Here is a 121,450-nt window from a genome sequence, read left to right as displayed (position 1 = left end):
CAAAGCCTGCTCAATCTTCATGTTACGACAGTTTGACACCCGTTTTACATTCACTGTTTTAGCGAGATCATTACCGATATGTCATCTGGTGTTCATGTTTTTGTTATCCATTCTGCCAAATATAATAATGTCGGATTTTACGTTCCTTGATATCTTCGCCATTAAATATTAATGTTCTTGATCCCATTATCCCTAGTTGTAGAAATAACTTAAACTGTTTTCACTAGCGGTTTACCCTTATTGTGCTTGAGGAGCCGGGTGATTCAGCACTTCTGATGCAACGTACATTTGCATAAGTGGTAACTTTTCATTGAGTGTGGTGCCCCGTGAGTTTGCACTTTATTTCATTCAACACAGTGTTTCCGTAGATCGATTAATAGTTTAAGGAATGGCAGAAATGTTAAATGTGCTTTGTGAATTCCAAATTATGCCTTTCCTCGACTTTGCTTATCTATGTAGCCCTGGCGTGCTGTAAGCGGCATGCTTATGATGGTTTCAGTCATCTCTGGAACTCAGGGTAATTCTATTGTGCTACTTGCAGACGTCCAAAATACCATATCCAAAATGTTATATCTTCAGTATACAAAATCTCAGCATTATTTTGTGAGAAATGTGAGAAATGTTAATCTTCATTGTTCACTGCGACATCCAAAACTCTTCACAGTCAGTTATGTCATCAATCATCACCAAGGTAGTACAAAAATTCCAGTGCACATAATATAATCGCACGTGTCATTATGTGAATGAATGTAGGAGATGTGCTTTATCACAACAACTACAATGTCTTCATCAGTTTATGCTGGTTTCAAGATGGAGAGTGCGGCAAAATTTCCTGGTTTACCCTGCTTGCTGTCAGTTATGAAACTTGGAGTATTTCACTTTAAATTTTAGAAAAGAGCATATTTGTGATTTTTGTTTCCAAAGCGCTGAAAAGGGCTCTGGCCTGATATATACACAGTAAGCGGATCCAGGATGAGGGAGGAGGAACATTTCTTTATATGTCTTTTTCGTTGAAACTATTCATTCAAAGGTCTATCTCAGATTATCTCCAAGCTGCTTGCAATTTAGAATAGTAAAATTTCTTCTTGGAATTGTAGCAATTAATGACAAATTCAGTTTCCTACACATGGTACATGTACCCCCCCCCCCCCCCCCCCCCGAAAAAAAAGAACTTGCAATTGGCACGAGGAAATATAGTTACGTCTTGTTTTACGATGAATGGGGCATCATTTAATAGTGAAGAAATCTTGTTTTCTGAATGTTTTTCGAGAGTTCAGTCAAACTGGCAATATCGGGTGGGCGACTCCAAACACCCTCTCCGGATCTGGCATGACGATATTTTCTTTAGAAAACATCAATTTCATCTCTGAAAGTTGTGTTAATGAGTTTTTGTTGTCTTGTAGTACTTTGGCGGCGGTTGAACAAGCAGGGTTTTCAAAGAACTCGACCTCAGCGCCCTCTGGAATCGTTTCCAAAAGAGCTTTAAGCAGTGCCATCATTGCAGCAGATGATTCAGCGTAAAGTGGCGCGAGATGGAAATAATGAGGAGCGTCTTGGATGACACCGTAACCCTTTACGGCCCCGTCGCGTGCTACAGCTACCAAAGTGGTAGAAGTTGGTTTTGTTAGCCAAATTTCCAAACATTTTCTCCTAGGGAACCCGTGGATAGACGTGTCGTACGCAAATAAGCTTTCAAAGTCGACGTCATTCTTTTGAAGGATTTTGATTGGTGGATCAGACGCGTCGTCTGACACTTCACCTGTTCTTAGCTTTGATATGTCTATTTTACCGGTGCAAACCATGATAGATTTGAAATTACCCGAGGCAAGCTTCATCCCAAGTTTCATATTGGTTTGGACCCTCTCAACCACGCTCCACAGAAGCAGATTTCTTTCCCCAACGATGTCTAAAATTCTTCTGGCTATCCGTTTGGCTTGAGAAATAAAGTAAAAGGCAAGCTAAATAAAAACGACAGTAGACCTAACACCATCTAATACTGTAAAATTGTTACTAAATACCTATTACCTTGCGGATGGAATTGTTTGTCGAACTGATCTGATTAGTGACATTTGGAAGCGTATTTCTTGCCGTTTCTAATATACTGCACATTATAATTTTCTTTTGCCCCAATACCCTTATGACAGTAGAGAAAAATTCTATCATTATACAATTTTGCAATTATTTATTGTACTCATGCAAAAGGGCGTTTTAGGGTAAAATGGAAATTTAGCTTTTTGCTTGACAAAATGTTGCTAAATTCTTACCGACTTTTGTTCCTCGATATTTCTTCGTCACGATGAAGTAACCGACAAACGCAGTGCTCTCGTTCAACATTACCGCAACTCTGCAACCTGCAATAAAACGGCGTGCTATTTTAAGGTGCACGGGCAAATTCGTCTATTGATCATAAGGCCAATTACGTGACTATTATACATTTGCCACATTTAAGATATTGTTGCTTCATTAGTTGTTCTAAAACATCTAAATAGGCCTTAAGCACACACTGAGCTAGAAATCTTAAGAGTTTGCAATAAATTTTGCTCTGGCTCTGACACATGACAAAAAGCTTTAAAACTAACACAGAAAAGGCCTCTTGATGCACGAGTGAATAAAAACAGAAAGTGGCTATAAAAGAAAAAGCATTGGAAACAGGTTCAAAGTCCACGCTGAAGATTTTTTTTTTTTTTTTTTTGGAAAATATTGTGTATTATGGTAGGCTCTCACCAATCAGCTGTCCCAAGTGCTGTGCAACAATGAAGTTTTCTTCTCCTACGTACTCCATTATAGCTGACAGCGTTTCTTTACTCGTGAAGAATTGGGCCTCCTCCACTAAGCAGTAAATCCCCGGGATATCATCCTGCCGCGCTGAGCGTATGATGACGTCAGATGAAATGTCGTCTGCTGACATTCTGCAAAATACGAGCGTATAAACTGCATATAGGCCAACACATGTATGTTTGCTTATATTTATCCATATGGTTAAGACCTGATTTTCCAGAGGTTGAGCTCGATAAGTTTGTATTCATTGTGAATTGAATTTATTTGATTATTTTGGATTCTAAAAGCCACTGCTGCTCAGGGGCAGAAAAGGTTTCTACAGCAACCACTGTAACTGGTTTCTATAGCAGTTTAAGTGTTCCAAATGTAAAGTTTGGATAAAGAAACTTTCAGACAAATATATATCTTGGGACTGATAATCTACGGGCTGATATAATTTTTCGTCTGAACACATCAGCAATTGCACAAACAATGTCTGCCTACGGTGCTGTATATACATGTAAGTACTTGCAGTGAAACTGCAGATAAATGCCCTGTATCGATCTAAAAGGCTTAATGTGTTCTCAACATCATTGCAAACGATAAAAACCCATTAGGTCCTTTCATTACACTTCTATTGTAGGAGTTATTCAACTGGAGCGTTTTGACTTGCAATTACCTGCTTTAACACTGGGGTCACATGAACACATTCACATTTCTAAGTGGAGGTATAAATCTAGTTTCACTTTAAATACTACTAGTTTCTGTCAAACAAGCAATGCAGTAAACAATATTTAACAAGCTTTGCTCTTTGTAGTTATATAAAAACCACATACCTTTAGCGGAATGGCTTACTACTGGAACGCTTAATTGGTCAATTCCACCAAGTGATCACAGCTTGATTCGAACAGTCCAGTTACGGCCAGTCCTGCTTAGCTGCCCCTTGATCGATGCGACTATCAGTGAGATGTAGGTGCTTGAGGTTGACCCTGAACGTCTTACAGCTTGATATGAGAGCTCACATAAGACGGGGCCTGTATAATAGGTCAAGGTCATTGGTATGATGATATGGGTCACAGGTAAAATACAAAGTCTCGTAGAATAGATCGATTTTTATTTTTGAAAACTAGCAGTGGTTGAAGTTTTGACACTTTCTGGGGACTCGTCCGACGTTCAATTGTGAGAAATAATTGATAAGATATAATCTAAAATGCGTCATTAGGTCCTTTACACAGTGTTGGTTGAAATGATTTTTATTAAAAGCCAACTTGAAAACAATGCGGTTCTAGAATGAAACGCAAATATGAAATCTATTATGGTTATTTGAAAGGAATAGCATCGAAAACGTGATCAAACACGTTTTGAGAGGGGATTTTCTGTGAATAATCTTTTCCTTTTATCCTTAAATTCAGAAATTGTTGGCATTCGATCAACATTCAAATCAGCATTACATGTACTTTATTGGTTTTAACACTAAGGGTTTTATTACAAGTCCCACTAAAAAGGCAATAGTTTTATACATATCTATCCAAGTGCACGTGGAAGAGTGAGTTAACAGATGGCTTTTTATAATGATGCATGGAGTTGTATTGTATAGATGGCGAATTGTTAACCAGGAATTATCCTTTTAAATGGCAGTCAATGTTTCGGCTATTTTAAGTTCTACGTCAATTTCACAATTTCTGTCATCAGCAAAATGAATATAATGTTATTTTATCAACATTAGAATGGGCACCAGGTGCAATTCAAACAAGAAAAACATTCCTCCGCATTATTTTCACATTTGTTCTAATTGTTTGGGCCATGAAAATTTAATTCTAGAAAATTAATTATGTGGTCGGATTAATTATAGCATTCGAATTGTTTGGACAACTACCGTATGTCTTATCTTGAAACTAGAGCCTTCGTGCGCGTGTTTATGTTAATGTGTCCGGGCGTGTGTTTGTGTGCAAAATGTTAATGTAGAAATAAAGTGATCAATGATAACTTCCAACCATTCTACCACAAACTTGTAGTTGTATAAAACCTTTGTATTGTCAATGATAACTGGATATGTGTTAGCGACAAAACTTATTTCGGACAGACATTTAATTAAGGAAGTCGTGACCACGTTTGCTTGCACGGCTCATAGCACGTTGCACGAGTGACTGCACGATGGACATTTGTGGCCCACCACACTGTCCTGTATGAGGCCCAGATTGACAAAAGATAATAATAAAAATAATAATAATAATAATAGTAATTGTGCCATCTTCCTAATTGACTTATGCAAAATTTGATTCTCAAACGGTTACACGTACGGTAATCAAAAATTGCATCATTGCTGCATGTAAAAGTGAATAAATTGCCCTGGAAACTATACTGTCTCTGGCACTGTAGGTTTATTTTGCAAAGATCTTTATAATTTAGTGAGTATTCTAAAATCCTGTTGCAGTCAGCGGCAGCTACATTGTGTAAAACGCCGAGTGCTGCTAACATTTGGTGAACCTGGACGCATCTTTGAACGCACCCTACAGAGGAGAAATTTTAGGTGTGAGCCCCCGCCCCCCTTCCCAGAGCCAATTTTACAATTTCTCGTTCATCCCCGATTTTAACTGACATGGACTGCAGTCACAGCTCTTCCCCCAAAAAGTTAAAGTATAGATATACTTTTGTTGTAGGTTTACTTATCCTCATTTCCTACCACGTCTTGACCTGATAAGTAAGCCCATCCCGCAAGAAAATGCAGTAGTATCGAAGTAGCAAAGAAGCATTAACGCAGTAGAGGTGTGGAGCATATTTGCAGTAGAAATGCAGCATAGCCTACTGCAATTCTACTTCAAAAATTACATAGGGTTGTACAGAGGAGGAGCATTAATGCAGTAGATTAGCAGCATGATAGAAGCATGTTTCAAATATGCTAATTAGCTCCCCAATCGAAGCAGATTTGAAGCATGTTTGTAGTATGATTGCAGTAGTCTACTGCGCTGGAGTATCTACTTCGTTTTCGTGCGGGCAGCCATGCAGGTTCTTTTAAGATGGCGTTTTGATACACATTAACCGTGTTAAAAAGACATTATATGGGGACGGCTAAAGTAATTAAATATGTCCGATTTCAATGTTCTCTTGAAAGCCTAGATGTCTGGTGGGGAAGTACAACGCGAGTGTTTTACATGATGGGAAACGATTTGAAGTGTATTACAAAGCTGTTCTTCTTACGAGACAATACTGTACGAATGGATAATCATAGAGATCTGATTCATAATTCTATTTAGATAATCAGTTTATTGCTAAGCTTGATCAGGTTGGAATATCATATTGTATTACTGTTAAACTTACCGTTTGTGAACCAATAATTTGATAATTGCTTAATGATATATCAAATTTCATACTTTTCAATCCACGATTCTTTCAAATTTCGATGAAATCTTATTCTTTACCTTATCGGTTGTAACATTACAAAATTAAAATGTTGGAAGTAAAATATTGGACGTTCCTATCGTATGAATTAGTCAATTGCCCCTTATTCCTGCTCTCTCTCTCTCTCTCTCTTTCTCTTTCTCTCTCTCTCTCAAAATTCTCGTTGCTATGCTTGGATTTTCCGAGCACAGGAAAATGTCTTGCCGACGGCAATTCATCAAGTTTGATAGCATCAGGATTTATTTCTGTCCCAGGTCCCCAAGACGTGGGGCCTGGTACACGTCGCCCAAGGCCGCTGTGGTTACTGGTACACTTATCACGAGGAGTTTGGAGTATAATGCATTAATATATATGTATTGTTACGCGGTTTACTGCAACGTACATGTTTTAAACCTTGCGCATTGTTTAGAAGTGTTTGTGGGGAACGCGCTACCCCGCTCCGTTGATAATGACTTTGACCACACACTTTGAACAATGCATTCGGAACAACTAACATTTCAGATAACGCATATGATATCATTATTTATATTGACCTAGGAGAGCGTTTGGCATAAGACGCACGTCAACTGAGAAAATAGTACTTAACTCACTTTGCCACCGCAAATGTTCTCACGGAGATTTGTAAAAGCGGTGTCTGGAAGCGGTTTTCAACAAAATATTATATATTCAGTGCTGTCAATTACATTTTATCTTAAGGCAATTTACTCTGTTTTCATGTACGCATATCACTTAAGGTACAATGTTTTGATGTGTGTTGGCATCATGCTTACCCCATTAGCATTATTGTCAGTTTCTTTGAACACTCGAAGCGTGCTCTTTGAATAAAAAGCCGACGTACCCATTTAGCTAAAATAATGTCCCTTTATCTTATCTAAAAGCACGAATGAACAGTATTGCTACTTTGCTGTGGTGATTTCAAACCGCTCTTTCTGGTGAACGAAACCTTAAAAATATGTTTTGCTTCCTTGTTCGTAATTCAAAAAGGACTGTTTTGGTTAAGTTTATAGCCCCTCTGGCGATCATCTCTATCTTGCGCCGGTCGCACACGCAAAAATCCCAAACTAGTATATGTACATATACATGCACAGAGAGAGAGAGAGAGAGAAGGAGAGAGAGAGAGATTGAAGAGATCTGTAAAATGATAAATGTATGTGAAATGGGTTGGGAACGGTTCTGTTTCCTTTCTGTTGCCTATTTCAGCTAATTGCAACTATTAGCAATACGTTCTTCAACTTTCTCTATCAACTCTTTTTTCTTTCAAGAGTTCAGCATTTGGACTTATTTCACTTTTTCTCTTACCATAAAGCCACCGATCTTGTGTGCAAGTGAGCCTTCACTTAGCAAAGATGCACTTCTTCTGATTTTTTTTTTTTTTTTTTTTTTTTGTACAAAGACAGGCTTATCAAAGCAACCCGTCTATTAAACACCAGTAAGCACGGTTCGTGTGCACCATGCATCGCGTACTCTGACGTATTTAAGGTAATTTAAGTGAACATGTTGAACGCAAAACTTAATTAAATTGTTACAAATGTCTCTTGTTTATGGTCGGTTAATACAATGACCCAAATATAATGAGCCATTGGTTAATATCAATGAAATATGTTCGAGTTGGCATGTACAGAATATGAATTATCTTTTATAAGGGCATAATGATTTTAATATGATTCATTTTCACTTACAAACTGTTCGGAACAAAACAGCGAACGCCCAGTGACCTCAAAATAAGGTTAGGTAATTTCCATTTTTTACCGTTCTGTAAATTTATTTATTTATTTATTTATTATTGATTGTCCCCATGCAGGCTTTCGTCTATGCACTGATCTATTAATTAATGAGCAAAAAACTAATCACGTTCGCGCAGGCCACACACACACACACACACACACACACACGCATGCACACACTCACAAACTCTCTTACGCGCGCCCACGCAAACACATACACACACATGCACACAAACCTGCACATGAAAGAAGAATACATATTCAGGTTTTGTCCCACAGTGCACTTAAATGCACTTCAATTCATTTCAATCTGAAACCACTCTATTATAACAACTCATGCAATTAGTCAAAAATTACCGAATCTTGACCATGAAATGATATATCCCCTCAATTAATCGCGGCCCAAAGAATTATAATATCACTGACAAAGAAAACTGTTCACGAATTGACAGTATATCACAATTAATCCAAATTAGAATAAACAGCAGTCATTAGTCACTAATGTCAGTCAAATATGCACTTATTAGGTAGTTTAAAAACAATTATTTAAATGTGATAACTATTGTGTACAACACACCTTTGTAAATAATGGATTTGCCCCAAGAAACCGTCTACCATAGTCAAATGGATGATTTCTTTAGTTATGTTTTGTTGCAAGGCTATTTTTGATGTGTTCAATTTAAATTTTAATTAAAATTTGTTTCGATTGTTAGTATTTTTTTTTTACATCCGTAACATAATGCATGTATTTGTCGATTATGGAAATAAAATTCCTTTCGGTTTCATTGGAAACTTTTAAACCCCTCATACATGTACAAAAAAGACGGAAAAAGGGCAAAGATCACATGCATAGGAATTTTTTGCTTATCCACATTTACTCTAAAAAACAATTAACAAGAACTAGGTCAAATGCACACAACACAGATATCAATTGGAAAGCAATTCTTTTACAAAACATAACGTGCATTGCATATTTTTTGCGCCGTTAAGTGCAGAGCATTAAACCCAGAAGCCATGATGGGGCCCAGATTGAACGAAATAGCTGGTGCGACTCCGTGTAATTTTAAAATAATTGGTATTTAGATTTTAATGTGTTTTACTTACGCACTTCAGCCAGATACGTTGTACAACACTTGAATTATAATACAGCAAAAGGACTGACTTAGAGAGCTGGTTTCACAAGATGGTTAAAATCTCAAAAATTGGTCTAAATTTTAGCCCCAGATGTTGTCTACTTCAATTTAGATAAGTTGCATTGAACTGAAACGTAAGTCATGCCATGTTGCAGGCACAGTTTTCAATTCCATCGGGCAACTATGCATGTGTCTTGTGTCAGAAGGGACAGGTACTTTTGATTTAGTGCACGATTTGGGCCCCAGTGAACTTCAATTTCGAAATCTGTTATCTGCTGTCTAAGCGATATTGCGTCTGTGATTTGTACAGAAGAGAGCAAATAATATATTTTATTTAAATATTATCAACAGTCATCCCAATAACAATGCAGCAAGATTATGCAGCAAGATCTATTTAATTTATTTTTAAAGAAAGTTAAATTTGAAAAGTGACTCTCTGACGGACCCTGTGAGCTTGAAGGCTTCCTGAGATAGCCTCCTTACAATAAACACCACGCAGGCGCATTTGCATCTTATTTAACCAATGTTGGAAAAGCTTTAATTAAAGTTAAGTTTTATGTTCGTGTCCTTATCAAAGGTACCATTATTCTTTGACAATAAGACAAACGGAAACTAAAATGGCACTATAACGTTTCTTTAATACATCCTGTAATAAAGTAGTCAGACATAAACTGTATATTTTATGCAAACATATCTTACAATGACAGGAAGAGTAAAAGTTGCTTACACCCTTTTAGTTAAATAGATATAGGACATAATGGAATAATTATATTCCCATACTACAGTCACGCCCTTTTAATCCCGTTCGAATTAATTTTTGTCCAATTAGTTAACTTGTCGTCGTAAAAAAATATTTAGATTTTAGCTAATTTATAACAATACTGTTTGAGTCACATTTTCATCAATATTGTAACTCAAATTTTTCATACATTTTTCTTTATCTTTTTATTCTTCTCTGTCATTATTATTATTGTAATTATTATTCATCTCTTTTTGTATTTCTGATACTTTCTAATATGTCTATCAAGTTTAAATGGCTCTGGTACAACACAACGTAACTGTCCTTATCAGAGAGTGCAAAAAGATTAACCGTTTGATAAATTGTTTAAATGGTGTTTAAACCCCTAGTTTGCGGACGCGATGTGACCGCGTGAAAGAGGCACTCAGTAGTACCCACACGTGAATTAATATGCACGTCACGACGTTCGACTGTAGTCACCTCACCGTTACCAAGCGGGAATAATTCGGGCACGTCCAAAGGCGGCGATATATAAGGGGCGAACGCTTATCGGGTGTTTCATCCCCCGTTTGGTAACGGTTAGGTAAGGAGAAACAGATCTTCAGGTTAGGAACTCAGAGGCCGTTTTCTGATTTGTTACCGGTTCAAGATGTTCGCTCTGAAGGTGAGTCCAATGCTGAATTGATAATCAATGTTCTTCAAATTGACATTGCTGATGGTATTTGATGGTATTTAAAATTGGCATTTGAAATTGTTTGTTTATTTTCTTTTCTTTCACACGCAGCTTCGTACATCCTACCAAACAAATCCAAACTTTGTAAATATCGTCCCAGAAAACCAGTGCAATTCTATGCAAAGAAAAATCATCAAAGAGAAAAGAGACTTTGCTGATATACATGTATGGTTTGCATAGCATTTGTAATGCTTGGGCAAGTGGCACTTTTATGTACAATAAGTTTCATAGTTTGGCTTTCATATTTTGACAGTGATTACTTTTTAAAAGCAGACAAGGGGCCCAGGTTTTCATCATACGTAAAGTTTAAATCCTGTAACTGATTGCTTTTTCGTGTTGTACTAGAGCACCGTTTTGCATTTTTAGGATTTATCTTTTAATTTACATTTCCATTTGACTGAGGTTTCCTCTTAAGCCTCAATATACATTTTCTCAACTCTCACTTTCTCATTTTCTCCATAATGTCTTTTTCTTACTGCATAAAATTGTTCCTGACAAGAAAAGTCTTTAATCCTGATTCCAAGCCAGTAGTTGTCAACGCAGTAATCATTCTCCTAAAGAGCAGTTACCAACTGATTTTAGTCCCTTTTTTTGAATCTCTCAAGTGATCTGTCAGCCAAGGTGATTGCCCTCCGCCCACCAATCATTGCAAACGGACCTGTCACATGTACCGATGGCCAGTCAGTGAGCATTCGCTGTCCTCTTGTAGAGTATGCAACGTCGTTGCCATAATCATGCATAAACATTGATCCTTAAGTACATTTTTGGGTAATTTAATTAAAGCAATACACACAGTATCAAATAAATAACTAGACCGTTTTATATTCTTTGCAAACATGTGCTTCATTTGGTTTGAATGCAATGTTGTATTTTCCTGATACACACCGAATCAGCTGGTGGTCTTTCACGACGAAACCGTTAAAAACCACAGCACGGTAATTGGGCCATGACATCCGCGGTTTAAACTACACGTGAGGTGGAAGCATAATGGCACACCGGCATTTTTGATACCTTTATTGGGAACATTAGTTTCTTTCAATTTCCCCACCGTGACTAAATCTCTGCAGGGTCTTGCACTCACTAAAGTAACAGCAATGGTATGTTTTGAGAGAGAAAAAGATAGAGATGTCATTATCCCCAGGTTACTGGGGGGTTACCCTTACAGAGATTTCTATTAACATTTGTTTAAGGTCGAATACACTATTTCTTTTTTCATTTAGGGACTTTACAGATCTGTTCCTCTGACAATTACAAATATATTAGAAGTGTGCTGCAGCCCTCTTTCAAAAAAAAACTGCTCTCTTTCCTCCATCTTGAACCTAAATTGCTATGTTTGAATTGATCTTGTCTTTTCAGACTTTTTTCCAATCGCTGTACCTCGTAGCATCAATTCTACCGTTGACCATTGACGCAGGTAAGATAGATGTAGGCCTATTGCAGTAGTTGTATACATGTTTAGCTAGTATTATTAAATGACAAAAACTCCAGTTCAGATGGACAGGGAAGTTAGTTTCTTGGCCTCTGCTGTGCATCGATGAGTGAGGCGCACCTGCGTTTATCATAGAATTGTATTATAACAAGGCAGCAAAGCTGTCAAATGTACAGACAAAAAACAGGAAATAACTATGCACAAAATAGGCTACTGTCAATTCTGATGCAAAAGTACATTATGTTAAACTGCAAATTCAACATCAAATTTTAATTATGCTCAACAGGAAATACCAATGTAAGTAAAATGTGTAACAAGTTCACACTTTGAAAATGTATAACTTCCAGAAAAAGAAGCCAATTAGACTGCTTTTCCAACTCAGGCTGCATTTTTGTCCTGTATTTCTTTTTTGAAAGTTTGGCAATCATAAGTAACATGGTTTTCCCATAATGGTCATCATGGCAGCAGCACCCAAAATTGTGTTTTCTTCTATTCTGATGCCATATTACATAATGGTTAACAGCATAATGACCGTCAATTTTTAATAATAAAAAAAACGTATCACGGATTTTCAGAAAATGTGACTAGCATGGGTCTTCAAGCCCGTGGAACTTCAAAGTCACACCTTGAAAATGCCAATATGTGAAAAATTAAATTTTCACAAAAAAAAAAAAAAAAAACGTTTAACTGGCAGTAAGAATTACCAAACAGACTGCATTGCCTACTGAAGCTGTATTTTAGTCCCATATTTCTTTCCTGTTAGTATGAGAACAGTAAGTGACATGGTTTTTCTTAAATGGTCATCATGGGAGCAGTGCCCAAAATAGTTTTTTTTTTCAAATTTTAATGCAATATTACATAAAGTTTAACAGCATAATGACCATCAATTTTAATAATAAAATATTACCGTAGTATGATGGATATTCAGAAAATGTGACTAGCAAAGGTCTTCAGGCCCATGGAACTTCAAAGTCACAACTTGAAAATGCCAAAATGTAAACAAGACAGCAATGTTCTGAAATGTTTTTTTTTCCAGTTTTAACAATTTCTAACATAAAACAAAATTAACAGTTTACTACCGTTTTTATATGATCAACTAAAAAAATTGATGATATGGGAAAAATATTAATAGAGCAGTGTTAAATGTCCAATTTCCTCCATTCTGAGATTCTGAACAAAGTGAATGATTGAATCTGACAAACTGCAATGATATGAGTTTATTTCCATTTTTGAAACTTTATTACACAATACACGATTACAAGTTTACCATCATTTTTACATAATCAAGTAATGATGTTGTAAAGATGCAGGAAATGCCAAACAAACACTTATACGTATCTTATTAATTAAAAATTGAAACTGTTAACATGCCGTATAATGGCTGTATTATGCTGATTTTCAAACTCAACCTGCATTTTAGTAAGATTGACCACTCCTGTGAGTTTCATGACAACAGGCCTATCAGTTTTCCTTGAAATGTATTTTCAGTGTTGCATATATATGCTGAAAAGTGAAAAAACAGCATAACTTCTACAATAATGGCCCGATCATGCTGATTTTCGAACTGCATTTTATGAATATTCATCAGCTCTGTAAATATACAGCCAAAAAGTAAAACTGCCTTCCACTTATCGTGTTTACAATGAAAGTGCACGGCGCCAGTGCCAGCGACAGTGACGGCGACGACGACAGACGCAGGTGATGGCAATATGTACAGACACATCTGTACTTATTTACTGTACTGTTTGAGAACAGTAAGTGACATGGTTTTTCTTAAATGGTCATCATGGGAGCAGTGCCCAAAATAGTTTTTTTTTCAAATTTTGATGCAATATTACATAATGTTTAACAGCATAATGACCATCAATTTTTTATAATAAAATATTAGTGTCATGGATATTCAGAAAATGTGACTAGCAAAGGTCTTCAGGCCCATGGAATTTCAAAGTCTCAACTTGAAAATGCCAAAATGTAAACAAAGACAGCACTGTTCTGAAATGTTTTTTTTTTTTTTTTTTTTTCATTTTTAACAATTTTTTAACATAAAACAAAATAAACGTTTTACTGCCATTTTTATAAGATCAACTAAGAAAATTGATGAGATGGGAAAAATATCAATACAACAGTGTTAAATGTCCAATTTCCTCCATTCTGAGATTCTGAAGATAGTAGATGATTGAATCTGACAAACTGCAATGATATGAGTTTATTTCCATTTTTGACACTTTATTACACAATACACGATAACAAGTTTACCATCATTTTTACGTAATCAACTAATAATGTTGTAAAGATGCAGGAAATGTCAACCAAACACTTTTACATGTCTTATTAGTTAAATAATGAGACTGTTAACATGCCTAAGAATTGAATCTGAGGAAATGTGAAACAAGACAGCACTGTTCTGACATGGGTTTATTTCTTATACTTATACTTATACTTATACTTATATGGTTGTTTAATAGACAAATGATGGAGGCATTCACGAACAGTTAAGTGAGAAGAAGATGTATACGCGTGGCAACAGATTGATGTACCCATTAATTCTACTTAACCCTGTAGCTTCCTCACTTCATTAAGGCCAATATACAAGTTAATTGTACGGTATTTATTGCTGCTATTTGCATAATTGAAAGTCCTTTAATGTACCATTTGCTACAGTCTATAGGGCGTCGTTGAATCTAGACACATAGGGAATATTGCTATATTCACGCAGGACAGCTAGTATCTTTTTATATGGTTATTTATTCATCGTTCTAGCATTTCAATAAGATAAATATTATAAGTTATTATAATAATTATTATTTGAAATATGCGTTTTGGGTAGGTCCAGATTTCAGGGTCTCCCTGTACATGAATGATAGCAACCGTTGCAAAGGTCATTGAACTTTCATGAAAATTCTTAAAACGTTTCCGTCAAGACTCTAAGACTGCATGTAATTAAAATGAAAACCTTAGACTCTGAATATTTCCTCTGCTACAAAAGAAAGTACGTGTAAAAACCAATCTGTACGTATTCTGATGTTGCATGATTAAGATATACAGTCATGATTTTCGATGTCTTTTCAGCTCCTCGTGCTAAACGTCAAGCCAACTGCGCATGCCCAGCGAATGGGTTCACTGCTCAGGAGAAACAAGGTCTTGTGGACCGTCACAATTTCCATAGGGCAAATGTGAACCCACCGGCATCTGATATGACACGTATGGTGAGTTAACGCATGCACACACACAAATATGAATAGATAACCAGCTTTGTTATCACACCTCCATTCTGCCACAAACTTGTAGTTGTATAAAAAATTTTGAATGATAATTCGATAAGTGTTAAGGAGAAAACTTATTTCGACAGACTTAAATGATGAAGTCGCGACCACGTTTGCTTGCACGGCTCATAGCATTTAAAACATTATAGTGACTGCTTAATGGGCATTTCTGGCCCGCTGCACTTCCCTGTGTGTGGCCCAAATTGACAAAAGATAATAATAATAATAATAATAATAATAATAATAATAATAATAATGCAAAAAAAAAAATGAAAAAAATAAAAGTAAATCGTTTGTTTAAGGTATGGGACGATGATTTAGCCAACTGTGACGCCCAGGCGTACGCCAACAGATGCATATGGGCTCACGGCACCGTGGACCTCACCGGCTGCCCTTACGACTTCAGCACACCCCAGTACAGAGGTCAGAATCTATGGGCAAGGACAGCCTTCTCGGCCCAGAAACCGACCAATCTGGCGACAAACGTCGTGGACAGTCTTCATGCAGAGAATCAATATTATAATTACGCTTCCAATACGTGTAACAATGGGAAAGTGTGTGGACACTATACACAGGTAAGTGGTGATGATAATTGTTATCAAGTGTAACATAAATGAAAGTCCTAGGAATGGAAGTTCGGGCTCCCATATGATTAGTACAGGTTAGGGTTAGTTGGAGTGTTGGGGTTGGGATATGGGACGAATGTCACCTGTGCAAAGTAATGGGAAGCGGACCACGGTTCCTAGCGGACTTCCATTCCTGTCACACTTGTAAACTAATTTGTGTAAACAAATGTTAAGTGCGTGTGTGTATTAGGAGGCGGGGGGGGGGGGAGGTCTTTTATAAAAAAAGTGACAAAGACATCTGTCGACTTGACCAAATTATTTCGACCTGCACTTATTTTAAAATTATTTTAGTGAGTTATTTAGTTTCCGTTTGGCTTAAAGAAAGCAGCAAAGATGAGAACTGTTATTTGTGCATAGTATGCACAGTGTATGTCGATCCCGAGGAATTGTTGCACAGTTGCTCTGACCTACATGTACATGTATTCCTCGTTCCTGTCACTTTCAAGCTTGTATGGGCCAACAGTTACCGCCTGGGATGTGGTATCGCATACTGCACCACGGGGTCGCCATTTGCGCAGTCCCAAAATTGGTGGAATGTCGTCTGTCACTATTTCCCTGGGTGAGTATGAGCGTGCGCTCGTGCGTGCGCTCGTGCGTGCATGCGTATGTGTGTGTCAGTGTTATGTGTCTGTGTGGTTGTGAGTGTGTACACGTTCGTGTGTTTGTGTGCGTATGAAGTGTATTTATGTTAGTCCACGCTAGGGTATGTGTGAGTATGTTGCATATGTGTGTGTTATGCGTTCTTTGCTCGTGTACTGGCCACATATCGTGTACATGTCTATGTGTGTGCATATAATGGTACAAATATACAAATGTCCGATATACATGAGGATGTAACTAGCAGACTATTAAAAAATCTAAGTGCGTTGATCTACATATCATGCTTTTTGAATAAACAGGTTTGTGTTAAGGTAAAATACTTTTTTATATGGTAAATGCGACCTATCTGTGACTATAACTTACTGTTTTATTGGGTGTGTTTATATAGAGGTAACTACCAGGGCCAGAAACCATACAAGAGTGGTCAAGGCTGCAGTCAGTGCCCATCAGGATCTGGGGGATGTTCCAATAACGGGAAACTATGTAGTAAGTAGAAGACAGAAATAATGTAAATGTCAAGATTACTGAAATGTTTTATTTATTTATCTATTTATTTATTGACTACTTGATTGGGCTAGGCTACAAGCACAATGTTTACGGAGACTAACTTTCATAATACAATGCCCCAGGATAGTCGACCTTCGGTGTCGGTTTCATAGTAAACAGTTTTATGTATCTATTTTTTATGTACAGACACAGATGTGTCTGTACATATTGCCATCACCTGCGTCTGTCGTCGCCGATGGCGATGGCGATGGCGATGGCGATGGCGATGGCGATGCCGATGCCGGCGCCGTGCACTTTCCTTGTAAACACGATAAGTGGAGGGCAGTTTTACTTTTTGGCTTTATATTAACAGAGCTGATGAATATTCATAAAACGCAGGTCAAGTTCAAAAATCAGCATGATCGGGCCATTATTGTAGAAGTAATGCTGTTTTTTCACTTTTCAGCATATTTTTCACATTTCCTCAGATTCAATTCTTAGGCATGTTAACAGTCTCATTATTAAACTAATAAGATACGTAAAAGTTTTTGTTTGACATTTCCTGCATCTTTACAACATTGTTAGTTGATTTTGTAAAAATGATGGTAAACTTGTTATCGTGTATTGTGTAATAAAGTTTCAAAAATGGAAATAAACTCATATCATTGCAGTTTGTCAGATTCAATCATTCACTATGTTCAGAATCTCAGAATGGAAGGAATTGGACATTTAACACTGCTCTATTGAAATTTTTCCCATCTCATCAATTTTCTTAGTTGATCATATAAAAGTGGCAGTAAACTGTTAATTTTGTTTTATGTTAAAAATTGTTAAAAATGGAAAAAAAAACATTTCAGAACAGTGCTGTCTTGTTTACATTTTGGCATTTTCAAGTTGTGACTTTGAAGTTCCATGGGCCTGAAGACCTTTGCTAGTCACATTTTCTGAATATCCATGATACTAATATTTTATTATTAAAAATTGATGGTCATTATGCTGTTAAACATTATGTAATATTGCATCAAAATTTGAAAAAAACCTATTTTGGGCACTGCTCCCATGATGACCATTTAAGAAAAACCATGTCACTTACTGTTCTCAAACAGTACAGTAAATATATATAGATGTGTCTGCACATATTGCCATCACCTGCGTCTGTCGTCCCCGTCATCGCCGGCGCCGGCGCCTTGCACTTTCATTGTAAACACGATAAGTGGAAGGCAGCTTTACTTTTTGGCTTTATATTTACAGAGCTGATGAATATTCATAAAACGCAGGTCAAGTTCGAAAATCAGCATGATTGGGTCATTATTGTAGAAGTTATGCTTTATTTTTCACTTTTCAGCATATATGCAACACTGTAAACACATTCCAAGGAAAACCGATAGGCCTGTTGTCATGAAACTCACAGGAGTAATCTATCTTACTAAAATGCAGGTCAAGTTAGAAAATGGGCATGATCAGGCCACTATTTTAGTAGTTATGTTTTTTTTTCACTTTTCAGCATATATGCAACACTGTAAACACAATATAAGAAAAACAGATAGGCCAATTGTCATTAAACTCACAGGAGTGGTCAATCCTTCTAAAACGCAGGTTGAGTTAAAAGATCAGCATAATTGGGCCATTATTTTAGAAGTTATGTTGTTTTTTCACATTTTCTCAGATTCAATTCTTAGGCATGTTAACAGTTTCATTATTTAATTAATAAGATATTAAAAGTGTTTGTTTGACATTTCCTGCATCTTTACAACATTGTTACTTGATTTTGTAAAAATGATGGTTAATTTGTTATCGTGTATTGTGTAATAAAGTTTCAAAAATGGAAATAAACTCATATCATTGCAGTTTGTCAGATTCAATCATTCACTATGTTCAGAATCTCAGAATGGAAGAAATTGGACATTTAACACTGCTCTATTGATATTTTCCCATCTCATCAATTTTTTAGTTGATCATATAAAAATGGCAGTAAACTGTTAATTTTGTTTTATGTTAAAAAATGTTAAAAATGGAAAAAAAAAAACATTTCAGAACAGTGCTGTCTTGTTTACATTTTGGCATTTTCAAGTTGTGACTTTGAAGTTCCATGGGCCGGAAGACCTTTGCTAGTCACATTTTCTGAATATCCATGATACTAATATTTTATTATTAAAAATTGATGGTCATTATGCTGTTAAACATTATGTAATATTGCATCAAAATTTGAAAAAAAACCTATTTTGGGCACTGCTCCCATGATGACCATTTAAAAAAAATCAAGTCACTTACTGTTCTCAAACTTACAGGAAAGAAACATGGGACTAAAATATAGCTTCAGTAGGCAATGCAATCTGCCAGTTAAACAGTTTTTTTGTGAAATTTTAATTTTTCACATATTGGCATTTTCAAGGTGTGACTTTGAAGTTCCACAGGCTTGAAGACCCATGCTTGTCACATTTTCTGAAAATCCATGATACGTATATTTTATTATTAAAAATTGATTGTCATTATGCTGTTAAACATTATGTAATATTGCATCAGAATAGAAGAAAACACAATTTTGGGTGCTGCTGCCATTATGACCATTTTGGGAAAACCATGTTACTTATGATTGCCAAACTTTCAAAAAAGAAATACAGGACTAAAATGCAGCCTGAGTTGGAAAAGCAGTCTAATTGACTTCTTTTTCTGGAAGTTTTACATTTTCAAAGGGTGAACTTGAACTCCCATGGGCCTGAAGCCTTATGTTTGTTACACATTTTACTTACATTGGTATTACCTGTTGAGCATAATTAGAATTTGATGTTGAATTTGCAGTTTAACATAATGTACTTTTGCATCAGAATTGACAGTAGCCTATTTTGTTATTTCCTGCTTTTTGTCTGTACATTTGACAGCTTTGCTGCCTTGTTTTGTTTATTTTGTCTTTTAGTCTCCTCATACGAATGTACTATGAACCCATCAGCTTGTGGTGGTAAGTTCAACATTTATATAATATTTTTAGTTACAAATGTGTTAATTCAGTCAAAAAGTGAATCAAGGCAATCCAACTTGAATTTTCTAAAGAATTTCAAAGTAAGGGTAGTTTTTTATGGATAACTTGACAAGAAACAAAGCGAATCAGCATTCGGAGGACGTATGGAATCCACGTGGACAACTTGCACGTCACTGTCATCTGACGGTCGCATTTAATAACAGCTAGAGATCCAGGCATTTCTTTCATAGCTGACATGTTCCAAAAAGGCTATAGCAAATTTAACAAAAAAATCACAAGGAATTGGCTGCTTTAAAAAGTAATAGTTGTACATAAGATCTTATTATCACTCATTTCTATAGGCCTATAACTGAATTCTAACCCAGCAAGGATTTATCCTAACAGTGGCGGATTTGGGAGAGTCAGGGGGGGCTGATCCCCCATTCGGTTTCTGAAAAAACATCACACCAATGGTCCCATCTTCAAATTAGAATGTTGACTAGCTGAATCATAATTCTAAACCGCACCAAATGGCAGTGTTCGCCCTCTAAAATAACAGAAAATTTCGGATTCCTGTAGCGGGCCCCGAACCCCACGCCAGGGGGGCCGGCTTTGTATCCACGGACCCCCCCTTTAAATAAATCTGGATCCGCCCATGCCTAAGGTACATATACATGAAAATGAATGATTTTCACGTTCTCACGAAATACTTTTTTAATATGAGAATGTTTTCAGAACAAACGTTATAAACCTCTTAATCTTAATTTACTATATTTATTGTGTCATGTTAGTATAATACAAATGCTGCACTTATGTCATTACAGGTGGTGGATGCAACAAACAATGTGTGAATGGCAACCTCAATACTCAAACTTGTACGTGTATCTGCAACCAGAGTTGGACTGGGACTTTGTGTGACCAACGTAAGTATATGTGCTATTCTTTGGGATATTTTCCATGAAGTGTAAACGTTTTAAGACCCATCTACACCCCCTGTTATTGGCATCCCCCGTAAGAAGTATTGTTAATTATTTTTACAACTTATCACACAAATGTATAATGAAATACTTGCATAACCATTTATTTACTGTTTACTTTAACAATATGAAACACTATTTTTTGTGTTTGTAAATATTTACCGTTGCATCTCTTCGTAATTTACCCTTTCAGAGGTCTGTACCAAAAACTGCGGTGCAAATGGATATCTCAATTCTCAAAGTTGTACGTGTATCTGCAATCAGGGTTGGACCGGAACTTTGTGTGACCAACGTAAGTATATGTGCAATTCTTTGTGATTATTGTCATAAAGAGTTATCTTTTTTGTCATCCACTCACATTACGGTTGCGGCATGTATTTCGTACTGGCTGTCACAGTTTTTGACTTAACTTTTAACCTGTAACTTTTAAGTCTTTTAATCAACTTCGCAACTTATCGTTCAGTTATGAAATGTGTTCTTGTCCATTTATCTTTTAATTACTCGATACATTTGAGAAGATGTCTATGGGCTCATTTCCTATGAAATTAAAGTTCATTATACGTAGATAGATACAAATCCGCGGGGACCCTTGCTGAATACAATCAGATTAACATATTATCAAGCCCACTCCTGACGTAAAGTTGAATGCGTAAAATGTGAGAATCGATCTGCGTAGAACAACAGTTTCATTGGAAATGAGCCCTATTAGTTTGAAAAGACTGACCGTTACATTTTTTCTAAAATTTATCTTTTTCAGCGGTTGGGGGTGGTTGTACCAAAAATTGTGGTGCGAACGGATACCTCAACACTCAAACGTGTACGTGTATCTGCAACCAGGGTTGGACTGGGACTTTGTGTGACCAACGTAAGTGGTATTCTTTGAGACCCCTGTTATAAAGTTTGAACGTTTAAGCATCCATCGGTTCTACATCTACAGCTTGTATTTTTTACAGATGTTGAATAAACATTTATTATTTTATATTTTGAAGTATCTTTGCCATTTTTAAGACTTATCACTCAAATATAAAATCTTTTTGTTAAATCAGTGATTAAAGTTCATTTTTATTTTACTTTATACCTTTGAAAAGTCAGCATGTTGTTAAAAAAGATACATTGTCGCATTTCATTCAAAAGTTACCTTTTTTCAGAGGTCTGCAACAAAAACTGCGGTGCGAACGGATACCTCAACACTCAAACTTGTACGTGTATCTGCAACCAGGGTTGGACCGGAACTTTGTGTGACCAGCGTAAGTGATGTTCTTTAAAATCCCTCGTCATAAAGTTTAAAGGTTTAAGCATTCACCTACGTTTTTGTATCTGGCTCTTCTGTTTACAACTGTTAAATAATCATTTATTCTTTTATACTTGTATTTTTTATTTTACTGCTTAACTCTCATTTATTCAATGTGTACGTTGTAGATCAGAATTATTTTAGTTCGTACATTTGAAATCAGCGTGTTGTTTTAAAAGATAAATAGCCACATTTCATTCAAAATTTACTTTGTTAGAGGTCTGCAATAAAAACTGTGGCGCGAACGGATACCTCAATTCGCAAACTTGTACGTGTATCTGCAACCAGGGATGGACCGGACCTCTATGTGACCAGCGTAAGTACATGTGATAACATTTGAGATGTATGTCACAAAGTGGAGCTGTTTGTTTTGTTATATAGAGGATGAACCTCACATTAATTTAAAACTGAATTTTTCAGAGACCTGTACCAAAAATTGCGGTGTGAACGGATATCTCAATTCTCAAACTTGTACGTGTATCTGTAACCAGGGTTGGACTGGGACTTTGTGTGACCAACGTAAGTACATGTATATGTGATATTCTTTGGGGTCTATGTCGTGAAGTGAAGTGAAGTTTGGCGTTGCTTTTGACAGTTCTTAAATAAACTTTTGACCTTCAACTTTTAAATTTGTTAATCAAGTTAAACAATTTCAGTTATTCAGTTATTAAATATGTGCATTTTCATTTATATTTTATCTTCTTTTTAAATTTGAGAAGACTTTTTTGTTTGAGAAGATGGGCCGAAATTTCATCCAAAATTAACCTTTTTTCAGCGGTCGGGGGTGGTTGTACCAAAAACTGCGGTGCGAACGGATACCTTAATTCTCAAACTTGCACGTGTGTTTGCAACCAGGGATGGACTGGGACTTTGTGTGACCAACGTAAGTTGTATTTATTCTTTGTGATCATATGTCATGAAATGTTAACTTTTTAGATCAAGTAACGGTTCTGTATTGTACATGTGCATCGTCTTTTAAATCAGTTCTTGATTAATCTTGTGGCATGAATTATTTTATCTATTAAGTATGTAAGTATACCCATTTACGCCTTACTTGTAAGTTTGAGAAGTCATCGTTTTGTTTAAGAAGCTGAACCTTTACATTTCAATCGTTAATTGCCCCTGTATGTTGAAATTATCTACCAGTATCTGTCGTTGATTTCCATATTCATCGAAAAATTTAAATACTGATAAAGATATTAATCTTCTAGGATCATTTATAAATGAAATAGCTAATAAACTCTATTTAATGAAAGGATCCATAGTTTTTTAACCAATACATCCGAACAATATCTTTTATTACCGTTACGACAGAAGTTTTAACTGTTAAAACAATCACATATCTATCTAATAACGAATTAAGCCACAAATGTTTCTCACAGGGGTGTGTAACAAGCAGTGCGTGTATGGCACCTTGGATAGCCAGTCTTGTACCTGCAACTGCTTCCCGAGGTGGGGAGGCGCTCTCTGCGACCAATGTAAGAGATTTTTGACACATTTATTATTGATTTATTTTTCTGGATATTTTGCGTCATTGTTTTGGGACAAAGGGGACAGCTTTTGCTCTCTGCGAGATACATCTTATTTTACATTGTCCTTTTCCCCTTAATGCTAGACTACTATCCTGGTGCATGTTACTACTCCACATTTTACAACATTTTTCTTTATTCTATTTTATTGTTTTTTATTATTTTTTTATTCAATTCAAATTTATTTATTGGTCTTCTTTATTTTTTTTTTATCGATTTCTGTATTTGTTTATTTTATTTCTTTGGCACGCAGACATGCCAAAATAAGACCTTATAAAATTTACACTGCTTCGCGTTAATTTCAAGAAATATCACTTTGGCTTAAAATGCGTTTTTTCCATTCAGATTTAGGGGGTGGATGTAATAAACAATGCATACACGGCTACCTGGACTATCCAAGGTGTACTTGTGTGTGTCAAACCGGCTGGACAGGACCGACCTGTAACCAAAGTAAGTTTGGGATTATAACGAGATGCCCTGTGTGTGTGTGTGTGTGTGTGTGTGTGTGTGTGTGCTGTTAACTAACAATCAATAACATACATTGGCTTGACGGTTTGTTATGCTGTTTTAGCGCCAAATTTGACCTCGTATTTGACCTTGGATTATGTTTATATGTATAATGTTTATTCCTGTTGAGCTGTTGCATGTAACTTATATTTTGTCATGGCATTTTAAGGCATATTGTTATTAACGCTTTCTTATCTAACGATAGTTATGGTTAATAAACGTACATATATATTGTTAACATATGATTCCAGGAAAATCTTCAGCTTGTAACAAAGAATGCAAACATGGTTTTCTGAGAACATCTGACTGTAAATGTATATGCGACGATCTGTGGATGGGTGAACTTTGTGACAAGAGTGAGTTGATATAACAATGTAAAGAACTTTTTTTTGAGGGGGGGGGGGTATTTTGGCAATAATACTTTGATCATTCAATTATCTTAAACTAAAATTGCGTCCAACGTCAAGCGTCATGTTTAACACAATGTTCATTATCAAATAGCTTTTCTGTTGTTTCATATTTTGCCATAACATTCTGAGACTTGTTGGCTTTTCTTAACGCTTTATTCTTTATTTAAAGAAAGCCTTAATGCCTCATTACTGCATCTGCTAAGATAAGTCCCAGCAATCACAGAAAGTTCGTTATTATAACGTTATTTGGTTATATAAACGCTATGGTAATGTTAAGATAACGTTCTGTATTTGCTGGGGTAAAACTACTAAACGTACAGATACTTTAACACTTTTTAGGGGAATCTTCAGTGTGTACCAAAGAATGCAAACATGGTTTTCTGAGAACATCTGACTGTAAATGTATATGTGACGATCTTTGGACTAGTGAACTTTGTGACAAGAGTGAGTTGAAATAACAATGTGTAGAATTAGAATTTTTGTGCTTTCTTTTATTTGGCGATTAATAGATATTTTTAACAAAATGCTATAACTGTATTAAGCTAAGTTTTTTTAATGCAATAGTCATTATTTATTTGCTTTTATGTTTCATTATTTGGAAAAAAATTTCAAGATTTTTTTTCTTTTCTCAGCAGTCTTTTCTACAAGCTTTTATTAATTAAACTAATAAAAGTTTTCTGCATCTGCTTATTTAAAATATTTCAACGCGTGTTTTAGGGGAATCTTCAGTGTGTAACAAAGCATGTCAACATGGCTTTTTGAGAACATCTGACTGTAAATGTATATGTGACGATCTGTGGACGGGTGAACTTTGTGACAGGAGTGAGTTGAATAACAATGTGAAAAACTTTTGGATTTTTTAGCGATTGAAATTTTTCTTATGTAAAATGCGTCAGATGGTATTATGTCAATTTTGGCTTGACATATTTGTTTGTCATTATATTAATAAGCTTTACATCGACTAATTAAATTTCAAGATTTTTGTTTTTAATCAAGACTTCTTAATTCATTTAATCAAAATTATTTCATGTCAGCTTCTCCTAATTTAGGTATAACTACCAAACATACGGATATTTTAACACGTTTTAGGGGAATCAACAGTCTGTAACAAACAATGTCAAAATGGCTTTCTGAGAACATCTGACTGTAAATGTATATGTGACGATTTGTGGACTGGCGAACTTTGTGACAAGAGTGAGTTTAAATAACAATGTGTAGAACTTTACGTGCTTCTTTTTGTTTAGCGATTAATATTTTGCTCATTTCATTAAGTAAAACGATTCTTATTGTATCAAACCTTTTCTTGTTTAATATATAACTAATACTTTTTTTAGCTTTTTATAGTTCATTTTTTTGTAATGGAAATTTGAACTTCATTTGCTTTCTCATTTAGATTTGAGATTCAACTTAAAAGAAGCCACCTCATTTCAGCATCTGGCAGTTTAAATTATACTACTTAACGTACAAATATTATTAACACGTTTCAGGAGAATCTACAGCTTGTAACAAAGAATGCAAACATGGCTTTTTGAGAACATCTGACTGTAAATGTATATGTGACGATTTGTGGACCGGTGAACTTTGTGACAGGAGTGAGTTGAATAACAATGTGTAGAACTTGATTAATTGATTAATATTTTACTTACTTAGTTATCTTTAGCAAAATTGCGTCCAACTGCATTATGTCAAATTTGGCTTAACATGTTAATAATTATTAATACGCTTTTTGTATTTTTTGTAATAATATATATATATAGGCTTGTCTGTTTTTAACGCCTTTTTATCCAAGTTCAATTAATAAAAAAATTCCCTCATGACGGTATCTGCAAATTTAGGTAATACCACCTAAAATACAGATAGTTAAACGCATGTTTCCAGGAGAATTTTCAGCTTGTAACAAAGAATGCAAATATGGCTTTTTGAGAACATCTGACTGTAAATGTATATGTGACGACTTGTGGACCGGTGAACTTTGTGACAGGAGTGAGTTTAAATGTGTAGAATTTTTGTGCTTTCTTTTATTTGGCGATTTATAATTTTGTTCATAGATATTTCTAACAAAATGCTATGTTTGTATTAAGCTAAGTTTTGTTTAACACAATAGTCATTATTTTGTTGCTTTTATGTTTCATGATTTGGAACAAAATTGCAAGACTTTTACTTTTCTTAACGGGCTTTTTACAAGCTTTTATTAATTCAGCTAAAAATGTTCCCTGCATCTGCTTATTTAAAATATTTCAACATGTGTTTTAGGGGAATCTACAGCTTGTAACAAAGAATGTCAACACGGCTTTCTGAGAACATCTGACTGTAAATGTATATGTGACGATCTGTGGACGGGTGATCTTTGTGACAAGAGTGAGTTGAAATAACGATGTGTAAAACTTTTGTATTTTTTCTTTTTACTTTTGATGTTTTGCTCATTTAAAATGTGTCTGATTGTATTATGCCCATTTTTGCTTGACATGTTTGTTTGTCATTATATTAATAAGCTTTTGCATTGACTAATGACATTTCAAGGCTTGTTTGGCTTTAACGCTCTTTAATCAAGCTTTGTTAATTCATGTTATCAAAAATTGTTTTATGTCAGCAACTCCTAATTTATGTTTTACTACCAAACATACAGATATTTCAACACGTGTTTTAGGAGAATCTTCAGTCTGTAACAAAGAATGTCAACACGGCTTTCTGAGAACATCTGACTGTAAATGTATATGTGACGATCTGTGGACGGGTGAACTTTGTGACAAGAGTGAGTTGAAATAATGAGTAGAACTTTGTGTGCTTCCTTTTGTTTGGCGATTAATATTTTGCTTATATAATTGTTTTAAACAAAAAAGCGTCTAATTGAATCAAACCTTTTCTTGTTTAATATATAAGTAATAATTTTTGTAGCTTTTTATAGTTCTTTTTTGTAATTGAAATTTGAGCCTCGTTTGCATTACTTGACGCTTTCTAATCAAGATTTTGATATTACAACTAAAAGGCAGTCTCCTCATTTCAGCATCTAACATTTTAAATTATACTACTTGACGTACAAATATTATTAACACGTTTCAGGGGAATCTTCAGCTTGTTACAAAGAATGCAAATATGGCTTTCTTAGAACATCTGACTGTAAATGTATATGTGACGATCTTTGGACGGGTGAACTTTGTGACAGGAGTGAGTTGAAATAATAGCGTGTAGAACTTTAGCATATTTGGGTGATTAATATTTTGCTCATTAAATTCTTTAACAAAAATGCGTCTAATTGTATTATGCCAAATTTTGCTTGACATATCAGTCATTATATTTTATATTTTGTAATAACATATAGACATATAACACATATATAACATTTATAACATATATAGTCTGTTTTAACGTTTTTTTTATCAAATTTCAATTAATAAAAACTTCTCGCATGACAGCATCTGCAAATTGATGTAATGCCACCTAAAATACAGCTGTTTTAACACGTTTCCAGGAGAATCTTCAGCGTGTAACAAAGAATGTCAACACGGCTTTCTGAGAACATCTGACTGTAAATGTATATGTGACGATCTATGGACGGGTGAACTTTGTGACAAGAGTGAGTTGAAATAATAAGTAGAACTTTGTGTGCTCTCTTTTGATTGGCGATTAATATTTTGCTTATTTAATTATCTTAAACTAAAATGCGCATAATTGAATTATGGCATTTCTTGCTAAATATGTTAGTCATATTTTTTAGCTTTTCTTGGTTCATTTTTTTTTTTTTTTTTTTTTTTTTTTTTTTTTTTTTTGTAATTAAATTTGAGACTTCTTTGCTTTACGTAATGCTTTCTAATCAAGTTTTTGATATTTCAACTTTAAAGCAGCCTCCTCATTTCAGCATCTATAATATAAGCTATTCTTCTTAACATGCAAATATCATTAATATGCGTTTTATAGGGGAATCTGCATTATGTACCAAAGAATGCAAATATGGCTTTCTGAGAACATCTGACTGCAAATGTATATGTGACGATCTCTGGACTGGTGAACTTTGTGATAAGAGTGAGTTAAAATATCACCAGTTTGATATAACAAGCCATCAAATACTTTCTGAATGCTAACGTAATAAATGTCCATCGACACATTCACATATTTACATATACATGCACGCACTCCCCCCCCCCCCCCCCAACCACTTCTATATTTGTCTGTCGCACGCACAATCACTGCTATGGAGTGGTCGTAGCGCCATCTTTCCAGGAGAAACATCAGTCTGTAGCAAATAATTAAGTATTTAAGGACCTGTTTAGAATATAGTTGATCCGCAGACTAACTGATTCGTTGATCAAATATGGCGCTCACTTGACAGTGGATTGCCCGCCTTTACGGTAGAAATAGAAATTTACACCGCGAAAACGTGTTTATAGATCATGACTTTGTCGACTGTTTTGAACAGGATATACCTTGCTGATTAAAAGAAATGGTTGAAATTTCTTGGATTTCAGTTATTTTTTTTTACTTCCATTCATTTGCAATTATCATTTATTTATTTATTTATGCGTACACAGGTCTAACTCAAAATGCATGCCTTGCGAGCTAACTTACAACTAAGCATAATCTACAGGTATTTATAGTCTCTCGCGTGATCAATGTCACCGCATTAGTGTTTTTATAACAGTAATTGTAAACGGTGTTTTGTTACAGGGGAGTCGCAGAATAATAGCGACTGCAGAAAGGAATGCCAACATGGCTGGCTAAGACCGTCTGACTGTACATGTGTTTGTGATGACCTTTGGTCAGGCGAGCTATGTGATATGTGTAAGCTTTACGTGACCCCGAGTGATGAAGATAGCTCCTCAGAGCTACATGTATACATGTGCATAAATGCTTTAATTCGCTGTACTCAGGACACTAACATATCGTTTAGTTAACTTTGGTTTTGATTTCGATTTAACACATCTGCGCTGTTGTTTAATTTCTTTAATGTTTAAACTGCCTTTCATTATGTCTTGCTTAAAAGTATGGTAGTCTATGGAAGGCTTTCAAAGAAAATCTGAATGTTTCAGCTGATTCAACTCCCTGCAATAAGACGTGTGGAGCCCATGGTTGGCTCCGGATCTCCGACTGCGCATGCGTGTGTGATGACCTGTGGAATGGTGAACTTTGCGACAGGTGTAAGCATAGCTTATGTGGTTTTAACCATATGGGGCAAATTTAACGCAATTGCGATAAAACGCTTATTTAACTAGCTCACGTCATTTTTTTTTCATTACTAAAAGCATAACTGCCTTCATTGGCTTGTGTTTTACAGAAGTCGTGCACAGGCTTTGATTTAAGTTTGTTTTTGTAAAGATTTGAATATGTATTAGATTTATAACACAGGCAGAATTTTTTTAACGCCATGCATGTGCTATGTAAAATGCTTCTTATACTTACGTATTGTCTTATTTCTCACCAACCAAAAAGAGTGAGTGTCAAATACCTGTGACACGGTAGACATTGCCTCCTCACTTAAAAACTGCATTGTAACTATACCCAAAAACAAAAGCAGTTACAATTATATAGCAGTAACTGAACCACTTTTGTGTTTCAGGCAGGAGTGAAATTACCTCAGAGAGAAACAGGTGTAATCAGGAATTATATACACGTTTTCTTATAAGTGGCTCTCTGAGACCTGTTTTCCTTTCAGTCGAGTGCCCCACCCGGTACCTCTACGGTACGCGCCTGGTTCTCCCAGGGTGTTTAATATTTATAGATCACTTGTGATTGTCTCATATTATTTCCTCTTTGCTTACAGGGGAGTGTCCTAACAAATGTGTCCGTGGCACACAACGGCCAGACTGCAGTTGTCAATGTCCACCCGGATGGACAGGGCTTGATTGCAATACCCCAAGTACCAGTGAGTATCGAACATGTGGAGGGTGTTTTAAAAACCTTGACAAATTTTGCAAAAAAAAAAAAGATCGAGTGCAAATTTTTATTTACTTTGAAATATCTTTAATCGGATATGCATGCAGTTGCAAAGCAATAAATATATTATGTTTTTAGTGTGTCAGAAGAACTGCGGTCCACATGGAACCTTGCACGTGCCAAGCTGCACGTGTCGCTGCGAGCCTGGTTGGACAGGAGCGCTCTGCACTCAACGTGAGTTGACGACAATACATCAGATGTGTTGTCTTTTACTGTATAAATAACTTGGATTAAGGTCTATTTTCGAGATTATTTTGCAATTAAATGGATGATTAATTTTTTCTTAATTGATTTCACATCGCATTGGTCGTCCGAAGTAGACTGGATTTGTGCGACGTGTATTCTTTTACACACATACATTAACACACACACACACACACACACACTTCAGTCTCAGCTACATATGTTTCAGAAAATGTAACTTCACCCGTGTATTTGATGCTAAATGAATTGTTCTTTAGAATTAGGAGTGTGCACCAAAACGTGTATGCATGGCGTCGTGAACCCTGCCACGTGCACCTGTCTCTGCTACCCCGGATGGACCGGCCCCACGTGCTCTCAACGTGAGTGAAACTAACAAAACGTTCAGATATTCAAAGCACGTGCACAATAAAAGCAAAATATACCCACAAGTGAAAAATATTCACCTCATGTGTGCCTTATGATAGTTTTAGATTATAGAGATCATATGAAGATTTTTTTTCAATTTAGGAGGCTGCAACAAGAATTGTGTCAACGGTCAGCTGCAGCCTGATTGCACGTGTTCTTGTAGCCCGGGATGGACTGGAGATCTGTGTGACCAACGTAAGGAAAAACCCCTCCCTTCCCCTCCCTCTTTCTCTCTCTCGTTTTGTTACTTTCCTACAGTCTCTCTGTCAAACACATTAACCACGCGACCTTGCGCGCATGCGCTCTGATGTCGAGATTGTTTCCATTCCTCACTTATAGCCAACGTTTCTCATTCCCTCTCTCTACGTTTCTCTCTGATGCATATTAAGTAGTACACAAAATTGAAATCAAGATGGAATTATTGTGATCTGTCGAGATGCATGTATTACATATAAATGAATAGAACATTTAAGAATATAATTAACTCTTATTCCCAGCCCTGAAATTGTTAACATTTCGAAATTGTCATCATTTTGAATTTGTCAACACGTTATAAGGAATTCACATTTATTTTATACAAATTTCCAGCCCAGGGCTCCGGTTGTAATAAACAGTGCTATAACGGCGGGGTCCTGAACCAGAATACGTGTGAATGTATATGTCCGCCCGGATGTGATGGAGCCTTATGTCAATTTGGTAAGATAATTTCCTTTCCTTCTTTTAAATATTGTTTTTTCTATTTTAGCTAAATATTATTCTTGTTTGTTGGATTTATTTAAAATCTTATTGAAATATTTCCACAAGATTTTTAGAAGAAAATGAGCAAAATACAACGTAGCATTTTCATGAGCACACTAGTCTGGTATCTACATATTTTACAATTTTCAATTTTGTCTAAGAAAAGCCAATTTTACATGCGGAACAAAAGTACAGTGACATGAGGATGACTGGTTTCTTCAACAGACTAAAATGCGTCATTTTATTACTTCAGTAAATGATATATGCCATCGAACGTGTCAAAATGGCGGAACCTTCGTCCCCATTTTGTGCAAGTGTCATTGTCCCAGAGAATACACGGGGGAACTTTGTGAAAACCATATAGGTACGTAAAAAACGGTAAATAGCCAAAAGACTATCGAATTCCCAAGTGCACTGGCATCTTTTAGATCTTTCAGTTGATATAAACCTGTTTCACAGATTGAAAATTATTTTGATTTTGAACAAAGTATAGAGGTTAGTTTACAGAGTCGCTAGATGATAAAAAATCTTGCGAGGCTGGTTTGGTTTATATTCCTAATTCAGTGTTATACGCAATAACTTCCAGCTTGTTGGGAAATTAAATTCAAAGTTGTATAAAGATGATATTAAGGCAACACTGGGTAAATGTTACGAAAGAAAACAATAGCGTCACCTACCAGCTTAAAAAAAAACATGTAGACACAATGAAAACGTATACGTAGAAATTTAGAAATTCATGGCTCCTACCTGCAATATACCGGTGGTGTAAACACTAAAATATAGCTGGTGTAGGTAACCGCCAGAGGTAATATGAAACTTGTACTCATCTATTTAAACGACTGAAAGAAGTGCAGTAAAAGTGGCATTATAATGTTGCATAAATGATGGCTCACTGTAATAATTAGAAGTATCAATTTCCCGTCGTTAATTCAGACATTTTGATAGGGTGATTTTATTTATCTTTGGCTACCGAAAACTTGTTTGAACTTTAGGCAATAGCATTGAATCGAGATTTCATTTCAAACAATGCTGTTACAGGTCCCTTCAAATTCATATTGGTTTAAAGGCTGATGACACTCAACAGAGCATTTTTCCCTGAGGGCGTGGCAAAGAGTAGGTGCAGGATTGGTGATTTTGCCTGAAATCATGGCGATCTGCTGCCAAGAAAAGCCTGAATACTTCTGGAGGCAGACAGAACTCTTGGCGAAGCGTGCATCATAAAGTAGAATACAAACTCTGTGCGTGGGTACGTGTGTGCGTGTGTGTGTCGGCTCGTGCGCGATATTATATTCCCTTTACCTTGTTACATTTTTACATTTAAAGAGATGAAATTTAAACGATGACTTGTATTATGCATTGCTTGAAATGTGCTGGAAGCCATAGCTCTGCAAAATGTTGTTACCTTTCAACCCATTTTAGAGTGACCTTTACACACAAACACGACCTTGACCTACCATGGTTAACAAACTTGTGTCCTTTTATTTAATAACTATAATTTTATTCAGTTGTTAACTGCTTTACTGTCAATGGATATATTTTATTAGTTTGATGTGTGTTTTATAAGATCACTAACCTCACTTTTGTATATATTTTAATAAAGATTTGACCTTCACATACATTATTTTACCCTTAGTCAGTTGACCGACAGTTGTCAGTTGTACGACATTTTCTGTATGCAATACTCAACGGTAGTTAGAAAATTAATTAAAGTTCATTTCTGTGAAAATAAAGTTGAAATTGTATTTGAATGTGTTTTGGTCCTTTTTCGAGTTTCACTTAGGAATTTTAGCAAGATCTTGACCTCTGATGACTTCCATATTATTTTCAAATAAATGTTCATACCTTTGTTGAATGGGAAGCATGCCTGTTACAGTTGTTATATGTTCTTATAAACAGTAAAAATGCATTTTCACGTTTTCATGTGAACTTTTGAACGGTTGACCATCTCTTAAAACTAGAGTTTTTGTTTGCACGTGTTTTTGCGTGCGGTTTCGTACCGTACATAAATGCAACGCATGCGCGTGTTTGTGTGCACACGAGAGTGCATTTTTACGCCTGTGGGTCTTGTCTATAGTTTCTGTTTTGTCTCTTTGACCTCTTATACAGTGAAGGGAATGGCTGGGTAACCGTTAGCGTGTGCGCTTTTGTTTTGACACTGATCTATTAATTGATGAGTGAAAATTCAAACACGCTCGCGCACAGTGCACACGTGCTCTCTCTCTCTCTCTCTCTCTCTCTCTCTCTTATGCCCACGCAAACACACGTTCTCTTCCTCTCTCATACTAACGCAACTCACACTTATACACACTTAATACACACACAAATACGAAAACACTAGCGCATGAAGAGGTCCTGACAGAGAAATACAGTACATATTCCACTCTTGTCCGATATTGAGTTTTTCACTTAAATGCATAAATAATAGTCCTTCTGTTACCGTTCTTTTACATATCATTCTAAAACATCCCTATGATAACAAAGCATGCATTTGGTCCAATATTACCAAAGTTTAAACATCGAATTTTTTATTTCCACATTTACTGTGCTTATAATATCACTGGCAACGAAAACTGTTTACAGTTAGACTCTACAGTAATAAACCGAATTAAAATAAAAAGCAGCCACAAGGCATCTATGTAAAAACATGAGCAATGATAAGGTGGTTTAAAAACGATTATTTAAATGTGATTACTGTTGTATACAACACATCTTTGTAAGTAATGGTTTTGTCCCAAGAAACCGTCTACCATAGATGATTTTGGCAGCTATCTATCGCAGTTATGCCACTCATGACGTGCTCTAAATAAGGCAGATGTAGTAATAAAAGTTTATTTACTCGAGACCGCACAAACTCAACACCGTGTGGCTGGGCTTGGTAATCTTGCGTGTTGTGCATTGTAGGATGCAAACTTTACACTGTGAGATGTTCGCTCTCGTTGCCTCCACGTCACTATATATACTTATAGCAGTGCTAACTTGGGAACTACCATTTGTTGAAAAAGGGGTAGGTAATTTTATATAGTGTGTGTGTGTGTTTGTGTGTGTGTGTGTGTGTGTGTGTGTTTGTGTGTGTTTTGGGGGGTCAAAACATATGATTATGAGACTTCGTGATAGAACTATTGTGTAACTTCAGACGTTGTTTTAAAGGTAATGCCCTTTTGCTTTTTATTCCTGTTGGAACCGTCTTAAAATAGCCACATACCCGGTACATATCCGACAATACTGCCTCTAAATTCAAATACAAACCAGGCCTATCCAACTACCAGACTCGGCACCTAAGGATCCTGAATTAACCGGTATATCGGTATATCCGAAATGCGATCTGACACACACCTTGAAAACGGGTAGTGTGTCAGATCGCATTTCGGAGTATCAGTCAGAACACCGACAGGATGAGCCCACGCTCGGCTGTCACCTTGATTGGATAGTAAACGATTGTCGTAAAATCGCTATATGATTTTAAAACCGGGTGTATAAATTTTAAAGCCACCTTGAACAACCTTAGACTGCCACATCAATCTAATACAATGCAAAAAAAAAGCCCTATCAAAAGTGGTTAAAACATTCAAACCGAATGTCGTAAAGTCCCCACATACCCCCATAGAGACAATAACATAGGGTACTCTAAAGTAAGAGTACAGTTTAAGGTTGTTCAGCCGAGCGTGGATGAACCCGCAGTCGTCCTACAAAATTTGTTCTGGGGTATGATACTCCGAAATGCGTTCTGACACACACCTTGAAAACGGGTAGTGTGGTCCGATATACCGGTTAATTCAGGATCCGTAGGTGCCTACTCTGGTAGTTGGGTACTATTTCAAATGATAAAGAACTTCATGGAAGATCCCATTGTTTTTTAAGTTGTGTTTTTTTTCTGCACAGATGAACCTTTCAAATTATATATCCCTAAAATAAAGAATTTAACACAGACATAAGACACAGGACGACAGAAAGTGATGGGTACTCATTCTTTTCACTGTCGTTTTCTTCCCAAATACTGCCAAATTTAATTGTGAACACCGTGTCCTGTTTTATGCCTAAACCGCAAACTATCAGGCCCCCGTTTCACAAACAAAATAATAAGATATATAGCTAGATGAATAGATTGATAGAAGGATAGATGGATAGATGGGTGAACGGATAGACAGAATGAAAAATGAAGTATTAGAAGAGAACTTTTATAAACTTCAAAGAAAACAATAACAACACTTTACTGTTTAAATTCTACAATTTATTGCCGCATAAATTTGGATATTTTTTTTCGAAATGAAAGCAAAGGGAATTTGAAACCAATTTCTACATGGTTAAAACGTCGATTGCATATTATTTGCTAGTTAATTTTTTAAGACGACATGACTTAAATCGACGAGATATCAGGGCACTACTACATGAAGCACATGTCTGTGATTTATTTATTAGACACATTTTGGGTTGCATGGGCAGAGCTATGGGCAAATGAAGCGGACTTCGTAATCTTTGCAAGTCTCCCCACTCGGCTGGTCGGCGTTCACGCAGACGAATCCCTCAGAGGGCGTGCACTTGGTCCTGATCACCTGACCCGCTTGGTCCCAAGGCTGATTGGTTCCCTTGACGCGGCACTCGATCTTGATTGGATCGTTGTTGGAGCACTGAAAATAAATGATAAGTTTATTAAAGTAAATTGCGATACCATTAACAAAAAAGTGACACGATTTTGTTGACAGTCATGGCTCCATATTGGAATGCTCCGTACATTTTCAACGCTGTCTGAAATTAACAGCATTTAAAGAAACTGTAGTAGCAGTTACACAATAAGTTCAAATAAAAGAGAACAAGATAATTAAGTTAAATACAAGGCAATGAAGCTTACGGTTATTAGAATAACAGACCAGAATTAAAAACTATTCTACTATTATATAATTTCAAACACTCCACGTACAGGATTAAATCCGGTTTTCCCAACATGTTCCCAGTCCCCAGTACCGCTGGGGTCGTCTCTGTCTAACCAGGATGTCCACGTAGTGCCTGTGGGATCAAATATACTTTGATGTTTTTAATCATCAAATACAATTTAATGATATCAAGATATCAATCAACATATTTTTTATTTATTTTATTCGACTTAATTAATGACCGAGGATTTGGTTTGATGTAAATATGAACGTGCATTTGACACATATCTTTGACATTATTTCCTCATTTCCTAGTTAATTTATTTATCAATGACTTAGAAAATTAATTTAAAAATAACGGTGATCGGGGCATTTCTGTTGGATATATTGAATTGTACATTTTTTTATTTGCTGATGATTTGGTTTTGTTTTCTGATACGGCAATAAGCTTGCAAAGAAAGATCAACAAGTTGGAATAATATTGTAAGAGATGGAAATTGAAAGTCAGTATGTCTAAAACTAAAATGGTGATTTTAAGGAGAGGGGGATATTTAAGGAAAAATGAAAAATGGAAATGTTCAGGGAAACAAATAGAGGTTACACTAGGCTATCATTACCGGGGTAACTAAAGGGGGTTGGAATAAGGTACAAAAGAATTTAGCTGAACAAGCTTTATTCAAGGCTTTGTTTATCCTGCAAAAACCTTTGATTACATTTGGTGAAATTAAGGTTGATTGCTAGTTAAACATTTTTGATACAAAGATTGTTCCTATTTTAAACTATGGGTATTTTAAACTATGGGTTTTTCATCTTGGACAAGATGGGGAAATTGTACAGAATAACTTCTGCAAATTGTTATTGCAATTAGAAAGAAATGCACTTATCGTAGCGGCAAGGGTTGAATTAGGCAGAGATTCTTTAAGGGTCGGGTGAAAATAATAAAGTACTGGCTCAAGCTCATAAATGCACCTGAAAATACAGTATAGGTTTAATAAAGCGTGTTACATGTGGCAGTATAATATGGCAGAAAACGATAAGGATTGTTGGGGATTACAAGTAAAGAAACTGTTATATGGATATGGTTTTGGAATAGCCTGGATAAATCAAGGAGTGGGGGATGAAAGTACATTTATAAAGGGTTTTAATCAAAGGTGCATGGATATTATTGACTTCCAGTCGTGACGAAATGTTTAACAATGTAAAACTAGATGTATAAAAGTTAATTAAACATGATCTTATTATTGAGTCTTACGTTACAGTATTTGCTAAAGCTATCTGTATATCAGTTTAAGCTCGATGTTCGAATCATCAAGTTGAAATTGAAAAAGGTGCACACAGTGGTAAGTCTAGGTATCAGATAATTTGTCAGTGTTGTAATTGAGAGGTAGTCGAATGCAAAAGACTCTTCTTGTTAGAATGTCCTCCATTTAGCGACTTGAGGGTAAATTTATTATCGGATAGTTGCCTACTTGTAATTGAGAACTGGGTTCGCGTGAAATATTTATCAGATTGATGAAATCAATGAATATTAGAGTTTTAAGGAATATTGCGAATTGTTTGACAAAAGCAGAAATGAAAAGAAAGCCGCTATTAGAGGGGGATGTATCATGAAATGCGCATGAAAATGAATGAAATGAATTATCATCAAATCATTGTAAAAAGGCCGGAGGCCTTAAGTAGAGAATGAACTACTATTATTGATTAACTTTCCTAATGTAGCACAGCACAATTACAACCGCCAGTGGCACAACTAACACAATCTTCCATATACATACTGGTAGACGGACACTTGTATCTTATCTCATAGTCTTTGCAGATTACGGGGTTGTCGGCGTTGCGGCAGGCCAGGCCCTTAGAGGGCAGGCAGTGGTACAAAAGTTTGTCCGGAGCTGTACCGGCCCAGCGAGTGAACACAGTGTTGGTTCCCTTAACACGGCACTCTGCAGCTATGGGGTCGCAATTAACTCCACACACTTCCCCTAATGCCTGTTACACATAGACAAAGTATGCATGTATATACTAGTATTGCTGACTATCAAACCTAATGATTTGCACTACTGATAGTATGTAGTGTTTGGAATATGGGTAGATGGAAAATTGGTATTGCAGTTTTTAGATACATAAGACTGAGCTCAAAATTAAGGGACTGCATGATGCCATTTAAATTACATGGTATTTAACATCACCATACAATATACCGTTCTAGGATTTTACCCACCAACACCACCATCATAAGAAAACTAAACTTTTTGACTATAGGCGGGTAAAGCGTCAAATACCAAAAGCAATGGCAAAATAACCCAATACTAGTAACATTTGTTTCACCTTTTGGTCAGATAAAGTTTCCCAATCTCCAGTCCCCGATGGGTTGTCGCGGTCAAACCAGCCGGTCCAGTAGTGTCCTAAATGAAGAGCAAAACAATATGTGGATTGTGGCTGTTATCAACGGTAAAAATAAATCTATTTTTTTTTCAAAAGATACTGCTATTCTCCAGAACCCGATGAGACAGGAACGATAGTCCTAGGAATGGAAGTCCGGGGCTCCGTATCTCGAAAGGTTCGCTATGTTGCGCACGTGCGTTAGTGTCTGGATTCCATGGCCCCGTATCTCGAAATAGAATCGGTTATGGAATCGAGACACTAACGCACGTGCGCAACATAGCGCTCCTTTCGAGATACGGAGCCCGGGTTCCCAAATGATTAGTATTGGGGTTAGTATATGGACGAATGTCACCTGTACAAAGTAATGGGTACCGGACAACGGTTCCTAGAGGACCTCCATTCCTGTCATACCGGTCGATAGACGTTGGTACATTGAAGTTTTACATTAAAATATATCATAATTTGGAACTAAGCATGAAAACGATTTCTTTCGTAATTTTTATGATTCACTGCAAGGCTTAAAAGTTTCTTTGTCAAAAAATTGTTTTATTTCCAAGGAGCATAAGCATCTTACATGTATCTACCACCGCCCGTGATTTATCAACTTGTTATATACTACTTATGTAAAATCAATCAAACAAATAGTAAATTGTACTAAAAAAAGAAGAAAAGAATGTTAAAATCTATATCACGCCCTGTCTGATTATATTACAATATACGTCCATCACATTTATATAAGGCGGGTAAAGGCATGTGTGCTAGAAAATAAACAAATCATATCTTTCTGAAAAAAGCGGTCGTATGGATTTGTGATAAAACATTCATAATTGTATTTAAATACTTGATCTTGTCGTTCATGTCACACGTTACTGCAGCTGATATAATTTTAAGGTTATAAATTTAGGATACATTTGTTGTAGAATGACAAAATATCTAGGTGTTCATTAGATAAAAAAAGAGCATTTCATTGACATCAACGAAATGTGCTTTAATTTTTATCTCTCAATGATTTTTTCTTATTAAAAAGGTTTCTGTAATGCATGCTTTTTTATCCCGCCATCACAAGGTTTTGAAATACTTGATTTATCTTATGAAGATATTTGATCAGACACATACCGGTATACTACAACATTTACTTTTCAAAAACTAAAATCACGAGAACGGTTCATGACAAATCGGTGCAATTAAAAAAAAGAATGCAATTACCTTGAACCTGAACTACCAACAGGATGCAATATATCGCAAAGATACCTTCCATGTTGTTGCTGAAACGAAAAAAAAAACATTACATTGTTAACCTTACTTACACACTTCATTTAAAGTATATTTTACTGTGCATTCTTAATGGGATTCATAAGCATACAAGACACAGCAGTTGCTTGGCCAGACCGTTTTCTTCTTCAGTTCCGCAACGTATACTTTTGCATATCATTCAACCAAAGAAAAAACTGTTACATGTACTTGCACAGCACACACATTAAGCCAAATATGTAGAGAACGGGGCACCAGATCTCAACGTCAATTTTTCTGGTTTTTGCGCGGTGCTGTAGCGCAGTGTCCTTTTCTGCATCAAGCTATTAAAGGGAGTCTGTCACAAAACCCGTTCCACGGGGTTTTAAAGCTACGCCTTTGCCCTCATTACGCCACAAAGAAAAAAACGATCGACGGCTTTGTCAATTATGCAAAATTTAATATATATTCACACATTGACTGTTGTCTTAAATAAACTCCACAAACAACTTCATTCCCTGCTAAGCATCCAGAAGTACCTATAGGCGATACTATATAATCGTACAATTTTTATAGAAAAATTATATAGAAATTCTAGGTATTTCAGACATATAATCAAATTGTCTCTCTTTATTTTGTTGCAAAAGGGGATATAGATGTTTACTGCCATATTTTGAAAACACGCTTATATTATAAATATGCCAAACAAAAGAGGACCCTCGTCGATGAATGCGGTATAACTGTGCAACCACACCTAAACTCGTCTCTGTCCTTCTGGTAATACTGAAAAACATACCAGGGAGCAACGTTTGTGGACTTCAGAGATTCTACCCTCTCTTGATTTCGTCACAATAACAAAATGATTTCCAGTTAACATTTGCAAACGTGGATCAGGATTTGTGCTTGGTTTGCCGTTTTTAAATATTCTAACATATCACCTTCGAAACAGCTATATTTTCTTTTTGACTGTTTACAAATATTCTTATAACGTGATTTTTTGTCCAACAGGATTTTATGATTATCTCGTGTCTTATTTATATTAAATTCAAACTTTTAACTTTTACTTGTTCCTATGTATGTATATTTCTCCTCATGATGCTTTTTGGAGGTATCTAACTTGTTTACTTTACAAAAGGGCAACACAGTATCTCTTAACATGCTACTGATTTCGTCCACCTAATTGTTAAGGTCTACGGGGTTATTTATCTGAGCATCCCTCGTAATACACAAATTGTCTATTTGACACGCTAATGCCCCATTTATGTCATTTATCGACTAAGCTTTATTTTCTATCCATCTAACCGAAACACTAAGGGTGCATTCCCAGAGATTTAGATAGATCAGAGATTAAGATTTAGATCGACCTAACTCCCTGGGGGTTCACGCTAAATTGCACTCAGCCGAGCGTGCACCATAGTTGATTACCCCCTTACAGCTTTAAGTAGGCGGGACAGACGCTTAATCCGGCTAAACTGACAGTAATCATGTGAGACTCCCCACAGGGATAGATCGATCTAAAATCCATGGGAATGGAGTCTATTTCTGAGTTCAATGCCTGTCTTATGTGCATCGTTATCTGGTAGCGCATTTTGTTTTAAAGGCCCACTAACCAGGACAAACGTGATTGGTGCATGATGAGAAAAGGTGTTGAATGTGCCCGATGAAAACTGCGCAATATAAGTGAAAGATTTGGATTCAGCTAGCAAATAGTCATTGTTCTCAGTCCGTTTAAGTTACAAAAGGTAAAACTCGCAGTTACATCATCTCTATGCCTGTCATTGATTATTCTTACACCCACTGTCTTACATTAGGAAAGTAATTTACGACAAATTGGTTAACCACATTGGTTGCATTTCTCCTCTTGCATAACATATTATCCATCGTGTAAGTCATTACCGGTGTCACGTGTACAGTCCGTTCTGCGTGAACCATCCGTCCTGACCGATTGTACACGGTATGATTGTACACGTGTATGAACCGTTCCGTGAAAGATCCGTTGTTATTCACCTTTACTGTTATACTCGGCTACAGATTGATTGGCTTGTTCGTTTCCCACATCATATATATATATATGTCACAGGCCCAGTCCTAACCTAGTCCTATGTCTAGGAGGCCCACACACCATCCTAATTAGGGCCCGTCTGGTTCTAGTCTTAATGGTGTCTTTGCATTGTTAACAGCATAATGGGCAAGTTAATGGAGGGTACCGGAGGAGAGAGGATTGTACCGGGCGTGACGTGTAGTGGTGTAAGACGTGAAGCTGAGTGGTCATTTTTAGCTGGAGGTGAACGGAAGGGAAGACGTGGGCTCAGAGAAAAAAAGCAGTTTTTCCAACAACATAGTGAGATAACATTTTTTCTTTTGGTATTTTGGGCAGAAAATACTTCTAGGGATAATAGGTACATGACATGAAAACATGTTACGATACTTGAAGGTGCAACAGACACTAACGCTCGTGCGCAACATAGCGAACCTTTCGAGATACGGAGCCCAGACTCCCTATCTTGCGATTGAGCAGAAAATGTATCAACGCTATCCTGTGTTTGCATTGAAAGGACCATAGCCATGGGTTGGTTTTTTATCCGCTTTGAACAAAATAAACTGATAATGTTTTGGAGGTGGGCCTTCAGGAATGCAAGTTGAATGTAACTGAAAAGTCTCTTTGTACCACAGTCTCTCGAAGTGCCAATTGTGAAACCTTTTTTTATGAAAATTAGACAACAATCGTGGCGCTCAAAGGATTAAGATACTAAATGACTTATTGTAACGAAAAGCTATTGTTAAAAAGAGGTGGTTTGGTTGTTGATTTATTAGTTAATATTACACTCATTCAGCAAATACTACCTATCACATCAGCATTGAAAAAGATGAAGACATTCATGAACGAACCAGTAGTTGAGCAACATGTAGAAAGTCCTAAGGATGTAGAGCGTCACGTGCAGGTACTGCAGACTGCTTGGACTAAGAACAATTCCAACTCATGTAAAGGCGTTGCTGAGGAGCACACGACCCCACCAAGTGGCACTCCTGAGTTGAGGCTGAGTTGAGGTATTAAAACGACATCAACGAATAATCCATGCTTCAAAGAAAACACTTTTGTAAGTTTTTTAAGCTGCTCATAGCTTGTTTTCGACATGACAAAATCCAGTGTCAAATTAAAGCTTTTTATATACTTACCTAAAGAAATCTTTTAGACTACAGTGTCAAAATAAAGAACTTGCTGCCAAACTTGTATGCCGGGTCTCGTCTCTCTGCTTCGACTGCTTGACCACCCTTGTTTCATGGTTTGATCCAACTTAGTCACATATTTAGCCACCATAAAGTTTGGCGCGTTAAGCTTTATACAGATAAAAAAGTACCTGTGTTGCTTGTGTTGATGCGCATTTTTACGGATATTGTTAGCCTAGAAGTTTCGCACTTTCTTTCAATAATCTGATTGTTTGTAATACATTTTAAGAAAGTCAAGCTGATGCTCATGTAATGTGACTTAAGAAATTTTGTTCTCTTTCAAATAAATGCATTTTATTGAAGAACACCAAGTATTCTAGATTTCTTTCAGAATAACAAGTGTTCTAAGTTCCTTTTAGACCACATTTTAGTGTTCTCAAAAAGAAACATTTGAACACGTAAAAAGTGTTCTGAAATACATGTAATTGTGTTCTAAAACACAAACACAAAAAAGAACATAAAATGTGTTCTATATTTCACAACACTTACTGTTCTAGCGCCAGAACACTGTTTAAAGCGTTCTCAAAATGTAACATATGAACAGGATAAAAGTGTTCTGAATTTAATGTAAATGTGTTCTGAACAAAACACAAAAAATAACATAAAAATGTGTTCTATATTTCACAACGCGTAGTGTTCTAGCGCCAGAACACTGTTTAAAGCGTTCTCAAACTGTAACATTTGCACACTTAAAATGTGTTCGGTTTCATGTTTACGACGCGTTCCCGAACTTTAGAGTATGGTTACAGCGACAACAGCAACAACAACAACACAATTACATCAACAATAGTGATAATAATAATAATGGGAATAAAGGGAAAACGAATGAATTAATTAATACAAGGAATGAATCTCTGCGTGATCCGTAAGTACTTACCAACTCCAGTCTCTACCTTCTTTCACGCAGGGTCTCGATATCTACGGTAGTGTGCTCCTGTACCTGCACTTTTTATACACTTCACTCGAAAATGTACTCATGTAACAGAACACAACTTAATTTTAATTAGACGATGTTTTTTTCTTGTTTACCTCTACAGATATTAATGGACTCATGTAACAGAACACGTATTTATTTTAATTAGACAAGAAATCCATGATGAAAACCATGCAACATTTCCTTATTAGGTAATCCCTAAGAGACGTGTTTTAAATTAAAGATATCTAAAATATTATTTGGGTTAGTCATGCTTGGACCTTATCCAAAACTCGGTTATCATGTGATATACAGTTGATCAAAATTGAAATATGTTATGAAATTAACCAATCACATGAACTGTTACTGACTTTGACCTTTTCCATCTTTATCTGACACTAAAAACATGTTCTGCACTTGTTGACTCTTGATGAAACTTAACTTAACTAATTAAAATATTCAGACAATATTTCCTTTTGATCTGCATTTTAAAACAATCGAAGTAATTTAAATTCATTTATGTTTTTTTTTTCGAAAATGTTTTTCTCGTATTCCTCATTAGTAAATCAATGTCATGTATATATATGTAAAGTAAGAACCACATAATGATTTAATGAGCACTTAATTAGTTTCTCTACAAAGGCATACAAACGTTCAATGCGATACTTCGCACAAAAAAAACAAGCGTGAGAAGTTAGCGCCATTTGCCATCCATCATGTTGATACAATTACCGCAAGACCTCTTTCAACTGCTTATAGCCAAACGCCACCATACATCATTTAGCAACTAAATTTGAACTCATTACTGCGGAAAGACAGAAAACACTGAACTAAAAAAAATGAACTCGTCAGTAGTCTATTTGGCTTGGGAGATATATTAAATTTATTTAAAATTTTCAAAAATTTTGAAAAGGGCTCGTTGCGACTATCTTCACGCCTAGAGACCAAAATCCAAGGGGATCAAGTTGAGATTATAAGTGAAGTGAATGTACATGCACGTGTGGAGGTAGGGGTTTCAGGAATAATTCGTACATAGCATATCATGATCATCATCATCATCATCATCTTCAGCCCGATCCTTCGCATATCGAAGATTGTCGGCACACGCCATGGACCGAACCCGTCCACTTCTTTCTATCAACTGCCGTCCTCATGACCTCTGTTAAACTTTTTCTTGTCAATTTTGTGTCCATTTTCTTCCATCCAAACCTCGACCTGCCACGTTTTCTCTTTATCGGGTCTCTTTGAAATATTGTATGAACTCTAATTTTTTCAATGGCAGCTGGTGGCCTTGAAAAATAAGCTTCCTTTCTTTGATCTTGTTCAATAATTCATGCTCAAGGTCGAGTTCCTCAAGAACACTGTCGCTTAAATTGTTCGTCTTTCCCGCCACAATATGCGTAACTTTTTTCCCCTTTTCAGTTGCTTCTTTTCGTTTCTCCTGCTCTTTTTATTACCCATCATTTTTATTGCCCATATATGAGCACAAGTCATATCAAGGTCTTCGCTAATTTCACATTTAACACCGTTTGGTGTACTTTTGACCTTCCAGATATTAACCAGTTTGTTTGCTTTGGCCTTCGCCATTCCGATTCTCATTTAACACCCTTTGTTGAGTTTCCATCAACCGTTTTATAATTAACCGAGTCAAAATACTTAACATGATCAACTTCTTCAACCTTCTCTTAATTTCCGTCTTATAACTAGCATATGCGTGAAGTAAAATACGTGAAGGAACATAGTATATACATGTAGAAGGAACAATGTTGACATATGAAAATACAATTATATTGTATTTCGTTAACCAATTATTTACCTTAAAGTGGTTTTTTCGTTTGAAAATCATTACGTACGCGAACGAGGGAATGTTAACACCAGTGTGCACCAAAACAGTGATTTCTAGGACAAAGTCTGTCAATTTGCTTCCTAAGGCATGCTCTCTAGATCTTTTCCTTGTTTTTTTTTTTTTTTTTTTTTTTTTTTGTTGTTTTCTTATGTTGTATGGGCCTGAAGTTACCGCCTAGGATGTGGCATTGCTTATTGTTCCACGGGGTCGCCTTTTGAACAGATTTCAAACTGATGGAATGTTGTCTGTCACTATTTTCCTGTGTAAGTATGTGCGCCTGTGCGTGCATGGGTGCATGCGTGTGTCAGAGTTGTTCGTGTGTCTGTGTGTTTTAGTGTGAGCACGCTTGCACACGCATGTGTGATTTGGTGAGTATGTAGTGTGTTTTTTATGAGTTTGTGTATCATGCCTTCTATGTGCATGCGTAGGTGTTCTCATACCGCTATCTACGCATGCACGTAATGGTAAAACTGGCCGATGTAACAGGAATGGAAGTCCTACGAATGGAAGTCCGGGCTCTCATATGATTAGTACAGGTTAGGGTTAGTTGAAGTATTGGGGTTAGTATATGGGACGAATGCCACATGTACAAAGTAATGGGAAGCAGATTACTATTCCTAGCGGACTTCCATTCCTGTCACACCTGTATATACTTTTCAGACAGGCTGTCTTAATTTGTAGATCTAAATATCATGAGTTTGGAATAAACATTTTTGCTTTAATGCAAATTTTTTTGTGGTAAGTGTTCATAGATGAGTCGCATTTACCACAAAAATATTTTGTGGTAAATGCGACTCATCTATGAACAATTCATGTTTTTATCGTACGTAAATATGAAGAGGTAACAACATGTTTCAAAAGCCATACATCAGTTGTGATGGCTGCTCTCGGTTCCCCGAAGGAACCGGCGGATGTACGCCTGACAAATATCTCCGCAGCACACTTATAAGTGCAGGACATATTGTTTATCAGGATAGTCGAAATATATTGAGTGTCTGTTTAGCTATCTGTTTTTATTTTTTATTCATTTATCTGTTTTTATTTTTATTTATTGTGTTGAAGGCTTGTAGCGCCATCTTCAGGAGATAATTGCAGTACGCGGTAGACGCACACGCTGTTAGGCACGTGATCTTTATATAACGAGCACACCCTAATGCTAATTGTGTGTGGATTTGGTGACATTTGATGGCGTCTTTTCAATTTTATAGACATTTCATTACATCTGTAGAAGTCACAGTGAAACAGTCGATTTGAGGGGGTACTTCGTATAAATTGTACTAAATCGTATAAAATGTGTATATTTTCACCACTATTTTGTATTTTTTAACCATTAAACATGTTAGACACGGTATCCGTGAAAGCACTATTTCTAACAGTTCACAGCTGTGAGGTGATGATTTGTAAATAAAAGTACATGGAAATGTGGTTGGGACAACCTTTTTGACCAATGTTATATATATATATATTAAAATTTTAACATTAAAATTTTGCCGTTTCAGAGACCTGTACCAAAAACTGTGGTGCGAATGGAAACCTCAACGCTCAAAAGTGTACGTGTATCTGCAACCAGGGTTGGACTGGACCTTTGTGTGACCAACGTAAGTACAAATGAAATACTTTGAGACCGTAATATTGTCATGAAGTTGTAAAGTTTTTTTTTTTTACATCCAGTTACGGTTCTGACGTATTCTTTGCATTGATTTTTTACCGTTGCTGAATTATTTTCTAAAATGTTGAATTTTAAATTTTTTAAACATTATTTTACTATCTCCACGAATATTATGCTCTACGAACACTAACTATTATTACAAGCTAGTTAACCGCGACAATGCGTTAATGGAAATAACGGTTTAAGTCACAAATGTTTCTCACAGGTGTGACGTAACAAGCAGTGCGTGTATGGCACCTTGGATAGCCAGTCTTGTACCTGCAACTGCTTCCCGAGGTGGGGAGGAGCTCTTTGCGACCAATGTAAGATATTTTTGACATATTTATGAATGAATGAATTTATTTTATAAATGTATTACATCGCTGTCAATAGAGGGTAACTGTTGCTCTCTGCAAGATGCACCTTATATCTTAGGCTCTATTCCCATAGGTTTTAGATCGATATATCCCCGCGGGGAGTCTCACTAGATTACTTTCAGATAATCCGACTTAAATGTCCGTCCCGCCTACTACAAGCTGTAAGGGGGTAATTAACTTTCGTGTCCGCCCGGCTGACAGCTATTTAGCGTGAACCCCCAGGGAGTTAGGTCGATCTAAAGTAGGTCGATCTAATCTATGGAAATGGGGTGTAAGACCGCATTCAGATTCACATATTGTAGATGTATTAGCTGGGTCGAACCAACTCTGCGGGGGATCCTTTCAAAAGTGCAATCAGTGTAAGTAGCTTAATTACTAGTATCTGACACACATCCTCGAGGGGGTACTTAACGTGTGCTGATTCAACTGATTCCACTGATTGCACTTTAAAATCCGCTGCAGAGTTGGACCACCCAGCTACTGCAATGTGTGCAGTCTGAATGTACATGTACCTTTAGTGGCTTTGCTCGTCTTGATACAGTACAAGGGATCTGACCTGGTCAATTCTTCACTTTTAATAACAAAATAATTTGATTATTTAATTGTATTCAATTTTATTTTATTGAAATTGACATCGATGTATTGATACTTTATCTGCACCTTTATAATTTGTATTTTGCTGTCGTTATAGTTTTGTTGTCTTCTTTTTTTTTCGCATACTGGCACAGACATGCCCAAATAAGACCTTAACAAAAACTTTTTACTTCTCGTTTTTTTTTCTTTACTACTTCTCGCTAATTCCTAATTTCATTCACTAAATTCTGCTCAGACTTAGGGGGTGGATGCAGCAAACGATGCATACACGGCTACCTGGACTATCCACGGTGTACTTGTGTATGTCAACCCGGCTGGACAGGACCGACCTGTAATAAAAGTAAGCTTTGGATAATGATAACGAGATGGAGTGAGCATGCGCGGCCTATGAACCAGCTGAAAAACCAATGAGCGTTTAAAAATTATGAATGGCAATTGGTGGGGTGGTTTGTGTGTGTGATTTAGTGCTATATTGATCTCTAATTAAGAATTCTAAAAAAAATCATTCAGATGGCGCGTGTGCTGGTGTTACAAGTTGCTATTATATTATCAACTGTACATTTATACTAACGGACGTTAACAATTAAAGCCCATAGTTAAATTGTCCTGTGTTTACCCTTAAATGTCCCAGTGATTCCTTCTTGGCATTTATCCCTGTAACAAAAAGCAAGTGTCAGTGTTCTAAAAGCCCATGCCACGGTGGAAATTATCTTTATTTGTATCTATATCAAAAACCAGTAGCAGTAAAATAATGGTTTTTGAGTTCCAGACAGGAGGTACACCACCTCATAGAGAAGACCCAGTGAGGCAGGGAATATAAATACACCTATTCTCATTCTCTGCAAATCCTAAATGGTAGTAGCTATATCATAGACCCGACTTCTTTCATTTCAGGCGAGTAACCCGCCCCGTATAAGTACCTCTGCCGTTGGAAACTGGTTTTCATGGTGTGTTTATCATCTGTAGATCACTTGTGATTGTCTACCCCATGCAGGGAATGTGTACACGCAGCCGTCTGAAACTCGTTTCATTTCAGAAGAGTGCCGCCACCCTGTACTACTACCGCCTGGTTTTCCCAGGGTTTGTAACATCACTCGTGATTGTTTCATATTGTTTCCTCGTTCCAGGGGAGTGTCCCAACAATTGTGTCCGTGGCACACATCGTCCAGACTGCAGTTGTCAATGTCCACCCGGATGGACAGGACTTGATTGCAATACCCCAAGTACCGGTGAGTATCGGACACGTGGAGGATACCAGGTAGTTAAAAATCTTTTGTAAAAAACTTTTGTAAAAAATAAATAGATAACGAGTAACAATTTTTTATTAACTTTTGCTTTTTCTTTCTGTTTCTTTACTAAATCCGCCAGTGTTCATGCATCGAGGATACATACTCATTGTAGAAAAAGATTTTAAAAATGTGATGTGATTTTCGAGTATTAATCACATGTAACATCTTAAATAGGATATATGTATACAGCCGCAAAGCAATAAATGTCATATCGTTTTTTTTTCAGTGTGTCAGAAGAACTGCGGTCCACATGGAACCTTGCACGTACCAAGCTGCACGTGTCGCTGCGAGCCTGGTTGGACTGGAACGCTCTGTACTAAACGTGAGTTGACTGAAACACACCAAGTGTGGTGTATCTTCTTGTACAAATAACTGAAATGGTTGTGTAATTATTTCACGTTGCCTGTAGATATGAGACACGGACTCTTCTCCATCTCGTCATCTTCATCGCCATTTCTCTCTCTCTCTCTCTCTCTCTCTCTCTCTCTCTTGTGTAATTTTTTTCGTCATATTCGAATTAATTAATTAATCCTCCGCAACAAACTGGATGTGCGTGAACGACGAACATCCTTTATTACTCTCTCTCTCTCTCCCTCTGGTACATAAGCAGCAGAAACTGGGAATTCACCTGTGCATTAGATGTTAATTGAATTGTTCTTCCAGAATTAGGAGTGTGCACCAAAACGTGCATGAATGGCGTCGTGAACCCTGTCACGTGCACCTGTCTCTGCTACCCCGGATGGACGGGTCCCACGTGCTCGCAACGTAAGTGAAACTAACAAAACGTTCAGATGTTCAGAACAGGTGCAACATACAAGCAAAATATACACTCAACAGATAAGGCATTACATCTCATCCATAGTAGCGCATGAAAAGTTTTTTTTTATTTTTAAACGCTTTATATGCCTCTTATGATATGAACGATAACTGATAACGGTAACGATATACAGTGAAGAGATATTTATGTCAAGTTTTTTAACTGGCTTTTAAGATTAACTTTCACGAATCGCATGATGTGAAGGCTGTTCATTTCACCATTCAGGAGGCTGCAACAAGAATTGTGTCAATGGTCAACTGCAGCCTGATTGCACGTGTTCTTGTCGCCCGGGATGGACTGGAGATCTGTGTGACCAACGTAAGAAAAGCACCCACTCTCTCTCCCTCTCTCTCTCTCTCTCTCTCTCTCGTTCGGTGCTTTTCCTGCAATCTCTCTATCTCTTTCTTTCTCTCCTTCTCTCTTTCTCTCTCAAACGAACACACACCACACGCACGTGCTCCCTCTCGTGTCGAGGTTGTTTCCATTCCTCACTTATAATTATAAACAACGTTTCTCATTCTCTCTCTCTATCTCTCTACTTTTTTCTTTGATGAACATTTAGTAGTATACAGGATAAAACCTAGATGAAATTGTCATGATCTGTCGAGATAAATGTATTTTTCTATGAAAAAAATAATAAATACAAGTGGGACTATTTTATTCTTATCCCCAGCCCTGAATTTGTCAACATTTGGAAATTCTCAGTATTTTGTAATTGACAAAACATCATGTTTATTTTACACAAATTTCCAGCCCTGGGCTCAGGTTGTAATAAACAGTGCTTTAACGGCGGGGTCCTGAACGAAAATACGTGTGAATGTATATGTCCGCCCGGATGCGATGGAGCCTTATGTCAATTTGGTACGTTTCTTTAATTATCTTCTTTTGAATATTGTTTTTTTTTTTTTTTTTTTTTTTTTTTTTTTGTTATAGGTAAACAATAAACTATTTATTTGGATTTTATTTGAACTTTTATTGAAATATTTCTCAAGATCAACTGCACTGTGATTTTTTTACAAGAAAATGAGCGTTATTCAATATTATAATGAGCACTAGTATCTGTATATTTTACACAGGAATTAAATGTCGATTTGTAATTTTTCCTTGAAAAGTCAATTTTACATGCAGAAAAGTAAAATGACATCAGGATGACAGGTTTTTTCAACAGAACAAAATACTTCATTTTATTACTTCAGTTAATTATATATGCCATCGAACGTGTCAAAATGGCGGAACTTTCATCCCCATTTTGTGCAAGTGCCACTGCCCCCGGGAATATACGGGAGAACTTTGTGAAAGCCATATAGGTACATAAACTACCGAAAATAGCCGAAAAACTATCAAATAATTAAATGCACTGATATCCATCAAATCTTTTAGATGACATAAACTTGTTTCACAGAAAAAAATTATCCCATTTTTGGAGTTCTCTATCAACTTTCAATTTTATTGATATTTTCTTCTTTCGAGTAAATAATAAGGATAGGTTTGCAGAGACGCTCGATATGGTGGAAATTTCGAACTAATTTTTTTACGGAAAAGATTATGATTTTTGGGCAAATCCAACTCAACGCTGAAAAATTGTAAAAAATTTTATATCAGTTCGAGAAAAGGGGTGACTCATGTGTATAAAGGTGTGTACGACACAGAATATTTATGTTAGGAAATAATAGTGACTAATTACACGTGGAAGTTCTGTAAAGTCACAGTGCCTGTGGACAATATGTTGATGGCGCAATCACTAACACTTCAATTAGTAGATACTACCGGCCCAAAATGATATAAAACGTGTACTCATCTATTTAATAGACGGAAAGAAAAGCAGTTAAAGTGACAATAAAATGTATCTTAAGTGGTCTCTCACTGTACTTAAATACCCATTTTCCTGTCGTTATTTCAGACATTTTGATATGGTGACTGTATTTATCTTTGGGCACTGAAGAGAACTTGTCTCTGCTGCGCCTATAGGCACAGGTGCATAATTTTCAACAATCGTATCAAATTGGTATTCTATTTGTTACAGGTCCTTTCAAATTCATATTGGTATAAGGGACGGTGTCATTCAACAGAGCACTTTTTTCTGAGGGCGTGACAAAAAGGAGGTGCTGGATTGGTGGTTTTTGCCTGTAACCATGACGACCTTCCAACAAAGAACCTTTGAATGTCTGGAGATCGACAAGCGTGGACCAGAAAATGAAGTAAAAAAATTCTGGGTGTGTGTGTGTGTGTGTGTCTGTGTGCGTGTGCGTACGTGTGTGAGTGATTGAATGTTATGGGCTCGTGCGCGCCATTGCTGGATATAAACTACGCCATCAACGCCACATGTTGTAAAAGAATTGGTTACCATAGCAACGGCCTGATTAACATCACAGTTTTCGGTCCGTTACACATATGATTAAGCAATATTAACGTCATGTGGTATATATGGACGGAAATTCTCGAAATGCTTGCCATTAATTCAATATGTACCTTGTAATTTTACCTGGTAGGATAAGATGTTAAATGAACAGTCAAAGTGGAAAGATTTTTTAGAGCATTTGAATACAATAATATGTAAATAGTATTTTAAACTAATGATGGTCTCAGTCATTGAAGAATATGCCAATTTCAATTTCAACACAAATGTTGAAGCTTTTCTCACAAGTTAAAGGCAATAAAATTATAATCAAACATGGAATTGAGGATGGTACATCACGTCTCACGTCTCATACGACAGTAGGTATTTTGTGCCATATGTATTTGGATCATTTTAAACAAGTTATTTTACGATTTCCTAAACACCGATGTTGCCTTGAGGTAAAGTAATTACTGGCACGAGAAAACGTTTACACGAAAGATGACATGTATTGTGTTAGGGTTATTACAGAGGAGGTAGGTATTATATAATAAAGTGCAGGCCTTATAAAGGGATCACAACTGTTCATTTGGGGCCAAAATGGTTTTTCCTGGGGTAAAAAAACGACAATTCTCCCATACGTAGCCTACCAACGATCAATGGTATTCCGTTCCGACATTTAAAGTTAGCTCTATTTTCTTTCTCTCTCTCTCTCTTAAAAGTTATTTTTTTTTTCTAAAAAAATGGTTTTTGTAATTATCTATTAAGAAATTGTTACAGAGGGTAGCCATCTATGGAGGCCAAGTGGTTCGATGGCAGGCACAGATTCCACAATAATTGATAAAACCGCCGTTTAGGTGATAAAAAAGAATTTATGATATTTCCATGGGTTACTTACAATGTATTTATTGTAAAACATGGGTCTCATATGGAGAGTTGTTGTCCCTTTATATGCTATTATAATTGTACACTGGAGCTGTAAAACACACCTGTATGCTAACGAGTTTAATAAGCAGATAGTAAATCTTCGGTAGGAAACGAGACACTTAATGTGTATTTTACGACGGGAACACAATGTTGGAACAGTTCCCAAACAAAATGAATATATTCTAAAAAGAGGCAGATCATTTGATTTATTTTACAATAATAACACATTTTGTTGTGGTTAATCAAATTTATCATGGAGAGAAAATGCTTGTATCATTATCTAGAAAAGGAAACGTGTTTAGAGAAAAAAAACCGTTCGTCATAAGAACGCGTCGGATACGATTAACAACACTAGACAAAAAGTCCACGATTTGAACGAATAGTATTTAATTCCAATTTCATTCAAATAATACACTTTTTCAAAAATATAGACAGAAATCGATGCCAAGTTCCTTTTTGTCCATAGATGCATGTAGAGGAAAATAGCGTATAAACTGCCAGGATGTCGTCTCTGGTATCAACCTGGTTTTGGATCTAAAAAGTGAAATAAAATGCTATTTATTTTCGAAATTTATGTGATTGCAGTACTGGCGCTATTAATATATAATGTAAAATCATGGGAAGTATTTCATGTAACGCTGCATTTATTGCAGTTACTTTGCGGACTATGGACGTCATTTTTTTACAGAAACTATTGGAAATGGCTGACGTGAAATATTCGTTCCGTAACTGCTATACTCAGAGAAACAACTATGCATATACTACATATAATGTATGAGACAATACGTGCTTCATGCAACGGATGCAAGTAATATATAAAACATTGGCTGCAGTTGTACGCAGCAGTTGAACGTAACTTGAACCTTTTGTGGGAATTTTCAGCCAGAAAAATGTACTTTGTTTCGGCTTGATAATATGGAGAACTTTAATAAAGAATTATAGAACACACATAATTGACTATTTTTGATAACAGCTGAGATCCTGTGTACACCTACTTTGTTTGAATATGATATAATTTTTTATGTTTCGGTATTGAAGGAGACTGTGTCTTGTCGGCACTTACCTAATTCCAATGCGTCTTCTACGTCATGCTTAGTGATAGCTTCTGCCTGCTCCATTGTTTACTCCGCTGTTGTAAACGCCATAGTTGCCGACGCCACTGTTGAAATATCCCTTGTTGTTTATTCCGCTGTTGTAGGCACCACGGTTGCCGTACCCACTGTTGTAGGCACCACGGTTGGCGTACCCACTGTTGCGATTACCGTATCCAGAACTTCCGTACCTTCGTCCATACCCATTGTTATTACCATACCCACTGCTGTATTGACCATTTCCATAACCAGCATTACGTTGGTGATAGCTGTTTCCCACGCCGCTGTACCCGTAACCATAGTTACCGACGCCGCTGTTGCCATACCCACGATTTCCCACGCCGCTGTTTCGAGCTCCGTAGTTACCAACGCCGCTGTTGGTGTTGCCACGGTTAACGACGCCGCTGTTGTCGCTGCCGCGGTTGGCAACGCCGCTGTTTCCGTAGCCAACGTTATAGTTGCCGCTGTTTCTGCAGCCGATGTTCCCTATGCCGCTGTTTCCTTGGGCACAGCGTCTTTTGCCGTATCTGTAAATATATTAAACAAGCACTGGTTGTGAACTGTTTTTTTTTTTTCCTAGGATGACTTGTAAGCATGATGAACGGTGTATGATGGTTAAACAAGCTTAATGTATCCACGCTTTTAGACCTAAGGGGCACTCTGTAGGGATTTAAATGTAGGTTTGTGACATTGCCCGACAGTCATGTCTCGAGTTAACATGATTTAAGCTTCACTTTTTATGACAGTAGGCCTCTAGTTGACTTTCACATCTGGGTGTTCCTAGTTCTTGAGAGAGGGGGAGAAGAGAGCAATAAATTTTTGTTGGGACCAAGAAAAATTTTAATTTGATCTAGCAGAGAACGCTTTTGGATACGATTACACATATTTTATACCAATTGAAAAGACGAGTTCGCATTTGACAGCTACATGTAGGTTAAAGATCGTCAGCTCGCTTTAAGTTTTAGTGGAATATCTATCCCTGTAGCTCCTTTTTCTAGCCTCCATATCTTTTGGAATATATGAAATTAGCTTTTTATAAAATCCACATACAATGGGCGATAGAAATTGAAATAAATTAAAGCAATAATATGATACAGAGAAATAATTTTGCACACTTGAAAGTATTTGGAAATGATCCGATGGCTACACAATACAGGTATTTTAATAATATCCTAAACAGTGTTGGTCATTAAAGGTAGTAATTCCAACATATTAGGACCCAGCTCATACACAATAAAATAAAACTCATTGAAAACGTGTCTTGCTTTTGGAATTAAAGTAAAGAACCGACTTACAATTACTCCCAAAAAACGCCACGACTCCAAACAAACGCATTGCTCTTGTAACCACAATTTTGTTGCCAGCCTTTAAATAATTTCCGGACAAAGATAAAGTAAACACACGTATGTTTGCTAATACACTTACCCTGGTGAATCGCTGGCACAAGCTATCGCCAATGAGATGGCCAAAACAATCAAAACCTTGCACATCTTGACGTCTTCTGCTTGCAGTGCTGTTGCTATCTACGGTAGGGATCTCTTAGGCACACTTTTCTATTTGTCTGGGCGCGCGGTTATATACCGCCAAACCCTTTGCTGTGGGCAGTGTTCTGACAAATGCATGTCACGAGCGGTAGATGAAGCCAACCTGACTTTAACGACTTTGTCACCTGAATTAGTTCTGTTTTGATGGCACCTAGCTATATTCTCCACCGAGTTAATGAGAAAATTAATCCTAATATTGGATCTTTCGTTGATGCGGAGATCAAGGCGTTTTGACCTTATCGCTAGGTCGTCTTCAGGTGATCTGATTTGGAATAGTCACCGGTGTCAGTTTAATATAACTGGATTTATAAAAATCACTTTAATGAACTCTCTACACCTAAAAAGCCAGACACATTCTGATGAAGACTGGCGTTAATTTAAAAAAAAATGAAAATGCAAATATATTATGCATCGTATTAGGTCATCAAACAGACACACCACCGCCATACAATCTTGAAGTAAACAACAAAAGAAAATAAATTACTTTTAATATAATTTTACATAAAAAAGTCGATTTAAATCATGTCAATTTTATTACATAGTGATCATGAACCGCTATTTATAATTCATTTGATCGCATACTTCTGAATGTGTGTACACTTTTGACCACCGCCAGTGGAGTGTCTTAAAGAAATCCCATGTCATATTACTATAAAACCCTCCGGTGTTTTTTTTTTCATTGTAATGCATATTCATACCTCATTGGAGTGGGTTGTATTTTATGGTCGCTAAATGAGATAATGCGAAAACGACCATTCAGATGTTCGCTGTTGTTCTTTGCGCGCCTTAAGAGACAAGAGGCGGCATCCATCTTAAAGGGTTGCATTGTTTTGCAGGATCTTATATTTAACATTCATAGTTGTCAATCGAGTTTCTTTGAAGTTTGGCCTCCGGACGATTTGCCCATGTTTTTGCGCTAGGTGGATTATTGCCCACGGGGACAGGATACAAGCTAAATTCCGTCATGCTCGTCAATGTCATTGATACTGGCAGAAGATTTCTTTTAAAATGTAATCCTGTTTAGTTAATGGAAGTTGTTTAGTTCTCCACATTGAACATTTGATAATGTTGGAGAAGTGAGAAGAGTGAAAGAACACCTGAATACACGAGTACCTCTTTAACATTTGACATACACCGACTAATCCAAAATATTGCTGGGGGGGGGGCAAGGGGAAAAAAGAAAGATCGCTTGATTTCGTCTCGTTTCGCTTGTTATACCAGCTAAAAAGCAGGTGTAAATGGGGGTACCGCCGAAGTCGGGGGTTGGGGGTGGGGGGGGGGGGGGAAGGGGGTTTAACAGAGGGACACGTGACCAGACGTGCCTTGTTCGTGATCCGCCACTGACATTAAGTAAAGCTGGGACAAAATGTTAGACTTTTATCAGACTGAAATAAAGAGATGACGGAAAAGGTGTTACAGCTTTGAAAGGTGTAGAAACTGTTTGGTGGTTATAATAAGGTTACCTTTTCAGTGATTATCTAAATTCAAAGGAACTTGTGGAATTATATTGATAGAAAAAAGGAGAAAAGAAAGAAATAACGAATGAATGGATAAACGAAAGAATGAACGGATGAACGAAAGAATGAATGAACGAACGAACGAATGAATGAATGAATGAATGAATGAACGAATGAATGAATGAATGAATGAATGAATGAATGAATGAAAAAGAAAGAAAATAAGATTATAGACAGAAAGAGAGTGTCGAGTCTTCCTTTAGGCATACTTTCACACAGGAAACAGTTGATTGAGACCTGACCCGACTTGACCTAAGACACTTGTTAGGAATGGCACGCGAGTTGGCGGCTTGGGGACCAGATGCCCGGAGCACACTGGCACTAATTCCTTTGATAAATCAACATAGGTAAGGTGTCGTTGGTTTCATTGTTGGCTATTCCCCACATGGACGGTGTCATTTGATTGATGCACGGCCATAAATTTAGAGGCAAAAGTTGGAGTGTTTCCATGTGCGAGGTGGAGGGTGTGCGTATGTGTACGAGAGAGAGAGAGAGAGAGAGAGAGAGAGAGAGAGGGAGGGAGGGAGAGGTGGTAGGGAAAGGGAGACGGAGAAAAAAAAGTTATCCAATTAAATGATAGTATGTGGTTTACCCGAGTGACTTTGTATTTTGACAAAGGTGACGAAGGAAAACATCCAACCATTGTGAAAAAGTAGTCCGCGCTTGTCGCCATAGGTGTTATGTTTAAAGTGACATCTCTTGCAAAGGTCTAATTCCGATTAAAACTTTTTGATTGAAACTTTACGTAGATCGATCCAATTCCGCGGGGACCCTCGCTGAATGCAATCTGCTTAACATGTTTACCTTGATCTCCTGCTTCTAATGTACTCTTATAATCATCAGCTTTTCTGTTTTCTACTCAACGCCATGAGGACGCGTGTGTTTACATTGGAATTACTGTTAAACGATTGAAATCTATTTGAGGTTGCTTTAAAGTTGCCAAAAAAGTTGTTATCGCAGTGTGGCCGAAGTTTAGGATATATCGTCTCAATTTAATTTTTCCTAAAGTGAAAATAATGATGACATTGGTCTTTAATGATGGGCAACATCCGAAATAGCATGACCTGAAGTGGAAATAGATTAAAAACGATAAGAACACTGTATATGCTGCGAATGTCCTTCTGTAAAACATGGCATAAGATATCCATGTGTAACGAACGAATAGTAGACTACTATTTGGGAGTATTTGGGAAAATTTTTTGTAAATTTTACCTGTAAGGTGTTCGTGGGAGGCCTGATAGCTCAGTCGGTTAGAGCGTCGTGCTAATAACGCGAATGTCCTGGGTTCGAGCCCCAGTCGGGCCACTTGGGACTTTTTTGTCATAAAAAACCCTCTTAAATGGGAAGTATGTTAACTACGCCGTTCTCCCTCAGAGGCACTGGACAGTTACACTTGGAGGCGATTAAGAGATAGAGCGCTTTCAGAACAGATGATCCGCAGGCTAAATATGGCCGACCGAACTTAAAAGCAGCACCGCTAAATCTTCATGGGGTCTCCCTGCCTCCACACGTGTCATTAAACGGATGAAATCTCAGCTCCGAGGTTTAATTGCAAGGCCACCTACAGCGAAGGCGCGTGTGGAGGCGGGGGGGGAGGGGCGCTATGGAATCAACCGGCGCTGCTTTAAGTGAGTCGACCATATTTAGTCCGCGGATCAACTTGTTTTGAATGCTCTCTAAATTGACAACGCATACAGGGTTACTTCTTAATATGGAATATTTTTATCATTGTTATTTTTGAGTGCTGATTAATTTTTTTTGCCTTGATTCATCAAAAATGTATGTCATTGAGTGATAAAAATATCCAGTCTCCTATTGTGAGATATTTTGGTCAATGATATCAAATCTGACATAAGATGTCATTCAAAAGAAAAGAACACCCCCAAAAAACCATATCAACAGTTTGATGTCAGTATTGATTTTAAGCTAAGATATTAAAGAAAATGATAGCCTCCGGACAGTGATATGTTACACAGTCAAAAAATTCATTTCAGTAAATCATGAAAAGTCATCAATAGCCGGTGTGACCACCAGCAGCCCTCATCCTACATGGCTTACCCTGTGGCAAGTTTTTTAGAGTTTGGATGGGGATATCATTCCACGCAGTGATACTTGCCTGTCGCAGTTTATCACTATTTACCGGCCGATGACCATAGCTATTTATTCTGTGAGTTACTTCCGCCCACAGATTTTCAATTGTGTTCATATCTGGGGAGTTTGCAGGCCAGTGCAGTGGCTGAACCCACTGGTTTCGAAGAAAAACAGTGATTCTGCGAGCTCGATGTTTGCGCAGTCGTCTTGCTATACAAATCGAAGCATTGTTTGCTGTAGAATGTCTATGTAGGAATCCTGGTTGAGGTTGCCTCCTAGAAAAACCAACTGGTTCTGGGAACCGGCATGAAATGTTCCCCAAACAGAGACGTTACCTGCCCCTGCTTGCACCCTAGGCAGTACACAATCATCGTTTCATGTCTCTCGTACACGTCGGTGGACACGGGTTCGATCGTTAGGTATTGGGGTAGGTGCCCTTGTTGCAGCATTTCTTTGGAGGACTTAACAAACGGTTTCTAATAAATGTTGAATTACCCGGCAATGGCTGTCTGTTTCTGGCCATTTTCTCTAAGAGCAAGAATCCCATAGTAAGCTGCGTTGCTTAGATGTCGAACCATATCTTCACTAAGGTACCTGTCAAGTTTCAGAGCGATCCCTTTATTGCTTCTCTAAATACACTCCAAAGATTGGCCAAACCCATGCGTTTTTATACAAGGGCAGAAATTGCAGAAAAGACAACCCCTCACATTTCTGACCACAGAACATGCAACTGCATGCATCAATTGTTTCGCGAGTTGTGTGGTAATTAGGTAACACACCTGGCTACACACGGAATGACACCTCAGTTTTGGATTTGAAATAGTTAGAGAGGAAATAAACATTTTGTAGAAAATTTACTCGCCAAAAATAATATTCCATATTAATTAGTAACCCTGTAATTCACGCGGTTTAATTAAGAACATGACTGTATTGTGGTTTTTTACAGCTTTATTGTATAGGCTTCTTGAATACCAATACGTATGGGGGTACACCTTGCTTGTAGAAGCTTTGCATCTACACTCTTCTTGAAGTAGGAGCTAGGTGTCTCAAGGTGTTTCCCAATGTCTCAAATGTCTCTCTCTCTCTCTCTCTCTCTCTGAATAACGAATGTATACCTGTACGTATACTGTATAGAGAGCCTTTCTTTTAAAAAAGGTGATGATTATACAACTGAAATTCATTTTACATGTAGTGTAATAATATACGGAAGTGCGGGCCAGCACGACTGTACACAACTGTACATAACACCCACTACTGAATACCACACGCTGGCTCTTGTCAGAGAAACTAAGTACTTGGCTAAATTATAACCTAATATACCCAAACTCTGAGTAATAAACAATAAAGCATTATAGATACATAATGTATAAACTGCCCGATAGGCGTAAAGAGAGTTATATGCCACTGTCAGACAGTGTGGCGGAATTATCTGCTTTAGTTACAAGTAACAGCGCGGTTACACATGATAGGCCTATGTATAATCCTGAACGACACGGTAGCTTAATAAAGGCTATTTTTAGTGATACCGAAATATTAAATCATAATTTAGAATTATACGACAGGAACTCTTTAAAGTTGACTTAGTACCTTTGCACTAAGACTGGCAATTAAGATGATAACTCAAAATACGTGTTAACTTATACCACTGTGTGACTGGGTGAACAAAAACGGTTGGAGAAAACGGCGACAGAATACAATGAAACACAAACCCATGGTCAAATATGAATAAATCATTTGTGTTAGGATACAGACAGACACGCTATATATAAAAACATGGACGATTAGATAAAATTGCTAACAGAACAAAGACTTGCGAACTAATTTAAAACTAATTTAGTGAAAAAGATCTATTAAATATCAACTCAACCACCAGAAATTAAACTTCTTGTGTGAAAACAAAGAGAAAAGATAATGCTGGAAATTTTGGCTGTTAACGGGTCAGTTCATTTCTGTATCTAACTGTGTATCCAACCAAATTTAAAGAGTGACGTCATGATGGTGATTTCACAGCCAAATTACATATAAGTTACTTCCTACTTTTTATCAAATAATTTCAAAATTTGGTAAGGATTGTTAGGGTGTCTCTGCTATAATTACCTTACCTGAATCTAAAAATGTATTTCTTTTGGGGAAATTCTCACCACCTATCAAACAAGTTAGCAACTTTATTCATATTATATACAGGGTAATTCCACCTCCCGTATTGTTTAAATGTAAATAAAACAGATCTTTAGGCCACAGGAAACGCTGTTTTTTTTTTTTTTTTTTTTTTTAATACATTTTGTCACTTTTATGGAAACGCAATATTATTAAGTGTGTAAACAGACCTTTCTCATATGGCTGTATAATATGATCATGGCAGCATAAGCAATACAATATCAATTTTACATGTATATTACGATTGATTATATGTATAATAATTTACAAGACTACATAAAGCTCGTGTTTTTTTTCGGAGGGGGGCATTAAATTATTTTAAATGGAAGCAAACTAGGATACGAATACCTCGTAAAGAGCAACATTTATATTTTGCTATAGTTATGGATTAATGATGCGATTGAAGATTACCAGAACCCATTACCAAACGCTTACAAGTGCATTATATAAATAATTATAAATAATTGTAAAGAATAAATAATACTAGAAAGCAGTGCGGAACGCCATGTTTCCATTCACGGTCAAAGGAAGTAAGTAATATAAGACGATAGGACCATCTGTCCTTTAGTTTTGGAATGGAGTGCATCTCTTCTTTAAAATGGAAATAGGAGACATTGCATTGGGCACAACCTAGGTCTATACAAGATGAAAATCTTTTCGTTTTTATACGTTTTGTATTTTTGCCCACACAGTAAGATAATTCAGGTTATACCCTTAATTCAAAATTATCATTTTGGATATATTTCAATAAGTACAGAAACGGTGTTTCGTTGCCTTTTTACGCTATCGTCTCCTAAATATCTTTAAATTGCTGTATTTGGATTCAGAGCTTCGTAGAAATTTCCAGTTGGTCGGTTTCCATCTGCGATATTCTGGTAATTAGAGACTCTCGACAATTCCTGATACGGTCTTGTTTCCCCAGCCTCGGTGACGTTCGTGTCTTGTACTCCAGGCATGGTCCTCTCAATTTTAGTGGTATTATTGCTTTGTTTACCACGGAATCGCTTATAAAATCTATACCCGGTGACAGTAATGTAGACGACAAGAAATACAAGACAGGTGGTGCTAAATCCCACTGCAAAATATGCTGCGACAAGAGCCCGTCTTGTAAATAACGTCATAGGTTCATTTCCAGTCACCTGTGCATTATTAATGGGTTCAGAACAGTCATCAAAGGTCAACTGTGAGGGGGCGCAACCTTCTGTCGAGAAAACACTGACATCCATCCCCTTAAATTCTTTTGGGCTGTTACAGAAAGCCTTGTCCACATCATTGTCTACTACTTTATCATGGCATGAACGAAGCCAAGCTATCTTGCAATCACAATGGAACGGATTACCGCCAATCCTCAGTCTACGCAAGCGTGTGAGACGTACTATGGTACATTTGTCCAGGGCTTTCAATTGGTTCCCATCCAAGTACAATCGCTCCAGACTTTCTTCTACACCAGAGAAGGCAATGGGAGACAAGGAACTAATTTTGTTGTCTCCAAGATCCAACACGGTTAAATTTGAGATATTCCTAAAGGTTTCAGGAGCCACATACCCTATATCGTTTGATCGAAGATATAAGCGACGAAGTAAGGGTGATTTTTGAATTGCTGGTGTCACATCTCGAAGTTTGTTAAAGGAAAAGTTAAAAACTCTCAATTCTGGAAACTTTTCGATGTTATCCAAGGAAAACCGCGTCAATGCGTTGGCACTTATATCCAATATTTCCAGGTTGGACATGCCCCCAAGTTTTTTGGGTAATTTATAGCCACCAATAGACGTACTTCGCATTCTTAAGGTCCGCAAGTTTACCGAATTCATCCAGCTAAAGTCTGCGTTTCCTCGGAAGTTATTGTAACTTAAATCAAGTGACTCTAATGTCAAAGGAAAAATATCGGGCTTATCCAAAGCCGTTTCATTTAAAAAGTTGTTGCAGAGAAAGGTGTTTCAGTGATGTCATATCACGTATCACACTGGGAACCTCACTCAGGCGATTGTTGTCCAAATACAGCGTCTCCAGGTAAGTGGCTCCATCTAGTGATAAGTTACCAAGTACTGAAGGAAATGTGCCACTCAAGTCAACATTTCTTAACATTGGATAAGTCGAAAAACTCAGAGTCTCCAATAACTGATGCACTCTTGCATATTTAAGGTTAAGTGTCAGAACACTGTTTTTCAAGATGTTTAGAAGGTTTGAAAGATCATTCACATGGGCATAGGACATGTCTATTTCAAACACGGAAGGATTGTCATTGCTTCGAATTTTGCTTGTAGGCTGATATAAACAGTTGTAAGATTCTACGAAACTGTGGCTGAGATCCAGAAGCCCCACTGTCGCATTCAAAGACCTTAATCCAGAATACAAACTAGAACACCTTATTGAACTTGATGAACTGCACATCAGCGTCCAAAAATCCTGCTCCCTTGTTTCTCCGTATGTGCTTACAAAGCATGCCTCACAGTCAGGGATGAATGAACACCTTGCCTGTACTGTGGATACAGCGATAGTTGCCATAAGATACAGTAACAGAGACCAGAATTTGAAATACATCTGGAAAGAATTGAAAAAAATTACTTAAACATTGATCTGGGATGCCTTGTTGATATTCAGACGTGGCTTAGTCTCGAACAATTATTTCAAACATTGCATGAAATGCCAGTTATACAGTGTTCAGTACACGTATGATGGGGGTGTCTAAAGTGTTACATCTAGCGGTTGAACATCATGGTAACTGTTACAAAGCAGTAAAACAAACATCTGTCGTTCAGAACGTAAGCATACTAATTATTAAATGTATTTGTGGAAATAACATCATAGAGAGGTTTTACGCCCTCTGGGCAATATTCGATCGAGTCCAGAGGTGGGCACACTTAGCCACATGCCTCTTAGCTTCATAGGTACTACATTTACTAGGCAATACCCTATTGTCTCTCCAACACACAAAAATAAAAGGATAAAATAGACTTTTGTCTATCCTTTTGATCCTTTTGTTTATAGCTACACGTACATGTACTTATATTTGTCTGGTCTTACCAGCCAAAGGGATAAAAGCACAGTTTAAGAATAAGCAAAACGACAGCAGACCAAGCAAATTTCACACCTCAATGTCTTACATATTGCAGTGAAATTGTCCACGTCAAACAATTCACATCTGCCGAGCAAAGCGATCGAAGCGAGCCAAAATGAGTCTAATGCCACCCCCTTTATAACTAAATCGTGTACCTGGGTACTCCCGAAACAGCCCACGTCACCCCCCCCCCCCCCCTCTTATCATCCCGTCTCCTCTGCTTTGTTCAACATCTTTTTTTCTTACGATAATATAGGGCTGACATAAATAATCAATCATGTCAGTTAAGGTCAAAGTGAATTCAAAACAGGCGAGTTAGACGTAAATAAATTATTCAATACATCTGATATTTGAGACCTCATGTTATTACCCTGCACGCAGAAAGTGTCTTCGTTCAGGTGAATCATAGGCTGCATTTACTTAGTAGACTGTTGCGCAAAAACTTAATGTGCGACTATTGAAATGCATCGCAAGTAACTTATTTAAGAACGCCAGGGAATGATTTTATTACGTACATAACGTACAGTATGTACCTGTAGTTACGTGTGCAGTGTATACATGGCTATAACGTTGCAGAGGATAGTTTTCAACAATTTTAGATTTTAATTTTCAATTTTACGGGGAAACTAATTGTCACTTTGATAGAACAATGACGTCATGGTCCTGCAAAAGACGGGGTCCTGTTCGGTAAGATCTCTGTGTAGATTATCACGAAAATCTTTTTAGGCAATGAAATACCAGTCTGTTATATAAGATAATGATTCAGACAGTCAGAATTGTCTTTGGCAGAAACCATATACTGTACTTGTCATTTAAAATTAATGATTGTTAACCAAGCACTCACCTTTGTCGATGTTTGGGCACCACCTTTATGTCTGGTTTAATAGATGGGGTTACGGGTATGTCTCGATACTTCCTCGTTCCGAAGGGGAACATCCGGGCACTGTTCCATTATGTTTTCCAACAAGTAACACACCACAAAGTCCCACTGTATACCGTCTTTCCGTTGCCATTGACACTTTGGATGGGTTTTATTGAAGCTATTCCCAATTATTTTACATAATTAAAAACAATCATATCGTTGTAGAAAAAATATAAACTGAGTTTTGACAGTGAAATATATATTTTTTTTCAAAAGACTCATATCTCATATAAAATGTGAGTGGAGAAGTGTGAAGTCAGGTGTGCCGTTACCAATTAACTGACTACCGTGTCTGTTGCACTGCTCAGTGTGTAATATGCAATGTTTTCATTGGGTAGGTCTCCTTTGGGCTAGTTAATGCTTGGCTTTGGCGAAACATGGTTCTGCCAAAAAGTGTACAAATGTCGGCAACTACTGCAAAGCAGAATTGGACATTTTGCATGCTAGCCATCGCAGTGCGCAAAATGAGCTAAGCATGTTTTAGAAAAGTGTTAATCTGTGTCAGTATGGCGCGAAAAAGTATTGTGTCACACGGAACCCTGTGCACAGTTTTATAGAGTCATGCCAGACTGATGTAACTACACAGAGGCCACACCCATTATAAAGAAATTTTACCACCAGTGTACAGGACTCGCTGTTCTTCCGGATATGCTGCTGCAACCAAACAAATCCACCCAGTCTACTCAGAATGAGGAGCAAATTGCCACCTTTTTCAAGGCCCTTAGTGAACACCAGACTGGTTTTAGCAGGTTAGAATACCAGACGACCTCCAAGGAACCCACTGTAAACAGCAAAACAGCATCTGTTTCACGAATTGGGGACCATGCCCGTTTCTGGGAAGACCACTGAAATCGCGTTTCATTTTGAGGTCAGATTTCACCTGTACCGCTTAAATTAATTGTCGAAGCAGAGTTTACAGACATCCTGAAGAGGCCTGTGAGGCAACGTGTGCCGCATCTAAAGTGACTAGGGTCATTAACAGCGTCGGTATTTGAAGTGGATACCACATTGGTGATAAAACACCAGTGGCAGTCATCGATGATTGTTTTTGCAAGTTACTGCAAGAAAGTCCCTTACGTATCCGAGGAGGCTGCTCCGCGCGTTTAGCAGCTATACGCGTTATGCAGTTCCACACGTTTAGAAGCTCCACATGTTTATAGTAACTCGTGAAGTGCTTTCCCGATGTGATTAGCCGTGTCATAAAGTTATTACAGAATCATATACCGGTGAAGCTAAACACATAGCTAAATGTGTAACACTGCTAGCATTTCCTTCTGTGAGAAGCTTTAAAAATATACGTGTTTAGCTTTAACACTTAATTCTAAACGAGTTTAGGTGGTAAACGTGGGTTATATGTGATTAAACGTTAAAAACTGCTTTAACGGTGCAATGACAGATTTTAGAAAAGTAATAGGGCCCTATTTGTATGACTTCGCTCAATCCTCTCTCTCTCTCTCTCCCTCTCTCTCTCTCGCTCTCTCTCTCTCCTAATGGTCATTCCGGGTTTGAGATCCCTGGTACATTTTAGTAATACATAAACTACATTGTATAATCCAGAAATCGGCGACCATTTTGGATTTTTCAACCCTGAACAAAGTCTCAAAACAATTTAGTTTATTCTGTCATATATTTCATCCTATAACTTGTGCAATAAATCCTTCATTATGTATTCCGAGATACTTGATAGTAAGAAACGCTTGTTGACGTATGAAAAAAAAAAACATTTCATCTTGGATTACAGCTATATGTGTTCAAATATACAATCTTATGATAAAGTAACTGGAATATATTGAAAAAAGAATTTAACTTAGTCAAATCCATAAAAACATGTAAAATATTCCTAATTTTTAGTTAAGAAGTTTTTTCAAATTAAGGTTTTTGTATTTTTACCAAAAAAAGAAGGATAATGGATTCGTTTACCATCTTGAAAAATGTAAAATGCCTGTAATTTTTAGTTAATATTTTTTTCAAATTAAGTTATTTGTATTTTTATCAAAATATAAGAAAATTGGCCGCCATCTTGGATTCATTCACCATCTTGAAAAATGTAAAATGCCTGAAAATTTGAAGAATGCCTAAGTACTTGTGTCCAATGCAAATTTTGATGACATTTAATTGTTTTAAAGTAACTTTAAAGTGATAACAACTGTTCATATAACATCCATATTTTACAATAAATACATTGTAAACAACCCACAGAAATGTAATAAATTCTATTTTATCACCAAAGCAACGGTTAATGCAATTACTCTGGAATCCGTGCCATCCATCACATCATGTGACCTCCATAGATGGCTACACTCTGTAATAATCTCTTAAAAGAACATTAAAAAACGAATTATAAAAAAAAAAACAGGGACCACCCGCACAAAAATGCAGTAGTATCGAAGTAGCAAAGAAGCATTAACGCAGTAGTGGTGTGGAGCATATTTGCAGTAGAAATGCAGTATAGCCTACTGCAATTCTACTTCAAAAATTACATAGGGATGTATAGAGGAGGAGCGTTGATGCAGTAGATTAGCAGCATGATAGAAGCATGTTTCAAATATGCTAATTAGCTCCCACATCGAAGCAGATTTGAAGTATGTTTGCAGCATGATTGCAGTAGTCTACTGCGCTGGAGTATCTACTTCGTTTTTGTGCGGGCATCTTTGAATGTTGGTCAGTTAGCGAAAATTGTCCTTTACCCCAGGAACAGTTGTTATCCCTTTAAAATCAATATTTTATGTATTTACATATCACAAATACATATATTGGCGGCCATCTTGAATTTCGTGTGTTTCCGATACAAACGTGCATTTTTTCAAGTCAAAAACAAGCAGAAATGAAAAATTCAGATTCTAAACTACAAAAATCAATTATGAAACCTTTGCCCAACAGTGGGTGCAGCCAAACTGGATTTTTTGTCATTTGGCTTATAGACCGTAATTGAGGGCCAGCTCGAAAACAACTGTACACAATATCCAATATACCGAATACTCTTGTCAGATAAACTAAGTACCTGGCTAAATGATAACCCTTATAAACCCCAAATCTGTGTAATTAACAATTAAGAGCTATAAATAATTAATGTATCAACTGCCCAAAAAGGGGAAAGAGAGTTATGTCAATGCGAGGCAATGTGTCTGAATTATCTGCTGAAGGACAGGTAACAGCGATAACATATGATAAGTAAGCCTGAATGACAGGGTAGCTTAATAGAGGCTACTTTAAGTAATACAGAAATAAGAAGTCATTAACCAGCAATATGTGACAGAATTCTTAAGAGTTGACTAGGTACCTTAAATTTGCATTAAGACGGACAATTAGCCTGACAACTGCACGTATGTTTTAACGTACATCACTGCGTGATATAGTGAGCAAAAACGGGTGGGATGGAGAAGTTAGCAAAGCAAAATTAATTAAACACCAACCAAAGGTCAGAAATGGAGGATTTAATCATGTTCGCTTACAGACAGACACGCAGTAAAAACGCTGAGGATTAGATATAATGTTTCTCTTGCTAATATAATTTGAAAGATCTAACAAAGCTTAACTAAACACCAGAAGTTGCACTTTTTTGTGTGAAAACAAAGGAATAACAAAGTGCTGGAAATTTTGGCCTTTAATAACTGGACAATTAAGTTTGTCAATCCAGCCGTCATAGTGGTAGTTTCATGGCCAAATTACATACAAGAAACTTCCTATGTTTCATTTAATTAAGTCGAAATTAGGAAGGGTTGCTTAGGTGTCTCTGCCATAATGACTGCACCTGAATCTAAAATGTATTTCTTTATTTTAAAGTTTTAGGAAAATGCTCACCATCTTCATATTTGACCAACAGGACATTCGCAGGGTGATGTGGCCTGCCCAGAGTCCGGATGCAAACATAATAGAAAATGTGTGGAATGATATGTCAAAACTTTTGACAAATGCCCATCTAACCAGTAGAGAAACTCTGTTATATTCAGTGTTTCATGCTTGGGCCAGCATAAGCCCTAAACGCATCAGACAATTATATTAATCCTTGCCTCGTAGACTGGTACCTATTATTAGGTTACGTGGCTATGCCACTAAGTACTAATTTTGGACTTGAAACTGCATATTTTGGTAGAATATATATTTTGTTCTCATTTAGTGATTTTTTGTGAAATTTGATGTTAATAAAATGATAGCAGGAGCATTTCATTCCACAGTCATTTACCGTGTATCTCCCCCATAGTATTGGTTCAGTAGGGGTGACACTTCTATTGTCCAGTGTGTGTACATTTGTATGTCACAGAAAACGCTGTTTTTAAAAATATTTGTCACTTTTATGGAAATGCAATATAATCAAATGCTTTGAAAATGTAAAAAAAAAACACATTTCTCCTCTGGCTATATAATATGATCAAGGCAGCATATTCAGTACAATAACATTTATATATTGAGATTGATTACTTGAATAATAAATTTTAAAGATTACAAAAAAGTTTTTTTTCTTTTTTTCTTTTTGATTGGGGGGTATAAGATTATTTTAAATGGAGGCAAAATAGTACAAGAACACCTGGTAAAGCGCAACATTAATATTTTGCTACAGTTATGGATTATTGACATTATTCAAGATTACACTGTACCAGAATCAATTACAAAACGCTTGCCAAGTGCATTAAATAAATACTTATAAATACAAACAATCCCAGCAGCCAGTGGGAACCTCCATGTTTCCACTAAAGGGCCAGTTAGCAAAACAAGACGAAAGGACCATCTGTCATTTTGGTTTGGTATGGTGTAGGGTGCATCTCTTCTTAAAAATGGGAAGAGGAGACACATTGCATTGGGGTCAAACTAAGTCTAAACAAGATTATGATCCTTTCGTTTTTTTTTTTTTTTTTTTTTTTTGCGTTTTGTATATTTTTTGCCTACCAGTAGTTAAGGTTTCAATCATTAGTTCAAAATTATTATTTTCGATATGTTTCAAAAAGTACAGATATGGTATTTCTTTGCCTTTTTACGCTATTCCCTTAAATTGCTGTATGTGGATTCAAAGCTTCGTAGGAATTTTCAGTTGGTCGGTTTAAATCGGCAACATTTTGGTAAGGAGAGACGATCTCCAATTCCTCGTACGGCCCTGTTTCCCCGACCTCTGTACAGGTAGTGTCTTGTACCCCAGACATGGTCCTCTCACTTTTAGTGGGCGCTTTGCTTTGTTTACCGCGACATCGCCTGTAAAATCGATACCCGGTGACAATAATGTAGACGACAATAATTGCAAGACAGGTGGCGCTAAATCCTATCGCAAGATGTGCTGAGGAAAGGGCCTGTCTTGAAAAATGCAAGGATGTCAAAGGTTGAGCTTCATTTCCAGTTACCTGTGTGACGTCATGTGGTGACGTCATCTGCTGTGGTTCACCAGCGCCGGTGGTGCTATCTGTATGATTGGGGGAGGTTTCAGTTACGACATTGCTAGTCTGCGAAATGAATTTAAAGCAGTCATTCATGTCCAAAGTCAAGTGTGAGGGGGCGCAACCTCCTGTCGAAAAGCCACTTACATCCATCCCTTTAAATTCTATTGGATTGGTACAGAAAGTCCTGTCTAAGTCGATATCTACTCCTTTATCACGGTATGTACGAAGCCATGCCACCTTGCAGTCACAATGGAATGGGTTGCCGCCAATCCTCAGTTTAAGCAAGCGCGTGAGACGTAATATGGTACATCTGTCCAGTGTATTCAATTGGTTCCCATCCAAGTACAATTGTTCCAGACTCTCCTCTACGCCAGAGAAGGCAATGGGCGACAAGTGACTAATTTTGTTGCCTCCAAAGTCCAACACGGACAAATTTGAGATATTCTTAAAAGTTTCAGGAGCCACATACCATATATCATTTGATCGCAGGTATAACCTACGAAGTGAGCTTGTTCTTTGAATTGCTGGATTTACATCTTGAAGGTTGTTGAGTGATAAATTTAAAACCCTCAACCTTGGAAACCTTTCGATGAGATACAAGGCGTGCAGCAGCAATTTACTGGCACTGATATCCAATATTTCCAGGTTGGACATATTCCCGAGACTTTTGGGTAAATAATAGCCACCAAAAGATGTGTTCCGCATTCTTAAGGTCCGCAAATTTACCGAATTCATCCAGCTAAAGTCTGCGCTTCCTTGGAGGTTATTGTGACTTATATCCAATGACTCTAATGACAATGGGAAAATAGCGGGTTTATCCAAAGCCGTTTTGTTTAAAAGGTTATGTTGCAGAGACAGGTGTTTCAGTGAATGCATATTACGTATCTCATAAGGAACCTCACTCAGGTTATTGTTGTCCAAGTACAGCCTCTCCAGGTAAGTGGCTTCATATAGTGATATATCACCATAAAGAAGTACATGAAATGTGCCACTCAGGTCAACAGTCCTTAACATGGGATATCTCCAAAAATCGATAATCTCGTACTCATTGATTGTTGCATATTTAAGTTTTAAGGTCAGAACACTGTATTCAAAGATGTTCAGAAGGCTTGAAAGATCATTCACGTGTGCGTAGGACAAATCTATTTCTAACACTGAAGTTGCGTTACTGCCTAGAAAGTAGCATATAGGCTGATATGAACAGCCGTAAAGTGATAAATAATTGTGACTGAGATCCAGAAGCTCTACCGTCGAATTTAAAGACCTCAGTCCAGAGCACAGCGTGGAACAATCAACATTAAAGAACTTGCACACCACTGTCCACAAATCCTGCTCCCTGGTGTCTCCGTATGTGCTTACATAGCATGCGTCACAGTAAGGGATGAATGGACACCTTGCCTGTACTGTGGATACAGTGATAGTGGCCGTAAGATACAGCAATAGAGACCAGAATATGGGAAACATCTGGAAAGAAATTGGAAGTGCTATTATTGATTTAATTAAAATATCAATTTGTAGCACATGTATATCTTGGGCCGCCAATAGGAGAATACCAAGTACAAATGGGCAAGACTCTTATAACTTCTTAAATATGTTGGTTCAAGGAAGGTGAACTCCAAAAACGGAAGTTCGTTGTGCTCATTGATAACCCTACCTTATTGGTTGTGTGTAGACCGATATGTATAGTCGTTAACTAGTGCGAAACTGTCACAGTTGCTGAGACCCAGAATCTCCGTTGTCGCATTCAAAGACCTTAATTCTAAATATAAATTGATACAATGAAAATTAGGACATTTGCACATCACCGTCCACAAACCCTGTCCCTTGAATCTCCGTATGTGCTGAAGCCTGGGTCACACTGCCCTTACAACCTTTTGACAACTTTGTTGCAACCACAAAAGCTGGAGGTCGCTTGCGATCACTTCGCGAGGTAATTAAGAAGCTATGGCATTTTTTTGATCGGCAAGCAGTCGCAAGCTGCTTGCAACAAGGTTGCAGTAAGGTGGCTACAACCTCTTACAGACCATCTTCAAGCTAAAGGTTACCAGTCGCACACCGTTTGCCGAACGATAAACAACCTGGCCGCAACCACTTGGTGATTGAAAGCCGATTGCAGGACTGTAGCGATCGCCTGCCAACTGGTAGCAGCAAGGTTGCACAGAATATATATGTTGCAAACTTGTGACGGTAGCTGCTTTCTCATAAATTTCCCTCTCGGAAGAAAAAAAGTCTAGTAAAATGGCTCCTTTCGATAGATAAGAACGTGGTTACTGCTATAATCATTGACTTTGTTTGCATGAGAAGCAAAAAGAATTAAAAACTGGAATATACTGGATGAGACCGTGGATTGCAAGACTCCCCTCGTATGGTAATTCCGAACATTTGATGAAAGAACTTGGATTTGAAAATCAGGAATACTTCATTTCCTTTCTAAGGATAAAACCCACACTGTTTTACAAACATTTGAACAAATAAAAGAAACTAAATAAAAAAAGCAGTTTGAATTTGTTTTTATCTTAGATTACCCCCTTAATATTTTGTTGTTTAAATGTTTGCTCTCTATGAGGTCGCAAGGCCGGTGCGGTTACGGTCACACTGAACAAAAGACCTTTTTGCGACTTGCAACTGTCACCGGTTGCAAAAAAGTCCGATTTTCCAAAAGAACGCTGGGTAAATATCCGGTCGCGCCGATTTTCGGTGCAACACCGATAACCTCCTGGCGACCGAAAACCTATATGTGGTATCCAACCGGTTGCTAACAGGTTTGCAACTGATTTGCAACCGATTGTGTGTTTTCCCTTTGTCTTTTTAGCCCTAGGCCTTTACCACTTACAATACAACGTAATTAAATCGTAACAGGTCGTGCGTATCGTGTACCTTTACACTCTCATCGTCGTAGTGAGGATACAGTGGGTACCAAGCACTTGAATTATACATCGCTGATTAAATTATTTTTCTGTGCATCCAAGTATTTATTTAACTGTTTAATCGATAATATATGGCTTTGTAAATTTTTATGACTTACAGCGATGAAACGCTGAGGGTAGTAGCTTATTAAACCATGATTTTTGCAAAAAAAAAAATTCGCACATTGCTTCTTTGCCTCATATTAATTTTTCTTGGTTTCGTAAGTTTAATATACTTTGCGTATGTAAATCTTGTCAATTAGAGTAAATTCTTGTCAAAAAATGCAATTTATGTTTTCTTTCCTAAAATATTATGATTCATGATCATGATATTTAGAAGGCATACATTACAAATTATGAAAAAAATCCTTCACCCAAAAAGGCCACCAATCAATCTCTTACATGTACATTTTCACGTGCTATGATACAGCATTCTGTATCGGGAGCGTTACTTCATGTTAAAGTACTAAGCGGTAGAACCAACTGTGATCGTTTAGAATGTAAGCACGTTAATAAATATGGGCAATATGGGCAACACTGTTCTTACCCTTTCCTCTCTCTCCCTTTATCTCTCTCTCTCTCTCTCTCTCTCTCTCTCTCTCACACACACACACACACACACACACAGAAAGAAAAGGAAAAGAAGAGTATATATAATAATGACAAGCAAAATGTGACCAAGTAACCATGAGACTAATAAGTAAATTTTACATCTACGTGTACTACATATTGTGGCCTAATGTCCCACACGGGACGAAGGGGAATGATGATGATGATGATATGCTATATATTGCCGTGATATTGACCTCGTCAAATATCTTATATTTACTGGATTAGGCAAGCAAATAGAGTCATTCATTGCTTGTCCAATTACTTAGGGCATAGGCATCAAAATTTCGACATGGCGTCGATCTTGTCAACACGCTTTCCGCTTAGAATATGCATCGTATTTTGACTTATAATAATAAGTTATATTCATAAATTTTGGAAAATGTAACATTAAACACATACAAAAATTATCCAGAAAGTGTACACTTAACTTCACAGAGTTGAAAAAGCACGTTGCGTTCCTGAATCGGCGGTTAAACAGCGATCACATGCACTCGTTTTTCGTGAGTTACACGCCGAAAATGGGGAACAAGATATAGCTAATTAAATTTGTCTCATTTGATATTCATGCCACCGGCTCATTATGTCTTCAGTGGAAATATCCACTATTTACGCTACGTTCCTGGACCGAATCTGACTTGAGAATAAACTACACGATAGCTGTGGTTTCGCTGTCATGCGTGTCTGAAGGAAAGGATTGCGAAACAGGATTGGTTCATAACACCTGTGATAAAACGCTCAGATGACGGGATTTCCTTAAACATTGTTATTTTATGAAAAGCAGAGTGTATTTCAGGTTTTTGAATCCCGAAATTGAACGATTTGTTTAGTTCACGTGTATGGGATATAGTACTTTGTACTGAAGTTGAAAACGGAAGCGATAGTAATGCACAACAACCCGTTTTCTTCACCCATCAAAATTTGCGACAAAGAGCAAATTTTGTTTTTCTTTGGTGTGTTTTCCGTAAATGATCCCTGAGATGACCAAAAAACACGACAATACTATTCGTAGAGCTTTTTTCTACATAATGTACAGCTGCAAAACAGACTGGTTTGTCTGTATCCCAGATTTATGTGCTGCTTTAGTGTCATTATCAGATAAGAATCAAAAAGAATCAAATACACAGCAATGTTTGGAAATACAAAATTGTTTGTTATAATAAGACAAATCCATTTTTTATCAGATGAAAGCATCCCCATTGTAATCCAACATATAAGAATATTTTCAGACTTTCAAAGACGATAACCCATTTTGTTACCCAGTATCGAGCATGTGCAGATATATGTTTTTAAAGTAAAACTAATATCAGTTTTGTGTGCTCTGTCGTTAAATCGTTGGGGGTTTGCACCATCTGTAGATATTCAACCATGTAAAATTAGGTGAGCAATAAGACGGAACTTGAACTAAAGAGAATGTTTAAATACAATATCTGACAGGTGAGACGCCAGTCTTTTATGCTGCACGCTTACAATGCCCTCGTTTAGGTGAACCGTATAGACCTTTTCTTTGTAGATGGCTTAACCAGCACTGTATTACTTTTAAAAGGCGTGACTAATGCAATATACCCCAAGTAACTAACACCATAACACGACCCAGCACATTTATTACGTAGCAGCGTCTACTTAATTATCACAGAATTGTTAAGAAAGTTAAGTTTTCATCAAATTGATCGTTTAAAGACGGTATATGGAAATATCATACAATCAGAGAAATGACGTCATGGTCCTACAGTGGTCTTTTTTACGTAATGAGATACCAGCCTGTTATATAAAATACCGAATAACTATAAGAATACTGAATTGTCTTTGGCAAATGAATGACTGTTAACTTAGCACTCACATTTGCCAATGTTTGGGCACCACTTTCACATCTGGTCTAATGGACAGGAATAGTATGGGCGGCGGTTTATAGGCCATCTAGCGTCAAATCGAGTTATCGCTTCTAGTTGCGTGCACGTGTTCACGACTAGTCGTATTTTTCTGTCTGATCTGTTAACTACGACGTCTAATCGTGTTTTTAATCCGTCCGATCTGATAACTACGACGTCTAATCGTGTTTTTAATGCGTGAAGTTCAGAAATGTCTCGTTTAATTCTAAAATATCGCCGTCTGATCTGATAACTACGACGTCTTATCGTGTTTTTAATTTTTGTATAAACCGCCGCCCATAGTAGGCCTATATAGCGCAATTCTTCCTCGTTTTGAAGAGCTACTTCCGGGCACTGTCCCGTTATGCTTTCCAATAACTAACATTGCACCCACGCTCACAGTATACCGTCTGCTCATAGCCACTGACACTTTCGTTTGTGTGTATTTTTTGTGAATGAGTTTTATTTAACCCTTACTTCTTTGTTCCACATAGTAGAAATCGATCATTTCGTTATAGAAAAATAATGAATATAAAACAGACCATTTATTACTCAGCCCAATATAAGCATGAGAATTGACATAAATTGAGGCCAGGTACCCAACTACCAGACTCGGCACCGAATGATCCTGAATCGGACCACACTACCCTTTTTTCAAGGTGTACGTCAGTACGCGCTGCGAAGTATCAAACGTGACACCGCTCTTGCATAGTACGTGATGTGATAGTGATGATTCTCAGCAGGGTTGGAAAGTAATGTTTCTCACCTCAAAATTTGTTCCGGGGTATGTGACTGAAATGCGTACTGACGCACACATTGAAAACGGGAAGTGTGGTCCGATCTACCGGTGAATTCGAGATCATTCGGTGCCGAGTCTGGTAGTTGGATAGGCCTGAAATTCAGTTACGCATTAATTCTAAATATCGTATACTAACGTGCAGTAGAATGTTATTTTTCGCTGAGTGAATGTGATACCCCTGTAAGTGTATACAGGTGATATGATTATTTCAATCGATCAGTTAGAACATTTTATCATCCATGATAAGACTATCACCCGTAAGCTACATGTACATCTGTCTTTACGTTTAGACAAATGCTGGTGTGTGTTACAACTTGAACCACATTTGTTTAACAAAATATCAACCCTTGTAGTTTTACAGTTTGCATACTTAATTTGTCAGTAAAATTTCATGTACAGTGTAGGTTTTTTTAAGTTAAAAAAATCAATATCTATGTTTCAATTTTTGTAAGATATTAAAAACATTTTATTGAGGAGAATGTCAGGGTTTTCAGGTAACCTTTTTAGATTGCTGTGTGTGGATTCAAAGCTTCGTAGGAATTTCCAGTTGGTTGGTTTCCATCAGCAAAGTTCTGGTATGGAGAGGCTCTCTCTAATCCCTGGTAAGGTCCTGTTTCCCCGACCTCGGTGAAGTTGGTGTTTTGTACCCCAGACATGGTCCTCTCACTATAAGTGTTCGTTGGGGTTTGTTTACCACGGAATCGCTTATAAAATCGATACCCCGTGACAGTAATGTAGACGACAAGAAATACAAAACAGGTGGCGCTGAATCCCACTGCAAGATGTGCTGAGACAAGAGCCTGTCTTGAAAATAACGTCATAGGTTCATCTCCAGTCACCTGTGCATTATAAGTTGGCGAAATGGGCTCAAAACAGTCATCAAAGGTCAATTGTGAGGGGGCGCAACCTACTGTCGAGAAATCACTGACATCCAGCCCCTTCAATTCCAATGGACTGTTACAGAAAGCCTTGTCTACATCATTATCTACTCCTCTATCACGATAAGAACGAAGCCAAGCTACCTTGCAGTCACAATGGAATGGGTTGCCGCCGATCCTCAGTCCACGCAAGCGTGTGAGACGTAATATGGCACATTTGTCCAGTGTATTCAATTGGTTACCATCCAAGTACAATCGCTCCAGACTTTCCTCTACACCAGAGAAGGCAATTGGCGCCAGGTAACCAATTTGATTGCCTCCAAGGTCCAACACGGTCAAATTTGAGATATTCCTAAACGTGTCAGGGGTCACATGCCTTATATAATTTGATTGCAGGTATAAGCGACGGAGTAAGCTTGATCTTTGAATTGCTGGCATTACATGCAGAAAGTAGTTAAATGAAAAATTTAAAACCCTCAGTCCTGGAAACGTTTCGATGTTATCTAAGGAATGCTGCGTCAATGCGTTGGCACTTATATCCAATATTTCCAGGTTGGACATGTTCCCGAGACTTCTGGGTAAATAACGGTTACCAATGGACGTGCCCTGCATTCTCAATGTCCGCAAATTTACCAAATTCATCCAGCTGAAGTCTGCATTTCCTAGGAGGTAATTGTGACTTAAATCCAGTGACTTTAGTGACAATGGGAAAATGTCGGGCTTATCCAAAGCAGTTTTATTTAAAAGGTTATGTTGCAGAGACAGGTGTTTTAGTGATGCCATATTGCGTATCTCATAAGGAACTTCTCTCAGGCGATTGTTGTCCAAATTCAGCATCTCCAGGGCAGCGGCTCCAGCTAATGATATGTAACCACTACGAAGTCTATGAAAAGTGCCAGTCAAGTCAAGATTTCTTAACACTGGATAGCTTGAAAAATTCAGAGTATCTGGGTACAAATCCAGTGTAGCATATTTAAGTGTAAGCGTTCGAAGCTTGATTTTCATAGTGTTCAAGAAATACGACAGTCCGTTGTAATGCGCACAGTAGATTGACCAGCCCACGGTCGAGTATGACAAGTCTATTCCAAACACAGAAAGCGGGTTGCTGGCGTTGATGTTGCAAGTATTTAAACAGTCACCATAGGGCGAATAAATGTAACTGAGGTCCAGATGCTCCACTGATGAATTCAAAGATCTTAGTCCGGGATATAAAATGGAACAATTGAAATTAATGCACACCACAGTCCACAAATCCTTCTCCCTTGTTTCTCCGTATGTGCTTACATAACATGTCTCACAGTCAGGGATAAATGAACACCTTGCCTGTACTGTGGATACAGCGTAAGTCGCCGTAAGATATATGACCATAGACCAGAATATAAGATACATCTGGAAAGAAATAAAAAAAACACAATTACAGGTAAGTACTTGTATCTCAGTTTGTTATGCCGCCGATAGGCGGATGCAGGTTTAACTATTCCCTCTCTTTCAAATATGCAGATTAATCAACCAGGGTTTCTTTTGGTATAACTGTTCGGAATAAATAACATGATAACTATGAAAAATTAGGAATTATTAATATGCACTATACATACTGGTTTTACCCAGTACCGTACATGTACATGTAGTATAGCGTGCGCTGTGGTCGCGTACATGCATTTCACAAACAGGCTTAATTTGGTCTACCCTTCTTTCTCCCAGTATTTGGTTGTTTTAGACCTATTCCTAAGCGAAAATGACACATTATTTGCGTTTCAATTGGTAGGTATTGTAAAATCTTAGTTTGATTAATTAGTCCATTGTGTCTCTGGGGAGGGGAGTGGGGTAGTGTACCCGGGAAGCATTAAACTATATGACTTTATACATGTAGGTACTAACTTTATAGGAATACTACACTGGCTACAGGACCCTAAAGGAATTCTTCAGGACTCTACAGGACTCTATCATGAGTTTTCTCGGACACCCTATAGGGTGTCCTATAGGAAACATTTTTTTTTCTGACAAGCACTGTATAAATAATGAGGTGTATCTTTATCTTATGGGCCTTTACTTATTTTAAAAATGCACGAAAGTACAATTATACATTGTTCAGTTTTGGAGATATACGTCGTGCTACTTCATGAAAAGACACATTTAAAGCGGGAGAACAAGTTGAGATCGATCAGAATATCAGTATGTAGATAAATGTGAAAGTGGCATCCTGGGCAGAGAGCGTAATCATGAGGTGGACGCAATATTCAGGTACCTTTTTCCTAAAAATATTTTTAAGAAAGAAAGAGAAACAACCAGACAAATTCCCCATCCCTGAGCTCTGCATATACTGTAACAGTTAAATTGTCCTTGTCAAATATATTATATGTAAGCGAAGTGAATGACAGAAGCGAAAAAAGTGCTTGCCACTTCCCCTGGCCTCTCTTTTGGCAAAATCCCCAAACCCCCAGTGCCCCCTGGGCACCCCGTCATACCCCACCACACACTGCCACCCTGTCACCCGGTCTTCTCTGTCTTCCCCCTCCGTGTTGCCTAGCCCCTCTTGTATAAACTTAATACTTGTACGGGCCTGTGAACATGTTTTCAAATCAAAACTAAATCAGTTTATGTGCTCAGGTATTCTGGTGATACCTGTAAATATTCGCGGTTGACACCTTTTGTAGTTATTCAATCATATAAAATCAGGCTATTTGATATTACAATGCACGCAGAAAATGTCCTCGTTCAAGTGAACAATACATTGCATTTTTGTAGGTTGTTGTACAAACACTTAAATTTGCAACCACTGAAATGCACCGCAAGAACGTGTATCTTATTTAATAACGACAGCGAATGGTTTTAGCAGCTACGTAAAATTTGAATCGGTAGTTATTGTAGACTATGTATATCAAAGTTGCAGATGATAAATTCATGATATGACAATTTATTTGATAACCTTTAAAGAAATGGCGACATGGCCCGACATAACTAGTAGACAGTGCGCTGTTCGGTCAGATGCCCCTGTAGATTGCCTACTAATACTTATCTATCGAGGTACCACTCTGTTAACTGAAATACTGAATAAGGCTGAATTGTCTTTGTCAGAAGCTACATGCTTATCAATTAAAATGAAGTAGCCTAGCACTCACCTTTGCCTACCCAGTACGTTTGGACAACACTTTTTTATCGGGTCTAATGGAAGGGGTTATTTTCCAATACTTCCTCATCCGAAGGGGAACATCCGGGCACTGCTCCATTGTGTTTTCCGGTAACTCACATTGCACCAACTCCAACTGTATACCGCAATTTCATAGCCATTGACACGTTTTTTTTTTTTTTTTTTTTTTTTTTTTTTTTTTTTTTTTTTTGTGTGTGTTAGTTTTTGTGAATGTTGGATCTATTTCATATTATTTCTCAATCATAATGAATAGAAATCGATCAAAAAACTGAACCTTTTCAGTGAATTAAAAAAAAACTGCTGCCCAAGAAGTGCATGGGCTTTCCTCGTATACTCCTGAATGAAGGTGTTCCTGGTATTGTAAGTGTTATCAAATATTACAGCAAGGACTTACACCAATTAACCTTAACAAACTCCCACAGACTGTCACCTTGCCAACTTTTTTTTGGGGGGGAGCCTTTAAGGATATTGAAAATTTCAGAAACCGATTTTTCAGTTATTACCCTAAAATCGCAATTATGACGTCCACCATATAATGATGACATACGTGTAAATGATAATTAATTTAGTTACTGAACACTGAAGATTTGTTGTTACCCAAAAGAATGTATGAAAGGCAGTAAATAAGGAGTTTTGGGCGAAGGGTGACAATATCCTTAATAAAACCTGACTTGAAATGTGTGTCTTCAGTCATTTTGGCTTTGGAATCCTATATTACAGCACCACTAAAACAAATACAGCTGCAACGGTAGTACAAATTCGCATATAACAAGCTATATTTGCAAAAAACAAAGATAAATGTAGGTCATTTTGAGAAAGTTATATATTATGTTAGTGATGTGCTAATCATAATGAAATGACACATATATTTTACATGGCCGTAGCCAGCAATTTCCAAAGGGGGGTTCTTTTTCTGAAAAAGTGGGCCTTTCCCATAAAACTTTAATGTACCTAGATCAATTTTACCCAGATTGGACCTTTTCCCAGCAAAAGCGACGGTTCTTTCGAGCCCCGGGACCCCCCCCCCCCAACCCTGGCCACGGGCCTGTTTTATATATGGTATTGACTTACTTGTACAGTAGAATATTGTCTTATTGTTATAGAATTGTGGTTTGCGCTCATATTATAATTTTTTAGCTGCCAGCAAGAGCAACTTTGATGTTCTTAGTATTAGCAGTATAAGCAGGAAAAAGGAAGCAATATCCTCTTTTGCGTTGGTAGGGTATCTTGACTCAACAATACCCTCTAACAGGGCCGCTGTTATTATTATGTAGACATTTCTCATGAGTCGAGTACAGAAAATAACCGTGAATTTAACCCAAAACATATATGTGAATATCTTGTGAAAAATCAACCGGTGGCTCTGGAAGAGGGTAACCCAACTTGATCCACATCTGTTTCCCTATCAATCATGAAAGTTACAATGTGATTTACTTGAATAATTCAAATTAATCAACTAAACATTATCTGCGTTTCAGTTCTTTAAATTGCTGTGTACGGATTCAAAGCTTCGTAGGAATTTTCAGCTTGTCGGTTTAAACCAGCAACATTCTGGTAAGGAAAGACGCTCTCCAGTTCCTGGTATGGTCCTGTTTCCCCGGCCTCTGTACAGTTGGTACCTTGTAGCCCAGACACGGTCCTCTTACTTTTAGAGGTCTTTTTGCTTTGTTCAACGCGAAAACGTCTATAAAATCGATACCCGGTGACAGTAATGTAGACGACAATAATTGCAAGACAGGTGGCGCTGAATCCCACTGCAAGATATGCTGAGGCGAGGGCCTGACCCGAAACATGCAATGACGTCAAAGGTTGGGATTCAGCTCCATGCACGTGTGTGATGTCATGTGGTGACGTCATCTGTTCTGGTTCATCAACACCAGAGACTCTATCAGTATCCGTGGGTGATGTTTTAGTCGCAGCAGGCAAAGTCGGCGAAATGAGTCTGAAACAGTCCACAAAAGTAAATTGTGAGGGGGCACAACCTACTATCGAAAAGCCACTGACATCCAGCCCCTTGAATTCCAATGGACTGTGGCAGAAAGCCCTGTTTACATCATTATCTACTCCTTTTTCACGATAAGAACGAAGCCAAGCTAGCTTGCAGTCACAATGGAATGGGTTGCCGCCGATACTCAGTCTACGCAAGCGAGTGAGACGTAATATGGTACATTTGTTCAGTGTATTCAATTGGTTCCCATCCAAGTACAATTGTTCGAGACTGCCCTCTATGCCAGAGAAGGCAATGGGAGACAAGGAACTAAGTTTGTTCCCACCAAGATCCAACACAGACAAATTTGAGATATTCTTAAAAGTTTCAGGCGCTACATACTCTATATTGTTTGATCGCAGGTATAGGCGTCGAAGTAAGCGTGATTTTTTAATTGCTGGAGTCACATCTCGAAGTTTGTTAAAGGAAAAATTAAAAACCTCCAATCCTGGAAACAATTCGATGTGATTCAATGCGTTCGTGTCTAATTCACTGGCACTCACATCTAATATTTCCAGATTGGACATGGCCGCCAGAGTTGCAGGTAAATTTGAGTAACGGATGGACGTGTTGTGCATTTTCAAAATGCGCAAATTTAACGAATTCATCCAGCTAAATTCAGCACCACTCCGGAAGTTATTGTGACTTAAATCCAGTGACTTTAATGTCAGTGGGAAAATGTCGGGTTTATTCAGAGAAGTTTTATTTAAGAAATTATGTTTCAGAGACAGGTGTTTCAGGGATGTTATATTACGTATCGCACTGGGAACCTCACTCAAGCGATTGTTGTCCAAGAACAGCGTCTCAAGGGAAGTGGCTCCATCTAGTGATATGTTACCATTTTGTAATCCAGGATATGTGCCACTTAAGTCAAGATTCCTTAACACCGGATAGTTCGAAAAACTCCAACCACCTAAAAACGGATCCACTAATGCATACTGAAGTTTTAATGTCAGAACGCTGTTCTTCAAGATGTTTGGAAGGCCTGAAAGATCTTCCACGACTCTATAGGACATGTCTATTTCAAACACGGTAGGTGCGTCACTGCTTTGAAAGTTGCAAGCTGGGTGATGTGAACACATGTTTGTTACCCAGGTGTGACTGAGATCCAGAAGTTCCACTGTCGCATTCAAAGACCTTAATCCAGAACACCACTGAGGACATCTTACAGTATGAGTATATCTGCACATTATTGTCCACAAATCCTGCTCCCTTGTTTCTCTGTATGTGCTCACATAGCACGCCTTACAGTCAGAGATGAATGGACACCTTGCCTGTACTGAGAATACAACATCAGTCGCCGTAAGATATATGACCAGAGACCAGAATTTAAGATACATCTGGAAAGACAAAGAAGTGTGATTATTGATTTTATTAAAATACCAGTTTGCATTACATGTATTTTAGGCCGCCAATAGGAGTATACTAAGTTCAAATGGGCAAGTACAAATCATGGACTCTCCTGAAATAACAGAACTACATACGTTGTTTCAAGGGTGCTGAACTCCCAATTCGGAAGTTCGTTGAGTTTATTGATAACCGCACCCTATTTGAGGGCCGCAGATTTAAATTATGACTTTGAATGCATCCGGTAGAAGTGATACAATTGCACCTCCAGCCCCAGTTGAGATAGTAATTGAACCTCCAATTGTTAATTAAAAGAACACCATGAAGTCCCAAGTTAATGTGCTGTCAAGCTTCTCGTAACAAATAATGCATGCCAGTAGATTTATATAGAGAGTTACATGTAAAACACCGAATGAACTTTTGCAAAGATGAGTTCATCTTGCACAAATGCATTCCACATAGCTCTTTCCTGGTGTCAATAAACAATGTCTCCGGAATAAGACCTCTCACAAATCCAAAGGTCAAAGCAACATTGTAGGGGCTTGATAGTTACTCCTTACGTAAAGGGTATGTCTGAATATCTGAGACGGACTTTCAAAAATAAAAAACACTGAGTTTAACGTCAGCTTTAAACCACATCAGACGCTAAAGAAAATGCTATGCCACTGTATGGATAAAACTGACAAAAAGAACATCAGTGGGCTCATGTACAAAATTTTATGCAAAGGATATGAGTGCAGTGGGTGAAACCAAATACACATTGTTGAGGCAGAGAGGTATGTAATGAGCACCGGAGACCTAATTGTTCCAGCACATCTGAAGTTTCACGACACATCAATGTCGATGACCTGATCACACCATCATGCAGTTAATAGAATGTGTAGGTCTTGGGCCGTGATCCCTTGTGGTTCAATCGAGGGTAAAGGGATTTACATTCAGGCCCAGAGACTTTCACTAAACAGTGACGGGGGAGGGGGGAGAAAACCTGTCTCACATCTGGAACAGTGCTGTAGTGAACGGTTCTAACTAAACTGTTCATGTAACTTCAGTGATAAAGTCCTACTGGTAATTAAGTGTTTGGACGAAAGCTCTCAGGTACGATTTCAGCTAATGTATAAATTGAACAGTTTTAAATTTCATAATTATCAACACGCGAGTCAAACTTAAGAGGGTGTTTAAATAGATCTGACAGGTGAGACAACGTCAGTCTATTATGCTGCACACATAGAATATGCCCTAGAACCGTAGAGGCTTTGTACTTTGTAGATTGATGTACAAACACTGGTACTATTTTGCTTTTAAAATGCGCAAGACACCGCAAGTAACTGATATCATAACACTGCACCCAACACTTTTATTACGTACACGTAGCATCGCAGTTTGTCAACCTATCACATAATTCTAACAAAATTAAAAAGATTTCACCACAGTTATCGTTTAAAGACAAATAATGGGATTATCACACTGATTTATAGCCTTTAACGAAATGACACCATGGTCCTGCAATAAACGGGGCGTTGTTCGGTCAGATCCCTCTGGAGAGCATCTGGAAACCCTTTTATACGTAATGAGATACCAGTCTGTTAAATGAAATACTGAATATTACTCTGTCTTAATTACCTTTGGCAGGAGCTATATGCTTACCATTTAAAATGAAGGGCTGTCAACCTAGCACTCACCTTTGCCGATGTCTGGACACCGCTTTTCTGTCTGTATTAGTGGAGGGGGTTATATGACAATACCACCTCGTATCAAAAGGGAACATCCGGGCTCTGCTCCATTGTGTTTTCCAACAACTAACATGCACCAACTCTCACTGTATACCGCCATTTCATATATATAGCCTCTGTCATGTTTGTTTACTATAGCCATTCCATATTTTTCCGCAATAGAAAAACACATTCCTCCACATAATAGAAATCGGTCATTGCGTTGTAGAAAAAAATTTGACCTGAGCTTTGACAATGAAATAATTGTTTAGCTGTAGGATTGCTTCAATGGGTAATTTGTTTGTTATTGTGTAATATAGCAATTAAAACAGGTCAAAGTTCACCTGAGCTCAAAATTGAAGCATTTTTCAGGTAAAATGACTCAAAATGTTATCTGAATAAGAGGATGGAAATAAAAAATCCTGGATTATTTCTTATAAATTGGTCTACATTGATAGGATTAATTTTCCAAACACACCCCAAACGAATATCAGTGAATTATATTTTTAATCAAACTAGTGCTTGACTCTGACAACAGGGTCCGCTAGTAAATTCTCCATCCTGAGCTCTATTTATTACAGTTAAATTATACTCGTCAGTATGATGCCGTTTGAAAGCGAGTGTGAGATTTTTTATTATACAGCATTGGTCAAAAAGGTTGTCCCACCCCCATTTCCATGTACTTTTATTTACAAATGATCACCTAACCGCTGTTAATTGTTAGAAATAGTGTTTTCTATTACGTATACCGTGTCTAACATGATTAATGGTTTAAAAAATACAAAATAGTGGTGAAAATATACATATTTTATACCATTTAGTAAAATTTATAAGAGGTACCCCCTCAAATCGACTGTTTCTCTGTGACTTCTACAGATGTAAAGAAATGACTATAAAATTAAAAAGACGCCATCAAATGTCACCAAATTCACACACAATTAGCATTAGGGTGTGCTCATTAAAGATCACGTGCCTAACAGCGTGTGCGTCTACCGCGTACTGCAATTATTTCCTGTAGACGGCGCGACAAGCCTTCAACACGGGTTACAATTCTGTTTTGTGGGATATTGTCCCATTCTTCTTAAACAAGTTGGGGGAGTTGGTCCACGTTTTTATGGGGTTGGTTCTCCTTTGCATTGCACACTCCAATACATGTCACAGTTGATTAGTAAGTTTGATATCAGTGCTCAAAGATGGTGGTTCCATCCTTAGACCATTATGTTTCTTCAACAAACAGTTGCCAGTTTTTGAGCGGTGTGAGCAAGTGTGCAGTCATGATAAAGCCTGAAGTTAACCCCAAAGTCAGTTCTTGAAGATGGAATGAGATATCAGCTGAGAATGCTACGTTCAGTGATCCCACAGGCACCTGAACCTGGCCATCCATCACTGTAAGGAAGTTGATTTTGATGCAGAATCAAATTATTTCTTGTATCCCATCGATGGTCAAAGAGGGTCCATAGACATGTTAAAAAATGCCTCTTGGAAGGGTGTGTGCAGGATAATATCGACTGAGGTGTTAGATCAGTCCGCATTTGGAGAACATTCCAAGCCCATGGTATTAGTACATTGTTCCCTTTGGAACAAAACGTAACAGGGGCATTTTGATGTAACATTTTCAACAGAAATCTCACTCCATTTGCAAGAGGTGACTTCAGGGATACTACTGGCTTCATTGTGACGACGCACTTGCTCACAGCTCTCGTCTGGCAAACGATTTGTTGCAGAAACACAGGGCTCTGAAGATGGGACAACCGTCTTTGAGTCCTGATATTAATCCTACTGAGCAGCTGTGGCATAAATTGGAATGTGCATTGCAGAGGAGAACCAATTCCTAAATAATCTTGACCAATTCCGCCACGCTCTTTAGGATGAATGGGACAATATCCCACATAACAGAATTGTTACCCATGTTGAAGGCTTGTCGCGCCGTCTACAGGAGATAATTGCAGTACGCGGTAGACGCACACGCTGTTAGGCAAGTTATCTTTAACGAGCACACCCTAATGCTAATTGTGTGTGAATTTGGTGACATTTGATGGCACCTTTTCAATTTTATAGACATTTCTTTACATCTGTAGAAGTAACAGTGAAACAGTCGATTTGAGGGGGTACCTCTTATAAAATTTACTAAATGGTATAAAATATGTATATTTTCACCACTATTTTGTATTTTTTTAACCATTAATCATGTTAGACACGGTATCCGTGATAAAAAGCACTATTTCTTACAGTTCACAGCTGTGAGGTGATCATTTGTAAATAAAAGTACATGGAAATGGGGGTGGGACAACCTTTTTGACCAATGCTGTATTTTAGTGGGGCCTTGACTTCAGAGAGTACAAACGTAATTAAATTAGTTACTCCCCGTACAATGCTGGGAATTTTGCCACTCCTCGACGCTGTTGTTTTCAGCCCTGCCCCCCCCCCCCCCCCCCCCTCAACCACATGGAATTGACCTGCAAAACTACTGCCAGAAATAGTCGCCAAAGCTATAAAATGCTGTAAAATTCGTACCGACGGACCAAAATTTGGAGGTCTAACTGAAGGACTATTATACATATATTGCTAATAAAAAAAGTCACACCAGTCGATTTGAGACAGATTTTTATCAGTAATATGCTTATCATAAACTAGTATAACCGAAAATCAGCTATGCATTAAATGTATATATACACATTATATACTGACGTGCAATAAAATATAAATTTATTGCTTAGAAATATGATAAGTATCTATGGTGACACATTGTACATGTATAGTGATTTATAGCAGTCAGTAAGAGCAAACACTTACTGTACATTGTAGACGTCCATGGTATTACATGTAAGCAAAGGAAATAAAGCAACATATCTGCATTTTACGTTAAGACAAATGATGCAGTGAGTGTCTCAACGTGCAGTACACAAATGTCTAACAATATGTTGACCCTTGTGTATTTCCAGTTTCCATATTTGCTTTGACAGAAAAAGCTGAAATTTTGTGTAGGGCTGAATACTAAGTTTACTTCAATCATTATCGGTGTTTCAGATTTTAACAAAGTTGATTTTTTTTTTCTCATTTAAATCATTTTCTGGTGCGAGAGACAGGTCGGCATTTCCAGATCACCTTTAAATTGCTGTGTGTATATTCAAAGCTTCGTAGGAATTTTCAGCTGGTCGGTTTAAATCAGTAACATTCTGATAAGGAGAGACGCTCTCCAGTTCTTGGTACGGTCCTGTTTCCCCAGCCTTGGCGATGTTGGTGTCTTGTAACCTAAACATGGTCCCATCACTTTCAGCGGTGGCTTTGCTTTGTTTACCACGACATCGCCTATAAAATCGACACCCGGTGACAATAATGTAGACGACAATAATTGCAAGACAGGTGGCGCTAAATCCTACTGCGAGATATGCTGAGGAAAGGGCCTGCCTTGAAAAATGCAATGATGTCAAAGGTTGAGCTTCATTACCAGTTACCCGTGTGACGTCATATGGTGACGTCATCTGCTGTGGTTCATCAGCGCCGGTGGTGCTATCTGTATGCTTGGGGGATGTTTCAGTTCCGACATTGCTAGTCGGCGAAATGAATTTAATGCAGTCCTTCATGTCCAAAGTCAATTGTGAGGGGACACAACCTTCTGTCGAAAAGCCACTGACATCCATCCCTTTAAATCGTAATGGGCTCTTACAGAAAGCTTTGTGGACATCATTATCTACTCCTTTATCACGGTATAAACGAAGCCAAGCTATCTTGCAGTCACAATGAAATGGGTTGCTGCCAATCCTCAGTTTATGCAAGCGTTTGAGACGTAATATGGTACATTTGCCAAGTTCTTTCAATTGGTTCCCATCAAGGTACAGTTGCTCCAGACTTTCCTCTACGCCAGTGAAGGCAATGGGAGACAAAGAACTAATTTTGTTGCCTCCAAGATCCAACACGGTCAAATTTGAGATATTCTTAAAAGTTTCAGAAGCCACATACCATATATCATTTGATCGCAGATATAAGCGACGAAGTAAGCTTGATCTTTGAATTGCCGGAGTCACAGCTCGAAGTTTGTTGAAAGAAAAATTAAAAACTCTCAATGCTAGAAACTGTTCAATATGATCCAAGGCATACCGCGGCATTTCACTAGAACTTATATCCAATATTTCCAAATTGGACATGTTCCCAAGTCTTTTGGGTAAATTATAATAACCCATAGACGTGTTCTGCATTCGTAAGGTCCGCAAATTTACCAAATTCATCCAGCTGAAGTCTGCGCTTCCTCGGAATTTATTGTGACTTAAATCCAGTGATTCCAATGCCAGGGGGAAAATGTCGGGCTTATTCAGAGAAGTTTTATTTAAGAAATTATGTTGCAGAGACAGGTGTTTCAGCGATCTCATATTACGTATCTCATAAGGAACCTCACTTAGGTAGTTGTTGTCCAAGTACAGCCTTTCCAGGTATGTGGCTCCATCTAATGATATATCACCATCATATAATGTATGATATGTACCACTCAAGTCAACAGTCTTTAACATTGGATAGCTCGAAAAACTCAGAGTTTCTATAAACCGATGCACTGTTGCATACTTCAGTTTTAATGTCAGAACGCTGTTTTTCAAGATGTTCAGAAGGCTTGAAAGATCATGTACATATGCGTAGGACATGTCTATTTCAAACACAGAATGCGTGTCACTGCTTTGAGTGTTGCATGTAGGCTGATATAAACAGTCGCGAAATAATGCGAAACTGTGGCTGAGATCCAGAAGCTCTACTGTCGCATTCAAATTCCTTAATCCAGAACACAAACTTGAACATCTTATTAAACTAGAAGGTCTGCACATCAACGTCCACAAATCCTGCTCCCTTGTTTCTCCGTATGTGCTCACATAGCATGCCTGACAGTCAGGGATGAATGGACACCTTGCCTGTACTGTGGATATAGCGACATTCGCCATAAGATATATGACCAGAGACCAGAATTTGCAATACATCTGGAAAGAAGTGAAGACAATTACTTAAACATTGATCTTACACGCCTTGTTGATACTCAGACATGACTTAGTCTCACACCATTATTTCAAACATTTGCTTGAAATGGCAATTATACAGTGTTCAGTGCATGTATGGGGGAGTGCAGGGTGTTACAACGGATATACATCATGGTAATTTCACAAAGCAGTTGTCACAACAAGCTGCTGGCGTTCAGAACGTAAGCATTATTAAATGCATATTTGGAAATAACATTAAAGAAAAGTTATATGCATTTTGGGCAATAGTGGATCCAGTCCAGAGTTTGGCACACTGAGCCACATGCCTTTGCTTCATAGGCACTAGTAGGCTATACCTATTGTCTCTCTAACACACAAAAATAAAAGCACACTATGAAAACAAGCAAAATGACAGCAGACCAAACAAATTTCACATCTCGATGTCTTACATATTGCAGTGAAATTGTCCACGTCAAACAATTCACATCTGCCGAGGAAGCGATCGAAGAGAGCCAAAATGAGTCTTATTGTCACCCCCTTTATAACTAAATCGTGCACCTGGGCACACCCGAAACATCCCACACCACCTCCTATCATTCCGTTTCCTCCGCTTTGTTCAACCTCTCTTTTGTCAAGATATAAATGACATAAATAATCAATCATGTCAGCTAAGGTCAAAGTGATTTCAAAACAGGCGAGTTAAACGTAAAGGAATTATTTCTATACATCTGACATGTGAGACGTCAGGTTTTTACCCTGGAACATAGACTGCATTTACTTAGTAGACTGTTGCGCAAACACTGTTTGGCTTTAATGTGCGACTATTGAAATGCACCGCAAGTAGCTTATTTTATAACACCAGCGAATGATTTTATTACGTGTATGATGTACAGTATGTACCTGTATTTACATATACAGTGTATACAGGGCTATATACCAATGTTGCAGAGATAGTTTTCAACAATTTTAGACTTCTATTTTCAATTTAACGGGGAAATTATATGACACTTTGATAGAACAATGGTCCTGCAAGGGGCCTTGTTCGGTACGATCTCTGTGTAGATAATCAAAAAAACCTTTTTAGGCAATGAAATACCAGTCTGTTGTATAAAATAATGATTCAGACAGTCTGAATTGTCTTTGACAGAAGCCATATTCTTGTCATTTAAATTAATGATTGTTAACTAAGCACTCACCTTTCCCGATGTTTGGGCACCACTTTTATGTCAGGTGTAATAGAGGGGGTTACAGGTATATCCCAATACTTCCTCGTTCCAAAGGGGTACATCCGGGCACTGTTCCATTATGTTTTCCAACAAGTAACACACCACAAAGCCCCACTGTGTACCGTCTTTCCGTTGCCATTGACACTTTGGATGGATTTTATTGAAGCTATTCCCAATTATTTTACATAATTAAAAACAATCATATCGTTGTAGAAAAAAAAAATAAACTGAGTTTTGACGATGAAATGAAATATTTTTTTCAAAAGACTCAGATCACATATTAAGTGTGAGTGGAGAAGTGTGAAGTCAGAGTAGAGGTGTCGTTACCAAATTACTGACTACAATAACTGTTGCACTGCTGCATTGTGTAATATGCAATGTTTTCATTGGGTAGTGCTCCTTTGGGCTGGTCAAAGCTTGGCTTTGGCGAAGCAGGGTTCTGTCAAAAAGTATCCATATGTCGGCAACTACTGCATAGAAGAATTTGAAATTTTGCACGCAGGCGGTCGCAGTGCGTAAAATGTTTTACCAAATTGTTAATCTGTGTCAGTATGGCGAGAAAAAGACAGATATTGCCAGACAGGTTATTGTGTCACACGGAACCCTCTGCACAGTTTTAAAGAGTCATGCCCAGACTGATGTAACTACACAGAGGCCACACCCATTGTAAAGAAATCTTACGACCAGTGTACAGGACTCACTGTTCTTCCGGATATGCTGCTGCAGCCAAACAAATCCACCCAGTCTAGTCAGAATGAGGAGCAAATTACCACATTTTTTCAAGGCCCTTAGTGAACACCAGACTGGTTTTAGCAGGTTATAATACCAGATGACCCATGGGGGAAGCCACTGTTAACAGCAAAACATTGTCATCTTGCTGTTTCATGAATTGGCCGGGGACCATGTCCGTTTCTGGGTAGAACACTGAAATCGCGTGGTTTTATTTATTGGGGTAAGATTTTACCTATACCCCTTAACTTGTCAAAACAGAGTTGACAGACATCCTGAAGAGGCCTACGAAGAAGCTTGTGCCGCGTCTAAATGAATAGGGTCATTAACAGCGTCAGTATTTGAAGTGGAAACCACACTGGTGGAAAAACACCAATGGCAGTCATCGATGGTTGTTATTGCAAGTTATTGCAAGGAAGTCCACTACGTATCCGAGGAGGCTGCTCGGTGCGTTTAGCAGCTCCACGCGCATAGCACGGGAAGTCTTTAGCCAATGAGATTAGCCTTGCGATAACTTTATTATACATGTAGAATCATATACCGGTGAAGTTAAACACATAGCTAAACGTGTAACACTGCTAGCTTTTTCTTTTGTGAGAAGCTTGAAAAGCTATACGTGTTTAGCTTTCACACTTATTTCTAAACGCGTTTAGGTGCTAAACGAGTGTTATATGTGATTAAAAGTTAAACATTGTTTTTACAGTGCAGTGACAGATTCAAGAAAAGCAGTAGGGGCCTATGTAGTGTATGACTTGACTCAATCCTCTCTCTCTCTCTCTCTCTGCTTATAGTTATTCCGGGTTCGAGATCATCTTGTATATTTTAGTAATATATACACTATAATCCAGAAATCTGCGGCCATTTTAGGTTTTTCAACCCTGAACAAAACCTCAAAACAATTTAATTTATTCATTCATATATTTCATCCAATAACTTGTGCAATAAATCATTCATTATGTATTCCGATGCTTGATAGTAAGAAACACTTGTTGACATATGAAAATAAGAAACCCATTTTATGTAGTGGTCATCTTGGATTACAGGTATCTGTGTTCAAATATACTATCTTAAGATAAAGTAACTGAAATAAATTGAAAGTAAAGAATTTAACTAAGTCAAATCCATCAAAACATGTATGTAAAATATTTCTTATTTTTAATTAATTTTTTTTTTTTCAAATTAGGGTATTTGTCATTTTGGATTCATTCGCCATCTTGAAAAGTGTAAAATGCCTGAAAAATTGAAGAATGCCTAAGTACTTGTGGCCAATGCAAATTATGATGATATTTAATTGTTAATCAACTTTAAAGTGATAACAACTGTTCGTATGATATCCATATTTCACAATAATTACATTGTAAGCGACACATAGAAATATAATAACGTCTATTTTATCACCAAAACAATGATTAACACAATTATTCTGTAATCCGTACCATCCATCACATCATGTGACCTCCATAAATGGCAACACACTGTAATAATCTCTTAAGAAAATATTGAAAAAAAAAACAAAACTTTTTATAAAAAAACAGGGACCAACTTCGAATGTTGGAATGGATTCATTTACCATTGGTAAGTTAGCAAAAATTGTCCTTTACTCCAGGAATCCAATTTTTGGCAACAATGAACAGTTGTTATCCCTTTAAAATCAACTTTTTACGTATTTACATATGGCAAATAAATATATCCTGCATTTTGTGTGTCTCCGATACAAACGGACAATTTTAAAGTCAAAAACAAGCAGAGATGAAAAATTCAGATTCTAAACTACAAAAATCAATCATGAAACCTTTGCCCAACGGTGGGTGCAGCCAAATTGGATTTTTTGGCCTTTGGCTCATAGCTACAGGGGGGTAGACCGTAAGTGCGGGCCAGCTCGAAAACACTGTACACAATATCAAGTATACCGAATATTAAGCGCTTGCTCTTGTCACATAAACTAAGTACTTGGGTAAATGATAACCTTATAAACCCAAAATCTGTGTAATAAACAATAAAGAGCTATAAATAATCACTGCGTGATAGGGTGAACAAAAACGGGTGGAATGGAGACGTTGGCAAAAAAATTAATCACCAGCCAATGGTCAGAAATGGAGGATTTAGTCATGTTAGCTTACAGACAGGCACGCAGTAAAAACATTAGATAAAATTGCTCACTTGCAAACATAATTTAAAAGATCTAACAAAGCTTAACTAAACCACCAAAAGTTGTACTTTTTGTGTGAAATGGAATAACAGAGTGCTGGAAATTTTGGCCTTTATTAACTGGACAATTAAGTTTGTCAATCCAGCCGTCATAGTGGGTCATAGTGGTAGCTTCATGGCCAAATTACATACAAGAAACTTCCTATTTTTCATTTAATTAAGTCGAAATTAGGAAGGGTTGCTTAGGTGTCTCCGCCAGAATGACCGTACCTGAACCTAAAATGTATTTCTTTATTTTAAAGTTTTAGGAAAATTCTCACCATCTTCATAAACAGGTTAGCAACTTTATTTATATTATATAATTCCACTTCTCGTATGTTTAAATGCAAATAACGCATACATTTGTAGGCCACAGGAAACGCTGTTTTCAAAATATTTTGCCACTTTTATGGAAATGCAATATAATCAAATGCTTTGAAAATGTAAAAAAAAAACACATTTTTCCTCTGGCTATATAATATTATCATGGCAGTATATTCAGTACAATAACATTTATATATTGAGATTGATTACTTGAATAATAAATTTAAAAGATTACAAAAAATTCCAGTTTTTCTGTCTTTTCTTTTTTCTTTTTGATTGGTGGGTATAAGATTATTTTAAATGGAGGCAAAATAGTATAAAAACACCTGGTAAAGCGCAACATTAATATTTGGCTATAGTTATGGATTAATGACTCGGTTGAAGATTACACTGTACCAGAATCAATTACAAAACGCTTGCCAAGTGCATTAAATAATAGTGGGCACCTCCATGTTTCCATTAAAGGGCCAGTTAGCAAATAAGACGAAAGCACCATCTGTCATTTTGTTTTGGTATGGTGTAGGGTGCATCTCTTCTTAAAAATGGGAAGAGGAGACACATTGCATTGGGCTCAATCTAAGTCTAAACAAGATGAGAATCCTTTCGTGTTTCTACGTTTTGTATCTTTTGCCTACCAGTAATTAGATAATTGAGGTTAAAATCCTTAGTTCCTTATTTTTGATTTACATGAACGGTACTTCGTTGCCTTTTTATGCTATCGTCTCCAAAATTCTCTTAAATTGCTGTATGTGGATTCAAAGTTTCGTAGGAATCACCAGTTGGTCGGTTTCCATCAGCAGCATTCTGGTAAGGAGAGGCTCTCTCTAGTTCTTGGTACGGCCCTATTTCCCCGACTTCGCTGAAGTTGGTGTCTTGTACCCCAGACATGGTCCTCTCACTTTTAGTGGTCGCTTTGCTTTGTTTACCGCGACATCGCCTATAAAATCGACACCCAGTGACAATAATGTAGACGACAATAATTGCAAGACAGGTGGCACTGAATCCTACTGCAAGATATGATGAGGCAAGGGCCTGTCTTGTAAATGATGTCAAAGGTTCGTTGTAAGTTGGTGATATGGTTTCAAAACAGTCCTCAAAAGCTAATTGTGAGGGGGTGCAACCTTCTGTCGAAAAGCCACTGACATCCAGCCCCTTCAATTCCAATGGACTGTTACAGAAAGCCTTGTCTACATCATTATCTATTCCTCTATTGCGATAAGAACGAAGCCAAGCTATTTTGCAGTCACAATGGAACGGATTACCGCCGATCCTCAGTCTACGCAAGCGCGCGAGACGTAATATGGTACATTTGTCCAGTATCTTCAACTGGTTTCTGTCCAAGTACAATCGCTCCAGACTTTCCTCTAAGCCAGAGAAGGCAATGGGAGACAAGAAAATAATTTTGTTGCCTCCAAGGTCCAACACGGACAAATTAAGGATATTGATAAAAGTTTCAGGAGCTACATACCCTATATTGTTTGATCGCAAGTATAATTGACGAAGTAAGGGTGATTTTTGAATTGCTGGAGTCACCTCTTGAAGTCTGTTGAAGGAAATATTGAAAACCCTCAATCCTGGAAACTTTTCAAAGTTATGCAACGCATACATTCTCAATTCACTGGTACTTATATCCAGGATTTCCAGGTTGGACATGTTCCCGAGTCTTTTGGGTAAGTAATAGCTATTATAACCGATAGACGTGTTCCGCAGTCTTAAGGTCCGCAAATTTACCGAATCCATCCAACTAAATTCAGCACCATAACGAAAGTCATTGTAGCTTAAATCCAGTGACTCCAATGTCAGTGGGAAAATGTCGGGCTTATCCAAAGCCGTTCTGTTTAAAAAGTTATGTTGCAGAGACAGGTGTTTCAGTGATGTCATATTACGTATCTCATTAGGTATCTTTCTCAGGTGGTTATTGTCTAAGTACAGCGTCTCCAGGTATGCAGCTCCAGCTAATGATATAACACCATTATGTTGTGCAGGAAATGTGCCTCTCAAGTCAGCATATCTTAACATTGGATACCTCGAAATAGTAAGATATTCTTCATCTACTCTTGTACGCTTAAGTTTTATTGTCCGAACACTGTTTTTCAAAATGTTCAGAAAGCTTGGGAGATATTCTACGCGTGCGTAGGACATGTCTATTTCCAACACGGAAGGCATGTCACTGCTTTGAAACTGGCATGTAGGGTGATTTGAACAGTCGGCAAATGATACGTAACTGTCGCTGAAATCCAGAAGCTCCACTGTCGCGTTCAAATATCTTAATCCAGGACACAAACTAAAACAACTTTCCGAATACCAGAGAGAACTCCTGCACATCACCGTCCACAAATCCTGCTCCCTCGTATCTCCGTATGTGCTTACATAACACGCTTCGCATTTAGGAATAAATGGACACCTTGCCTGTACTGTGGATACAGCGACAGTTGCCGTAAGATACAGCAACAGAGACCAGAATGTAAGATACATCTGGAAAGAAATTAGAAAAAATTACAATTCTCGAAGATTGGTCTGACAAACATTGTATAATAAGCAGAATGATACAGTTATCTGAAAATAGTATGCAAGGAACAAATACACACACACACACACACACACACACACACACTGTTCAGTATTAGGGCGTTGTCTCGGGGGGGGGGGGGGGTACTTCAAGGTTATGCACAAAGCAGTGGAACAAGGTGCGAACGTCCAGAATGCCAGTGTGTACATGTAAATTATCAAAATGTGAAAATGGCTCCTTGGCGACAGCGACTCCAGGGGGTGGGCACAGAGGGTCTAAAAAAGAAAAAAAAAACAGTACATGTAAACATGTAGATCTAAACTAGATAAATGTACAAAAAAATCTCCAGCCCTGTGCCCTCCATATCACGTCAGATACAGGGGGTGACAAACGTATTGCACCATTTTGTCTGAAGACGAAAAACAGCTGAGTTTGTTAGGCTTTCAATGAACGTCATATTGAAAACAGGCTAGAGGTTTACAGACTAATGTTTTGCCCTTATATAACGCTTGTTACTATGCCATTATTAATATTTATAGGACAGGCACATGATTTCAATAAAACCAGCATCCTTCTTGAGATATACTGTTAATGGTTCAGTAATCTTCTGGGGGCTACGTTGGCACAGGCCTTTAAGAAATTTTGGATTAGAGAGTTTCTGGTATAGGGGCGCTCCTTTGCCACTTGATTTCCAGTCGCATTCTACAGGTTTGCATTGAAGTAGGTGGGCATCGTTAGCGTCTGGTGATTAGGCACGCCAGTCCATCTTGTTGATGCTATGCTAATAATAATAATAATATGTATTTATTTGCAACTTAAAAAGTTGGATTTTACAATAAAAACAAATAGCGGTGAGATGCACAATCTTAAAATATACTCGTAAGTGTTAAAATGATTCGATACACATTAAAAGTTCATAAAAGCCTAAGTTCTTAAAATTTGATAAAGCCCATGAGATAAAAGTTTTTAACGATCGTACAGTCCTCAGTTTTGGCACAGTGTACTTATAAACCCGGCGCTAAGTGTAGGAACTTTCATTTATCTCTGGTGGTGAATGATGGATCTTGTGTCCTTTGGAGTAAATGTTATGCAAAAATGTTTTAGATAGTTCATTTCTTCTACAAGCAAGAGTGATAAGTTTACATGTTTCAAGTGCCCCATCATAGGGCAGCTCTGGGAATATAATCTTACATGCTCCCGTCTTGAATATAGCACATACTGGGGCGGCTAGGTACCCTGCTAGGTCATGTAGGATCCAGTAGGGAATTTAGTGGGAATGCTGGTAAAGTCACTCTTGTACAGCCCTGGCCCTGTGGGATGTAGCGTTTTGGTATTTGAAAATGAATTGATTATTCCTAAACATTTAACCGACCATTTAGTATATTTAACCCCTTGTTAGTGCCAAACACCGTTTATAAAACACGGTTAAAATTCGTTTAAGGTGGGGATGTGCTCAAATAGGACCAAAAATCAGCATTTTGGGTTTTTAATGTCTCATTGTTGGTTTAATATATATATCCTACGTTTACCGGAATAACATTTTTACATTCTGAACAAAAAATATGTTTTTTTCTGAGGATTCTGATGCTGCACTCAGCGGCACTGGTGGCCTGGCCTATGGTCCCATTTAGAATAGGGGAATAACTAGTCCGAAGGTCAAATATGGCGACCTACTACAAAGTTTGCCGTCTAATCCGCTAATAGACACTGAATAGATATCCCGTGGGGAAGTATACAAGTGGAAATCATAGTGAAACATTAGATCTGAAAGGGTACAGCTAGGTTATAAATTTGGAAAAATGGTATAAGATGTGAAAATTTTCACCACTACATGTATTTTTTTTTCTTTATCATTTTTGATGTTACATATGTTATCTGGAATAAAAAAGCACTGTCTAAGACAATTTACACCTGCGAGGTGATCATTTGTAAATAAAAGCACGTGGAATTAGTGGTGGAACAACCTTTTTGACCAATGTTGTATAGACGGGGCGCTGTTCGGTCCGATCCCTCGGTAGAATGTCTAGAAACCCCATTTTGAGTTATGAAATGCCAGTCTGTCATATGAAATACTTGATTAGATTGTCTAAGTATACATGTAGTTATCATTTTAATTTAATTATTTTTAATCTAGCACTTACCTTGCTGACGTTTGGACACCACTTTTTAATCTGGCCTAATCTTTTTATCTCAATACTTCCTTGCTCCGAGGGGGTACGTCCAGGCACTGTTCCATTATGTTTTCCAGCAACTAACATAGCACCAACCCCCACTGTGTAACGTTATTTCGGAGCCATTGTTACGTTTTGTTTGTGTTAGATTTATTGAATGGTTTTTATTGAAGCCATTCCATATTGTTCCGCAATAGCAGAAAGCCATTCCTCAACAATAACAGAAATCGATCATTTCGCTATAGAAAAAATATAAACTGAGCTTTGACAATAAAATGAAAATAAACCCTGCTTCCCAAGAGGGCGCTTAGCCCACCTGTAATTACACAGCCCAAAGACTGCCACAATTTCACTAAGAATCAATATGGTTGCTGGGAATTTTTTTTTTTTTTTTTTTTTTTTTGACTGAATAATATAGCCTTACTAGTTTTAAGCAATTGACTTTCCATTCTTAAACCTGGATGGAGGCGGACGTTGCGTTGAAAATGCCCTATCAAACATTACAGCACGGACTTACACGTTAGGCATGAACTTAATGCATCCGTCCCCTTCACTCAGCAATTGAGCACAGGCGGTCACCTTGCCAACTTACTTTTTTTGTGGTGGGGGGGGGGGGGGGGTCATTTATAGAACATGACCTTAAAATGTATAAGTAGGCCTATATAGTTATTTTGGGTTCAGAATGCTCTATTACAACATTAGTAATAAATGAACTACTAGTGCAAATTCACATACTACAAAGTTTATTTGCAAAAATAAGAATTATAATAATAAGGATATATGTTGAAGCCATTTTGAGAACATTTTTAATGGTATGCTATTCATTATTTAAACCCAATAAACTACACATCAATTTTAGATATGATATTGGCGTATTGTCTACCTGTAATTGTTTGAGAAATGCATGTATATGTGCATGGTCATAAAAAATTCTAGAAGCCAGTTAAATGCCAGTTTCATGCTCATAGTAATAGCAGTTAAAGAAGAAAAAGGAAGTGATATAAGCCTTTCCTGCAGTTAAAGGAGAAAAAGGAAGTGATATAAGCCTTCCGTTGGTGGGGCATGACCCAAATTGATCCACATTTCTTTAACATGATACATGTATCAATCCTTGTGTAGTTTACTCCTTTTCTACTTGACTTGAAAGTCTCAATGCAATTTACATAAATAATCTAAACTGAGAAATAAAACATTATCTGTATATCGATTGGTTTCTTTTAAATTGCTGTGTGTGGATTCAAAGCGGCGTAGTAATTTTCAGTTGGCCGGGTTAAATCAGCAATATTCTGGTAAGGAGACACGCTCTCCAATTCCTGGTACGGTCCTGTTTGCCCAGCATCGGTGAAGTTGGTGTCTTGTACCCCAGGCATGGTCCTCTCACTGTTAGTGTTCTTTTTCCTTTTTCTACCATGACATCGCCTGTACAATCGATACCCAATGTAGACGACAATTATTGTAATACAGGTGGTGCTGAATCCTAATGCAAGATATGCTGAGGCAAGAGTTTGTCTTGCAAAGGACGTCAAAGGTTGGGCTTCGTCTGCAGTTACCTGTGAAACAGCATCAGAAACATCATAGTTTTGATTTGGGGATGTTTCAGTTATTGCATTGCTAGCTGGAGAAATGAGTTCAAAACAGTCTTTCTTGCTCAATGAAAAGTGTGAGAGAGTGCAACTTTCTGTCCAAAACGCACTGACTTCCATCCCTTTAAATTCTAAGGGACTGTTACAGAAAGCTCTGTCCACATCAATATCTACTCCTCTATCGCGATAAGAACGAAGCCAAGCTATCTTGCAGTCACAATGGAATGGGTTACCGCCGATCCTCAGTCCACGCAAGCGGGTGACACGTAATAAAGTACATTTGTCCAATGTTTCCAGTTGGTTCCCATCCAAGTACAATAATTCCAGACTTTCCTCTACGCCAGAGAAGGCAAAGGTAGGCAATGAACTAATTTTGTTGCATCCAAGGTCCAACACGGTCATATTTGAGATATTTACAAAGGTTTTAGGAGCAACATAAGTTATGTCGTTTGATCGCAAGTATAACTGGTGAAGTAGGCGTGATTTTTGAATTGCTGTAGGCACCTCCCGTAGTCTGTTAAACGAAAAATTAAAAATCCTCAATCTTGAAAACACTTCTATGTTATAAAAAGGGTTTATGCTTAATACACTGGCGCTCATGTCTAATATTTCGAGATTGGACATGTTCCCGAGTCGTTTGGGAAGATCATAATAACCAATAGACGTGTTCTGCATTCTTAAGGTTCGCAAATTTACCGAATTCATCCAGCTGAAGTATGCGCTTCCTTGGAAGTTATTGTGACTTAAATCAAGTGACTCTAATGTCAATGGAAAAATGTCGGGCTTGTTTAGAGAAGTTTTATTTAAGAAATTATGTTGTAGAGACAGGTGTTTCAGAGATGTCATATTACGTATCTCATAAGGCACATAAATCAGGTGATTGTTGTCCAAGTACAGCATCTCCAGGTACACGGCTCCGACTAATGATACGCGCCCAAAAAATACATGTAGTGCAGTAAATGTGCCACTCAAGTCAAGATTCCTTAACATCGGATAGCTAGAAAAACTCAGAGTTTCTCCGTACAAACGTACATACTGAAGTTTAAGTGTCCGCAGTCTGTCTTTAAAACTGTTCAGTAAGTACGTCAGCCCTCTCCCAAAGGAGGGAAGATAGTGCAAGGACGTGGATGACATGTCTATTTCATACACGGAAAGTGTGTCATTGCCGTAAAAGCTGCATGTATGTGAACAGCCGAGAAGTATTAAGTCACTGTAACTGAAATCCAGAAGCTCTACTGTCGCATTCAAAGACCTCAATGCCGTACAAAACGACAATCAATAAAAGAATTTTTGCACATCACCGTCCACAAATCCTGCTCCCTGGTATCTCCGTATGTGCTTATATAGCATGCCTCACACTCAGGAATGAATGAACACCTTGCCTGTACAGTGGATACAGCGATAGTCGCCGTAAGATACAGTAACAGAGACCAGAATATGGGAAACATCTGAAAAATAAGAAGTACAATTATTTATTTTAGTGCTAGTATTTAGTAAACGTACATATCTTTGGACGATGATACATGATGTACAGTAGGTGCATACCAAGTACTGTACAATGGGGCTTAAGCTTCTATACCAATAATTGTCTCTCGTGCGATAACTGTATGACTTGTAACTATATACTGCATGGAAATAATAAAGGATTCTAGGTATATTCCATAGAGTCTACATTATAGCCTTACACGCTGTGTATCGTGTGTTCTGGATGGGTATACATACCGCTATACCATATTGGTTGATTCATGCAGCGCCGGATGACAGGAATAGTAGTCCTATGAATGGAAAGCGAGGATCTCATGTGATTGGTACAGGTTAGAGTAAAGTTTGAGTATTGAGGTTAGTATATATAGGACGGATGCCACATATACAAAGTAATGGGAACGGACTCCGGATCCGGTTCCTATAGCTAGCGGACTGTCATTCCTGTCACACAGACTATTATCAAAATTGAAAAAGAGCTCGAGGTCTGAACCTAAAAGAACCTGCTGCAGAAATTATTCATTTCTTAAAGATAGAAGAAGAAGAAAAAAACCTTATCTAACCTGCAACTTTTACCCAATAGACCCGGTTGCGTCGCTGGCAAAAATAGCTGTAAATTTGTCACGAATTACTTTTTTTTAAGTCTATGCAGCAAGGGCAGGATTGCACAACAAAATACTCCTCTTTAGCTATTCGCGATACTGGATCTGTCAATGTTTAGGACAATTAGCCAGTAATTTTCATTTTGTAAAGGGGCATTATCTTACAACATACATTTCTGAGGTGTCAATTAAGATTTTAATCCACATCAAGAGGCAAGGATAACAGTAAGGAAAAAATTCGCTCAGTACGTCGGTATGCAGCGGTAATGGTAAATATATGTGATAATTAAGAGGGGGCAATAACATATATGTCTGTATGGTTCCAATCGAACTGTCATACTTGTAATTAAATGCCTTAAATGAATTTTCGGTTTTCTCAACTTTTCATTGAAATAGCAACTATAAATATGATCAATTCCAAGTTTATAAAGCTGTTATAAAACATTATGTGTCCTGAATTATAAAGATGTACGGGTTAAATTTTCAGGATGTATACTTATATAATATGTTTACAGGTCAAGTTTAAAGAAGTCACTTTGTAACTCAATTAAATAAGAAGCCATGTCTTTGATTAACAAATACATCCACCTCAAATGTATTTAGGAATGGTCCTCTGCCTTGTAACTATATTATTCACCTTGATCAATCAGTTTAAGTTATCAATCTATTGTCCACTGGCAGAAGCCATTTAGGACTCAGTCTGGAAGTCTTCTTTATCACATGTGTAATTAAATTAAAGTGACCACTCTGGCAACCCACCTGGCTGGGAAGCCAATGTAATGTAATTATATATGTGAAGGTATATAAAGATAGAAATAAAGGTAGAAGTCAGTAGTCAGTACTCGAAGAGAGAATGCTGTACTCTGATCATGACGTTATGTTAGAACCATCAGAACACAACTCTGTTCAGCCGCCATGCCCTTCAGTCTTTAAATGTGTTTATAATTCGAACTTCTGTGCCAGTTATTACTTAGGTGTTTATGTCGCTCAGGTGGCTTATCTCACAGATAACACCTACATGTACTAAAACACTTCAATGTTCCTTGTTTTATTGCAAAGTCTCAGCAAAAACCAGTAAGAGGCACTGACAAAAATTGCCATTCCATTAAACCCTTATTTCATGTTTTATTAAAAATGTATCTTAAAGATAATGATAATAAATGATATATTATAAAAATAATAAATTTAAAACAATGACAAGGGTTTTATCTTGCGTAGTGTTGCAGGAACACTGACCTGTTGATACTAGGTGCGCCTATTTACATTTACCCCCTTATCTAAAAACTGTTAAGCAAAGTTCACATTTTGATCGAGGACTTAAAGATTACCATAAAGGACGGCTTGGGCAATGATACAGTACACGATGTTTGTGTAAAAAGTTGAGGTTACCTACGTAACGGATTTAATTGGTACACGCATGTTTGTTGTGAATAATTATACGTCGTTAAAGACTTTTCGGACGCCAAGTAGTATGGAGACTATAAATGACTAAAATTTTAAATAAACTGGTACGGCCCCACAGCTGTGTTTGGTGAAATGTGGAATCAGGTTATTCTCTATCTATATTTCGTGAACAAGAGGACTTATTGAATGTGAATCTCGCACTCACCTCTTTTATCCGTTATGTAAAGTTTTAGATAACTTTCTACTCCACTGATATTATGGGCAGTATAACGGTATATGACCTAATATTACTTCCTTGTTCTAAGATAAGTTGTATCCGGGCATTATGTCAGGCTCAGTTCATATCACTGTGTAAATATAGATAGGTACGCTGTAAAACACAATGGCAGATCAGATTCAGGAATAGTAGTATGCATAAGGCTTTTTTCAGACCCCCCCCCTCTCTCTCTCTCTCTCTCTGTGTGTTTCTCTGTCCCTCTCCATTTATACTCATCCAGGAGTCAAAATCCTCTAAAATGATACCAGATATATATAACGTATAAATTGATGTGCGACAAACAGTATATTTGCAAAAAAATCAATTATATATTTTAATTAAAAAAGACAAAAAAATGTTAAAAGTGTCTTATAAGTGGTAAATATTTTCTAATCATACATACTAATACATTTATATACATGACTTAAGTAGCTTGAAGGTTGTGCCCTTTAAAAACAGGCTAAAAACGACATTTGATAAAGTATTGTCATTATGTTATCATATACATTATTTTGATTTTATTGGGGAGTGGGATTGTGGGGGATTTTCAGAAGTGAATTGTCAGGCGGGGAGTGCATTGCCTTGGTGGGGTGTGGGAATTTTTCGAAGGGGTGAGGAAGGATTTTCCTGACACCTGTTATTTATTTATTTTTCTTTTGATAATTTTTTCTGTTTGTTTTCTTGTTTGTTAGTAGAATGCATGCACTTCTTTGTACTCTTACTTGAAATTTCACCCTGTATTTTTCACTGTAGAGAAACTACTTTGAGCGACGTAATTGACATGCTGACCAACTCAACCTTGGCATTTACATGGCGCCACCTACAGGAGATGGGAGTGGTTAAACCAGTGGATACGGAGATGAGGTGCAAAATGTTCATTACAGGATTTGAAGAGAGCTGAAGCCACCCTTACAAAACATGCATGCATTCGATGAGGTGGCGGATTTAGAAGGAGGTGTTTGGGGGGGGGGGTCTGAAAAAAATTACACCAATGACCCCTCTTGAAATTACATGTAGAATTTTGATTAGCTAAATATAGTCCCAAACCGTACCAAATGGCACCGTTCGACCTCTAAAATACCAAAAAATTTGGGCCCCGAACCCCACGCCAAGGGGAGGGGGGGTTGGTTACACATCAGCCCCCCCCCTCTTCAAAAAATCCTGGATCCGCCCCTGCGATGTATTACCTGTTGTATGAGTCCACCTGATAGGCCTACACTTAAATATTGAGATGACTCTAATGTGAATTTTCGATTTGTCTGACACTATCGAATTTTTATCTTACTTACGTCTATTATGACTTTAGACAATATCACTAGTTTCATTTCGTTTAATTCATTGGAAATGGCAATTTCTGCTATTTCTTTTTTAACTATAAAATTATAAGATGAATATAAGATTTTTGAGAGATATTCGAAAATACCTTTTATTATTATTATTATTATTTTATTTTTATTATTATTATTATTATAAGTTTTATTATTATTATTATTATTATTATTATTATTATTATTATTATTATTATTATTCGTTGGGATTCATAAGACACAGAACAGAAATATTTTGAAGGTTTTCATTTCCACACATAGCCATTCTTGAAAAGCCTTTGTTTTATTCCGACAAAATTCCTTTTTTTACTACATACATGTAAGTTTAATCTGCATGCTTCCAGTCATCCCCCTTTTATTTCAATTAAGTTACAGATAAGAAGGAGGGAATAGGAAAAATGAATGCATAATATACAAATGAAGTCAAAATTAAGTCACTGAAAGTTGTCCAGTCCTTAAAATGAATGTGCTTTTTGCCCCCACCCCCCTCTCCAATTGTTTTAGTTGAGATAGTAATTGAACCTCTAATTGTAAAAGAGCACTAGTTTTCATGCTGCATGTTAAACGTGTTGTCAAGCGTTTCGTTACAAATGCCAAAAGATTATATAGAGAAAGGTACTTATAAACTACCAAATGAATTTTTTTGCAAAGGTCAGTTCATTTTTTGTAAAATGCATTTCACAGCGCTCTTTGCTGGTGTCAATAAACAATGCACTAGGTTGCAACTCTCGCTAGTTAACATGTAAACGTACTACAGGTACAACATGTAGTATGTACGCACGTATACAGCCAATTTCAAAGGTAGAGTTTAAATCCTTCTTACACTACAGTGATGCTGTAAGTTTCGTGGGTATTGAAATTAAATATATGCCATTAATATGACATATTTTATCAGAACATTAAACTTAAAGAAGCGCCTTTTTTCCTTCCTTTACTACTGGTAGCTTTAGACAAAAACACAAGGAGAGAAGGCAGACTGCCCATTTATGCACAATGGATACAGGATTTATGACACTGTGGCTGGTGGCAACTTTCATCTTTATCTTCGTCATTAACAGATATATGCACAAGCTACGCTTGAGTCCAAAGACGTACAAGGATAAATTTGTACTAATCACAGGTTTGTATGGTGTTATATATATATATATATATATATATATATATATATATATATATATATATATATATATATATATATATATATATATATATATATGCACATGTGTGTGTTTGCATGCATGCATGTATTGTATGTGTACATGCATGTTTGCAAGTAAAAGTGTGTGTGTGTGTGTGTGTGTGTGTGTGTGTGTGTGTGTGTGTGTGTGTGAGAGAGATCGAGAGAGAGAGAGAGAGAGAGAGAGAGAGAGAGAGAGAGATGTTGCTTACTCATTCAGATGCACAAACTTTATGCATCATAATTTTTTGTCATACAATTCATATAATTTTACAAGCGTAACAATCTTAATAAATTGATTTTCCTTAATTAACAGACTGGCCAATTATTAAGAAAGAAAATACCAAAAAAAAAAAAACACTGTGTCTGTCACTCCCAGCCCTTAATTGATTTGTGTTTGCTACAGACTACTAGTACTTCAGTCTGCTGTTATATTTCTGTTTTAGGCTGTGATTCAGGATTTGGTAAGATCACTGCTAAGAAGTTACATGAGATGGGATTCAATGTGTTTGCAGCCTGCTTGACTGAGAAAGGAGTGCAGGACCTTGCAGGACTATCTCAACAGGTATTGTAACTCTAGTTCATAGCATCCTAAAAAGCATGACTTGAATACATGAGCTGCATTCAACTTACATATTTTTATCAAAAAGATTAACATGTTCAGTGGACTAAAAAAGTATAAAAAATTTTTTTACATTTTTATACATTTTTTTTAATTGGTTAAGTAGAATTTTTGGTTGTTTGTCTAAAAAGTTGTAAGTTGTAACTATTATAACCTAGACTGAACATTACTGTAATCGCAACTAATTTTATATGAATTGTAGTGTATATTGTACATATTTTAACCTGTCACTATATGATTTTCTTACAAGAAAATCATACATAGTATTTATGATAGATATATTCATTTCGATTTCTGTAATTTTATTTCTCTCATGGTTTTATGAATGAGAAAAACACTTGTATAAAAAGGGAAGATTTAAATTCCAAATTGAATCATATAAATAATTGTTTATTAAAGTTTTACTTAACTTTTCCTGGAAGACCAAGAAAAGCAATTTGTTCCCATTTCTGATGGACGTTTCCAAAACAGAGAGTATACAGCAAGGATACGAGTTTGTTTGTCAACATGTCCCCAAGGAAAAAGGTAATATGTGTAACTTCATATCCATTTTATATGAGTATTAGTTTAAAAAAAACAAGAGATCTTAATAACCAGGTTGGATTATTTGGGCATAAAAATAAATGTGTTCTGTGAGTGTGATTGATATGACAGTGTAAATATATTGTGTTCAAATTTTTTTAAAGTTAAGATTTTTTTGTCTGCATAGGATTAGAAAACATGAAAAAATTAATTGCCATGGTTTTTCAAAGGACTTAAAGTGGATAGTGGGTGTAAACCTTTTAAGGTTTACTTAAAAGACCAATGTTTAGTCAATTTTAATTCAGGATAAGTCTGTTATAAATAATGATTTCACAAATAGGAATAAATACCAGTTGCTGTATTCATGTTTTAGACCAAAAATTACCTTCATTTATTTATGAAGTTTTATTGGGTACCATTGATTTAACACAGAATTCATGTAGGCCAAAGTTCTGGTCTTAGACTTTAGACAAACTCCAGGTCTTAAGTTCTTACATTGTATGTGAAACTTAACATTGTACACATACTCCTCTCATATAAAACTATTATAGTTCAGAACCTCATCAGTTCTTTTCTCACAGGTCTCTGGGGTCTGGTGAACAATGCAGGTATCAGTGGAGGTTTTGGCCCACCCGAATTCTTCACCAGAGCCACCTACCAGGGTGCCCTGGACGTCAATACCCTGGGGATGATAGATGTGACCCTGAGGTTTCTTCCCCTGTTAAAACAAGCCAAGGGGAGGCTGGTTAATATGTGTAGTGTAATGGGTCGCGTTTGTTTGCCGCTGTGCACGCCATATGCTGTTTCCAAGTTTGCTGTTGAGGCATTCTCAGATGGGATGAGGTACGTAAGTGCATAGTCGAACACATTTGGGGACAATGGGAGTTTTTGCCATTGTGTGATTGGTGCATTTTGGTTTTACAATTTAAATTGAAAGTTTCAAAAATACATGTTTTATATTGACCTTGGAGTGTGGGGTAAAGGTTGGTATTGTTTCAGAAATCTTAGGCCCCACTGATCTACGTGTATTGATCCAAATTTGCGGGCACTCTCGCTGACTTCAATCAGCTTAACTGAATGCCACGACTCCTCCTGGCGTTAAGTAGAACACGGATAAGCTGGTGATTGTACCAGGGCGTAGGAAACAATAGGAAGCGTGTCATTGAACAGGGGGGGTTCGGGGGGTTCGAAAGAACCTGCCCTTTTTGGGGGGAAAGGTCCACTTTGGATAAAATTTGATGTAGCTTCATGAAGTTTTTATGGAAAAAGGTCCACTTTTTCAGAAAAAAGCTCCCCCTTTTGAAATTGCTGGCTACGGGCCTGTCATTCTGTTATTAAGCTGATTGCAATCAGTAAGAGTCCCCGCAGAGTTGGATCAATCTTCCGCCAGGTGTATATGGGAATTGGGTCCTACACCTCATTTCCATAGATTTTAGATCGATCTATCCCTGTGGGGAGTCGCACTAGATTACTGTCAGCTTAGCCGGCTTAAGCGTCTGTCCCGCCGACTGAAAGCTGTAAGGGGGTAATTAACTATGGTGCCCGCTCGGCTGACTGTAATTTAGCGTGAAACCCCAGGGAGTTAGGTCGATCTAAATCTTAATCTCTGGATCGATCTAAATCTCTGGGAATACACCCCTAGATACTGTAGTACTCAATGTGACATCTCTTCTACAGCGTGTCTATGATATTGTAAATACATGTGCCTCGTGTCTATTTCCAGGAAGCACCTCAAAATCTGGGGCGTCAGCGTCCATGTAATTGAACCAGGCTTCTTTACCACCAATCTCAGCGACCCTGCCAGACTTTCGGGCGAGTTTGATAAGATCTACGACAATGCTCCACCGCCAGCCAGGGAGGAATATGGCGATATTTATGTACAAGAAGGTAGGAAGATGCACGTGTGCATGCGTGCTTGCTCGTACACGCGTACATGTGATTATTACGCGAGCATGTGTGTACGATTCGTGTATTAACAGACCGAAGCGTAATTTATTGCTTGCGTTTCACTCTCTGGCACAGAGAGAGAGAGAGAGAGAGAGAGAGAGAGCCAGTAAAAGAGACGAGAGAGATCTGAATTACTGGGTTGTGGCATTCGTTATCAGAGCCTGATTCAGTATGAAGATGACATGAGGGAGCGATGCCAGCACGTGTAGGCACACACACGCACACACACACACACACACCTGTTAATAAACATTCAGGTTTTGCCGTATTATACCCATAATAAAAATCAGGACTTTCATAAATGTTTTAAACATCTTAATAGGCTGCATCAAGACGATGTGAAAGAGAAGTTTTATCCGTTACTTTCTCGAATGTCACTTAGTACAAGCAAGGAGTTATGACTCCTTGGTACAAGTTAACATGATATTATAACTTTTGCGTATTTCGGATTTTCATTTTCGTGTTCATTGCATATTTCATTTTTAAAAATTATTTTAATGTTTAATGTGTTTTTTACGTGTTATTATTATTATTTATTTTTTTGTGTTTATTATTTTTTAAAATTTATTTTCCAGTAAAAGAAGTCATTGTTAAAGACATGGAGCGGTCTTCCAGTCCGGATATTCACTTGGTCCGGGACGCCTATATAACAGCTTTGACTGCGAGGTTTCCATACACTCGGTATCATGTTGGAACGGACGCTCACATCTTATTTTTCCTAGCTTTTTTACCTGGCGCGTGGGAAGATTGGTTACATTCTTTTTTCAATACTGTTGTGCTTCCTGGTGCTTTAAGGAAAAAAGACAAATGATTCGAAAGTTGGTGATAAATACCCACCTTTCTAAAGCGAACTGTTACACCGGACTTGGGACCGCTTGGAGAAGGATTTTTGCATACTTAAAAGAGTCAAACCCCTTCAAATTTGGGGTTTGACTGCGTTTGATATATAGTCAGTATAGTCAGTATCAAGTTCATACATACGTGTTGATGAATTTAATATGTTAGCGGCTATTTTTTTTTAAACATTTGAGATAGTCATTTGGAGAGTGGATCAGAATTCGGTTTTCAAGCGGTCCCAAACCCTGTGTAACAGAGGCTTATGGAATCACGTACATTCTATACGTGACTTATGGTTAAACTTTGTTAACTCAGATCTCATAGGTTATGTAATTTTTTGCTGCAAATCTAGTCATTTTCACTTCAACAACCGTTGAAGCGTAAAAAGTTAAACGTCGGTTTTAGGTAATTCTTCCTCGGGTATTTGAATTTATATATCACTATCAGTCCATATATTTCACATCAATTTTCGAATACGTTTTGCATTATATGTCATTAATGAATATTCCTTTGAAACGTAATTTTCATATTTTTACATCACACATTGGGCTTATGCTTTTACAATTGTTAAGTTTACCAGCATCATATTCCAATTTTTTAAATCAAGAATTGTTATTTTTTAACCAATAAATAAGAAATAAAAATTTAATTCGCCAGCGGTCCGAAAAAGTTAACATACGGACTTTTTGGGTCTTCACTAAGTAAATAGTCTATCATTCCTTGCACAAACTCGGCTTTCGTGATGACGCCGTCGCCATCCGTGTCCAGAGCGTTAAAGACAGGCGGGGAGTGTTCTACAGGAACGAAGCATGAATAGAAAAAAGCGGCGTGTTCTTTGGGTGATATCACGCCGTTTGCATCCAAATCCAGGGCATCAAACTCGGAGCAGCAGGCAGTTATTAAGCCAAACCGCGTGTTTTCCTCGTTGTAAGCCTTGAGACAGTTTTCCATGAAGTCATTTAGTGTGATTCCTTCCATAAAGGGGGCGTTGGCGGTGATATACTGCCACATCTGGAGCTGCGTCTCCATGACGTCTGCTGCCATCTCGCCTGCAACATGCAGGAAATTATTAAAATGTGTAAAAAATTATGGTGCCTTTGTCGTAACTATTCGTTTAAAACTAATTGCACATTAAGTGACATTTCATTTGTTTAACTGTTTTCACAAGTCTATAGGCGTCTTAGAATGAGATTTTAATTCAGCGGTCAGGAATCACTGCAACATTTCACAACGAAAATTGCTGTAAACTGGACTGTTGAAAAACATTTCAATGTTTTTTTAACCCAGATAAATCAATAGTGATGCACTGAAATTAATCATAGCATCTGTTTTTAAAAATTAAGCACTTTTAAGGGTATACTTAATTTCAGCGGACTGGTGCTATCAACAACGTTTTCTGTATATAAACCCCTTTAAGTAAACGGCTACCAACTAGCGGCCGCGACCAGTGACGCTTTTTAATTAAGGAACCCCAAAACAGGGTTTACCTGAAAGGTCCATATACTGAATTATTCTCCAAGCACTCATCTCGTAGTCGACTTTCTTGAGGTAGCCGTCTTTATTGACGTCCTTGTACTGGAAAAGTGTTCTAAATTTCCGTCGCCATAGTTCGGTTCCGGTTATCTTCGGGTAGTCTCGTGGGTGCTAAAAACATTTGAGGCACAGATATCGTGTTAATAGTCCATTTCAGTCTTATGGCATGGATAAACGACACGCACTGCTTATTTTGCTTGATATATTTTGCACTCTTTTTACATTGGACTGAACATATATGTACTTCTAGCTTTTATATACTCTGTAGATCTGAAAGAGTGCATGCATAATTATTTGTGGAAGACAAGATCATTCTGTAAAATTTTGTAATTCAATTTGCTGCAGATTATTGTCCGTAGCCCATAACATGTTACGTAAATAACACTCATTTTTACTCTGTAAATTAACCATATATGCGCGCGCGTGCGCACACACACACACACATACATACATGCGCGCACACACACACAAACACACACACACACACACTTCGTTCTATCCTGAAAACTGAGCCGGATAAAATCTAACAATGCGCCTAAATTGTGTCCTTGAAGACTTGCTACGGCTATTACCACTGAGAGGTCAGTTAAACAGGCTAAGGCCCACTGGTCACGTAATATGCACATTAAAGAAAACAGTTTCACGGCAAGTACTGCACAGTTACTAAAATGTATACTGAGGTGGGCTTAGGAAAGACCCACAAAAGAAAATGTTGAAGGCGCTTTTGTATTAGAGTTCTAAAGATCCAAATATATTGACCGTATATTGGAGTACTGGTAAGTTGCAGTGTCAAGAGGCATATACCCCTGTATGTGTCGACCAACATTATGCATGTACAGGACGAGGGGGCAGACACATTTAAACTGAATACATGTATACTTTTGTGTACTTTTAACATGCGTTCCCTGGACGACAAAAATGACACTAGGCTTATTCAGTCATTGAAAGATTCGCAAATAAAACCGTGCTTGAAAATATACTGCAAAGATTAACAAATCAACGGCAGTGGATAAGGGTACACAGTCACCAGAGTCATTGAGACGATGGTTTATAAATAAAATACATGTTAAGTTGGGGCTGTCTTTATAAACTTTATAGCCCCTAAGATGTCAGTGATCGTCTTCAGTAAAAATGATATACCGGTAAGATCTACATGTGTCTGTTGTCAAGGAACGATAAAGTGCGTTCTCTTGCATGGTTTGGCTTACCTTTTTTAGTTTCACTGACTGTTGTTTCAAGCACCTGTAAGGTTGAAAGAGTCTCGGGCCAATGGATAAGAGCGATCGAGACATTTTATGCAGTCCAAGTCTCGAGACAGAGTTTTCTTACTAGCTGCCTATTGACCTCTGAACTTTGTTTCCCATGATGCACTTCAAAATATTAAATATTGTTTGTAACTCCCTATATAGTTGCATTCATGCATAAATATATTATTGTAGGACTATATTATAATTCGAAATCTCAAGTCAAGGAGTATTCACCCAAAACGATCTAATAATTACCTCAGGAATTTGCGACATGTACCTATTGCGTCGACACCCACATCATAATTTGTAGGCTACGTGTTTTTAAGCGCATATGATTTCCACCTGATTTTTAACCCAAGTACATGTAAGTATTAGTTACAGCATGAGTCGTTCATTGTAAAATTTGTCTCTGACAATCAAGAGCGTGATTATACCAAGCCTCAACTGTGTGATATATTTTCTTATCGAACGCCAAAAATAAACACGCTACTTTTCAGACTTTTGTGCAAATTAAACAGACGGTAATAGAACCAATTAACGCGCACGTTAAGGCGTCTAGACACGTTATGATTGTTTCAGTATACGTTTAGAGAACTTAGAAATAAACATTATTGTTATAATGTGTAAACTAAAGAAACGGGGCTAATTTTTTCTTGCCAATTGTAGATTTTCCTAGCGTTTCGGACTACCTTTACCAGTGCAACACTGAACCAGTGTACAGCTGTCAAACACTGCATTTAGAATAATAATAATAATAATAATAATAATAATAATAATAATAATAATAATAATAATTGAGTCTATTATCCAAATTTGTTCAGTAATCTTTACAATAAAACATGAAAAAATAATGAAAAGGCCAGTAAACATTCGTTGAAACCGGAAAATTAATTAAAACAAATAATGAAGAAATCAAAATGTTTTCGATCACTCATTTTAAAAAGTCATTGATAAAAAATCTACTCACATAAATTTTTAATGCTCAAGTCTTGAATTCCCTCTTAATAGCAGCAGGAGAGTCCATCCTACCAAGGCGTTCCAACAGATTTCCTTGATCGTACGCAGTAAATACAGTAAATGTGACAATAAATTCCATTCCCTAGATGCAGCGACTGTAAAAGAGTTGTCCCCATATGTGACAAGGCGAGCCTTACATGGCGTTAAAAGTAAATGGTCGGAATTGGCGGTGGGGTTCGAAAACTGATACAAGATATAATCTTTATAATATATATATAAACATTATACCCATATAATATATAATAGATATATAAACATTAATACCCATATTTTATTTACAGGTAAAAACTAGAAAGTGATCCGGTTTGAATCCTGCCTTATTATTCCGGGGTAAAACGTGGACCCATCTGGCACAAATTTAAAAGATAATTTTTTGTATCGTTCTAAATGGTAATTCTTAACTGTTAATATAGCCCAAGCCTTTAATTATTTTAATCATTTAAAAATTACGTTTTTTTATATTACGATAACCAGTTTATACAACAGGTGAGTTCTTCAACAGTTTAAATCCTGTGCCACCTATGAAATAATTTATTAGCTATTCAACTCTGCTACATAGACCGTTTTATATAGGTTTACTGGTACATGTGCATCTCTATCGTCTGACAACCAGGGCCCAGTTTTATAAAAGACGTTTAGCACTAGCCAGTGGATAAGCCTAACCAGTGGATAAATTCCCCTAACACCCATTAACTAAAAGATGGTTAAATGTTTTATATACAGTCTTCTGATGGAAAACAGCCAATTAGTTAACTGGCCACTGTTTAACTGGATTAAATAATTATTTAAAGGTCAGTTTACTAACAGACTGTTAAGGTCTGGTTAGAGTTAAACACTGGTTAGTGCTAAACATCCTTTATAAAACTGGGCCCAGGTATGACAACCTTGTGTTTGGGCTATCTTGAAGATTCATATGCACAACTATCCACCGATTATACGCCGCGGTGAAACACAGGTCATGCTTTACGTAACATACAAAAGCATCATGTCCTGTTTAAAGTTCATTGGAGATAACCGCCCCTTAAGTGTGTATACAGTTTTAGGACAGCCATGCGTATATAGGTAAGTCACTGTAGATTTTTTATATGAATGAAAATACTGCTGGACGCCATCAATACCCGCGGCAGCAGTACATGTACTGGTTAAGTGGCATTTTAAATTTAATTGAATAATTTAAAACTTAGTGCTAAATTTGGGACACGCTGTTTGTAGTAAAAACAAAAGTGTGAGCGTTGTATTTGCTAGATATTATTATTTTTCGAAGTAGATACTCGTCATGTTATTGCATAATATGTAAGAAAACAGACTTAAAACAGAGAGAGAGAGGGTTTTAATTTTTCCTGTTAATTTAGGACCGAAGTGCAGTGGAATTAGCGTTAGTACACATGGTATTTACCACAGCGTGGCCTTGACTTGAACCAGAGCAGTGGTATCAAATATACAGTTGTTATGCAGCTGACATACAATCCAACAGAATAGACTAAACAAAGTGGAACACAATGGATGAAAAATTAGGTGAGAAAAATATTGCTGAAAACATATGTACCGTAGTATAAGTTAACTCAAAATGTTGTGGATAATAATGTGATATGCTCATTATATGATGCAGAGGTTTTTGATTAATTTGTTTAAAAGTATAGTTGTTTTTAGTGGCACTAATATTCCCACGTTTCAAGTAATACATGTATGTCATAGAAAATTGAATATGTCTACTACATGTAGTATGTAAGCGAAGGCTACTGTAATAGAATAGGTCAACTTCAGTGGAGATCAAAGCAACCTTTTATACATTTGTCATGTAACATTAAAAACACATATATCTGATCTTCTAAAGAGTATTTCTGCATTTATGATAAAATTGGATCTTGGTGCTTTAAATGCCTGATGTTCTGTGTGCTTTTAAAGGCAATTATAATTTATTTTCAATTCCTTCTGGGACCTTACCAGTACTAATGTTTTGAGTGTTTCTTTAGTTGCTGGTTGTATATTGGCATAGGCAAGTGTTTTATAAATTCCCACTGGGGCCTTGCTGGTGTCTTAAGTGTCTTTAGTTGTTGGTTATTCAATGTCCACTGGCATGTCAAAGACCATTTCCCCATTTACTTGTGTGCACATTTGTGTCAACTGAGATGACCTACCTACATATCTAAGACTACATTCCCACAGATTTAGATCAATCCATCTGGATCGACCTAACTCCGTGGGGGTTCACACTAAATTGCTGTCAGCAGAGTGCGCACGGAAGTTAATTACCCCCTTACAGCTTTTAGTAGGCAGGACAGACATTTAAGCCGGCTACTGTAAGCTGACATTAATCCGGTGAGACTCTCCACAGGGATAGATCGATCTAAATATCTGTGGGAATGCTGTCTAAGTGGGTCAGTTTGGCTGGCCAGTGGGGTCTAATGGGCTGCCCATAGGGGTCAGTTTGACTGACCAGTCACACACCAGTGCTGATATACAAATTTGGCCAGAGTAGCTTCCCCAGCCAATGTTACATAGGAAAACAATCACCAGCATTTACCATACATTATATTTTAATTATCAAAATATGGTATTGATTCACTTTCTACATATATGTAGTATTCAAGTATCAAAGGCTTCTTATGTAAGCTACTAAAATTTTCACAGAGCATAAGTTTACTATAATTAATAATGATATATGGTATATACTGAATAACATAACAAAATGTGTATCATCTAAAACTTTTTGTATCATGTCTGTTAGGGATTGTGGAAGAAATAAAAAAATCAGGTGAGTACATATATCTATATGTATTTGCATGTTGGGTGCTCAACAGTCTAACCTGCATGTGTTTAAATCATTATTAACATGGAATATTTAAGGTTTAAATTCTGGAAGCAATTTATTGTTGTAAGTTATAATTAGTTTATAAATGTGTGTGTATGTTTGTCGAATTAAGGGTCGACAGTGTACTTCATGGAGATAAGCTCTAAGGGTTCTTCAAAGTTTTCTCTGTTCTCTTTCTTTTTGTGTCTTTGTCATTTTAACAGTGTGTACTAGTATCCATATAAACCCCAAGTGCATGATAACATGGTTTGTATTCCCAAAGGGTTGTAACTTACTTTTTCTAGGAACTTTGCACCTAATATAATTTTGCACAATGATATTCTTGTTACTGCATGAAAGGCACTGTTCACACAGAACTAGTGTCACTGAAATCTCACTGTAAATAATGTGTCAAAGACATGTTTAATTCTGAAATTACTTCATGTTAATAAAAATATACAAATGATAATCATTACATGATATATATGTGAAATCACTATTTTTATGTACAGACACAGATGTGTCTGTACATATTGCCATCACCTGCGTCTGTCGTCGCCGATGCCGATGCCGATGCCGTCGCCGATGCCGTGCACTTTCCTTGTAAACACGATAAGTGGAGGACAGTTTTACTTTTTGGCTTTATATTTACAGAGCTGATGAATATTCATAAAACGCAGGTCAAGTTCGAAAATCAGCATGATAGGGCCATTATTGTAGAAGTTATGCTGTTTTTTCTTTTTTCAGCATATATGCAACCCTGTAAACACATTTTAAGGAAATCCGTTAGGCCTGTTGTCATGAAACTCACAGGAGTAATCAATCTTACTAAAACGCGGGTCAAGTTCATAAATCGGCATGATCGGGCCACTATTTTAGTAGTTATGCTGTTTTTTCATTTTTCAGCATATATGCAACACTGTAAACACAATATAAGAAAAACAGATAGGCCAATTGTCATTAAACTCACAGGAGTGGGCAATCTTACTAAAACACAGGTTGAGTTCGAAAATCAGCATAATTGGGCCATTATTTTAGAAGTTATGCTGTTTTTTCACATTTCCTCAAATTCAACTCTTAGGCATATTAACAGTCTCATTATTGAACTAATAAGATACATAAAAGTGTTTGTTTGACATTTCCTGCATGTTTACAACATTGTTAGTTGATTATGTAAAAATGATGGTAAACTTGTTATCATGTATTGTGTAATAAAGTGTCAAAAATGGAAATAAACTCATATCATTGCAGTTTGTCAGATTCAATCATTCACTTTGTTCAGAATCTCAGAATGGAGGAAAATGGACATTTAACACTGTTCTTTTGATATTTTCCCCATCTCATCAATTTTCTTAGTTGATCATATAAAAATTGCAGTAAACTGTTTATTTTGTTTTATGTTTAAATAGTGTTAAAATTGGAAATAAACCCATTTCAGAACAGTGCTGTCTTGTTCATTTTTCAGCATATATGCAACACTGTAAACACAATATAAGAAAAACAGATAGGCCAATTGTCATTAAACTCACAGGAGTGGTCAGTCTTACTAAAATGTAGGTTGAGTTCGAAAATCGGCATAATCGGGGCATTATTTTAGAAGTTATGCTGTTTTTTCACATTTCCTCAGATTCAACTCTTAGGCATGTTAACAGTCTCATTATTGAACTAATAAGATATGTAAAAGTGTTTGGTTGACATTTCCTGCATCTTTAC

The 121,450-nt window shown here is 37.3% G+C and overlaps 11 protein-coding genes and 1 non-coding gene across 18 annotated transcripts in view; 5 read left to right on the top strand and 7 right to left on the bottom strand.

Annotated features, from left to right (window-relative positions):
• Positions 1-1,187: 1,187 nt before the first annotated feature.
• Positions 1,188-3,782, bottom strand: LOC106180959 (uncharacterized). The gene is made up of 4 exons (XM_013565144.2): positions 3,594-3,782; positions 2,725-2,909; positions 2,265-2,351; positions 1,188-1,933 (listed from the first exon to the last, which is right to left on the bottom strand). The coding sequence occupies exons 2-4, from the start codon at positions 2,906-2,908 to the stop codon at positions 1,278-1,280; spliced, it is 927 nt and encodes a 308-aa protein (XP_013420598.2). The 5' UTR covers position 2,909; positions 3,594-3,782; the 3' UTR covers positions 1,188-1,277.
• A 6,436-nt stretch (positions 3,783-10,218) lies between these two features.
• LOC106180961 (uncharacterized) lies at positions 10,219-28,677 on the top strand. Of its 7 annotated transcripts, XM_087012999.1 has the most exons (27): positions 10,226-10,416; positions 11,842-11,899; positions 14,984-15,120; positions 15,480-15,752; positions 16,250-16,362; positions 16,792-16,889; positions 19,804-19,845; positions 20,670-20,768; positions 21,016-21,114; positions 21,580-21,687; positions 21,971-22,069; positions 22,331-22,429; positions 22,534-22,632; positions 22,889-22,996; positions 23,496-23,591; positions 23,988-24,092; positions 24,401-24,505; positions 24,899-25,003; positions 25,277-25,381; positions 25,649-25,753; positions 26,047-26,151; positions 26,438-26,542; positions 26,813-26,917; positions 27,207-27,311; positions 27,620-27,724; positions 28,029-28,133; positions 28,475-28,674. In XM_087012999.1, the coding sequence occupies exons 1-27, from the start codon at positions 10,402-10,404 to the stop codon at positions 28,636-28,638; spliced, it is 2,862 nt and encodes a 953-aa protein (XP_086869125.1). In that variant the 5' UTR covers positions 10,226-10,401; the 3' UTR covers positions 28,639-28,674. The 7 variants fall into 7 exon arrangements, with proteins under 7 accessions (XP_086869131.1, XP_086869128.1, XP_086869129.1 ...); XM_087013002.1 differs by lacking the exon at positions 22,889-22,996 and having other exon boundaries at positions 10,221-10,416; positions 28,475-28,676; XM_087013001.1 differs by lacking the exon at positions 26,438-26,542 and having other exon boundaries at positions 10,225-10,416.
• Positions 28,678-29,227: 550 nt separating this feature from the next.
• LOC106165448 (uncharacterized) lies at positions 29,228-33,469 on the top strand. Its single transcript, XM_087013008.1, has 9 exons — positions 29,228-29,335; positions 29,584-29,691; positions 30,315-30,416; positions 30,566-30,661; positions 30,949-31,050; positions 31,199-31,291; positions 31,685-31,792; positions 32,088-32,198; positions 32,873-33,469. Exons 1-9 carry the CDS (start codon positions 29,332-29,334, stop codon positions 32,896-32,898), a joined length of 750 nt encoding a protein of 249 aa, XP_086869134.1. The 5' UTR covers positions 29,228-29,331; the 3' UTR covers positions 32,899-33,469.
• A 2,571-nt stretch (positions 33,470-36,040) lies between these two features.
• LOC106180954 (uncharacterized) lies at positions 36,041-44,571 on the bottom strand. The gene is made up of 6 exons (XM_013565139.3): positions 44,420-44,571; positions 40,291-40,349; positions 39,028-39,104; positions 38,478-38,688; positions 36,750-36,835; positions 36,041-36,459 (listed from the first exon to the last, which is right to left on the bottom strand). Exons 2-6 carry the CDS (start codon positions 40,340-40,342, stop codon positions 36,277-36,279), a joined length of 609 nt encoding a protein of 202 aa, XP_013420593.2. The 5' UTR covers positions 40,343-40,349; positions 44,420-44,571; the 3' UTR covers positions 36,041-36,276.
• A 10,082-nt stretch (positions 44,572-54,653) lies between these two features.
• Positions 54,654-56,968, bottom strand: LOC106165432 (uncharacterized). Its single transcript, XM_013543638.2, has 3 exons — positions 56,805-56,968; positions 55,352-55,906; positions 54,654-54,822 (listed from the first exon to the last, which is right to left on the bottom strand). The coding sequence occupies exons 1-2, from the start codon at positions 56,867-56,869 to the stop codon at positions 55,381-55,383; spliced, it is 591 nt and encodes a 196-aa protein (XP_013399092.1). The 5' UTR covers positions 56,870-56,968; the 3' UTR covers positions 54,654-54,822; positions 55,352-55,380.
• Positions 56,969-59,671: 2,703 nt separating this feature from the next.
• Positions 59,672-59,745, top strand: Trnai-aau (transfer RNA isoleucine (anticodon AAU)). Its single transcript has one exon. It is a non-coding gene; the product is annotated as a tRNA-Ile (tRNA).
• A 3,036-nt stretch (positions 59,746-62,781) lies between these two features.
• On the bottom strand, positions 62,782-65,344 carry LOC147761764 (leucine-rich repeat transmembrane protein FLRT3-like). Its single transcript, XM_087013682.1, has one exon. It carries the CDS (start codon positions 64,497-64,499, stop codon positions 63,492-63,494), a length of 1,008 nt encoding a protein of 335 aa, XP_086869808.1. The 5' UTR covers positions 64,500-65,344; the 3' UTR covers positions 62,782-63,491.
• An 11,949-nt stretch (positions 65,345-77,293) lies between these two features.
• On the bottom strand, positions 77,294-82,297 carry LOC106165426 (uncharacterized). The gene is made up of 2 exons (XM_087014131.1): positions 82,214-82,297; positions 77,294-80,483 (listed from the first exon to the last, which is right to left on the bottom strand). The coding sequence occupies exon 2, from the start codon at positions 80,481-80,483 to the stop codon at positions 78,720-78,722; it is 1,764 nt and encodes a 587-aa protein (XP_086870257.1). The 5' UTR covers positions 82,214-82,297; the 3' UTR covers positions 77,294-78,719.
• Positions 82,298-90,344: 8,047 nt separating this feature from the next.
• On the bottom strand, positions 90,345-92,210 carry LOC147761763 (uncharacterized). The gene has a single exon (XM_087014066.1). The coding sequence runs from the start codon at positions 92,208-92,210 to the stop codon at positions 90,393-90,395; it is 1,818 nt and encodes a 605-aa protein (XP_086870192.1). The 3' UTR covers positions 90,345-90,392.
• A 16,803-nt stretch (positions 92,211-109,013) lies between these two features.
• On the top strand, positions 109,014-113,823 carry LOC106165427 (retinol dehydrogenase 16). Its single transcript, XM_087014236.1, has 6 exons — positions 109,014-109,164; positions 109,668-109,786; positions 110,266-110,368; positions 110,947-111,208; positions 112,089-112,252; positions 112,888-113,823. Exons 1-6 carry the CDS (start codon positions 109,038-109,040, stop codon positions 113,121-113,123), a joined length of 1,011 nt encoding a protein of 336 aa, XP_086870362.1. The 5' UTR covers positions 109,014-109,037; the 3' UTR covers positions 113,124-113,823.
• Positions 112,876-116,051, bottom strand: LOC106165433 (sarcoplasmic calcium-binding protein-like). Its single transcript, XM_013543639.2, has 3 exons — positions 115,891-116,051; positions 114,637-114,793; positions 112,876-114,198 (listed from the first exon to the last, which is right to left on the bottom strand). The coding sequence occupies exons 1-3, from the start codon at positions 115,972-115,974 to the stop codon at positions 113,795-113,797; spliced, it is 645 nt and encodes a 214-aa protein (XP_013399093.2). The 5' UTR covers positions 115,975-116,051; the 3' UTR covers positions 112,876-113,794.
• Positions 116,052-117,873: 1,822 nt separating this feature from the next.
• LOC106165454 (natural resistance-associated macrophage protein 2) overlaps positions 117,874-121,450 on the top strand; it is a 19,307-nt gene continuing 15,730 nt past the window's right edge. The window contains exons 1-3 of the mRNA XM_087014065.1: positions 117,874-118,008; positions 118,348-118,461; positions 119,675-119,701. Of these exons, the coding sequence (XP_086870191.1) occupies positions 118,446-118,461; positions 119,675-119,701 (43 nt within the window). The 5' untranslated portion in view covers positions 117,874-118,008; positions 118,348-118,445. The remainder of the gene's footprint in view (positions 118,009-118,347; positions 118,462-119,674; positions 119,702-121,450) is intronic.

Source organism: Lingula anatina, chromosome 5 (assembly GCF_051362555.1).
Source record: "Lingula anatina isolate TDL-2025a chromosome 5, LinAna3.0, whole genome shotgun sequence".
NCBI lineage: Eukaryota > Metazoa > Brachiopoda > Lingulata > Lingulida > Lingulidae > Lingula > Lingula anatina.
The sequence above is the reverse complement of the archived record's forward strand: the minus strand, read 5'-3'. Positions and strand labels throughout refer to the sequence as shown.

What these genes read in the sequence shown, in the direction of transcription:
- LOC106180959 (XM_013565144.2), bottom strand. Translation starts at nt 2,908, where the DNA reads ATGTCAGCAGACGACATTTCATCTGACGTCATCATACGCTCAGCGCGG. An exon ending in GCACTTGGGACAGCTGATTG is followed by an intron (nt 2,352 to 2,724) that starts GTGAGAGCCTAC and finishes GTTTTATTGCAG; the next exon opens with GTTGCAGAGTTGCGGTAATG. An exon ending in ATATCGAGGAACAAAAGTCG is followed by an intron (nt 1,934 to 2,264) that starts GTAAGAATTTAG and finishes TTATTTCTCAAG; the next exon opens with CCAAACGGATAGCCAGAAGA.
- LOC106180961 (XM_087012999.1), top strand. An exon ending in GGGTGAACTTTGTGACAGGA is followed by an intron (nt 25,382 to 25,648) that starts GTGAGTTGAATA and finishes AACACGTTTTAG; the next exon opens with GGGAATCAACAGTCTGTAAC. An exon ending in CGGTGAACTTTGTGACAGGA is followed by an intron (nt 26,152 to 26,437) that starts GTGAGTTGAATA and finishes GCATGTTTCCAG; the next exon opens with GAGAATTTTCAGCTTGTAAC.
- LOC106165448 (XM_087013008.1), top strand. An exon ending in AGGAGCGCTCTGCACTCAAC is followed by an intron (nt 30,662 to 30,948) that starts GTGAGTTGACGA and finishes ATTGTTCTTTAG; the next exon opens with AATTAGGAGTGTGCACCAAA. An exon ending in CGGCCCCACGTGCTCTCAAC is followed by an intron (nt 31,051 to 31,198) that starts GTGAGTGAAACT and finishes TTTTCAATTTAG; the next exon opens with GAGGCTGCAACAAGAATTGT.
- LOC106180954 (XM_013565139.3), bottom strand. Translation starts at nt 40,342, where the DNA reads ATGGAAGGTATCTTTGCGATATATTGCATCCTGTTGGTAGTTCAGGTT. An exon ending in AAACTTTATCTGACCAAAAG is followed by an intron (nt 38,689 to 39,027) that starts GTGAAACAAATG and finishes TATGTGTAACAG; the next exon opens with GCATTAGGGGAAGTGTGTGG. An exon ending in GGAAAACCGGATTTAATCCT is followed by an intron (nt 36,460 to 36,749) that starts GTACGTGGAGTG and finishes ATTTATTTTCAG; the next exon opens with TGCTCCAACAACGATCCAAT.
- LOC106165432 (XM_013543638.2), bottom strand. Translation starts at nt 56,869, where the DNA reads ATGTGCAAGGTTTTGATTGTTTTGGCCATCTCATTGGCGATAGCTTGT. An exon ending in TGTGCCAGCGATTCACCAGG is followed by an intron (nt 55,907 to 56,804) that starts GTAAGTGTATTA and finishes ATATATTTACAG; the next exon opens with ATACGGCAAAAGACGCTGTG.
- LOC147761764 (XM_087013682.1), bottom strand. Translation starts at nt 64,499, where the DNA reads ATGAATTCGGTAAACTTGCGGACCTTAAGAATGCGAAGTACGTCTATT.
- LOC106165426 (XM_087014131.1), bottom strand. Translation starts at nt 80,483, where the DNA reads ATGTATCTTATATTCTGGTCTATGGTCATATATCTTACGGCGACTTAC.
- LOC147761763 (XM_087014066.1), bottom strand. Translation starts at nt 92,210, where the DNA reads ATGGCGAATGTCGCTATATCCACAGTACAGGCAAGGTGTCCATTCATC.
- LOC106165427 (XM_087014236.1), top strand. Translation starts at nt 109,038, where the DNA reads ATGGATACAGGATTTATGACACTGTGGCTGGTGGCAACTTTCATCTTT. An exon ending in ACATGTCCCCAAGGAAAAAG is followed by an intron (nt 110,369 to 110,946) that starts GTAATATGTGTA and finishes CTTTTCTCACAG; the next exon opens with GTCTCTGGGGTCTGGTGAAC. An exon ending in CGATATTTATGTACAAGAAG is followed by an intron (nt 112,253 to 112,887) that starts GTAGGAAGATGC and finishes TTTATTTTCCAG; the next exon opens with TAAAAGAAGTCATTGTTAAA.
- LOC106165433 (XM_013543639.2), bottom strand. Translation starts at nt 115,974, where the DNA reads ATGTCTCGATCGCTCTTATCCATTGGCCCGAGACTCTTTCAACCTTAC. An exon ending in AGTCAGTGAAACTAAAAAAG is followed by an intron (nt 114,794 to 115,890) that starts GTAAGCCAAACC and finishes AAATGTTTTTAG; the next exon opens with CACCCACGAGACTACCCGAA. An exon ending in TCAGTATATGGACCTTTCAG is followed by an intron (nt 114,199 to 114,636) that starts GTAAACCCTGTT and finishes TGCATGTTGCAG; the next exon opens with GCGAGATGGCAGCAGACGTC.